At 48.6% G+C, this 142,279-nt stretch overlaps 4 protein-coding genes across 4 annotated transcripts; 3 read left to right on the top strand and 1 right to left on the bottom strand.

The window, feature by feature from the left end:
* The first annotated feature begins 18,725 nt into the window (after positions 1 to 18,725).
* Positions 18,726 to 39,652, top strand: hmox1a (heme oxygenase 1a). The gene is made up of 14 exons (XM_041177839.1): positions 18,726 to 18,826; positions 21,127 to 21,247; positions 23,579 to 24,070; positions 24,316 to 24,368; positions 25,766 to 25,886; positions 27,726 to 28,217; positions 28,463 to 28,515; positions 29,865 to 29,985; positions 31,607 to 32,098; positions 32,344 to 32,396; positions 33,799 to 33,919; positions 35,871 to 36,362; positions 37,455 to 37,551; positions 38,115 to 39,652. The coding sequence occupies exons 1-14, from the start codon at positions 18,795 to 18,797 to the stop codon at positions 38,252 to 38,254; spliced, it is 2,880 nt and encodes a 959-aa protein (XP_041033773.1). The 5' UTR covers positions 18,726 to 18,794; the 3' UTR covers positions 38,255 to 39,652.
* A 6,741-nt stretch (positions 39,653 to 46,393) lies between these two features.
* Positions 46,394 to 84,593, top strand: mcm5 (minichromosome maintenance complex component 5). Its single transcript, XM_041177500.1, has 16 exons — positions 46,394 to 46,712; positions 47,776 to 47,902; positions 48,936 to 49,064; positions 52,432 to 52,604; positions 54,664 to 54,819; positions 55,840 to 56,006; positions 57,033 to 57,204; positions 58,547 to 58,658; positions 60,071 to 60,214; positions 60,339 to 60,404; positions 61,079 to 61,255; positions 62,559 to 62,671; positions 64,019 to 64,147; positions 64,480 to 64,622; positions 82,004 to 82,131; positions 84,201 to 84,593. The coding sequence occupies exons 1-16, from the start codon at positions 46,546 to 46,548 to the stop codon at positions 84,300 to 84,302; spliced, it is 2,205 nt and encodes a 734-aa protein (XP_041033434.1). The 5' UTR covers positions 46,394 to 46,545; the 3' UTR covers positions 84,303 to 84,593.
* Positions 84,594 to 98,855: 14,262 nt separating this feature from the next.
* ndufa6 (NADH:ubiquinone oxidoreductase subunit A6) lies at positions 98,856 to 106,902 on the top strand. Its single transcript, XM_041177673.1, has 3 exons — positions 98,856 to 99,021; positions 104,698 to 104,813; positions 106,715 to 106,902. The coding sequence occupies exons 1-3, from the start codon at positions 98,880 to 98,882 to the stop codon at positions 106,844 to 106,846; spliced, it is 390 nt and encodes a 129-aa protein (XP_041033607.1). The 5' UTR covers positions 98,856 to 98,879; the 3' UTR covers positions 106,847 to 106,902.
* Positions 106,903 to 109,999: 3,097 nt separating this feature from the next.
* smdt1b (single-pass membrane protein with aspartate-rich tail 1b) lies at positions 110,000 to 127,456 on the bottom strand. The gene is made up of 3 exons (XM_041177674.1): positions 127,270 to 127,456; positions 119,012 to 119,156; positions 110,000 to 110,897 (listed from the first exon to the last, which is right to left on the bottom strand). Exons 1-2 carry the CDS (start codon positions 127,429 to 127,431, stop codon positions 119,019 to 119,021), a joined length of 300 nt encoding a protein of 99 aa, XP_041033608.1. The 5' UTR covers positions 127,432 to 127,456; the 3' UTR covers positions 110,000 to 110,897; positions 119,012 to 119,018.
* Positions 127,457 to 142,279: the final 14,823 nt, after the last annotated feature.

The following is a 142,279-nucleotide window of genomic DNA, read 5'->3' as shown; positions in this document are numbered from 1 at the left end:
ATACCTTGCCCTTCCAGGGTAACCTGAGGTAGATTGGGCACTTTTCAGGGACGAAAGTGACGGCGTTAGGCCTGTTCATGAGTTTGTGTGATATATAGCGCAAAATCATCTGATTGGAAAGCCATTATCCTGAAGGATGCCTTTGATAAGCCCTATTTCAGCATCAAGCTTGTATGGTGAGCAAATGGCTCAGGCCCTATTTACAAGTTTGTCGCTAAGACCAATCTTTTAGCGTGTGGAACTGTAAGAATCCCAATATGTATATTGACCAGTGAAGGTAGGCTTGCAGTAGACCATACTAGAGAATCCCCTGGCAGATTTCTCAATTAGTACATCAAGGAAAGGGAGTTTATTTGACTGCTCCATTTCATAGGTGATTTTGAGCACAGGATGGAGCCCAATAAGGTATGTAAAGAAATTATCAGATGCAGCTGCAGATTTAAATAAAGCAAATACATTATCTACATATGGGAACTATGCAATGGGTAGGAGATTAGGAGTCATTCCATCGAAGACACATTTCTCATGGGACCCAACGAAGATGTTTGCGAGAGCTGGGTCTAGAGGGGATCCCAATGGCAACACCATCTATTTGGGCATCATTATGGTGTCATTAAAACTGAACTCAACTGCACAAGTTGCGAGTTCAAAAGTTCAATGTATAAGGATTCATGATATAGTGCTGTAGCACAAATATCTGTGGATTCCTTAAGTGGAACATTGGTGAATAGGTTTATGACCTTCACGTTTGTGAAGAGCACAGGATTTTCATTTCAGTAGCAATGCTGTGCCCATGAGCTCATTTGACATTACTAGTCTATTCATCAATGTTCTGCTTAAGGGAGCCATGGATATTGGCGCTAAGAATTACGCTGACAACCAATTTAAGATTGTCAGTCAGGCTCACAATGTGGTGTATTTGTGTGTACTGGAAGCTACATATATTAATACACAGGGCCCTGTACTTTGCAGACAGAAAGAACATGTACACACGTTGTGCCTGTTTCAGCTAAATAAAATAAGTGACAGCCATTCACTGAGTCATTCCTCAGGGCAATGCCTTGACCAATCATGGTCAAGCTGTCTGGTTTAAATTTCAAACAATGCTTGGCAGTTAACTGTCAGTCACCATCTGTGGTGTATTCCCCATGGCAACGCCACTTGCCAAACAATGAGCTCTTCCTTAACATACAGTATAAATTGTTGTTTCCCCCTTACATTGGGAACCTTGTGAGTGTCCTGATAAGCGAAAGATGAAAAGCTTAGACATGTCTCTTTTTCAGCAATAGATGAGATAAATGGATGGATGAGATAGATGGATAGATGAAATAGATAAACAGGTAGCACTTATATATCAACTTTTACAACCTCAGGGTGTCCCACAGCATTGTACAGCCAATTAAAAAAGATCACTGTTGTAGTGAAGGAAACTCTCCACTTTCATCCATTCGTGTAGGACTCCTCTCACCTGGTCCCATTCTATTGAACCATAGCCAGAGAATCACTTGCAATGGCTTCTCTTCCCATTCCTGCACCATTACCTCTGGTGTCCCCCCAAAGATCTATCCTTGGCCCCCTCTTATTTCTCATCTACATGCTGCCCCAAGGCGATATCATCCAAAAGCACAGTATTAGTTTTCACATGTAAGCTGATGACACCCAGCTCTACCTCACCATCACCTTTTCAATTCTTCCACTATTGTTAATCTTTATCCAATATCCAGTACTGGATGAGCAGGATGTTCCTCCATTTAAATATTGGGAATACTGAAGCCATTATTCTTGGTTCCTGCTCCGAACTCCATTCCCTAGCTACCAACTCTATTCCTCTCCCTGGGAATGGTCTGAGACTAAACCAGATTTCTGCAACCCTGTTGACATACTTGATCCTTCAATGAGATTCTGAACACATATTCGTGTCATCACGAAGACCGCCTCTTTCCACCTCCCAAACATCACCCGACTTCACCCCAGTCTCAGTTTATCTGCTGCTGAAACCCTCACTCATGTGTTACCTCGATTATTCCAACGCGCTGCTGGTTGCAGGTATAGGTACTATTCAATATTCAGCGGACTTTGAATTATTTTAATAAACAAAGCAAGCTGATTTATATAAACATAGAAAGTACAAAAAAAACCCCTAGAAATTTGATTATGGTGTACTGGCAATGACTCTGGATCATCCAGAGGCCCAGGCTAATGCTCTGGGGACTTGGTTCAAATTCCATTACAGTAGTTGGTGGAATCCAAATTCAATTAGTAAAATCCGGAATTGAACACTCATGTGAATGATGGTGACCATTTGTCATAAAAATCTCATCTGGTTTACTGATATCCTTCAGGGACTGAGATCTGCCATCCTTACCTGATCTGGCCCATGTGTGACCCCAGACCCTTTTAACTGCTTTCAAGGGCAATTGGGGATGAACAACAAGTGCTGACCTGGCCAGCAATGCCCACATCCCATGAATGAAAATAAAACTGAGATTACTTAAAGACTCATTGAAATGTGTCTAATCAAAGGGAATCCAACCATCTCCCCTTGACATTCAATGGCATTACCATTGCTCAATCCCTCACCATCCCTCACTATCAACATCTTGGGGTTTACCATTGACCAGAAACTGAACTGGACTGGCCATATAAACACTGGCTACAACAACAGGTCAGAGGCTGGGAATCCTGCGGTGAGTAACTCACCTCCTGACTCCCCAAAGCCTGTCCACCATCTACAAGGCACAAGTCAGGAGTGTGATGGAATACTCTCCACTTGCCTGGATGAGTGCAGCTCCAACTACACTCAAGAAACTTATACAAAATCCTGGAACTCCCTCCCTAACAGCACTGTGGGTGTACGTACACCACATGGACTGCAGCGGTTCAAGAAGGCAGCTCACCACCACCTTCTCAAGGGCAATTAGGAATGGGCAATAAATTCTGGCCTAGCCAGCGAAGCCCACATCCCATGAAAAAATTTTTAAAAATTAAAATGAAGAATGCTTAGTTTGAAGTAAAAGTGTCGCAGAGATGATGAGCCTGTGTGCCCCAAGTAAAATAAAAATTATTTGCACTGTTTTTCTTTTGAAAGATTCTCTCTGACTGTTCTGCACAACAGGCAAAGGGAACCAAAGCTGTTGAGAGGAAACTGGGTCTTGTTCAGGAACACGCTACTTGACACACCACAAGTCACATGTTGTAGCCCTGCATTGATTCAGGGAGAGGGCTTCTGTTGCAGAGCTGAATAGTTACTCAGCATTTTCCAACCATTCCTCTCAGCTGTCCACGACTCTGCAAAATCTGAAAACCGCAGTGGAGAAGCTGTGAAAAACATTGACCACAAGCCAAAAATGGGCCTTCCCAAGGCTGAGGCAGCACAAAGGGATGGCAGAATAGCCAGAATAAACAGAGGCTTCATAAAGCTTTCACGTTATTAGCAGCACGGCAAGTAGCAGTCGCATTGAGAATGATTCAGCCAATGACACCAGGTGTGGCTTTGAGTGAAACTAGACAGTTTGAGATGTTATAATTTGAACTCTGACCTTTCCTCATATTCTGCCACAGATGTCACCTGACTCAGCACTGAACTCATCATCAACTGGAACGTAACATTACGCTCTAAAAGGTCAATCCTAAACTAAATAATAATTATAAAATAATTCAGCACAAGGGGAAAATAAAGATTTAATAAGATCATAAGAAATAGAGCAGGAGTAGGCCATTTGGCTCATCAAACTTGCTGTGCAATTCAATACTATCATAGCTGATCTGATTGTGGCCTTAACTCCAATTTCCAGCCTGCCTCCCAGGTCAAAATTCTGTCCAACTCAGCCATGAATAAATTCAATGGTCCAAACTCCACTGTTTTCTGGATAAGAGAATTCCAGAGACTAATGACTCTCTGAGAGAAGAAATTCCTCTTTTTCTTCGTCTTAAATGGGAGACCCCTTATTTTTAAACTGTCCCCCCTACCTAAAGGCTTCTATACAAGGGGAAACATCCTATCAACATCTACCCTGTCAAACCCCCTCAGAATCTTTTTATGTTTTAATGAGATCACCTGTCATTCTTTTAAACTCCAATGAGTGTAAGCCCAAGCAGCTCAGCCTTGCCTCATAAGACAACCCCTTCATCCCAGGGATCAACCAAGTGAACCTTCTCTGAACTGCTTCTAATGCAAGTATGTCCCTCCTGAAGTAAGGAAACCAAGGCCGGGATTTCCAGCCCCGCCATGGAGGGACATGCCAAAGGGGATGTTGCCATTGACTTTCGGCAGGACCAGAAGATCCTGGCCCAAAACTGCACACAGTACTCCAATTTCTGGTGATAGACTGTCCACCAATATTCATTACAAGCCCACCGACTCCCCCACAGTTACCTCGACTACAGCTCCTCACACCCCGCTTCCTGTAAGGACTCCATCCCATTCTCTCGGTTCCTTCGCCTCTGCCACATCTGTTCTGATGATGCCACTTTCCAAAACAATTCCTCTGACATGTCTTCATTCTTCCTTAACCGAGGTTTTCCACCCACGGTAGTTGACAGGGCCCTCAACCATGTCTGACCCATCTCCCGCACCTCTGCCCTCACATCTTCCTCTCCCTCCCAGAAACATGATAGGGTCCCCCCTCTCCTTACTTTTCACCCACCAGCCTCCGCATTTAAAGGATCATCCTCTGCCATTTCCACCAACTCCAGCATGATGCCACCACCAAACACATCTCCCCTTCATCCCCCCGTTGGCATTCCGTAGGGACCGTTCCCTCCGGGACACCCTGGCCCACTCCTTCATCACCCCCTATACCTCAACCCCCTCCCATGGCACCTTCCCATGCAATCGCAGAAGGTGCAACACCTGCCTCTTTACTTCCCCCTCCCTTATCATCCAAGGGCCCAAACACTCCTTTCAAGTGAACCAGCGCTTCACTCGCACTTCCTTCAATTTGGTCTTCTGCATTCACTGCTCCCAATGAGGTCTCCTCTACATTGGAGAGACCAAATGCAGACTGGGTGACTGCTTTGTGGAACACCTTCGGTCTGTCTGCAAGCATGACCCAGACCTCCCTGTCGCTTGCCATCTCAACACACCACCCTGCTCTCATGCCCACATATCCGTCATTGGCCTGCTGCATTGTTTCAGTGAAGCTCAATGCAAACTGGAGGAACAGCACCTCAACTTCCGACTAGGCACTTTACAGCCTTCTGAACTGAATATTGAGTTCAATAACTTCAGATTGTGAACTCTCTCCTCCATCCTCACCCCTATTTGATCCCCTTTTTCAAATATTTATTTTTTAATTTTTCTATGTATATATATATATATATTTTCCCACCTATTTTTATTATTTAAAAAAAATTATTTCCATTCATTGTTTTATCCCCGCCTCTTGGCCTATTTCGAAGCTTTTTCCCACACTGCCCCCTCCCCCACTCCACCCCCAGTAGGGCCATCTGTCACTTGTTCATCCTGCTTTCTACTCTTATCGTCACCATTAGCACCTCCTTTAGCCAGTATCAGCACCATCAACACCCCTTCGACCTTTGGTTTATGACATCTTTTGCAATGTCTCCTTTGCCTCCACTGGCCTTCTATCCAGCTCCACCCCCTCCATAAATATTATATATTTCGCCACATTTCTACTTCTCTTTAGTTCTGAAGAAGAGTCATATGGACTCAAAACATTAACTCTGTCTTTCTTTCCACAGATGCTGTCAGACCTGCTGAGTTTTTCCAGCAATTTTTGATTCAGCTTTCCAGCATTTGCACTATTTTGCTTTTAACACTGTGCTTCTGCTGTGGTCTCACCAATTCCCTGCATAGCTGTGGCAAAACTTCCTTACTTTTTCATCCCGCTTGCAATAAAGGACAACATTCCATTCGCTTTCCTCATTACTTGCTATACCTACATGATCACTTTGTGTGATTCATGTACCAGGACACCCAGATCCCTCTGTACCACAGAGTCCTACAGTCTCTCTCAGTTTAAGTCATGGGCGGAATCTTCCAGTCCTGCCAGCAATGGGAATCATGGCGGGCAGGAGCACTTAATTGAGCTTCCCAGCGAACAATGTCGGGAACTTCATTTGCATGTATTAGCATATCATGCATGCTCATTAAAAGGTCACCTCATCCGAATTATGCTCACCCTTCAAATTAAGTTCCCTGTCAGCGAGACTTTAGAACGCTCAGTTTTACAACTGTATATAAGTGGCGTGCAGCTGGCGAGCTTCACCACTTCCATGGATTTGAGGTCAGTAGATGCCTTCTTGGAGACCTTGCATAACTTCACTCGAGTGCTGTTAGCAACACCGCGCCAAGGCTGGACACAGGAGGTAGGCTAAATGGGGATGGGTGGGAGAGAGAGTACCCGGCAAGGCAGGTTAGTGAGTGTGTGTGTCCCAGGAAGGTGGGGGAGATTGTTTTTTAGAGGGTGGGGTCAATGGTGAGGTCGTGGGGGTGAACTCGGGGTACTGGTGATAGGAGGGAAGAGTCACAGTCAGAGGGGAAAGTGGGATGCGTTAGGGTGGCAGATCCAGGGTCAGAGTTTGTAGCTGAGGGTCTCAGGGTGGGGTGGGGGGTCACGGAGGGGAACAAGACAGGTGGCTGGCAAAGCAGGAGGGGGCAAGGTCAGGGTGGGTATGGGATCAGCTCTGGGGGGAGGGAAGGTGTGTACAGGTGGATGGCATAGGGTCCAGGGTAACAGACAGAAGTTCAAGGGTGACAGGATGGAGAGGGATGGTGAAACTGGGTGGGTCAAAGGTGACGGGGGGGAGGTTGATGGGTGACAGTGTAGGGCGGTAGGTGGTGGACTGAATCTGGAAGGTGACGCGTACCATTTTTCAAATCTGACCTTGACCAAACGGTTCGACAGTCAGTGAGATCCTTCAAGGTGGGAGGAGGCTCTTCTCAGGAATTCAAGGTCAGCGCAAGTGGCCGACAAGAGGGATATGCTAATCATTCTGAGGCAACTGGATGTGAACCATGCTCAGTTATGCTCTCCTCTCTATGGTGAAGCCCACACAGCAGCAAGCCTGTTCCCAACTCATGGGTCTCAACACCGAGATCCCAGCAAGATTCATTTGAAGTGATAAATTTAGTGAGCTTGTTCTTTACATTCATTCTGTGCCACTTGCTACCTGCTACAGTCAGAGGGAGGGAGGGAGATTGATGCGTCCAAGGGACATGGCTGGTGGACAGCAGCCAACTCGGGACTCCAAATCTCCATCCTCCTGTGTGAATGGGCATGTCTAATGTGGTCAGTCTTTCTATGCTGCCAAGGCAATGATCTCTCTATAGAGCCTCGGGGGTAGTAAAGGCAAGTGGAATAGTGTCCATTTGAGGCTCTCTTCACCGTGGTCAATATCTCCATGCACAGTCATGTATGAACAGGAGTTACACCCATTTCTGGTCCTCCAGCATGTAGGGGCAGGGTGGGGTTGCCATGTCTGTATGGAGGCCAGGTGTAGGGCCTAGCACTGACCTACTGCCTTTAAAATGGAAGGAAACCTGTAAAGGGCATGCTCACTAAATTTATCACTTCAGTTCGTTCATAGATCCACCAAGATGCTGGAGATGCAGGCTGCAGGCAAGCCTGTCTTTGTAATGGCTCTCATCCAGGTGGGGAGATGGAGGACCCATCACATGTTTATACAGGACCAGGAGGAGCAAGAACCTGAGCAGCAAGAGGCAGCGGGGCCTCAAGAAGGTCAAGATGCTGGCGAACAGAGTGCACTGCACTGGCGATCATTGCCCCAAACATGGGTGTATCACAGGCAGCGTGCCTATCTAAAAATGTGCAAAAGGTAATGGCCTGAGGCACCTGCACACGTCCCGGGATGTGGTTGCTCACATCTGCCAGCTTCTCCAGTACGAGCTGCAGCCGCAAGGACTTTGGAGGAGTCCCGTGGAGCTCCTGGCCTGCAGTGAGTAAATGGCTGTCCGGGTGTCATTTAAATATGGCACCAGGACCTTTGACCCCATGAGGTAATGGCAGCGCGGGCAACTTCCTGTACCACCCCCCCGCCATCCATGCGAATTGGCGGGCTCTTCGTGGATGCATAATTAACGAGCTGGACAGGGGAAGATTGTGCTTGTTCAGCCCTCCCGCTGCCCGGCTGGCATCATGCCGACTTTCCCACCTGCCACTGGGCTTAGACTCTGGAACGGAAGATTCTGCCCAATATTTTGCTCTTCCTGCCAAAGTGGAAAGCCTTACTTACATTGTTACACATTATAATTTGCATTTGTATAGTGCCCTTCACAGCCTCAGGTTTACAGCCAAGTACTTTCGAAATGTAGTCACTGTTCTAATAAAGGCAACATAGCAGACGATTTGTGCACAGCAAGCTCCCACAAACAGCAATGAGGTAATGTCCAGATTATCTGCCTTTGTGAAGTTGGTTGAGGGATAAATATGAGTCCGGACCACCAGGAAGAACACCCCTGCTCTTCATCGAAATCATGCCGTGGGTTCTTTTGCTTTCACCTGAGGGGGGCAAACAAGGCTTTATCATGTCACCTGAAAGATGGCCCCTCCGACAGTGCAGCACTCCCTCCATCCGGTTCTGCACGTGTCAGACTAAATGATGGGTTCGAATCTCTGGAGTGGAACTTGAACCCTCCAGCCTTTTGACTTACTGTGCTACCCACTGACCCACAGCAGATACTGAAGGAGACCATCAGCGTCTACCGGCTCTTTGGTAGCGTTTTCCAATTCAATGCACTCCCCCTGCTTTTACCTCACAGCTCTGCAAATTTTTCCTTTTCAAGCATTTATCCAATTCGCCTTGTGAAAGTCACAATTGATATATTTCCAACAGGCTTTAAGCCAGTTGGGTGTTGGAATTTGCTTTCCGCTGAATTCATCAAAAATCGGGCAGACATAAAATGGCTGTTCAGGTGCAGTTGGAGTGTCCTGCAGGGGAGAAGGCCGGGAAGTTGCCAACTCAGGTTGAATGTGTTCCTGGAGATCTCATCTCATAAGCTCCGACCTCCAACCGGTCCGTCCCCACACACCCACATCACTGGCCACTCGACAGATCCCTCCAGCCTTCCCGCCCACTGTAGAAGTCAATCAGCTCGTCATTATCTGATTGGATAATCAAACAGGCAGGCACGATTCCCGTCGTCTTTTAAGTCCAGCCCACACTGGCAAACTCTGTCTCTCTCTCAAACATTGCAATGGAGGCAGTTCAGATGTGGTTTACTAGATTGATACCTGGAATGAATGTGTTGTCTTATGAGGAAAGGTTGGACAGGCTGGGCTTGTTTCTACTGGAGTTTAGAAGAGTGGGGAATGATTTGATTGAAGCATATAAAATCCTGAATGGTTTTGACAAGCTGGACATGGAAAGGATGTTTCCTCTTGTGGGTGAGTCCAGAACCAAGGGGCACTGTTTTAAAGTTAGGGGTGGCCCTTTTAGGACCGAGGTGGGGAGAAATTTTTTTCTCTCAGAGGGTTGTGCGACTTTGGAACTCTGCCTCAGAAGGTGGTGGAGGCGGGGTCAGTGAATATTTTTAAGGCAGAGATAGATAGATTCTTGTTAGGCAAGGGAATCAAAGGTTATTGGGGTTAGATTGGGAATGTGGAACTCGAAACACAAGAAGGTCAGCCATGATCTTTACAATCATACACACATACATACACACGCACAGATCTACAGACAAACTCTCACAAACACATTCATAAACACTCATACACACACACTCAAACATACACACACAAATACAGACACACTCTCTCTCACAAACACACTTATAAACACTCACACACACACACAGACACACACACACAGACATACAAACATACACTCACTATGCCAAGATCACAAGGACTGAGCGAAGTCCCTTGTTTCACAGCATTTTTTGCTGATTCAATCCTTGGTGCACCATCACTTCAATCTAGTTCTTATTCTGCTGAGTCAAAGGCGGCTGAGCAAAATTTGCTGAGTCACGACAGACCAAGGTCCCAACTACAGGAAGCTGCTGACTAACCCTTGGCTTTGTCTTTGTGCTGAGTCACTGTTTGAGCTCAGATTTTATTACTGTTCCAATCACAAGCTGTTTTTGACTGATGGCCAATTTTGACAGAGATTTCTGTTGGATCATATGACAGGCACTAACTCTCCCCAACACTGTCACTGCTGCACTACAACAAACAACATTTAAATATCAGCTTTAACACAGCAAAACATCCCAAAGCACTTCTCAGGAGAGAAAGCAAATAAAACCTGAGACTGATATGTGGTGACCAATTGCTTTGTCAAAGAGGTGGGTTTTAAGGAGATGTTTGAAGGAGTTGGAGAGTCAGAGAGGAAATTCCTGAATTTAGGGCCCAGGCAGCTGAAGGCACGGCCACCAATGGTGGAGTGATTAAAATCAGGGATGTTCGAGAGGCCGGAAATAGAGGGGAGCAGAGATTTTGGTTTGGGGCTGGAGGAGATGACAGAGACAGGGACAAGGTCGAGAGGAGACTTGAGAGCGATGATAAGAAGTTTAGCATCGAAAGTTAATTAACAGCGAGAACTTTCATCAGTCCAAATCTGCCAGATATTGTTTTATTGGGGAAATGGCTTTTATTAACTGTAAGACTCAAAGGTGAAGATTTCTGTTGTTTCAGTTCAGGGGATTTATTTTGGCCTCTTGCCTAGGCCAATTTGCCTTGTTGACTTCAGGCTGACATGTCTCCACACTCCATCAACGGATCGATCGAGCCAGCCCTTTGTCCCCAGGCTGTACACACGGCTGTTCACATATGGTCTGCATGAACTCCATCATCTCAATGAAACAAGTGCCATTCTTAGGGACCTTCTTTAATTAATCATTCTTTCATGGGATGTGGGCGTTGCTGTCAAGGCCAGCATTTGCTACCCATTGCCTTTGAAGTGAGGCCATTTCAGATGGCAGTTAAGGGTCAAGCACATTGCTGTGGGTCTGAAGTCACATGTAGGCCAGACTGGGTAAGGATGGCAGATTTCCTTCTCTGGAGTACTCTACTGAACCAGATGGGATTTTATAACAATGGATGATAGTCATCATTGTCACCATTACCGAGACTAGCTTCATATTTCAGGTTTATTAATTGGCAGATGGGATTCAATTCGGAAAAGTATGAGGTAATGCATTAGGGGAGGCTAAACAAAGCAAGGGAATGCTCATTAAATGGGAGGGTATTGAGAGGGGTTAAGGAAGTGGGAGACCTTGGAGTGCATGTCCACAGATCCCTGAAGGTGGCAGGACAGGTGGACAAGGTGGTCAAGAAAGCATATGGAATGCTTTCCTTTATTGAAAGATGTATTGACGACAAAAGCAGGGATGTAATGTTGGAACTGTATAGCTGAATTTTGTGTACAGTTCTGGTCACCACATTACAGGATGGTCATAATTAATCTGGAGAGAGCACAGAGGAGATTTACAAGAATGTTGCCAGGACTCGTTGGTGTGATTGCACACGGATGTGTTTCACAACTGTACCTAAGCGACGTGCACCCAGTGAGCTGCACTCCGCTCGGGACTTTAAGGTTCACTTCGAGTAGCACTTGTGGTCATCAGCGCCAGGCTTCACAGGCAGCACCGCATCACTTTTAGGGGAGCCCATGGGCAGGTCACTACCTAACAGACCAGCTGTAAAGTGGGGGGAGGCTTTTCTACAGCTGCAGGGCTAAGGCTTGCTTGGGGAAGGCGGAGAAGTGGCCTCGGGCAAGGGAAGAGGGCTGTACTGGGGAAGGGGAGGGGGGTATCCCGGTGTGTGTGTGTGTGTGTGTGTGTGTGTGTGTGGGGCTACAGGTTGATCTGTGTACGCGGCCTCAAGATGGTGAGGGCTGAGGAGGCAGTCTCCAGAGGAGATGAGGCCAGATGGAGATGTGAGGGTGTGTGAGGGAGAGTGAGTGGTGATGTCCCTTGAGCTGGCAGTGAATGAGATGCCAGTGAATGTGCGATGGGCTTGTGAGCGTGTGAGTTGAGAGTGATGAGATGGTTGACTTACCTTGGCAGCACGGATGAGACCATTCATCCACTTTCTGCACTGGATGGTCGACCTCTTGTCCACCTCTGGCCACCTCTGGCCACCTCTGCCACCGCATTCCAAGCCGGAGTGGTGGGACTGATGGGCCTCCTGTGGTCAGGGTGGATGTAGAGGACATCACAGCGGGCCTCCACGGCATCTGAAAGGCATCCCAGGCACGCATCACTGAATCGAGGGGCTGCGCTCTTCTTGGCTTGCGGGGCCATCTTCATCGGAGCAGTGCTGGGCTGCAAGCATTGAGGACTGTGGGAGCAGCTGCGGTTTAAATATGGCGCCCAGCATGAAGAAGCAGTGAGGTAATGGCATAGCGGGCAAATCAGAGGCTACCTACCAGTGAGACGGCATGTTTCCCATGGCTGCCTAATTTATGAGGCGGGAAGGGGACAATATGGCGTGAAAACCCGCCATTGCAGCCTGCGGATAAAATGTCTTTTTTCACAACTGCTAACACACTTATTGAAAACCTGTGATGATTCCGCCCATAATGTCTGACAATTATGTTATGATTCTGTGATTGAACAGCACTCACTTAACAATCCTGATTGTGCTAAGAATTACACTAATAAGATTATCAGTTGGGCTCACAGTGTGTCTCACTTATGCATACTCGAAGTTACATGTATTCACACACAGGCCCTGTCCCTCATAGACAGAAGGAGCATGGTCACACATTGCACCAAGCTTGGGGTACAGCCATTCCATGGTTCATTCCCCATGGCAATGCCTCTACCAATCAGAGTCCTCTTGCCAATCAATCAGCACCCTCTTCTAATGTGGTATAAATCGTTGTTCCCTTTACTGTTGGTATTCTTGTCCTGATGAGTATAAGACGAGAAGCTTCTATAGCATCTCTCTTTTTTCAGTTCTGTATGACCAAACTGGTGAGATTTTGAGCGCCCTTGCATCATGGTGAAAACCAAATCCGTTTACCATTGGCATTTATTCTAAAATTAGTGGGCAGTGCTCCAGGGGAGTATTTCTCGTGCTCACCAGCTGGTCACCGACATCTAGAAATGGTAGGGTTTCTGGTCCAACAGGTGACAATGTTGAGAATCACATTCATACACACAACATTACACACACACATGCACTCACTTGACCACACACACACACACACACACACACACACATGCAAACACACCCACGCAGAATCACTCACACACAAAGTCACACAAAATCGAACAGACACACATGAATGCACAGACACACACATGACAGTCCAGGGATTTCTACTTGGAGAGTATGTGTGGATAGTGTTAGCTAAGGAAAGGACCAGATTTGGCTATGAAGCCCCTTGTGGTTGAATAGCCTGAGCTGACTGTTTTGTCAGTGGGGGGGTCACTTTAATGAACCAACTGACATTTTCTCAACAAACTCCTTCTAATCCTTCCCCTCTCACTTCTTAAATCTGCTTGTTTCACTTGCTGTTGCTGTTCCTCACCTCTTCACCAAACTTAAGGTCAGTTCTCCTTCTGCTAACAAGCAAAATAACTCCAATTAACCCTGTATGTTTCAAACTGGCTCTTCAACTTTGACTTTATAATGTAAGCTTCTCTAGCTCCACAACCCTCCGAGATACCTGCGCTCCTGTAATTCTGGTCTCTTGAGTATCCGTGATTTTAATCGTTCCACCATTGGTGGTTGTGGCTCTGGAATTCCTTCCCTAAACCTCTCCCCCCACCCTCTTTACCTCACGTTTCTCCATTAAGATGTCCCTTAAGGTTGACCAAGCTTTTGGTCACCTGTCCGAATGTCTTCTTATGTGGGGTTTGCTGTCAACTTATATTTTTTATTCTTTCGTGGGAGGTGGGCATCAATGGCAATGCCAGCATTTATTGCCCATCCCTAGTTGCCCTCGAGAGCAGTTAAGAGTCAACCACTTTGTTGTGGGTCTGGAGTCACATATACCAGACAGGGTAAAGATGGCAGATTTGCCTCCCTAAAGGATATTAGTAAACCAGATGGTTTACTAATAATAATTTGCAATAATCAACAATAGTTTCATAGTTACCTTTATTCCAGACTTTATTAATTGAATTTAAATACCACCCAAATGGCATGGCTGGATTTGAACTCACCCCCGCACCCAGAGCATGAGCCTGAGCCACTGGATTACCAACTCAGTGACATTACTACACCATATTGGGTGGGACATTTTAGATGATCGAGATTCCTTCAGTTTTTTGTCCGAAGAGTCGACGGAGAACACATCCCCACCTATACCAGCTGCCCCGCAGCCATTTAATGCTCCAATCAGTGTTAATTTGCTGGAGGTGGGACATCTGCCCCTCACCTGGGAGGAAGCCCTGCCTTAGAGAGCTGCCAACCAACCTGACTGGCCAGCAGCTCTCTCTAGTCCAACCAACCTGATTGGCCAGCAGCTCTCTCTAGTCCAACCAACCTGATTGGCCAGCAGCTCTCTCTAGTCCAACCAACCTGATTGGCCAGCAGCTCTCTCTAGTCCCTGCAGCCCCCAGAAGACGCAATGGACAGGACTGGGACGGTAAGTGGTCCTCCGAGCCCCAGTCCCAGCAGGAGTCCGGGGCCAGGTAACTTCAGGGAGGGGGGTGGATAGGTGAGACCTAGGGTAGGTGGACAGAAGTGGTAGGGTTGGGGTGTCAGTGGAGAGTCCAGGGAGGAGGGTTCCCCCTTTTGTAGGGAGGGCCCAATGTTAAAAGGAAGCTACTGATGGAGGTGCCCATACCCCAACCCCAACTTCTCTCCCAAGGCCTGAACAGGGTTAATTTCCTGGCTTCTCCCCGGCTCCTGACCTCCTCCCTGAAAATTGAGGCTGGGCAGGAAATGGTCCATAAGTGGTCAATAATTGGCCACTTAAGGGCGTCAACTGGGGGAAGGGCGGACTGGCTCCGTACAATTGTGGAGAGGTCGGGCCAGGCGGGAACCCGGTGGGAAGGCCATCTGGAAAATTTTGCGGTCACACCCCAGCTACAAGCCCACCGGCGGGGGGGGAAGGTGACATTCTTCCCGCCACCTGTGTAGCGCAGTTACTAAATTAACAGAAAATTGCTGGAAATACTCAGCAGGTCTGGCAGCATCTGTAAAGAGCTAAACAGAGTTAACGTTCCAGGTTGATGAGCGTCAGATCGTCAGAACAGCTGAGCATTTCCAGCATTTTCTTTAAGTTTTGAGGGATGTCTTAAAGGAGGGTAGGAAGCTCGGAGAGGCAGAGAAGTGGGGGAGTGCAGTGGGCTTTCAAATATCGTGTGCAATTTTGGTCTCCTTATTTAAGGAAGGATGTAACCACGCTGGGGGCGGTTCAGAGGAGGTTTACTAGATTGATACCTGGAATGAGCGGGTTGTCTTATGAGGAACAGACTGGGCTTGTTTCCACTGGAGCTTTTAAAAAGTGAGGGTTCGTCTTGACAAGGTGGATGTGGAAAGGCTGTTTCCACTTGTGGGTGAGTCCAGAACTAGAGGCCACTGTTTAAAAATCAGGGGGTCGCCCTTTTAGGGACAGAGATGAGGAGAATTTTTTTCTCTCAGAGGGTTGTGTGACTTTGGAACTTTCTGCTTCAGGAGGCAGTGGAGAGGGGGTCGTTGAATATTTTTAAGGCAGAGGTAGCTAAGATTCTTGAAGAAGAGTCATACGGACTTGAAACATTAACTCTGTCTTTCTCTCTCCACAGATGCTGTCAGACCTGCTGAGTTTTTCCAGTGTTTTTTATTTTTGTCTCAGATTTCCAGCCTCCGCAGTATTTTGCCTTTATCTTAAATAAGGGTTCTTGTTAGGCCAGGGAATCAAAGGTTATTGGGGAGGGGGGTAGATGGGAATGTGGGAATTCGAAACCCAAACAGATCAGTCATGATCTTATTGAACAGCGGAGCAGGCTCGAGGGGCTGAATGGCCTACTCCTGCTCCTATTTTGCATGTTCATGTGCGCTTTGTGAGCTGGGATTGACATCTTAGCAACACTGATGCCTGCTTAATTGGTCAGACACCATCTGGAGTGTAGATCCAATGCACCGCACCCTACAAAGGGTATACTGTTCTTAGCTTGGAGGGGGTGCAGCACAGATTCACCAGATAGTGGGGCTAAAAGGTCACCTTATAAGGACTGGTTGGTTTGTATGCCCTGGAGAAAAGGGTGATTGAATTGCAGCGTTTTAAGATGACTAAATCATTTATAAGGTAGATGAAAGGGAATTATTCCCTCTGGTGTGGGGGCAGTCCAGCTGGAGGCCATTACCTTAAAGTTAGAGCCAGACTGTATAAGGTAAGGTCAGGAAGTGTTTCTTCACACAAAGCGCTCTCAGGCTGGATCAAAGCTAGGCCCGAAAGGTGAAAGGTCAGTATAATGAAGCAAAAAGTGGAGTCCATTGAAGGAACCTGTCAGTCCAACCTCAAAGGACCTGAAACTGGTACAATGGTACAATACAGAACATTCAGTCAGTGAGGAACAGAAGGATAGCAAGACTCTGATGGTAATTCAAGGCTACGACCTTCAATGGAGTGGAAGAGACTGAATGAACAGGGTAGAGATGGGAGGTGGGAAGCACAGGTTGACTTTTGTACTTCCTGCTAACGTCGGGGTTCCCCAGGACAGGTGGTGGACTGTATAGTTTCCTGCAATCTCCTGGAGCGGGTCCTATACCAGCAAAGCCTGTTCTCTCAGTTCGAAGGGAATTTTCTCCATAAGTGAGAGGGTTGGTAGGGGGAGAGGGTGGTCGGGGTGGGGGGATGGTTTGCTGTGGGTTGCATTGAGGGGCAAAAATGAGAAGGAGGTGAGAGGGGGTCTAATGAGATGGAGGTGAAGGGTTGAGGGTGGTGCAGGGAGGGAAAGCTTGCACTATGGACACTACACCATGTCGCCCTTTGGAAAACCCAGCTGACAGGTGGATGGGGGAGAGGGAGAAGAGATGGGAAGGGAGGGGAAGGGGAAGGGGAGGTGGAGGGGAAGGGAAGATGGAAGAAGTGAGGGGAAGAAGGAGAAGGGGAGGGAGGGAGAGAGAAGGGAGAGAGAGGGAGGGAAGGGAGGGAGCGAAGGAATTGAGGGGAAGTTTTCCTTCTCTCTGTCATTGTCGACCAGCTCTGTTCTGGTAGGTTCCATTTACTGACTGCTTTTTATCAGAGAAGACATGTCCAGCACCAGTTGGGGCATGAGTCAGACTCTCCTGCCATCTATAGAACTTTCCAGACCTGCAGTTTGACGAGAAATGCAACTTGGAAATGTCCTCGTCTGCTTCTCCAGAAAGATGCCAGTATTGGCTGGGGCACTGACACTGCCTCCCTGCCCCTCCCCCCCCCCCCCCCCCCCCCCCCCCCCCCCCACTACCCCCCCCCACTCTGCCTCTCTGTCTAAATGGCCACGCTTGTAGTGAGGCCCAGGAGTTGGCATGGCAACTCTTGCCTCACCCTCGCTGCCACACACTGACTGATGGGAATGACAGCTGGACATATGAGAAGGTGAATTCACTGCCCCTGAGCACCGGGTCCAGAGATGGGGTCACGACCACTTGCCCCAAATCTCCAGCCTATTTGGGCGTGGGGATTTTCCCCGAGGTGCCAGAAGCTTCTGGTCAAACAGGCCTTTCTGCCCATCCAGTCTGTACCCTCCACAGTCCAAAGCCAGATTTACCCGCACTCTTCAGATTCTTTCAACCTCCTCTTCCTTCATTCATCCACTCAATCGAAATTTCAATGTCAACAGCCACTGCCTTAACGTCAAATGTGGCTCCATGTGTAGCCCTTGGCCTGGAGGTTGGGGATTCCAGTCGCACTCCAGAGATTTGAACGCAAAATCCAGGTTTCACTACGCAGCACTGAGGGAGTGGTGCACTGCCAGAGGTGCCGCCATTCAGATGGGATGTTAAAGTGCAAGCCCCGCCCAGATGGAGGCACAAGATCACCTGGCTACTACTTTGAGAAAGATTTTCTCCCCAGTGCCTTGGTCGATATTTATTCCTCAACCAACATCATTCAGAAAGAGCATTTGGCCATTTTTTATTTTCAATGCATGTGGGAGCTTGCTGTGCACGAGATGTGTTTTCTACAATACACCAGTGATGATGCTTCAGAATGACCTTTGGCTGCTGCGGGGAGCTTCGGGGTGTCCCGAAGTGTTGGCAGGGGCTATAGCAATGCAATCTTCTTTTCCCTCCAGAAGTGAATTCCACTGCCTCACAGACAGCACCGCCCCTGCTTTTTCGCTGTTGCCTGCAGCCTATTGATTGTGGTACGTTCCTGCTGCACAGCTCAGAGGTGAATGTTGTTCACGGTCCTTCTGAGTCAAGATGTTCGGCTCCTGCATTCTGTTCCGAGGCTCTGGAACTGGCAGCTGAGGGGTTAAATGTTTCGTTTCTGCAGAAGCCAATTGCTTACCAGCCCAGGCTTGAACTGTGTGTGTGTGTGTGTGTGTGTGTGTGTGTGTTTGTGTGTGTGTGTGTGGGTTTGTATGTGTGTGTGTGTGTGTGTATGCGGGGGTGGGAGGTAGGAGGTCAAAGGTTTCAGTAGGACAAAGAACACAGGCTAATGCCTTCAGCTTTCAGCTGGGGAGAAGTTTCCAAACCACAGAGGAAATGAAGTCAACATCCTTTCTGTACAAGCTCTTCACCCGATTATCATGTGAAAGATTATGAAGGTGGGGAGGGACAGACTTGCTCTAACAAGAGGGCTGACCCACAGCGTCACGTGGGCTGTCCCAGAAACAGGATAAAAGGGCTCGGAATTCACCGCTTCCAACAGAGGATTGAGCGAGCAGCCAGGAAGCAGCCAGAGATTCCGAAAGATAAACAGAAAACAGCTTGGATATCCCGATGGGAATTGTTGGCCACATGGACAGAGACAGGTAGGGGCACAGCAGTTTGTCTCGATTCTGAAACCCCGAGTGAGACCTGATTCTGAATCCGGAGTGAGACCAGTTTCTGAATCCAAAGTGAGACCAGTTTCTGAATCCAGTGAGTCCAGACCCTGAAACCTGGAGTGAGTCCGGACTCTGAAACCCGGAGTGAGTCCAGACTCTGAAACCCGGAGTGAGTTCAGACTCTGAAACTGGAGTGAGTCCAGACTCTGAAACCTGGAGTGGGTCCAGACTCTGAAAGCCGGAGTGAGTCCAGGCTCTGAAACCCAGAGTGAGTCCAGACTCTGAAACCCGGAGTGAGTCCAGACTCTGAAACCCGGAGTGAGTCCTGACCCTGAAACCCGGAGTGAGTGCAGACTCTGAAACGGGATTGAGTCCAGATTCTGAAACCAGAGTGAGTTCAGACTCTGAAACCCAGAGTGAGTTCAGATTCTGAAACTGGAGTGAGTCCGGACTCTGAAACCTGCAGTGAGTGCGGACTCTGAAACCCGGAATGAGTGTGGACTCTGAAACCCGGAATGAGTGCGGACTCTGAAACCCGGAATGAGTGCGCACTCTGAAACCCGGAGTGAGTGCGCACTCTGAAACCTGGAGTGAGTGCGGACTCTGAAACCCGGAATGAGTACGGACTCTGAAACCCGGAGTGAGTGCGGACTCTGAAACCCGGAATGAGTGCGGACTCTGAAACCCGGAGTGAGTGCGGACTCTGAAACCCGGAGTGAGTGCGGACTCTGAAACCCGGAGTGAGTGCAGACTCTGAAACCCGGAATGAGTGCGGACTCTGAAACCCGGAATGAGTGCAGACTCTGAAACCTGGAGTGAGTGCGGACTCTGAAACCAGAGTGAGTTCAGACTCCGACCAGTGTCTCTCCTTACTGTTTGATATCGTGGGACTGCTTGAGCAATTTATTCTCTTGCGATCTTGCTCCTTCCATCCCTGCCTCCTGGGGGTAAAGCCCCTGCCCAGGGCCAGTCTCTGCCCAGTGAAGGGTGACAGACGGTGCTGTTGCTGGTGGCGCGGTGTAACCGCTGCTGCCAGCTGGGCTGACCAACCTGTGTAAAAACCACAAGGGATTAAACATTTACAGATGGCAGGTCCAGTTGGCTGCTTATCAGGGAGTGGAGTTACTGAGGAAGGTGCGTGCTGTGTAACCATGGCAGCCGCCTTTACTGAATGTTATCCTGGGCTGTGATTGGACATGGTGAGCAGCTGTTTGTCGGGTTTGGTCAGAAGACTCAGGGGAGTAGGTATCAGACTCTGAAGTTTTGTCGGAGTGAATGAGATTATCCTGTCAGAATGACGATCTCACACCAGCTCCCCAAACACCACTCGCCTGCACACCCCACCCCACCACCCCAGCTCCACATATACCTCCAGGGGTCACTTCCCTGCTAACACAAATCCCCCTGACTAACCCCAACCCTGCACAATGTCACATAGCAGCCAACACCGTGACCCTGTGAGACCCCAGTGACCCTGTGGAGCTCCCAGTCACCCTGTGAGATCCCGGTGAGACCCCCATCAGATCTCCATGAAGCCTCTGGGACTCTGTGAGATCCCTGTGCTCTTGTGAGATTTTCTGCTCTAGTCTCGGGAGGGGGGGGGGGGCGGGGGTGGGGGGCGGGGATGCTGTGGGGGGGGGTGGGTGGAGTGAGACACAAACCTAAAACCTCCTGACTCAGAAGTGGCAGTGAGACTCCACTGATCACCTGACACCTTGGCAATGAGTGTTTCTGGGGAAGGGACCAAATGGCCTCCACAATCTGGAGTTAGATGGTTGGAAATGGGAGTGGGTTTCCTCTCGGGATCGAGGGGAGAGTGCAGAGCAGGGAGGGGGCTGGGGAGGGTGGTGGTGCTATGATTGGACTCAGCCACGATGCACTCTACAGATGAATAAGCTGCTGAAATATAGTGTCTACACTCATATCTAAATAATGACCATGTGGGTGAGAGCGACATGGATGTGAGCTGTTGGGCCCAACCAGAAAAGCACAGGCTTGCTCCACAGCAACTAATTGCGTCGTATTTTTCCCAGTGCCCCGGCCACGCCCTCTGACCTCTGTCTTGGTGTGACGGCCTCCACAGTTGATGATCCTGAAAACACTGTTTAGATTCACACATGGACAACAGGGACGTTAATGCTGTTGGGGATGGGGGATGGGGGTTGGGAGGGGGCAGTGAGGGAGGGCATGGTGTGGGTTGTCTGTATGAATCAGGGGCCCAACCTGAGGTTGGGTGGGTGGACTGAACCAAACTATAACTCTGCCCTTTGACCTTTTTGCCCCAGCATGCCGGCCGACTTATCAGAAGCCCTGAAGCTGGCCACAAAGGAGTCGCACGCACTGGCCGAAAACTCGGAGTTCATGAGAAACTTCCAGAAGGGTCAGGTCACCCGGGATCAGTTTACGGTAAGATTTAAATCACAAGAAAAGTTGGCTTTCGAGCCGGGAGGGGAGCTGGAGATCAAATCCACCAACGCATCTCTTTCTCGATCTACAGGTTATCGATCCTGTATTCGTAAGCCCTATATAGGAATCATAATACTTTACCGCACAGAAGGAGACCATTCAGCCTATCATGTCTGTGCTGGCCCTCTGAAAGAGTTACCAATTCTCCCCACTCCCCTGCTCTTTCCCCATTGCCTTGCAAATCCCCCCTCCCCCACAACCTTTAATATCCAAAGTTATTATTGAGTCAGCTGCCACCTTGCACCAGACTGTTTAGCCCCCACCACCAGCATCAAGTTCACAATTCGCTGCTAAAAAAAAACTCCTCATTCCATCTTTGATGCTTTTGGCCATAACCTTAAATTTGGGTCCCTCTGGTTACTGACCCTCCCACCTCATTTCCTGATTTCTCCTCGTTCACTTTATCAAAGCCCATCCTGGTTGTGAACGCCTCGATTTAATTCTTCCCACCGCCTTCCTTATCAAGAATCTATCTACTTCTGCCTTATAAAAATATTCAAAGACTCTGCTTCCACCTCCCTTTAAGGAAGAGAGTTCCAAAGACTCACAACCCTCTGTGAGATAAAATTTCTCCTCATCTGTGTCTTATATGGGCCACCCCTTATCTTTAAACGGTGACCCTGGGTTCCCTGCCAACTGCAGTGACCAGGGCTTTAGAGACAAGGGGAGGCCTAGGATCTGAGAAGACTGAGCTGAGGCCCGAGGTATGAGCACTGGGTCTCAGGGCCAAGCAGCAAGCAGGTGGTCAAAAGAACTGGGAATACTGGAGAGAGCGAGAGGTCCAGAGAACAGACCCCAAAAGAGTAATTGTGTGTAGCAAAGTTCGACCCTCTCTTCTCAGTAAGAAATAGGAGCAGGAGGCCATTCAGCCCTTCGAGCCCATTCTGCCATTGAATGAGATAATGCACAATCTTCTACTTCAACATCATTTTTCTGCATCATCCCCATATCCCTTGATGTTTTTAATGTATAAATCTATCGATCTCAGTCTTGAACATACTCAATGACTGAGCTTCCACAGTCCTTTGGGAGAGAAAATTCCAAAGATTCACCACCCTTTGAGTGAAGAAATTTCTTCTCATCTCAGTCCTAAATGTCCTGCCCCTTATTCTGAGACTGTGCGGCCTGGTTGTAGACCCCCAGCCCAGCCAGGGGAAACATCCTTCTTGCATAGACCCTGTTGAGCCCTGTAAGAATTTTCCATATTTGAATGAGATCAGTTATCATAATTATAAATATAATAATTATTATAATTATCAATTATCAGAATAATCCCGTGAAGAGATTCCCAATTTCCAACATAACTCTTCATCATTGCTCTGACCCTAACTCATTCTGGTTGTCCTTTTCTGTAAACTTTCACCTACCGCTATGTCCCTTCTGTATGTTGGCGACCACAACTGGACACATTGTTCCAAGTGGAGTCACACCAATGAATTATAAATTGGCAGCTCCTGAGCTTAAAATTACAAGCCTCTGCCCCTAAGTTTGGGGATAAAGGAAACCCCTCCACAGTCCATTCCTTGCCCTCTGCCTCCAGGGTTTTATGAACTGTGCCCACCCACTCCCTGTGCCCATAAGTCCCACTGCCCTCCCCGAGCACCGACTTCAGCTTCCGGGGCAGCATGGGGTCCGAGGCACATGGCCCCCTACGTCGAATCAGCAGGAATTTATCAGGATAACACTTGAAGAGGTTAGAAAGGAATCCCCCTCACTCAATACTGCCCTTGACTCAAATCAGTAACCGAGAAATGCTCCTTCATGAGGAATAGAAAAGAAAGGCTTGCATTTCTATAGCGCCTTTCTCCACCTCCTGCATCCCAAAGGGCTTGAAAGACAATGAGGTGCTTTTGAAGTGTAATCACTGTTGTCAATTTGTGCACAGCCAGATCCTGCAAACAGCAACGAAGTACTGACCAGATTATCTGCTTTTGGGTTGTTGGCTGAGGGATAAATATTGGCCCCAGTGGAGCGAGAGAACAATTCTACTCTTCTGTGCATTGTAGCTGCAGGATCTTTTGTGTCCCTGTATGGGGACTCGGTTTAAGATCTGAAAGATGGCACCTCCAACAAAGCAGCACTCCCTCAGTACTGTTGGGAGAGCAGATGAGATCTGTCGTCAGCACCCTCACCCTCAGTGCCTTCTTCCTCAGCATTCTCATCCTCAGTTCCCACTCCCTCACCCTCAGCGGCCTCCACTATGTTGGTGTTCTGGCAGTGAGCTGAGCTAATCCCTGTTCACAATTCTCTTTCCTTTCCTCCCTCTTCCAGCTATTACTGGACTCTCTGTACTTCATCTACACTGCCTTGGAAGAGGAGATCGAGAGGAACAAGGATCACCCGGCCTTCGCCCCTCTCTACTTCCCCTCAGAGCTCCACCGGAAGGAGGCCTTGGAGCAGGATCTGGAATACTTCCACGGGCCAGGCTGGAGAAATCGCATCGAGTGTCCGAAGGCCACAGGGAAGTACGTGTCCCGGATCCAGCACGTGGGGCAAAGGGAGCCCGAGCTTCTGGTGGCCCACGCCTACATCAGGTACTTGGGGGACCTGTCGGGTGGACAGGTGCTCAAGAAGGTGGCCCAGAAAGCATTGCAGCTGCCGAGCACGGGTGAAGGGGTCGCATTTTTCACCTTTGACGGGGTCACCAACGCCACCAAGTTCAAACAGCTATATCGCTCGAGAATGAACACACTGGAAGTCAATAGAGAGACAATGGAAAAGATCCTGGATGAGGCAAACCGGGCCTTTCAACTCAACGTGGGGGTAAGAGAAAGATATTCTTTCAATTTTGTGTTAATTATCACACAAGGCTTTATTTCTGATGCTTCCTCTGCCCTGGTTCTAAGGCTATTCTAACCTTGGTTCGGTTTGGCCTTCATCTTGAGGCTTGCTCAGACTTTGTTGCTAAGGCTGGCTCGGCCTAGGTCCTGAGGCTCGGCCTGTCTTGGCTCCGGTTTCTTCCTTCATCCTGGTCCCTCAAACTGCTTCTTGTTTTATTTCCAACGCAGGTTTTTGCAGAGCTGCAGCAGCTGGAAGCTCAGAACCAGAAGCAAGGTGTCAGGTAAGAACTTGGTGCCAGCTAGGATCTGAACTCTATCCCTGCCAGGGCAAAACTCTGTAGCACAGGCACACCCATGGCAGATTAGAGGCAGTGTAAAGCTCCCTCCACACTGCCCATTAATGCAGCTCAGTCTCCGCCCTCCCTCCCTGGTAAGATAGGGTGATACAGTCAGTAGCACAGGGTGTTGGAGAGAGAGGTTATCACCTGAGCTGGTCGATGTGGCTATCTGACCAGGATACCAGGTGGCTCTGCTCCCGTGTGCACCCAGGTGAGAATGAGGGCCATTTGAGAGAGAACAGGACAATCAGAACTGGGCTTAGTCCCCACTGAATGTTTCCTGGGCCCCTTCCCAATAGCAGTCTGAGAGCAGCAACCCTACTGGACAGGAAATACATGTGGGAGAGGGGGAGAGGGAAGGGAGAGAGAGGGGCCAAGACAAAGAGAGTGAGAGAAAGAGGGAGGGAGAATGGGAGAGAGAGAGAGGGAGGGAGAGGGGCAGGTACCTCCACAACACTGGCTCCAAATCCACCACTAGGAAGAGCAGCCTGAGGGTTAGGGTGATGGCTAAGGTTAGGGTCAGGTTTAGGGTCAGAGTTAGGCTCAATGTCAGGGTCAGGGTTAGGGTCAGGGATAGGGTCTGGTTAAGGTTAGGATTAGGGTCAGAGTTAGGCTCAGTGTCAGAGTTAGTCTCAGGGTCAGGGTCAGGTTCAGGGTTAGGGTCAGGGGTAGGGTTAGGGTTAGGGTCAGGGGTAGGGTTAGGGTTTAGCTCAAAGTCACAGTCAGGGTAAGGGTTAGGCTGCTCTGATAACTCTGTCTGAAGGGACAGAGATTGTACCCAGATTGTGGCTGCGGATTGTTGGTGTGAAACTTGCCATCAGATTTACCAACAAAACTATCCCCCTTCCCTGAGGAGAAAATATCTGTGGGCCTTTTTAGGCATCCATTAGCTCAGCGTGCTGTTGAGGCAGGGGAGTGTGCATGTGGCTCAGACAGGAGGACATGGGGTTGTGGGGATGAGGTCCCCTATGGACCTCAATTCCACTGGGTCGCTGCTCATGGACACGTGTAACAAGATCAGTTGGAAAGTGAAATCCTGCCAACATCAGGACTGGCCTCAGTGTGACAGCCTCCACTGTCGAACAGCTGACTGAAAAACTGACTGGACACAGTCCTGGGTGGTTTGTCAGTTCGGGGGAGCATGGGTTGTCTCCATCTGTGTTTTGGGTGGCAGGGGTGGGGGTGGGGGAGGGTGGGGAGGGGGGAGTAGGGTAGAGTTGGCGGGTGTGTGGGTGTGCGGGGGTGGGGGCGGGTGGGTTCTGTTTGAATAAGGGACCCAAAGCCGTGGCTGCAGCTGGATTGAGCCAAACTAACCCTGCCCTTTGACCTCTTTGCCCCAGCATGCCGGCCGACCTATCAGAAGCCCTGAAGTTGGCCACAAAGGATTCGCACGAACTGGCCGAAAACTCGGAGTTCATGAGAAACTTCCAGAAGGGTCAGCTCACCCGGGATCAGTTTAAGGTAAAGCGAAGATACTGGTTCTTTAAACTATACGCTCTGTTCTCCCCCTCACCAACCCCACTCCTCCCTCACCTCTTACCTCTGACCCCATCCCCTTCTCTCCGTTCTATTTCCCTCTCACCCGCCCCTCCATCTCCACCTTCACTCTCGCCCCTCCTTTCCCACGTCCCCTTCCCACTCCCCCCTCAGGGCCCTAAACCCCTTTCCCTCCACCTTAAATTTGAATGGTTTCTGGATGGGGACCTCCAGGGGACAGCACACAATCTTCTGCTATCTCACCAGGACACCTCTTCCCAGCACAATCACAGAATTGTTCCAGCGCAGAAGAAGGCCATTTGGCCCATTCTGTCTGCATCTACTATTCGAACGCGCAATTTATTAGTACCATTTTCCCGTCTTCTCCCCATAACCCAGCACATTCTTACTTTTCAGGGAACAGTCAAATTCCCTTTTGAATGGTTCAATTGAACCTGCCTCCAACTTGACTCTCCAGTTGTCCGCTTGTCGAGGGCGGTGAGCGACTCACTGACGTCCCACAGCTTTTTAGCTAAAGCTTGGTCTTGTGCTGTCAGACTGGGCAGAGTGAGGGAACAATCACTGTTGATGTATTTCCCACTGACACTCTCCATTTCCTTAGTCACTGCGCAGTAAATGGGACTCACAGCTCCTTCCGCTGGAAACTGGAAGACAGAGAACTTCAGAAAGCCAAACAACACAGATCAAGGAATTAACTTAATTCTGATCAGTCCAGAACAGCATTGTAGCATTGTGAATTTAAAGGTTTATACACAATGGAAAGGTGTACAGGCATTGGAAATGTGTACAAGGGATGGAGTGTTGTACAGGGTGATTAAAAGTGTACAGTAAGTCCCCTTTTTAAGTGGTCTCGGACAGCAAGTAACTCTGGGAAGCCTTATGGACTGTTCGAACCTGTCCGTAGACCCACAGGCCCAAGGTCAGGAGCAGGAATCACAGCTGGTCTTGCCTCCTTGTCCAGGGAAGATGGGGTAAATTGTAAATCTACCCTGTGCTGAGGGCAGGAAATTCAGATTCAAGCATAAACCCAGGGCTGTATCTGGACGGGAGAAATTCAGCACCAATATGGGGGAGATAAGGATCCACCATGTTGGAAAGCTTCCTCTGATACCGCTACAGAACTGCCACTCCGACAGTGTGGCTCTGCTTCAGCCCTGCCCCTCCAACAATACAGCTCTCCCACAGTACTGACCCTCTGACAGAGCAGCACTCCCTCAGTACTGACCCTCTGACAGAGCAGCACTCCCTCAGTACTGACCCTCTGACAGTGCAGCACTCTCTCAATACTGACCCTCTGACAGAGCAGCACTCCCTTAGTATTGACCCTCTGACAATGCAGCACTCCCTCAATACTGACCCTCTGACAGTGCAGGCCTCCCTCAGTACTGACCCTCTGACAGAGCAGCACTCCCTCAGTACTGACCCTCTGACAATGCAGCACTCCCTCAATACTGACCCTCTGACAGTGCAGGCCTCCCTCAGTACTGACCCTCTGACAGAGCAGCACTCCCTCAGTACTGACCCTCAGACAGTGCAGCACTCCCTCAGTACTGACCCTCTGACAATGCAGCACTCCCTCAATACTAACCCTCTGACAGTGCAGCACTCCCTCAATACTGACCCTCTGACATTGCAGCATTCCCTCGGTACTGTTTGGACCCAGGTGGGACATGCCAATGGTGTACATTCAGCGCCCTTGCCCTCAGCACCCTCACCCTCAGCGGCCTCCACTATGTTGGCGTTCTGGCAGTGAGCTGAGCTAATCCCTGTTCACAATTCTCTTTCCTTTCCTCCCTCTTCCAGCTATTACTGGACTCTCTGTACTTCATCTACACTGCCTTGGAAGAGGAGATCGAGAGGAACAAGGATCACCCGGCCTTCGCCCCTCTCTACTTCCCCTCAGAGCTCCACCGGAAGGAGGCCTTGGAGCAGGATCTGGAATACTTCCACGGGCCAGGCTGGAGAAATCGCATCGAGTGTCCGAAGGCCACAGGGAAGTACGTGTCCCGGATCCAGCACGTGGGGCAAAGGGAGCCCGAGCTTCTGGTGGCCCACGCCTACATCAGGTACTTGGGGGACCTGTCGGGTGGACAGGTGCTCAAGAAGGTGGCCCAGAAAGCATTGCAGCTGCCGAGCACGGGTGAAGGGGTCGCATTTTTCACCTTTGACGGGGTCACCAACGCCACCAAGTTCAAACAGCTGTATCGCTCGAGAATGAACACACTGGAAGTCAATAGAGAGACAATGGAAAAGATCCTGGATGAGGCAAACCGGGCCTTTCAACTCAACGTGGGGGTAAGAGAAAGATATTCTTTCAATTTTGTGTTAATTATCACACAAGGCTTTATTTCTGATGCTTCCTCTGCCCTGGTTCTAAGGCTATTCTAACCTTGGTTCGGTTTGGCCTTCATCTTGAGGCTTGCTCAGACTTTGTTGCTAAGGCTGGCTCGGCCTAGGTCCTGAGGCTCGGCCTGTCTTGGCTCCGGTTTCTTCCTTCATCCTGGTCCCTCAAACTGCTTCTTGTTTTATTTCCAACGCAGGTTTTTGCAGAGCTGCAGCAGCTGGAAGCTCAGAACCAGAAGCAAGGTGTCAGGTAAGAACTTGGTGCCAGCTAGGATCTGAACTCTATCCCTGCCAGGGCAAAACTCTGTAGCACAGGCACACCCATGGCAGATTAGAGGCAGTGTACAGCTCCCTCCACACTGCCCATGAATGCAGCTTAGTCTCAGCCCTCCCTCCCTGATAAGATAGGGTGATACAGTCAGTAGCACAGGGTGTTGGAGAGAGAGGTTATCACCTGAGCTGGTCGATGTGGCTACCTGACCAGGATACCGGGTGGCTCTGCTCCCGTGTGCACCCAGGTGAGAATGAGGGCCATTTGAGAGAGAATACGACAATCAGAACTGGGCTTAGTCCCCACTGAATGTTTCCTGGGCCCCTTCCCAATAGCAGTCTGAGAGCAGCAACCCTACTGGACAGGAAATACATGTGGGAGAGGGGGAGAGGGAAGGGAGAGAGAGGGGCCAAGACAAAGAGAGTGAGAGAAAGAGGGAGGGAGAATGGGAGAGAGAGAGAGGGAGGGAGAGGGGCAGGTACCTCCACAACACTGGCTCCAAATCCACCACTAGGAAGAGCAGCCTGAGGGTTAGGGTGATGGCTAAGGTTAGGGTCAGGATTAGGAATAGGGTCATGTTTAGGGTCATAGTTAGGCTCAGTATCACGGTCATGGTTAGGGTCAGGGATAGGGTTGGGCTAGGGTTAGGATTAGGGTCAGATTTAGGCTCAGTGTAAAGGTAAGGGGTAGGGTCATGGTTAGGGTTAGGGTTAGGGTTTAGCTCAAGGTCATAGTCAGGGTAAAGGTTAGGCTGCTCTGATAACTCTGTCTGAAGGGACAGAGATTGTACCCAGATTGTGGCTGCGGATTGTTGGTGTGAAACTTGCCATCAGATTTACCAACAAAACTATCCCCCTTCCCTGTGGAGAAAATATCTGTGGGCCTTTTAAGGCATCCATTAGCTCAGCGTGCTGTTGAGGCAGGGGAGTGTGCATGTGGCTCAGAGAGAAGGACATGGGGTTGTGGGGATGAGGTCCCCTATGGACCTCAATTCCACTGGGTCGCTGCTCATGGACACGAGTAACAAGATCAGTTGGAAAGTGAAATCCTGCCAACATCAGGACTGGCCTCAGTGGGACAGCCTGCATTGTCGAATAGCTGACTGAAAAACTGACTGGACTCAGTCCTGGGTGGATTGTCTGTTCGGAGTAGGATGGAAGTGTCTCCATCTGTGTTTTGAGTGGCATGGGTGGGGTGGGGGTGGGGAGGGATAGGGGAGGGTTTGGTGTGTGTGGGGGAGTGGGTTTCTGTTTGAATAAGGGACCCAAAGCCGTGGCTGCAGCTGGATTGAGCCAAACTAACCCTGTCCTTTGACCTCTTTGCCCCAGCATGCCGGCCGACCTATCAGAAGCCCTGAAGTTGGCCACAAAGGATTCGCACGAACTGGCCGAAAACTCGGAGTTCATGAGAAACTTCCAGAAGGGTCAGGTCACCCGGGATCAGTTTAAGGTAAAGCGAAGATACTGGTTCTTTAAACTATACGCTCTGTTCTCTCCCTCACCAACCCCAGTCCTCCCTCACCTCTTCCCTCTGACCCCTTCCCCTTCTCCCCGTTCTCTTTCCCTCTCACCTGCTCCCCCATCCCCACCTTCACTCTCGCCCATCCTTTCCCACGTCCCCCTCCCAAGCCCCCCTCAGGGCCCTAAACCCCTTTCCCTCCACCATAAATTTGAATGGTTTCTGGATGGGGACCTCCAGGGGACAGCACACAATCTTCTGCTATCTCACCAGGACACCTCTTCCCAGCACAATCACAGAATTGTTCCAGCGCAGAAGCAGGCCATTTGGCCCATCGTGCGTGCACCTACTATTCGAATGAGCAATTCATTATTGCCATTTTCCCGTCTTCTCCCCATAACCCAGCACATTCTTCCTTTTCAGGGAACAGTCAAATTCCCTTTTGAATGGTTCAATTGAACCTGCCTCCAACATGACTCTCCGGTTGTCCGCTTGTCGAGGCCGGTGAGCGACTCACTGACGTCCCACAGCTTTTTAGCTAAGGCTTGGTCTTGTGCTGTCGGACTGGGCAGAGTGAGGGAACAATCACTGTTGATGTATTTCCCACTGACACTCTCCATTTCCTTAGTCACTGCGCAGTAAATGGGACTCACAGCTCCTTCCGCTGGAGACTGGAAGACAGAGAACTTCAGAAAGCCAAACAACACAGATCAAGGAATTAACTTAATTCTGTTCAGTCCAGAACAGCATTGTAGCATAGTGAATTTAAAGGTGTATGCACAATGGAAAGGTGTACAGGAGATGGAGGGATGTACAGGGTGATTAAAAAGTGTACAGTAAATCCCCTTTTTAAGTGGTCTCGGACAGCAAGTGACTCTAGGAAGCCTTATGGACAGTTCGAAACTGTCCATAGACCCACAGGCCCAAGGTCAGGAGCGGGAATCGCAGCTGGTCTCGCCTCCTTGTCCAGGGAAGATGGGGTAAATTGTAAATCTACCCTGTGCTGAGGGCAGGAAATTCAGACTCTGACGTAAACCCAGGGCTGTGTCTGGACAGGGGACATTCAGCACCAATATGGGGGAGATAAGGATCCTCCAAGTTGGAAAGATTCCTCTGATACCGCTACAGAACTGCCACTCCGACAGTGTGGCTCTGCTTCAGCCCTGCCCCTCCAGCAATACAGCCCTCCCACTGTACTGATCCTCTGACAGAGCAGCACTCCCTCAATACTGACCCTCTGACAGAGCAGCACTCCTTTAGTACTGACCCTCTGACAGAGCAGCACTCCCTCAGTACTGACCCTCTGACAGAGTAGCACTCCCTCAGTACTGACCCTGACAGTGCAGCCCTCCCTCAGTACTGACCCTCTGACAGAGCAGCATTCCCTCAGTACTGATCCTCTGACAGTGCAGCACTCCCTCAGTACTGACCCTCTGACATTGCAGCATTCTGTCATTATTGTTTGGACCCAGGTGAGACATGCCAATGGTGTACATTCAGCACCCTTGCCCTCAGCACCCTCACCCTCAGCGGCCTCCACAATGTTGGTGTTCTGGCAGTGAGCTGAGCTAATCCCTGTTCACAATTCTCTTTCCTTTCCTCCCTCTTCCAGCTATTACTGGACTCTCTGTACTTCATCTACACTGCCTTGGAAGAGGAGATCGAGAGGAACAAGGATCACCCGGCCTTCGCCCCTCTCTACTTCCCCTCAGAGCTCCACCGGAAGGAGGCCTTGGAGCAGGATCTGGAATACTTCCACGGGCCAGGCTGGAGAAATCGCATCGAGTGTCCGAAGGCCACAGGGAAGTACGTGTCCCGGATCCAGCACGTGGGGCAAAGGGAGCCCGAGCTTCTGGTGGCCCACGCCTACATCAGGTACTTGGGGGACCTGTCGGGTGGACAGGTGCTCAAGAAGGTGGCCCAGAAAGCATTGCAGCTGCCGAGCACGGGTGAAGGGGTCGCATTTTTCACCTTTGACCGGGTCACCAACGCCACCAAGTTCAAACAGCTGTATCGCTCGAGAATGAACACACTGGAAGTCAATGGAGTGACAATGGAAAAGATCCTGGATGAGGCAAACCGGGCCTTTCAACTCAACGTGGGGGTAAGAGAAAGATATTCATTCAATTTTGTGTTAATTATCACACGAGGCTTTATTTCTGATGCTTCCTCTGCCCTGGTTCTAAGGCTATTCTAACCTTGGTTCGGTTTGGCCTTCATCTTGAGGCTTGCTCAGACTTTGTTGCTAAGGCTGGCTCGGCCTAGGTCCTGAGGCTTGGCCTGTCTTGCCTCCGGTTTCTTCCTTCATCCTGGTCCCTCAAACTGCTTCTTGTTTTATTTCCAACGCAGGTTTTTGCAGAGCTGCAGCAGCTGGAAGCTCAGAACCGGAAGCAAGGTGTCAGGTAAGAACTTGGTGCCAGCTAGGATCTGAACTCTATCCCTGCCAGGGCAAAACTCTGTAGCACAGGCACACCCATGGCAGATTAGAGGCAGTGTACAGCTCCCTCCACACTGCCCATTAATGCAGCTCAGTCTCCGCCCTCCCTCCCTGGTAAGATAGGGTGATACAGTCAGTAGCACAGGGTGTTGGAGAGAGACGTTATCACCTGAGCTGGTCGATGTGGCTATCTGACCAGGATACCGGGTGGCTCTGCTCCCGTGTGCACCCAGGTGAGAATGAGGGCCATTTGAGAGAGAACAGGACAATCAGAACTGGGCTTAGTCCCCACTGAATGTTTCCTGGGCCCCTTCCCAATAGCAGTCCGAGAGCAGCAACCCTACTGGACAGGAAATACATGTGGGAGAGGGGGAGAGGGAAGGGAGAGAGAGGGGCCAAGACAAAGAGAGTGAGAGAGAGAAAGAGATGGAGAGGGGGAGAGAGAGAGGGAGGGAGAGGGGCAGGTACCTCCACAACACTGGCTCCAAATCCACCACGAGGAGCAGCAGCCTGAGGGTTAGGGTGATGGTTAAGGTAGGGTCAGGATTAGGATTAGGGTCAAGGTTAGGGTCATAGTTAGGCTCAGTGTCAGGGTCAAGGTTAGGGTCAGTGTCAGGGTTAGGGTTAGGGTCAGGAGTTGGGTCAGGGTTAGGGTTAGGATTAGGGTCCGGGTTAGTTTCAGAGTTAGGCTCAGTGTCAGGGTAAAGGTTCGGGTCAGGGTAGGGTTAGGGTTAGGGTCAGGGTTAGGGTCAAGGACACATTCAGGTTAAGGGTTAGGCTGCTCTGATAACTGTCTGAAGGGACAGAGATTGTACCCAGATTGTGGCTGCGGATTGTTGGTGTGAAACTTGCCATCAACAAAACTACCCCCTTCCTCCAAGGAGAAAATATCTGTGGGCCTTTTAAGGCATCCATTAGCTCAGCGTGCTGTTGAGGCAGGGGAGTGTGCATGTGGCTCAGAGAGAAGGACATGGGGTTGTGGGGATGAGGTCCCCTATGGACCTCAATTCCACTGGGTCGCTGCTCATGGACACGTGTAACAAGTTTAGTTGGAAAGTGAAATCCTGCCAAAATCAGGACGGGCCTCAGTGTGACAGCCTTCACAGTCGAATAGCTGACTGAAAAACTGACTGGACTCAGTCCTGGGTAGATTGGCTGTTCAGGGGAGGAGGATGGAAGTGTCTCCATCTGTGTTTTGGGTGGCAGGGGTGGGGGTGGGCATGGGGGAGGGGTAGGGGTAGGGGTTGGCGGGTGTGTGGGTGTGCGGGGGTGGGGGCGGGTGGGTTCTGTTTGAATAAGGGACCCAAAGCCGTGGCTGCAGCTGGATTGAGCCAAACTAACCCTGCCCTTTGACCTCTTTGCCCCAGCATGCCGACCGACCTATCAGAAGCCCTGAAGTTGGCCACAAAGGATTCGCACGAACTGGCTGAAAACTCGGAGTTCATGAGAAACTTCCAGAAGGGTCAGGTCACCCGGGATCAGTTTAAGGTAAAGCGAAGATACTGGTTCTTTAAACTATATGCTCTGTTCTCTCCCTCACCAACCCCAGTCCTCCCTCAACTCTTCCCTCTGACTCCATCCCCTTCTCCCCATTCTCTTTCCCTCTCACCCGCTCCCCCATCTCCACCTTCACTCTCGCCCCTCCTTTCCCACATCCCCCTCCCACTCCCCCCTCAGGGCCCTAAACCCCTTTCCCTCGACCTTAAATTTGAATGGTTTCTGGATGGGGACCTCCAGGGGCCAGCACACAATCTTCTGCTATCTCACCAGGACTTTAGATCTTGAACTCCCTCCTCCATCCCCACCCCCTTTCCATTTCTTCCCCCTTCCTTTTGTTTTTTCCAAAAATTTATATAGATTTTTCTTTACCCACTTATTTCCATTATTTTTAAATCTTTTATGCCCTGCTAGTCTTTCCACCCCACCCCCACTAGAGCTGTACCTGAGTGCCCTACCATCCATTCTTAATTAACACATTCGTTTAGATAATATCACCACCTTCAACACCTCTTTGTTCCTTCATCTGTGACATCTTTTGATTATCTGCTCCTATCACTGCTTGCTTGTCCCTACAACCACAACAACACCCCCACCCCACCCCCCCCACCTTAAACCAGCTTATGTTTCACCCCTCCCCTAATATTCACTCAGTTCTGTTGAAGGGTCATGAAGACTCGAAACGTCAACTCTTTTCTTCTCCGCCGATGCTGCCAGACCTGCTGAGTTTTTCCAGGTAATTCTGTTTTTGTTTTGGATTTCCAGCATCCGCAGTTTTTTGTTTTTATCTAAGGAATGAACTTAATTCTGTTCAGTTCAGAACAGCATTGTAGCATTGTGAATTTAAAGGTGTATACACAATGGAAAGATGTACAGGCATTGGAAATGTGTACAGGAGATGGAGGGATGTACAGGGTGATTAAAAAGTGTATAGAAAGTCCCCTTTTTAAGTGGTCTCGGACAGCAAGTGACTCTGGGAAGCCTTGTGGACAGTTCGAATCTGTCCATAGACCCACAGGCCCAAGGTCAGGAGCGGGAATCACAGCTGGTTTCGCCTCCTTGTCCAGGGAAGATGGGGCAAATTGTAAATCTACCCTGTACTGAGGGCAGGTAATTCAGACTCAGGCATATACCCAGGGCTGTGTCTGGACAGGGGACACTCAGCACCAATATGGGGGAGATAAGGATCCGCCAAGTTGGAAAGCTTCCTCTGATACCGTTACAGAGCTGACACTCAGACAGTGTGGCTCTGCCTCATCCCTGCCCCTCCAACAATACAGCCCTCCCACAGTACTGACCCTCTGACAGAGCAGCACTCCCTCAGTACTGACCCTCTGACAGAGCAGCACTCCCTCAGTACTGACCCTCTGACAGAGCAGCACTCCCTCAGTACTGACCCTCTGACAGTGCAGCAATCCCTCAGTACTGACCCTCTGACAGAGCAGCACTCCCTCAGTACTGGCCCTCTGACAGATTAGCACTCCCTCAGTACTGACCCTCTGACAGAGCAGCACTCCCTCAGTACTGACCCTCTGACAGAGTAGCATTCCCTCAGTACTGACCCTCTGACAGAGCAGCACTCCCTCAGTACTGACCCTCTGACAGAGCAGCATTTCCTCAGTACTGACCCTCTGACAGAGCAGCACTCCCTCAGTACTGACCCTCTGACAGAGCAGCATTTCCTCAGTACTGATCCTCTGACAGTGCAGCACTCCCTCAGTACTGACCCTCTGACAGTGCAGCACTCCCTCAGTACTGACCCTCTGACAGTGCAGCACTCCCTCAGTATTGTTTGGATCCAGGTGGGACATGCCAATGGTGTACATTCAGCGCCCTTGCCCTCAGCACCCTCACCCTCAGCGGCCTCCACAATGTTGGTGTTCTGACAGTGAGCTGAGCTAATCCCTGTTCACAATTCTCTTTCCTTTCCTCCCTCTTCCAGCTATTACTGGACTCTCTGTACTTCATCTACACTGCCTTGGAAGAGGAGATCGAGAGGAACAAGGATCACCCGGCCTTCGCCCCTCTCTACTTCCCCTCAGAGCTCCACCGGAAGGAGGCCTTGGAGCAGGATCTGGAATACTTCCACGGGCCAGGCTGGAGAAATCGCATCGAGTGTCCGAAGGCCACAGGGAAGTACGTGTCCCGGATCCAGCACGTGGGGCAAAGGGATCCTGAGCTTCTGGTGGCCCACGCCTACATCAGGTACTTGGGGGACCTGTCGGGTGGACAGGTGCTCAAGAAGGTGGCCCAGAAAGCATTGCAGCTGCCGAGCACGGGTGAAGGGGTCGCATTTTTCACCTTTAACCGGGTCACCAACGCCACCAAGTTCAAACAGCTGTATCGCTCGAGAATGAACACACTGGAAGTCAATAGAGAGACAATGGAAAAGATCCTGGATGAGGCGAACCGGGCCTTTCAACTCAACGTGGGGGTAAGAGAAAGTCTTATAACCAGTAACCATGGTGACTCTTGTACCTGTGCTTTTCCCTCGCGTGTAGTATTGACTCAGTACTTATCCTCTGACAGTGCAGCACTCCCTCGGAACTGACCCTCTGACAGTGCAGCACTCCCTCAGAACTGACCCTCTGACGGTGCAGCACTCCCTCGGTACTGACCGTCTGACAGTGTAGCACTCCCTCAATATTGACCCTCTGACAGTGCAGCACTCCCTCACTACTGACCCACTAATTGTGCAGCACTCCCTCAATACTGATCCATTAACAGTGCAACACTCCCTCACTACTGACCCACTAACAGTGCAGCACTCCCTCAATACTGACCCACTAACAGTGCAGCACTCCATCACTACTGACCCACTAACAGTGCAGCACTCCCTCAGTCCTGAGGCTCTGACAATGTAGCCTTGCCTCAGTACTGACCCTGTGGCAGCACAGCACTCCCTCAGTACTGACCCTCTAAAAATGCAGCACTCCCATGGGTACTGACCCTCTGACAGTGCAGCACCCACTCATTACTGGCTTTCCAACAGTGTAAAATTTAATAATAGTCAAAAAAATGTGAACTTTATTCGCATGTGGCTTTGTTCGGTCTCAGTCGGAGACTGTGTCTGTGCAAGAGGTTGATTCATGGGACGGTTATAGTCTGACATTGTGGTGTCCTTGCTGTTTTTGTACCTTCATACTCATGGGCTCAGTGGGCTGAATGGCCTCTTTCTGTGTGCAACGACTCTCCATGGTTCTAAAACAGTGGAGGGGTTCATGAGCTGATGAAGAAGCCACAATACGAACGCCCCATCTGTGCCTGTAAACATCTCAGCTGACAGGGCAGTCAGTCTGCTTCAGTCAGAGGGTTTGCCGGGGCCCTACATTGAGGAGACGGGATTGGGGGGGTGGGGCGGGGAGGATGCTCCCTCAGACACTGGGTTTATTCTGAGCTGGGCCTTCCCAGACTCTGCCACTCCCATTTTCACCCTGTCGGACGGGAACCCACAGCGGGAGTCTCAGCTCCCGGTTACGCCAGAACCTTCAGAATGAAAAGCTTTCTCCTCGTTTTCTTGCTGCAGCTTTTTGGTGAACTCCAAGCTTTGAGCTCAGGACCGGAGTGCAATGGTGCTGTACACGGGAACAGCACAGAGACCAGGAAACGCACCTTCGCGCAGGGTAAGGCACTGGGCTGGGGCCGTGGGGGGGTGGGGTGGGAGTGGGGGCAAAGTGTGACTGGGGGTGTGACTGTGACCAGCATTTGTTGCCCGTCCCTAATTGCCCTTCATCTAAGTGGCTTGCTGGGCCATTTCAGAGGGCAGTGAAGAGTCAACCACATTGCTGTGGGCCTGGAGTCACATGTGGGCCAGACCAGGTAAGGACAGCAGATTTCCTTCCCTAGAGGACCTTAGTGAACCAGATGGGTTTTTACAACAATCGATGACAATTATCATGGTCATCATTCCGGAGACTAGCTTTATATTCCAGATTTATTAATTAATTGAATTTAAATTCCCACAGCTGCCATGGTGGGATTTGAACCCTGTCCCCAAGGAATTAGCCTAGGCCACAAGCACCTTCCCACCAGCAGAAGGAGGGGCCACTAACAAACAGGCCCCAGTACCTGTCCAATTGGGAGCAGGAGGCAGTGTGAATCTCAGTACAAACATGAACAGGTAGATCAGTTACAATCTATTGTCCAGTCCCAATCAACCAATGACATTTATCTTCTGCCTTCACAGGACAAGCAATACCTACCGGAACCAATCAGCATCTGCCAAAGCAGCCACAGGATTCGCTAACGTCCAGCCCATCCCTGCGATTTGCCCTCCTGCTCGGTTTAGCAGCACTTGCTATTGGCTGGTACCTGTATCTGCTGTGAGAATGCTCAACGAGAGGCAACAAGGGGATTCGAGCTGCTCTCTTCACCTCGATTTCTGTGTCACAGCACTAACCGAACTTTATCAGCTATTTAGCCATGCCGCGAGGTTGGTGGGGGGGGTCTCATTCTCACCTCTGAGTCAGAAGGCTGTGGGTTCAAACCCCACCCCAGAGAGCTGATTTTATAATCCGATCTGACACTCCCCCCAGTGCAGTACTGGGGGAGTGCAGCACTGTTGGAGGTGCCCACCTTTTTTTCTGTCTGAAATGTTAAACTTAGTCCCCGTCTGCCCTGCTCGGTTGGATGTGGAAGATCCCACGGCACTATATCGAAGGACAGCTTGGGAGTTCTCCCCAGTTTCCTGACCCATATGTATCCCTCAACCAACATCATAGAGAAAAAAATACAGGTCACTATCGCATTGATTTTTGTGGGAGCTCGCAGTGCGCAGATTGGCTGCTGCATTTCCTGCAATTATGACATTTCACAAAGTACTTGATTGACTGTAAAGCGCTTTGGGACATTCCGAGATGGTGAAAGGCACTAAATAGATGCAAATCCTTTCTCCAAAGCTGTGTCTGTGTGGGAATCGCATTCTGGGCTGTGGGACCAGGACAGTTCTCCAACTGTTCAACTTTCATCAGCCCGCTCTGTCTGTGCGACACGAGCAAAGGGAAAACCAGGTTCTAGTGGGTGAGCTGAGTGTGCTTCTGCTAGTGGGACTTTTCACTCACTGTTTTTAACCATCGCATGTGACACTAGTCTCTGTGAATCAGGTACTGGATAAAAAAAATACTCAGGGAAGGTATCATAGGAACAGGAGGAGGCTGTACCACACCCCCCCCCACCCCTTTGCTAACTAACCTACTGAATCCTTTCCACACTCGATCAATTGCCCTTTCCATCGTCCAAACTCAAGGAAATATCAGTCAAATTTATGCAACCTGGCCTCATAAGCTTTGACTGATCCTCACCCCTGTGAAACTCCTTGGGGTGTTTTCCAATGTTAAAGGTGCTATACGAATGCAAGTTGTTGCTGTTTTAAAAAAAATCACCGACGTTGAGGCTTTTACTGCAGGGAGCTCCAGTTTATGAAACTTGTCCACTTGTTTTGCTCCGCTCATCACTAAAAAAAAATCATCTGATTATTTTCATGTTAGTGGAGTCTTGCTGTGCATAAATCTCCTTAAGTTAAAACATTGACTGCACTTCAAAAGTATTTAATTGGCTGTAAAGCACTTTGAGAGGTCCTGATGCCACAACAGGCACCATGGAAAAGCGAGTTCTTTCTATTTTTTTGTTAGCCTGAATGTATATAAATATATATTTGTATAAATTGTTTCTGAACTATTTCAATCTAGGCAAAATGCATTTGAATTAAAATCTATACTGATTTCAGATTCTGCATTGTATTTGTTTCAACACTTGTAGGGATGGGTGGAAGAAGGGTGCCTGTTCCAGGGAACCGAGCGAGTGTCCTCAGGAGTGAGGCGCACAGATCCACCTGGCCTGTACTCATTGCCCTCAGTTCTGTAATAGGGGTGACAGTTGGTTTCAAATGCCACTGGACTCAGGAAAGGTGGCAGTGGGAGTGAGGTGGGGAGTGGGCAGGGCGAGAAATCAGCCAGCTTCCTGCTCCTGACCAGTGATCCGTCTTGGACATTGCGTGCAGTGTAATTGGGATTTTTCTCCGATGTGCTGCCGCTCACAGTCGAAGAGCTATGGCCACCAGGTTCTGGAGGGTGGCAGATGACTTTATCCAGCTGGCCAGCTGTGGGGCCAGTGGGCACCGAACCCAAGGGCTCAGCCCCTCACCCACCTATCTGGAGCGTGCAATCTTTTGTTTCCTTTACCATTTCATGGGATGTGGACAACGTTAGCAAGGCCAGCACTTGTTGCTCATCCCTAATTGCCCTTAAACTGGTGTTCTGGACATTCATCTCTCAGCCAGCGCTTCCGAAAACAGAACAACCCTGTCCTTTGCTCGTGACTGTTTGTGGAATCTTGCTGTGCCCTCAATTGGCAGCTGCATTTTGCCTATGTTAGAAAAGTAGCTGCACTTCAAAGCGACGTCATTGGCTGGAAAGCGAATTCCCGGCAACCTGAAGATATGAAAGGCGGGGTATAAAAGGAATCAGGGAGGGTGGGGGGGGGGGGTCAAAGTTCATCAGTGCTGATTGGCTGTTTGTTGATTTCAATGTAGCTGATTAATAGGCAGAGCCTATAGCCCTCCGCCTCCACATAACCGCCCGTTTTGTGCCAGACAAATTTCTATGCCATTAGTATGTGCTTATCTTTCAATAAGATATAGTAACAAGGGGAGATGGAATAGTAGCAGTATCACTGGATTGTAATACAAGGAGCCAGGCTACTGCTGTGAGTCCATGGGCTCAAATCCCACAATGGCAACTGGTGGAAAATGTATTGATTAAAGATACTCTTACAGCCCTGCTAATGTCTGGCAGGATTCAAAGACAGAATCTATTTGTGTTGGGAAAAGAAGAAGAACATGAGCTGTTACACTGTGGGGTGTTTACTATTGAGCAACAGCTCTCAGTCTGGAAACCTAAACACCTGCAGAAATCTTCTGTGGCTCTGCAATATGGAGCTGGCTTTCTGTGTGGAAAACATGGGACACCAGGGTACTGAGGTCAAGTGTAAGCAAGAGACCTATTTCTGCTTTATCTTCATGTTTCCTGTTCTCTTTCCATGTTCTGTGCTCCCACTCTGCCCATGGTCCTGTTCTCTTAACTCTCTCTGTACTCCTGCTCTCTCTCCCTCCTTCTGCTACCCCCAGGCTTGAGCTAAAGATAGACACCACAGTGAGAATCATCCCACTACTATCTTTGAGCTGTTCTCTTGAAAGCACTATTAAAAACACTTACGCCCAGCATTTTCATATTTGGAGTCTTATCTAAGGGGAGGCAGCAGGAGCACGGGGAGAGAGTCGGAGCACGGGGAGAGAGCTGAAGCATGGGGAGATCAGAAGCATAGAGAGAGGAGGGAGCCAGGGCATGGAGAGAGTAGGGGCATGGAGACAGAGTAAGATCAGGAGCATGGGGAGAGCAGGACAGAGAGAGCGGGAGCACGGGGAAATAATTTAGATTGGGGTCCATGATTATTAACAAAAAACAAAAAACTGCGGATGCTGGAAATACAAAACAAAAACAGAATTACCTGGAAAAACTCAGCAGGTCTGGCAGCATCGGCGGAGAAGAAAAGAGTTGACGTTTCGAGTCCTCATGACCCTTCGACAGAACTGTCGAAGGGTCATGAGGACTCAAAACGTCAACTCTTTTCTTCTCCGCCGATGCTGCCAGACCTGCTGAGTTTTTCCAGGTAATTCTGTTTTTGTCCATGATTATTAATCCATTTGAAAATTGGTCCTTTAACCAAAATGTTTGTGAACCACTGCTATAGATCACCAAATAGTGGGAATGAGATAAAGGAACAAATCCACAAGCAAAGAGGGTGAGGAATTCCTTGAATATGTACAACAGAACTTTCTTGATCAGTGTGTTTCCAGCCCAATGGGGAATGAAGTGGGGTAAGGGGAGTCTATTTCAGTGGGAAAGTATTTGGGCAATAGTGACTATAATATCATTACGTAGAATTTACAGCAAAGAAACAGGCCATTTGACCCTTCCTTCTATTCCTTACTCCCACATGCACTTAACCATTTCCAGTTCAATATTTCTACGTTATTCATCCCAACTACTCTATGTGGTAGCGAGTTCCCCATTCACACCACTCTCTGGATAAAGAAAGTTCTCCTGATCTCTTTATTGATGTAATAGTGACCATTTTGACTTCATGGCCTCTAGTTTTTCAACTATTTCTACAGCTACCCATGTCAAACCCTTCATAATTTTAAAGAGCTCCATTAGGTCATCTCAATGTTCTGGTGTGAAGAACAATCTTTCCTGATAATCATGAGAACATAAGAAATAGGAGCAGGAATAGACCACAGGGCCCACCAAGATTGCTCCACCATTCATTACAATTATGGCTGGTCTTGGGCTTCAACTCCATTTTCCTGCCTGCTCTCCATATCCCTTAATTCCCTGAGAGACCAAAAATCTGCCTTAAATATTTAACAATGGAGCATCCACAACCCTCTGGGGCAGTGAATTCCAAAGATTCACAACCTTTTGAGTGAAGAAATGTCTCCTCATCTCAGTCCTAAATGATCAGCCCCTTATCCTGAGACTGTGTCCTGTGTTTTAGATTCCCTGACCAGCAGAAACAATCTCTCAATGTCCACCCTATCAAGCCCTCCAGAAGTTTGCAGGTTTCAATGAGATCGGCTCTCATTCTTCTAAACTTCAGAGAATATTGGCCCAATTTACTGAACGTCTCATCATAGGACAACCCCCTCATCCCAGGGACCAATTTAATGAATATTCACTTTACCACCCGCAATGCAAGTATATCCTTTCTTAAATAAGGAGGCCAAAACTGCACACAGTACTCCAGATGTTGTCTCATCAAAACTCTGTACAACTGTAGCAAGACTTCTTTATTCTTGTACTCCAATCCCCATACATAACCTCTCATTTCCAATATCATCCATGTCAATCTGTTTTGCACCTACTCCAGTGCCCCCTATATCCTTTTTGTAAGGATATATGAGTATATGATCTCAGTCTGATCTGACCCAGATTTCGAGTTATTTATTTATTTATTCATTCATAGGATGCAGGCGTCGCTGGCTAGGCCAGAATTTATTGTCCACCCTTAATTGCCCTTGTTCAGATGGCATTTAAGAGCCAATCCCATTGCTGTGGGTCTGGAGTCACATGTAGGCCGGGCCTGGTAAAGACAGCAGATTTTCTTCCCTAAAGGACATTGGTGAACGAGATGGATTTTTACAAAAATCAACAATGGTTTCATGGTCATCAGATTTTTAATTCCAGATTTTTATCGAATTCAAGTTTCACCATCTGGTGTGGTGGGATTCGAACCCTGGTCCCCAGAGCAATACCTTGGGTCTCTGGGGTACTAATTATGAGTAATTATGAAAAGGAAAAGAAACAATTAAACTCAACTGAAGGAGAGCTAATTCTACTGAGTTGAAACGGTTCCCTGTCCAGGTGGATTGGCAGGTAAAGCAATGTATGAACAAATAGGAGACATTCAAAGAGGAGATAACTGGGTACAAACTCGGCCCATTCCAAGAGAGGGAAAGGGGGGTATCCAAAACCGGGGGAAGGAGAGGTAGAGAGTCAGAGAGGTTTAGAGAGGGAATTCCAGCGTTTGGGACCCAGACAGCTGTAGGCAAGGCCACCAATGGTGAAGTGATTGAAATTAGAGATGTCCAAGTGGCCAGAAGAGAATACAGAGATCTCCAAGGGTTGTAGGCCTGGAGAATACCACAGAGGTAGGAAGGGGTGAGACCATAGGATGATTTGAAAACAAGGTTAAGAATTTTAAAACTGAGGTGTTGCTTGACTGGGAGCCAACATGGGTCAGCAAGCACAGGGACATTGGGTGATTGGGACTTGGCGTGAGTTAGGACAAGAGCAGAGGAATTTTGGATGGCCCCAAGGTTATAGAGTGTAGAATCTGGGAGACCTGTCAGGGTTGCATTAGAATAGTCAAATCTAGAACCAAAAAGACATGGATGTGGGTTTCAGTGGCAGATGAGTGAAGATGGGGTGAAGTTGGGCAATGATATGGAGGTGGAAATAGGCACTCTGTTTCTGGAGATTAAAATTAAACAAAAAAAGGGGGAAATGTCAGGCTCATAATTGTCAATATTAATGGCAATTACAATGTTAAGGTTTAATGATAATTACATTTTTAAACAAGAAGAAAAAAAGGACTGGAAGACCAACTAGTTTTGAGCATTTAAAGCATGAAGCCTTTCTGTTCATAAAATTGGATTATTTGGTTAAAATTGGATTATTTTGTTAAAATTGCCTCTCCTCCTTCTTCCTTCCAAAATGCACCACTTCACACTTTGTCACCTTGAATAAATGTCTGCCCCCATCACCAGTCTATGTCCTCGTAAAGTCTGCTGCTGTCTGCCTCATTGTTTACCATATTTTCAAATCTCACATCATCTGTGAACTTTGAATTAATGTTCTTGCACCCAAACCTGAGTCTCTACTATGTATTAAAAAGATCAGTCATCCTAATATGGTCTCTAATAGACACCACTGTACACTTCCCTCCAGTTTGAAAAACAACCATTTACCATTACTGCCTGCACCTTAACCAAACTTGCCACAGCCTGTTTAAATCTTATCACCCTAAATCTTGCTGAAGTAGAAAGCAGACTTGACAAGACAAGTCTATATTGTGGCATTTAATCAAATACCGTTCAAAAATCAACATACACAATATCAAACACACTACCCTCAACAACCGTCTCGTTATTTTACCAAGGAATTCAAATATTAGTCAAACACAATTTTCCTTTAACAAATCCCTACTGGTTTTCACAGACCAACTGTTTCCAAGTGACAATTTTAAAAATTCATTTATGGGATGTGGGCTTCGCTGGCTAGGCGAGCATTTATTGCCCATCCCTAATTGTCCTTGAGAAGGTGGTGGTGAGCTGCCTTCTGGAACCGCTGCAGTCTCTGTGGTGTAGGTACACCTACAGTGCTGTTAGGAAGGGAGTTCCAGGATTTTGACCCAGCGACAGTGAAAAAACAGCAATATATTTTCAAGTCAGGATGGTGAGTGGCTTGGAGGGAACCTCCAGGTGGTGGTGTCCCCATCTATCTACCGCCCTTGTCCGTCTAGATGGTAATGGTTGTGCGTTTGGAAGGTGCTATCAAAGGGGCTTTGGTGAGTTTCTGCAGTGCATCTTGTAGATGGTACACACTGCATGTACTTACGATGTTTTGAAACTGATTTTTGGCCTTCTCGCATTTTATCTGCTCGCTCAATCAAACATGCTGGCTGCCAACGGGAGCAAACAATTCCGCCCAAAAAATAAAAAAAAATCCAGGAAAATATTTGCCAAGTCCTCAGCTGGAATATTATGTCCAATTCTGAGCACCATGACTTGGGAAATATGTTAAGGCCTTGCAGAGGAGATTTACTCGAATGGTTCCAGGGATGAGGGACTTAAGTTATTTCAAGACCGGAGAGGCTGGCACTGTTTTATCGAGGTAGGGAATTTATTCAGGTAGGTGATTTAAGAGAGGTGTTCAAAATTTTGAGCGGATTTAATAGAATTGACAAGGAGAAAATCTTTCCAGTGACCGGGCAGTGAATAAGTGGAAGACAGAGAATTACCAGAATTGCCAAAAGAACCAGAGGGGAGATGAGAAGAAAGTATTTTTTAAATGCAGTGATTTGTTGTGATCTGGAATGCTCTGTCTCCCTGAAAGGACATTGGAAGCAGATTCAATAGGAACCTTCAAAAGAGAATTGCTTAAATGCATGAATACTTATTTATCTATTTCTACACAATTCACACACATGATCATAATCCCTTCTCTAACAGCTCTGTGGATGTTCAAGAGCGTAGCTCACCACAACTTCTGAAGGGCAAGTAGGGATGGGCAATAAATGCTGGCCTATCTAAAAGCACCCACATCCCATGAATGAATTTTAAAAAAGCATTTACAACAATTGTGAAATTCAAATACTTCAGTGCATGCGGGTTATTGGAAAATGTTTGAATGGAGGGGGTGCAGTTTCTAAACTTGAAGGTTAACTCTCCTCGAAGGAGAGAAAGTGGAGCCAGTCTTATGGGCAGGAGAGACAGACAGAAGGAAACAAGAGTTCAGACCAGTATTCTTATTTCCCAGTTTTTACTGTTTTTCCCTTCTGGGCAGAAAGCTGAAATCTCATGTTATAGACTGAGATAATTACAGTTAATACATGAGTTTCCACATTTCTAATGTGGGGGGGGAGGCTGAATTACTGGTTGAAAAATGGGAGGAAAGATCTGCAAAGTTTTGGCGGGTTGGTATGAGCAGAATGGTTTTTACCAAAGGGACAGCACAGACACAAAGGGCCGAGTGCCTGCCCCAAACCTTTACTTCCGCCTGGCCCAGAGATTTCCCGCCAGACATTCACCAGGGGGCGGGGCCGAAGGGTGAGAGTGGCCAATGGGATGCGGGCTGCGCGGCCAGTCAGCCAATAGGGTGGGAGTGGGCGGGGCCAGGCCGGATTCTGGCGCCAAAGCCTCCGGAGCCCGCGAGGGAGAAGAAAGAAAGTGAGAGAGAGGGAGGGAAAGAAAGAAAAAGAAAAAAGGCAAGAGAGAGACTCCTTCCGAGTCCGGGCCGCCTTCCCCCTCTTACCCGCTCCTCCCTCGCTCTCTCTCGGCCATGTCGGGTTTCGATGACCCCGGGGTGTTTTTCAGCGACAGTTTCGGGCCCGAGCCCCCGGGAGACTCCGGGCAGCTCCGCCACTCTCACATCCAGAAGCGGCTGCGGGATTTCCTCAAGCAATACCGGGTGGGGAGCGACCGCACCGGCTTCACCTTCAAATACAGGTCCGTCCGGCGGAGAGAAGGGGTGATCGGGGACCGGGACTGGGGCGTGGTGGTGAAGGGGGGACTGGGGGTGGGGGTGGTGGTGTGATGGTGAGTGGGGGGGGGTGGTGGTGTGATGGTGAGTGGGGGGGTGGTGGTGTGATGGTGAGTGGGGGGGTGGGGGTGGTGGTGTGGTGGTGAGGGGGTGGTGGTGTGGTGGTGAGTGGGTGGTGGTGTGGTGGTGGAGGGGGGGGTGGGGGGTGGTGAGGGGGGGTGGGGGTGGTGAGGGGGGCTGGGGGTGGTGGTGAGGGGGTGGTGGTGTGGTGGTGAGGGGGTGGTGGTGTGGTGGTGAGTGGGTGGTGGTGTGGTGGTGAGGGGGGGTGGGGGTGGTGGTGTGGTGGTGAGGGGGGACTGGGGGTGGGGGTGGTGGTGTGATGGTGAGTGGGGGGGTGGTGGTGTGATGGTGAGTGGGGGGGTGGGGGTGGTGGTGAGGGGGGGTGGGGGCGGTGGTGTGGTGGTGAGGGGGGACTGGGGGTGGGGGCGGTGGTGTGGTGGTGAGGGGGGACTGGGGGTGGGGGCGGTGGTGTGGTGGTGAGGGGGGACTGGGGGTGGGGGCGGTGGTGTGGTGGTGAGGGGGGACTGGGGGTGGGGGTGGTGGTGAGGGGGGACTGGGGGTGGTGTGTGGTGGTGAGGGGGGACTGGGCTGGTGTGTGGTGGTGAGGGGGGACTGGGGTGGTGTGTGGTGGTGAGGGGGGGTGGTGGGGGGTGTGGTGGTGAGGGGGGGGGGTGTGGTGGTGAGGGGGGACTTGGGGGGGCGGGGGTTGCTGAGGGGTTATGGCGAATAGGGGTCGACGAAGGGGGATATTGGGTGAGGGGTTTGAGAGTGATGGTCGTGAGGTAGAGTTGGGTATTCACAATGACTGCACTTTGAATAGTGCTTCATTGGCAGAAAAGCACTTTGGGGTGATTGAGGTTGTGAAAGGTGCTAGGGAAATGCAGTCTGTTTGCTCTTTCCCACCTGCCATTGCCTGGGCTGACTCTGGGGTCTGGGATTTAATTCCCTTTTGTTTTCTCTGATGCCCAGGGATGAGCTCAAACGTCATTACAATTTGGGTGAATACTGGATTGAGGTGTCGCTGGAGGATCTGAGCAGCTTCGATGAGGATTTGGCTGACTACCTCCTCAAGCAGCCCTCTGAGCACCTGCCTCTGGTAAGGACCCAGCGCAGCTTCCCGAGTGCAGAAAGCATGGGAAGCGAAACGTGTGGATCAGTCCTGCTTGGCAGGAACACTGGCTGGAAAGGAGCAGTTTGTCTCAGTGGCACTGATGGGCGAAGTACCCTGGGGTTCTCGATGCCACGGGGGATTAACCCCTTCCTGTGAAGTTAATGAAAGTCGGATGAAACCAAAGTTACAATGCCCAAGACAGTTGAATAGTCCAGTGCTTTCTAGGGCCACTTGTGGAGAATGAGAAGTTTGTTGAGATGGTTTGGGAGGAGGTGTGTGGGGCAAGGGTGGGTTATTGGTTTCCATGGGGCTGGACCCCAGTAAAATTCTTCAGGGGTCACCTGCTGTCTCCTTGTTACAACATGTTGCTCCTCAGTTTGATAGCATTGATGCTGCACCCAGAAACATACAGCACAGAAGGAGGCCATTCGGCCCATTGTACCTGTGCTGGATCTTTGGAAGAACTATCCAATTAGTCCCACTCCCCTGCTCCTCCTCCAGGGCTAAGTTAAGTGCTCCTGCTTTGATTATTTATCCAATTTCCTTTTGAAAGCTATTAATGAAGCAGCTTCCAGTGCCCTTTCAGGCAGCACGTTTCAGATTGTAGCTCATTGTGTTTTTTTAAAAAGTTTCCTCATGTTGCCTTGGTTACCAACCATTCTGCCACTAGAGACAGTTTCTCCTAATTCCCTCTTTCAAAACCCTTCATAATTTTGAACACCTCTATTCTATCTCCCCTTAACTTTCTCTGCCTTCGGGAGAAGAATCTCAGTTTTTCCGGTCTTTCCTCATAGCTTTTACTCCCTTATCTTTGCTCCTGTTCTAGTGAAAAGGCAGTATTTAAAAATTCTCTGGGAGGGTAGCGAGTGCAGGGACCGGCGCTCTTGGATATGCTGAATTGGTTAATTAGCGACGTCACCCTGGTCCCAGCAGATAGGGGTGCATGCGGCATTGGTACTGTGTGCCTTAGTGCAGTTGGAGTTATATCGTCATCTCTCTTCTTCCTGTTTCCCTGCAGCTGGAGGAGGCAGCGCGAGAGGTTGCGGACGAAGTGACTCGCCCCCGGCCGGCCGGTGAGGAGACCCTCCAGGAGATCCAGGTCATGCTGCGCTCAGATGCCAACTGTGCCAATATCCGCAGCTTGAAGGTAAAGGGGGTGGTGTTGATGCTTGCGGGAGTCGGGGGAACATCGGTTGGGGGTAGGTTAGCAGGTACCCTCCCCCCTCCCCAAACTCATTAACGATGGGAAGGTAGTTAGGAAAGCAAGTTGTGAGGAGGATGCAAAAAGCCTACAAAGGGTTTTCGGTGGGTTAAGTGAGCGGCAAATGGCCTGCAATGTGGGAAAATGTGAGGCCCACTTTGGCAGGGAGAATAGAAAAGCAGAATATTATTTAAATGAAAAGGGACTGCAGAATGCTGGTCTACAGAGGGATCTGGGTGTCCTTGTTCGTGAATCTCAAAAAGTTGGTATGCAGCTACAGCAAGTAGTTAAGAAGGCAAATGGAATGTTGGCCTTTATTTCAAGGGGAATGGAGTATAAAAGTAGGGGAATCTTGTTTCAACTGTACAAGGCACTGGTGAAACCAATACCTAGAGCACTGTGTGTGGTTTTGGTCTCCTTGCTTAAGGAGAGACGTATTTGCCTGAGAAGCATTTCAAAGGTACACTGCGCAATTCTTGGGATGAAGGGGTTTGTCTTATGAGGAAAGGTTGAGCAGGTTAGGCCTATACTCACTGAAGTTTAGAAGAATTACCTTATTGAAACATAAGATTCTAGGGGGGCTTGACAGATGCCGAGAGAATGTTTTTAAAAGTTATTCATTCGTGGGATGTGGGTGTTGCTAGCAAGGCCGGCATTTATTGTCCATCCCTAAATGCCCTTGAACTAAGTGGCTTACCAGGCCATTTCAGAGTCAACCACACTGCTTTTGGTCTGGAGTCACATGTAGGCCAGACTGGTTAAGGACGGCAGATTTCCTTCCCTGAAGGTACCAGGTGGGCTTTTTCCATGACAATTGGCGATAGTTTCATGGTCACCATTACTGAGACTAGCTCTCATAGACGTTTACAGCCATTCGGCCCATCGTGCCTGCGCCGGTCAACAAAGATCTGACGACATGAATCCCATTTTCCAGCGCTTGGCCCATAGCCCTGGAGACTATGGCAACGCAAGTGAATATCTAAATGCTTCTTAAATGTTAGAGTTTTGACTCAACTACCCTCTCAGGCAGAGTTCCAAACTCCTGCTACCCTCTGGGTGAAAACATTTCTCCTCAACTCCCCTCTTAGCCTTCTATCTCTTACCTTAAATCTATGCCCTCTGATTATTGACCCCTCTACTAATGGTAAAAGTGCCTTCCTATCCACCCTATCTATGCCCCTCAATCTTGTGCACCTCTATCAGGTCCCGTCTCAACCTTCGCTACTCCAGGGAAAACAACCCCAGCTCATCCAATCTTTCCTCATAGCTCAGACCCTCCAGCCCAGGCAGCATCCTGGTAAATCTCCTCTGCACCCTCCAGTCAATCACATCCTTCCTATAATGTGGTGACCAGAACTGTACGCAGTACTCCAGTTGTAGCCTAACCAGCATTTTATACAGTTCCAGCATAACCTCCCTGCTCTTATATTCTACGCCTCGGCTAATAAAGGCAAGTATCCCATATGCCTTCTTAACCACCTTATCTACCTGCCCTGCTACCTTCAGGGATCTGCGGATATGCACACCGAGGTCCCTCTGATCTTCAGTACTTTCCAGGGCCCTACCCTTCATAGTGTAATCCCTTGCCTTATCTTAGACTTTTTCAGGTTGAATTCCATTTGCCACTGCTCTGGCCACCTGATCAGTCAATCCCAGATTTATTATTTGAATTTAAATTCCACCAGTTACTGTGGTAGGATTTGAACCTCTGTCCCCACAGCATCAGCTTGTGCCTCTGAATTACTTGTCCAGTGACATTACCAGTATGCCACCGATATTTAAATATAAAAACATAAATCGATCAATGAAATGCAGAACCTCCCAAGATTCTGGCTATCCTGTGGGATCGAAGATGAGCATGGCCCAAGATTTTAAGACCAACAGCCCAATGTGTATCTGAATTGGTGATATTAAAATATTCCTTTGACCAAAAGGTGAAACTAATTAAAATAAACAGGGACCTCTGTGTCAATGATCTAAATGCAGTTGCTTTTTCAAACAATACCAAGTTTCCATGCACTCTCGGGTGCAGTGTTACGTTACAGCCATGGGATGCATTTGTTTGAATATAAAATACTTTGATAACAAGTATCTTTTGTGAAATTAGATAAACTTAACTTAAAGATTGGGATAATATAAGCAAGAGCCTATTAACTGTGGCCTGAAATATTCAACAGGATGCAGTGCAAAGGCTGCTATACAAGCTTAAATATTTTTCACCTAAGTGCTTACTATTGTGAGTTACAGCAACCATCGCTTAGGCACAAACACATTGGCTGGAAGGGGTTTGATGCTGGCACAAGGAGATGGTATAATAGTACTCGCCTGTGGTTGCTGCCACCAGCCCTCACTAGCAGAAACATTGGAGCAGCCCACAGTCACCATGACCTCTGGTTGTGCTACACTCACACTTAGTGAGCTCCAACTCCTAGGGTTCTTAGGGCAGAGGAGGAGACCATTCAGCCCCTCGAGCCAGTCCCAACATTCAATTAGATTACAGGCGATCTTCACCTCAACTCCAGCTGCCTGCCGTTGCTTCATACCCTTTGAAGCCATTATCCAATAAAAAATATTCTCATTCTCAATCTTCCACACTCTATTTGACCCCTGGCACCTTCAGTCTTTGTTTTGGGTGGGTGGGTGGGGGAGGAAGCATCCAGATTTTCACTGCCCTTAAAAACTGTGTCTTGATTTCACTCCTGAACGGCCTAGCCCTAATTTCAAGATCACCACCCTCCCAGCAGGCTTCTATCTGCTAACTGAATCCTTTTAATATTTTAGACGACACAATATTGAATCACCCTTTAACCTACTAAACTTGAGGCAATACATGCCCCTCCCTTCCGGCATTCTAAGGATTTCGATACGCTGTTGCTGGGTTTAGTACAGAATAAAGATGGGAAAGCTAGTGTAGCGCTTCTGAGTCTCCAAGGCAAAACCTCAAGCTTGGAAAGAGCATGACTTACAAGGTGAAGGTTTGAGGTGCCAGTGTGACAAGATATGGACCGGGAGGTGAGTCCCCACCCCCCCAGACCTCCAACGAATTTAAACTCTGTGAGAATGGGACCACAAAAGCTTGTTATTGAAATGGAATCATCAGCGATTTCAGCTTTAAGGAGCAACAGGTCTGAATTGGAACTCGCCGGAAGTTCTTTCAACATGTTTGTGTTGAGCTGTGTTTTGAAATAATGCTGTTACCCATCCCGGCAGATCACTGCCTCGAGTTTTACAAATTGTTTTTTTTATAAAAATGAGGTTTAAGTTTTGCCGGGCATTGCAGACACGATTTAATTCTATTTTCCTTCTCCATCAGTCAGACCAGATGTCTCGGTTGGTGAAGATTCCGGGCATCGTGATCTCTGCCAGCACCGTGCGTGCCAAAGCCACCAGAATCGCCATCGAGTGTCGTGGCTGCCGCAATGTCATGAGCAACATTGCTGTCCGCCCTGGGCTGGAAGGATACACCCTGCCGCGCAAGTGCAACACGTAAGTGTGTGTGTGTGTGTGTGTGCTGCACAAAAGCTATCTTATACTCTGATGTACACAGTCCATGTAAATCTATGGCACCCTGCGGTCAGACAAACCACACACTGAAATCAAGTGAAAGATGCCATCTCAAACAGATGCTATGGATCTCTCCTCACTCTCTCTCTCTCTCTCTCTCTCTCTCTCTCTCTCTCTCCCCCCCCCCCCCCCCCCCCCCCCCCCCCCACACACACACACACACACACACACACACACACACACACACACACACACCCCACCTCCCACACACACCACACTTTGAGCCAACCAATCTTACTGAATTCTGTCCTTCGCACGAGGGATTCCAATCTCGACTCTCCAAGACCTCGCCTTGGAATCTTCTCCCAAACTGAAGTTTTCTCTCAGACGCCTTCCGCAAGGGTTCACCTCCAGGGTTTCAAACTCTCCTTCTGATGTTCCTCTTCCCTGGGTCACCACACGCATTCAAGCTGTCTTCCACACACACACTCTCTCTCTCTGACTCAGCTGTCAACAGTACCATTGCTTCACGTGCCCATGGCAAAGAGTTACAGACCTTCAGCCATCTCTATGGACTTTCTTGCCCTTGCAAACTGTTCTCGCTTTAAATCTGCTTTCTTCAGCTTTTGTCTCTTTAAATCTAAGCCCCAGGCTCTTAACTTCACTTAACAGGCCTTTTCCCAGGTTCCAGTCCTTCCTTTGACTAGAAGGTCTTCATTGGACTTTCCCCTCTTCCACTCCCCCAGGATTTTTGGGGTTTCTCTTTAGCTTGGTACTGGCTATCTGTTCCCTTTGCTCCAGTCTCTCCTGGCAGCAACTTTCAGAACTAACTGCGTTCAAACAACTTCCAAAATAACTGCTGTTTTTCTTCTTCTATGTGTGTGTGTCTGTGAGACCTGCCTCTCTGGGCCCCTGTTGCTAGACAACAATTCAAACCTTCTACCCATGTATGGTTACCTTCTCTTTGTGGAGCCATAAAACTCCTCATTAGAAATGCAAGCACCTTTTTAAAGTGAAACTAAAATTCCATTTGACCTTTCTTAACACTCTCATACAGAAATACAACTTAAACTTTAAAGCTAAAACTCATTCCTAACACTCACAAATACCAATTTAACTTACTTAAACTGTCTCTATTTCCTAACAGAGTGCAGCAGAAAACAAGGTCCGGAGGGAAACAATAACCATCACTAAAATATCCTACCTGTTTGGTTCCTGAGTTGTGCTGTCTGTTCCTTTATCTTGTCATGTATTGAGTTGAAGTTATATTCCTACAATATCTTGAATAGGCCCCCTTAGTGATGGCTCAGATGTTGCTATGGTGATTTAGGAGGCTCAGGGTGGTCTGCCCTGTTATTTTTATATTAAAGGGTTAGGTTGAAGCAGAAATGGAGTTTTTTTTGCTACTGTTCCATCTGGATTTAAATAACGTGCTGTGCGGAGTGCTCACTGCATTGTTGTGCCTTCACGGACCGTGTGCTTCTTGCCTTCCTCTCTACTAACAGTATCCAGTGTGATTATTGCCTCCGGCAGAGAGGGTGACATCACACGAGCCACTCGTGGGCTTCTGGATTCTGCAAGTGAGTGGTCGATGGCTCCTGTTCACTTTGTAGGAGCTTGCTGTGCACAAATTGCTGCATTTCCTGCAGCGGCGACTAAAAACATTCCATGAGCTCTGAAGTGCCCGGTGAGCCCTGAGGTTGTGAAAGGAGATATCAAAATGCAAAACTTCCTCTTTTTTAACCTGGGTTTGAGGAGCCCAGAATGGCAGAGGCCCGATTGGGCACCCAAATGACATGTTCTGCTCCCCTCCCCAGCTCAGTGCAGTGTTGGTGGAGGGTTGCCATTAGCCCCCTTGGTCTGGAGCCAAGGTTTGGGGGAGAATGAGTGAGTGGGGACGGTGGGTGGGGTGGGGGAGGGGGGGAGAGAGGGCAGTATTGGATCAATTGCAAAGTTGTCTTTGAGCCCGCGGCCTGGGAGTGGAGCTGCCCTGTGCGCTGAGTGGGGAAATGGTAGGTAACGGAAGCTTTGTCTGTTACAGGGAGCAGGCAGGTCGTCCCAAGTGCCCCATAGACCCGTATTTCATCATCCCGGACAAGTGCAAGTGCGTGGATTTCCAAACCCTGAAACTCCAGGAGTCTCCGGATGCCGTGCCACATGGAGAGCTGCCCCGGCACATGCAGCTTTACTGTGACAGGTATGGGGGTGCGGTGCACACTTGGTGGGGGGAGGGGGGGGGGGGGTGTGTGTGTACATGGCCTCGATCACTGGTATTTAACAGACTGTCCTTCCCTGGTGGGGGAGTTGGCAACACCTCCTTCCCTGAGCCCGGTGGCTGGTGAGTGAGTGATCGACTGGTTACTGTCGATGACTAGGTGGGAGGGTGGGATGGAGGTCGGTAACTGCCCCGTGTGGGGGTTGAGCTGCAAGGGGGTTGGAGCTCTGTTGCTTAGTTAACAGGAACAGGAGCAATAGAGGCCCTTGGACTAATGATTTGGGGTGAAGAATTCACATCTCTCCATGGAGATTTTCAAATCGGTTAAGTAAATCAAAAGCCAATATCAGTAATTGTGACCATGAAACTACCAGCTTGTAAAAACCTATCTAATGTCCTTTAGGGAAGGAAATCTGCCATCCTTACCTGGTCTGGCCTACATGTGACTCCAGTCCCACAGCGATGTGGCTGACTCATATCTTCTTTTATTGTTCATTCACAGGATAGGGGCTTGGCTGGCTGGGCCAGCATTTATTGCCCCTCCCTAGTTGCCCTTGAGGAGGTGGTGGTGAGCTGCCTTCTTGACCTGCTGCAGTCCATGTGGTGTAGGTACATCCACAGTGCAGTTAGGGAGGGAATTCCAGGATTTTAATACGCTTTCAGTCAGTTGTTGAGGTGTTGGACTCACCAACTTTGATGGGTGGTGAATGTCGGCCTTCCCAGTGATGTCCACCTCCTGTGAATGTATTTTTTTTAACCCCTCACTGTTATTGCTGGGCTTGGTCATTTAAGGTGGTGGAAGGGAGGGGGCGTGGTTTTGGCTGTTGGGCCTTCCCTGGACTGTAGTGCCCTCCATGTTGGAACAGATTGCCAGTGTTAGTGATCTGGGCTTGTATGGAGGGGTGGGTGTGGAACTGACCCTCAAGCTCGCTCTCGCCTCCTGCTGGTGATTGAGCTCCATCTTCTGTCTCATGGTGGGGGTCTGCTGTCTCTCTTCCGCAGGTACCTGTGTGACAAGGTCGTCCCCGGCAACCGCGTCACCATCATGGGCATCTACTCCATCAAGAAGGCGGGCATGGGCCGCAGCAAAGGCCGGGACCGAGTTGGGGTGGGAATTCGTGGCTCCTACATCCGAGTGGTTGGAATCCAGGTGGACACCGAGGGGACAGGTACGTTCTCCTCCTGCGGGCTCCTTGTTGCCTCCCTCGTTTTGTAACTACCGGAGTCCATGCTATCGGTCAGCTCTCTTGTGTGGAACCATTGACTGGACTGTGTTAACACTCGGCCCTCCAAATCACAGGCAAATACAGGAACCCAATTAAAATGCACCACCAGCCCCGTCTACATGTGCAATCGTGTCTTGCCCGTGCTTCAGTGGGTGGCACTCTCGCCTCTGAGTCAGGAGGTCAAGAGTTCAAGTCCCGAGAGAGAGAGAGACTTGACCACATTATCTAGGCCAACACTTTAGTGCAGTACTGAGGGAGTGCTGCTCTGTCGGAGGTGCTGGCTTTCGGCTGAGATGTTAATCCGAGGCTCTGGCGGGCCCCCTCGGGGTGGATGTGGGAGAACTGACCCCCAGTATTTGGAAGAAGAGCAGGGACGTCTTCCCTAATATCCTGGCAGATTATCTGGTCGTTTATCACCTTTACTGTTTGTGGGAGCTTGCTGTGCACAAATTGGCTGCAGCGTCTCCTGCATTCCAACAGTGACAACGCTTCAAAAAGTACTCGATTGGCTGAAAACAGCCTTGGGGCATTGAGGTCTTGAAATACAAGTCTTTCTGTTTATCATCTTTGTTCCCATGCTGCATTACTAAAGCAGCCTAAGACTATTTCTTCACGTTTTGTTTGAATGGATCAGGTTGGCATTGCCCCAGGAATTCTTAAGTCTGATTTGGCCCTTGAGTGTTGCCTGGTATCCACAGAGACCACTGCGGCTGACCCCTTCCCTTTTTCAGGAGGGGTTGGCTCACTCCGCACGGATCCTGGGCTTTGGTGTGGGATCTTGCTTTTCTCTGTGGATCAGACCTGCGTAGTCTGACCTAATCGGCAACTCATCTGGGGTGGGGGAGGGGAGGAGGTGCTTGCGTTGTTTAATCGTTTCATCAATTCTGGCGGCGGAGTTCATGAAACGTCCGATCGGGAGTCATCTCCACGAGCGACGGGAACCTTTTCTAACGGAACCTTTGACCTCAGGTCACGGCCTGTCGGGAGCCACGGCCCCACAGGAGGAGGAGGAGTTCCGCCAGTTGGCTGCCATGCCCAACATCTACGAGACTGTCGCCAAGAGCATCGCTCCCTCCATCTATGGCAGCTCCGATATCAAGAAGGCTATTGGATGCTTGTTGTTTGGCGGCTCCAGGAAGCGGTGAGTGTGTGGGGGATGGGGTGGGGAGGGCTGGTTCCTGAGTTAACCCATTCAGGAAGGTGGCACCTGGTTTGACCCCTGACCCCATACTGATTTAAAATTCTCTTGCGCGTCACTGGTCTTAATCGCTCCCATCGTTGGCGGCTGGGCTTTCTGCTTTCTAGGCCTGAAACCGCTCTCTGTAAACCTCTCTCTCGCTTTCTGTGCGCCTCTGTGTCAAATTTTGTTAGGTATTCAAACGCTACACTGTTGTGTTCTGCAAGGCCTGTGTGTCTGCATATCTTTGTGCTTAGTTCCGACCCGGGTCCTGTGTCTTCTCTTGGGATGGTAGCTAATTGTGGGAACCTTCTGTTGCGCTCGACTGCCCTGCTGGACCCGACACAATTTACTTAAGTCTACAGCACAGAAATGGGCCATTTGGCCCAACTGGTCCACGTTGGTGTTTCCTCCTGCCATGCTTCATCTAATCCCATCAGCTGAACTTGCTGTTCCTTTCCCCTACATGTTTAGGATCGGGGTGTGTGAGATAGTGTAGTGGTTATGTCCCTGGGTTAGCGATCCAGAGGCCTGCGATGCAGCGTAGAGTTCAAATCCCACCACAATGACTGGGCAGTTTAATTCAATTAAAAATGTATTTTCCCCTCTCTGGGAGAATCTAGAACATGGGGGCAGGATAAGGCATTTAGGACTGAGATGAGGAGAAATTTCTTCACTCCAAAGTGTTGCGAATCTTTGGAATTCTCTACCCCAGAAGGTTGTGGATGCTCCATAGTTGAATGTATTTAAGGCTGAGATAGATGGATTTTTGGTGGCTTAGGAAATCTAGGGATATGTGGAGAGGGTGGGATTGTGGAGTTGAAGCCCATGATCATTCTGAATAGTGGAGCAGGCTCGATGGGCTGAATGGTCTACTCCTATTTCTTATGTTCTTACCTAGCTTCTCATACGCTATTGGCCTCAACCACTCCTGTGGCAACGGGTTCCTACAGGCTAGCCAGCCTTTAGGGTAAAGAGATTTCTTCTGAATTCCCAATTAGATTCATTAGTGACTAATGGCCCCAAGTTTTAGCCACGAGTAGAAACATTCTTCTGTCCAACATTTTAAAGACCCGCTGGTCATCTTCACCCGTCCCTACCCCTTGCCTTCTCCCTCCAGAGAAAAGCGCCCCAGCATGTTCAATCTCTTGATAAATATAACCTTCTCAGTTTTGGTATTGTCCTTGTAAATCTCTTTTTGCGCCTTCTCCAGTGTCCATGTGTCTGTTTTGTGACATAGAAACCAGGCTGGCACATGTTGCTGGGTGGTCTAACTGGCCTTTATTTTTCCTCCTGCTTCCTCTAGTCTGCCGGATGGACTGACACGGAGAGGCGACATTAACCTGCTGATGCTCGGCGACCCAGGGACAGCCAAGTCTCAGCTGCTGAAATTTGTGGAGAGATGTTCGCCCATCGGGGTAAGCGAGGGGGCTCAATTGGGGTGCGGGGATGCGCTCTCCCATTGGGGCAAGCGAGGGGACTCAGTGGGGTGGCGGTAGGGAGGGGTGCTGAATAATTGGGACAATTTTCACCCCTTGAAGCTGAATGCTAGTACTGTCCCCTGACATTGGAGCTGAGGTATGGACAACCTCCACATTAGAACAGTGAGGGCCCTTCGAAAATGCTACATGTGAAAAGCAAATAAACATCGCAGGGATGTGAAGGGTGTTGGTTAAATGCAAATCTTCTCTCACTCCCTGTAGTGGCAGTGCCCCCTGTGTCATGTAGGGTGCTCCATACAGCAAGCACTGTACCCCATGTGTGCTCAGCACCTGGTTACCCACAGATGGTTTGTCCCGCTTGCCAGCCTTTGACGAACCTACTCCATCCATGGCCAGGTTGACAGATGAGAGTCTCCATTCTGTGCTGTGGCAGACGCTAACTTTGTCCTGAATAAGGCGATGGACAAATCTGGTGGTTCATTCCTCCTTCAGACCCACAGCGAGGCCTAGTACTCCAGGCCTTGGCTCTTCAGCTTTATATTGGCCCCAGAGGTGGCGTTAATGGACTTGCTATCCAGAGCTCTTGGGGAATTGGATTCAATAAGTTTATTAATTCGTGGGCTGGCATCAGAGAAAATGAGCTTGAAACCTGTTGGGGTTGTCATGGAAACCCTTGGTCCTTCTGGAAGAAAGCCTGCCAGGCCTGGCCTACGTGTGACTCCAGTCCCACACGCCTCAGTCACATGTGTCACCGGGGTGGGCAATTAATGCGGCTTTGCCTGCGTCCTAAGAGTGGTAATTGGCTGGGGTATCTATTTAATTATTCCTTCATGGGACGTGGTTGTGGTTTCTCAGCCATTTCAGAGGGCAGTGAAGAGTCAACCACGTTGCTGCGGGTCTGGACTCACGTGTAGGCCAGACTGGGTAAGGATGGCAGATTTCCTTCCCTTAAAGGACATTAGTGAACCAGATGGGTTTTTATGACAACCGGTGATAGTTTCACGGTCACTATCGCTGAGACAAGCTTTATATTCCAGACTTTGTCAACTGAATTTAAATTCCACCAGCTGCCATGGTGGGATTTGAACCCTTGTCCCCAGACCATTAGCCTGGGCCTCTGGATTACTAGTCCTGTGACATCACCACTATTCTACCGTCTGGTTGCCGTGGCAATTCCTCCGTTGATGGGTGCAGCTGGAACTCCCTCCCTGACAGCACTGTGGGTGCACCTACACCACGTGGGACTGCAGTGCTTCAAGAAGGCAGCTCACCACCACCTTCTCAAGGGGCAACTAGGGCTGGGCAGCAAATGCTGGCCTAGCCAGCGAGGCCCACATTTGACGAATGAATTATGGAGGGAAGATTTTTCTTTATTTTTGCGTGTGCAGGTGTACACCTCCGGGAAGGGGAGCAGTGCAGCTGGGCTCACCGCTTCTGTCATGCGGGATCCATCCTCTCGGAATTTCATCATGGAGGGGGGAGCCATGGTTCTGGCTGACGGGGGTGTCGTCTGCATCGACGAGTTTGACAAGGTATGAGGGCGAGCAGGCTGAGGCGCGCATCGCGAGGGGGCCCCTAGTTCGCGTGGACCCGGCTGGCTTTGTTCCATTTCTCGCCCAGTGCTTTGCTGACTTTTGGTCTGCTCTGTTGTCTCAGATGCGTGAGGATGACAGGGTGGCGATCCATGAAGCCATGGAGCAGCAGACGATCTCCATCGCCAAGGTGAGATGACAGCACCGGGCTGGGGGCAGTGGGAGGGGCGCGTCCGGGTCTTGTGCTCTGGAATCGGGGCTGAGGCACGAATTAGGCCGTCGTCCGCAGAAAGTTAGAGGGAGTTTTGCGGCTTGGAGTGCGTGTTCTGAAGAGGCCAAAAAGAGTATTCGGTTCCGGGTGAGATTGGGAAGAGTTCGTCGGTGTCTAGAGTGTAGGGAACGTGTAGAATATCCCAAGGGGAAGGAAAGGATGGAGAGGCGGGCTGCATTATTCTTGCTGGGAGCTAGCACAGCCTTGATGGGCTGACTGGCCTCCTACGCTGTAACCTTTCTATAATTCTATTCACAAGAGTGGGGAGAGATGGAGGAATTAACGGGCGGTGGGTATGGAGAGAGGAACATGGTGAGATTATTACTAATTGAGGAGAGTGGATTTCAATGGGCTTGGTTTGGTCATTTTGGTTCCTTCAGCTTGTCTGCAGGGCCCAACAAGGGGGTTGCCGTGGTGGTTGTTGTTGGTCCTGGGGGGTCGGGGGTGAGGGCACGCTGCTGGGTTGCTGTTGGTGGCGGCGAGAGGGGTTGCCGTGGTTGCTGTCAGCCCCGGTGAGGTGGTTGCCCTTGTGTTGCGTTGTTTGGACTACCTGGGACTGGGAGAATTGACCTGCGTTTGTTTGTCTGGCACAGGCCGGGATCACGACCACCCTGAATTCCCGCTGCTCGGTCCTGGCTGCAGCAAACTCTGTCTTCGGGCGTTGGGACGACACAAAGGGAGAGGAAAACATTGACTTCATGCCGACCATCTTGTCGCGATTCGACATGATCTTCATTGTGAAGGATGAGCACAACGAAGAGAGAGACATGGTGAGGGGCGGGGGTGGGGCCTGAGGGGTTTGTGCAGGGGAAGGAGTTCCCTAGCTGTCCTTTCGCTTTTTTTGGGTGAGGTTGGTCGACTGGGGGGGCAGCACATGTCCCTGTAATTTTGAGGGCATGGCTGGATCATTAAGTGTTGGTGGGCACTTTGACTATGAGCGGCTGCCCAGCCCCAATCCTGTCTGCCTCTCGGCACATGGCACTCGGGATCCTGTGGGTTTATTGCTCTTGGCTTCACCCGGGTAATTCCAGGATGGATCAGAGATTGCTGCAACCACCTATAAATCGGATCCCGTATGCTGTGCAGCATCAATTTCCCAGTGGGTACTGATGCCGGACATGTTCCCCAATCCCAAAGTGTGGGGGTTAGGTTGGATATATTTGTCACTTATGGACTGAAATTGGGATAAATGAGGTTGAAAACTGTTGATTTGCCACCAAATCACTGCTAATGCCCCTTTGCAGAGGGGAATTGCTCTCCCAACCTGCCCATCCAGTCAGAGTTATACAGCACAAAAACTGTCCTGTTGGCCATCAAGCATCGATTTATTCTAATCCAGTTTTCCAGCACTTGGCGTGTAGCCCTGTACGCTCTGGCTTTTCAAGTGCTCATCCAAATACTTCTTAAATACAGTCACTCCTGACTGTGAACCCCAGGAGCATCTCTACTCCCTCGCGGGTCGGTGTGCATCTGGGAGCTGATTGGTTGAGGCATATTCCTTGCCAGCTGGGGGGAGGTGGGGAGCGGAGAGACGGTGGTGTAGTGGGTAATGTCACTGGTCTAACGCTCCAGGGATATGGGTTCAAATCCCACCACGGCAGCTGATGGAATTTAAACTCAATTAATAAAAATCCGGAATTGAAAGCTGGTGCCAGTAACGGTGACCATGAAACTATCATTGATGTTGGTAAAAACCCATCTGGTTCACTAATGCCCTTTAGGGAAGGAAATCTGCAGTCCTTACCTGGTCTGGCCTACATGTCACCCCAGGCCACACCACAATGTGGTTGACTCTAACTGCCCTCTGGAATGGCTCCAGCAAGCCAGTCGGTTCAAGGGCAATTAGGGATGGGCAACAGATGCTGACCTTGTCAGCGACACCCACACACGATGAAAGAAAACGTTTTTACAAAGGACCTGCTCTGGCCGGGTAGAAGATGCCTGTGGTGCCCACGGCCCCCATGCACATTGTGCCTCGCTGATCTCTTTCCCCCCTCCCCACACCCCCATGCCGTCTTGGCGTTCAGTTCCCTCCTGGCTTATCGAGACTGATGCCTCGTCTTTTTGCCGCAGACTCTGGCCAAACACGTCATGAACGTGCACCTCAGCGCGCTGACGCAGACACACGCGGTCGAGGGAGAGATCGAGCTCAGCAAGCTGAAGAAATACATCTCGTACTGCCGCACGTGAGTGAGGGGTGGTGGGGTGGGGGTGGGGGCATTTTGACTGACCGAGTTTTTTTGGGGGTGGGGGTGGGGAGGTTTGGGGCAGGCACAGGTGCAACTCTGATCGATGCCTCACCTGCTGGGCCAAGGAGGCAGAGTTGGTGACTTAGTGGTAATATCACTGGACCAGTAATCCAGAGGCCCAGGTTAATGTGCCCGGGACTAAACACCAAAATAAAAGCAAAATATTGCGGGTGCTGGAAATCTGAAGTAAAAACAGGAAAAATGTAAGGGTCATTTTTAGGCAGCGTGTGTGAAGAGTTAACATTTTGAGTCCAATATGACTCCCTCGGAACTGGAGAGAGGTAGAAATGTGATGGGTTTTATGATGCTGAATAAAGAGGAGAGGGGCAGGTGGAGCAGACTAGACGGTCAGGGATAGATGGGAGGGCAGGAGAGATTAAATTACACAGACATCATGGAACCCAGTGCTCCACCTACCCACCCACGTCCCCTTTATTCAACATCATAAAACCACCTGCATTTCTACCTCTCTGGTTCTAGTTCCGAAGAAGAGTCGTATTGGACTCGAAACGTTAACTCTGTGACTCTCTCCACAGACGCTGCTGAGTTTTTAAGGCACTTTCTGTTTTTATATTGCTCCTGGGACATGAATTTAAATTCCACCGGCTGTCATGGTGGGATTTGAAACCCAATTAATAGATCTGGATATTAAAGCTGGTGTCAGTAATGGTGTCCACGAAACTATCATCGATTCTTGCAAGAACCCATCGAATTCACTAATGTCCTTTAGGGAAGGAAATCTGACATCCTTACCTGGTCTGGCTGACATGTGACCCCAGACCCACAGCGATGTGGTTGACTCTTAACTGCCCCCTGAAATGGCCCAGCAAGCCACTCAGTTCAAGGGCAATTAGGGATGGGCAACAAACGCTGGGCCTTGTCAGTGATGCCCACATCCCGTGAAAAGAATTTAAAAAGGGGGCCCTGGGGTTTGACCCTCAATCTTGTGCATTTAGTTGAGGGGAGGGTGTCATTCAGTAAACCCTGGGTATGCCAAGGTGATCAGGATGGGATCTGCGAAGCACCTTGCAGCGGAATAGCCAGGCAGTGCCTAGAGATTTTGGGGGAGGGAAGGGGGTGGAGAAACAAAGAGTCTGTTTGTCTCTCGAAACCTGGGCTTTTGGCTCCAATGTGAGAAAAGGGATTGGGGGTGTGTACCCAGTGTAGCGAATGGATGGTATGGAGGGGGGAGGGGGGTTGGGGGTTCTGTGGTGGGTGGGTTTTATTCTGGTGTTTATTTTTTTTTTTGTTCCCACGTTTAATCCCGCGGGTTTTCTCCCACAGGAAGTGTGGGCCCAGACTGTCAGCGGAGGCTGCAGAGAAGCTGAAGAACCGATACATCCTGATGCGTAGCGGAGCTCGGGAACATGAACGTGAGAGTGATCGGACCAACAGCATCCCCATCACAGTCAGGTTAACATCTCTCTCTCTCTCTCTCTCTCTCTCTCTCTCTCTCTCTCTCTCTCTCTCTCTCTCTCTCTCTCTCTCTCTCTCTCTCTCTCTCTCTCTGTCATTCTCTCTCTCTCTCTCTCTGTCATTCTCTCTCTCTCTCTCTCTCTCTCTCTCTGTCATTCTCTCTCTCTCTCTCTCTGTCATTCTCTCTCTCTCTCTCTCTCTCTCTCTGTCATTCTCTCTCTCTCTCTCTCTCTCTGTCATTCTCTCCCCCAGCACGTCCTCCTGTGTTGGGGAACCCCATGCCTCTCCCCTCGCATGACCGTCCATCCATCTTCCTCTGTTCCCCACAGGCAGTTGGAGGCCGTTATTCGGATCTCGGAGTCACTGGCAAAGATGAAGCTTCAGCCATTCGCCACAGAGCGAGATGTGGAGGAGGCCCTGCGACTTTTCCAGGTGTCCACACTGGACGCAGCGCTGTCAGGAAATCTGTCTGGTGAGTGATTGTGGTGGGGATGAGGGGAGGGGACAGGGAGAGTGTATGGGGGTGTGAAGGGGGGAGGGGACAGGGAGAGTATGGGGGTTTGTGGGGGGAGGGGACAGGGAGAGTATGGGAGTTTGTGGGGGGGAGGGGACAGGGAGAGTGTATGGGAGTTTGTGGGGGGAGGGGACAGGGAGAGTATGGGAGTTTGTGGGGGGGAGGGGACAGGGAGAGTGTATGGGAGTTTGTGGGGGGGAGGGGACAGGGAGAGTGTATGGGAGTTTGTGGGGGGGGAGGGGACAGGGAGAGTGTATGGGGGTTTGTGGGGAGGGGACAGGGAGAGTATGGGAGTTTGTGGGGGGGAGGGGACAGGGAGAGTGTATGGGAGTTTGTGGAGGGGACAGGGAGAGTGTATGGGAGTTTGTGGGGGGGAGGGGACAGGGAGAGTGTATGGGAGTTTGTGGGGGGGGAGGGGACAGGAGAGTGTATGGGAGTTTGTGGGGGGGAGGGGACAGGGAGAGTGTATGGGAGTTTGTTGGGGGGGAGGGGACAGGGAGAGTGTATGGGAGTTTGTTGGGGGGAGGGGACAGGGAGAGTGTATGGGAGTTTGTTGGGGGGAGGGGACAGGGAGAGTGTATGGGAATTTGTGGGGGGGGAGGGGACAGGGAGAGTGTATGGGAGTTTGTGGGGGGAGGGGACAGGGAGAGTGTATGGGAGTTTGTGGGGGGGAGGGGACAGGGAGAGTGTATGGGAGTTTGTGGAGGGGACAGGGAGAGAGTATGGGGGTTTGTGGGGGGAGGGGACAGGGAGAGTATGGGGTTTGTGGAGGGGGACAGGGAGAGTGTATGGGAGTTTGTGGGGGGAGGGGACAGGGAGAGTGTATGGGAGTTTGTGGGGGGGAGGGACAGGGAGAGTGTATGGGAGTTTGTGGAGGGGACAGGGAGAGTGTATGGGAGTTTGTTGGGGGGAGGGGACAGGGAGAGTGTATGGGGGTTTGTGGGGGGAGGGGACAGGGAGAGTGTATGGGAGTTTGTGTGGGGGGAGGGGACAGGGAGAGTGTATGGGAGTTTGTGTGGGGGGAGGGGACAGGGAGAGTGTATGGGAGTTTGTTGGGGGGAGGGGACAGGGAGAGTGTATGGGGGTTTGTGGGGGGGAGGGGACAGGGAGAGTATGGGGGTTTGTGGGGGGGGAGGGGACAGGGAGAGTGTATGGGAGTTTGTGGGGGGGAGGGGACAGGGAGAGTGTATGGGAGTTTGTGGGGGGAGGGGACAGGGAGAGTGTATGGGAGTTTGTGGGGGGGAGGGGACAGGGAGAGTGTATGGGAGTTTGTGGGGGGGAGAGGACAGGGAGAGTATGGGGGTTTGTGGAGGGGACAGGGAGAGTGTATGGGAGTTTGTGGGGGGGAGAGGACAGGGAGAGTATGGGGGTTTGTGGAGGGGACAGGGAGAGTGTATGGGAGTTTGTGGAGGGGACAGGGAGAGTGTATGGGAGTTTGTGGGGGGAGGGGACAGGGAGAGTGTATGGGAGTTTGTGGGGGAGGGGACAGGGAGAGTGTATGGGAGTTTGTGGGGGGAGGGGACAGGGAGAGTGTATGGGAGTTTGTGGGGGGGAGGGGACAGGGAGAGTGTATGGGAGTTTGTGGGGGGAGGGGACAGGGAGAGTGTATGGGAGTTTGTGCGGGGGGAGGGGACAGGGAGAGTGTATGGGAGTTTGTGGGGGGGGACAGGGAGAGTGTATGGGGTTTGTGGAGGGGAGGGGACAGGGAGAGTGTATGGGAGTTTGTGGAGGGGAGGGACAGGGAGAGTGTATGGGGAGTTTGTGGGGGAGGGGACAGGGAGAGTGTATGGGAGTTTGTGGGGGGACAGGGAGAGTGTATGGGGGTTTGTGGGGGGGAGGGGACAGGGAGAGTGTATGGGGGTTTGTGGGGGGAGGGGACAGGGAGAGTGTATGGGGGTTTGTGGGGGGAGGGGACAGGGAGAGTATGGGGGTTTGTGGGGGGAGGGGACAGGGAGAGTGTATGGGGGTTTGTGGAGGGGACAGGGAGAGTGTATGGGAGTTTGTGGGGGGAGGGGACAGGGAGAGTGTATGGGAGTTTGTGGGGGGAGGGGACAGGGAGAGTATATGGGTTTGTGGAGGGGACAGGGAGAGTGTATGGGAGTTTGTGGGGGGGACAGGGAGAGTGTATGGGAGTTTGTGGGGGGAGGGGACAGGGAGAGTGTATGGGAGTTTGTGGGGGGAGGGGACAGGGAGAGTGTATGGGGGTTTGTGGGGGGGAGGGGACAGGGAGAGTGTATGGGAGTTTGTGGGGGGGAGGGGACAGGGAGAGTATGGGGGTTTGTGGAGGGGACAGGGAGAGTGTATGGGAGTTTGTGGGGGGGAGGGGACAGGGAGAGTGTATGGGAGTTTGTGGGGGGGACAGGGAGAGTGTATGTGAGTTTGTGGGGGGGAGAGGACAGGGAGAGTATGGGAGTTTGTGGGGGGGAGGGGACAGGGAGAGTATGGGAGTTTGTGGGGGGGAGAGGACAGGGAGAGTATGGGGGTTTGTGGAGGGGACAGGGAGAGTGTATGGGAGTTTGTGGAGGGGACAGGGAGAGTATGGGGGTTTGTGGAGGGGACAGGGAGAGTATGGGGGTTTGTGGAGGGGACAGGGAGAGTGTATGGGAGTTTGTGGGGGGAGGGGACAGGGAGAGTGTATGGGAGTTTGTGGGGGGAGGGGACAGGGAGAGTGTATGGGAGTTTGTGGGGGGGACAGGGAGAGTGTATGGGAGTTTGTGGGGGGGAGGGGACAGGGAGAGTGTATGGGAGTTTGTGGGGGGGACAGGGAGAGTGTATGGGGGTTTGTGGAGGGGAGGGGACAGGGAGAGTGTATGGGAGTTTGTGGAGGGGAGGGGACAGGGAGAGTGTATGGGGGTTTGTGGGGGGAGGGGACAGGGAGAGTGTATGGGGGTTTGTGGAGGGGACAGGGAGAGTGTATGGGAGATTGTGGGGGGAGGGGACAGGGAGAGTGTATGGGAGTTTGTGGGGGGAGGGGACAGGGAGAGTGTATGGGAGTTTGTGGGGGGAGGGGACAGGGAGAGTGTATGTGAGTTTGTGCGGGGGGAGGGGACAGGGAGAGTGTATGGGAGTTTGTGGGGGGGACAGGGAGAGTATATGTGAGTTTGTGGGGGGGAGGGGACAGGGAGAGTGTATGGGAGTTTGTGGGGGGAGGGGACAGGGAGAGTGTATGGGAGTTTGTGGGGGGGAGGGGACAGGGAGAGTGTATGGGAGTTTGTGGGGGGAGGGGACAGGGAGAGTGTATGGGAGTTTGTGGGGGGGAGGGGACAGGGAGAGTGTATGGGGGTTTGTGGGGGGGACAGGGAGAGTGTATGGGAGTTTGTGGGGGGAGGGGACAGGGAGAGTGTATGGGAGTTTGTGGGGGGGAGGGGACAGGGAGAGTGTATGGGGGTTTGTGGCGGGGACAGGGAGAGTGTATGGGAGTTTGTGGAGGGGAGGGGACAGGGAGAGTGTATGGGGTTTGTGGAGGGGAGGGGACAGGGAGAGTGTATGGGAGTTTGTGGGGGGGACAGGGAGAGTGTATGGGGGTTTGTGGAGGGGACAGGGAGAGTGTATGGGGGTTTGTGGAGGGGACAGGGAGAGTGTATGGGAGTTTGTGGGGGGAGGGGACAGGGAGAGTGTATGGGGGTGTGAAGGGGGGAGGGGACAGGGAGAGTGTATGGGAGTTTGTGGGGGGGGAGGGGACAGGGAGAGTGTATGGGGGTGTGAAGGGGGGAGGGGACAGGGAGAGTGTATGTGAGTTTGTGGGGGGAGGGGACAGGGAGAGTGTATGGGAGTTTGTGGGGGGGGAGGGGACAGGGAGAGTGTATGGGGGTGTGAAGGGGGGAGGGGACAGGGAGAGTGTATGGGAGTTTGTGGGGGGAGGGGACAGGGAGAGTGTATGGGAGTTTGTGGGGGGAGGGGACAGGGAGAGTGTATGGGAGTTTGTGGGGGGAGGGGACAGGGAGAGTGTATGGGAGTTTGTGGGGGGGAGGGGACAGGGAGAGTGTATGGGGGTTTGTGGAGGGGACAGGGAGAGTGTATGGGAGTTTGTGGGGGGGAGGGGACAGGGAGAGTGTATGGGGGTTTGTGGAGGGGACAGGGAGAGTGTATGGGAGTTTGTGGGGGGGAGGGGACAGGGAGAGTGTATGGGGGTTTGTGGAGGGGACAGGGAGAGTATGGGAGTTTGGGGAGGGGACAGGGAGAGTGTATGGGAGTTTGTGGGGGGAGGGGACAGGGAGAGTGTATGGGAGTTTGTGGGGGGGACAGGGAGAGTGTATGGGAGTTTGTGGGGGGGAGGGGACAGGGAGAGTGTATGGGAGTTTGTGGTGGGGAGGGGACAGGGAGAGTGTATGGGGTTTGTGGGGGGGAGGGGACAGGGAGAGTGTATGGGAGTTTGTGGGGGGGAGGGGACAGGGAGAGTGTATGGGAGTTTGTGGGGGGGGAGGGGACAGGGAGAGTATGGGAGTTTGTGGGGGGAGGGGACAGGGAGCGTGTATGGGAGTTTGTGGGGGGGGAGGGGACAGGGAGAGTATGGGAGTTTGTGGGGGGGACAGGGAGAGTGTATGGGAGTTTGTGGGGGGGACAGGGAGAGTGTATGGGAGTTTGTGGGGGGGAGGGGACAGGGAGAGTGTATGGGAGTTTGTGGAGGGGACAGGGAGAGTGTATGGGAGTTTGTGGGGGGGACAGGGAGAGTGTATGGGAGTTTGTGGAGGGGACAGGGAGAGTGTATGGGAGTTTGTGGGGGGGAGGGGACAGGGAGAGTGTATGGGAGTTTGTGGGGGGAGGGGACAGGGAGAGTGTATGGGGGTGTGAAGGGGGGAGGGGACAGGGAGAGTATGGGAGTTTGTGGGGGGAGGGGACAGGGAGAGTGTATGGGAGTTTGTGGGGGGAGGGGACAGGGAGAGTGTATGGGAGTTTGTGGGGGTAGGGGACAGGGAGAGTGTATGGGGGTTTGTGGAGGGGAGGGGACAGGGAGAGTGTATGGGAGTTTGTGGGGGGGGAGGGGACAGGGAGAGTGTATGGGAGTTTGTGGGGGGAGGGGACAGGGAGAGTGTATGGGAGTTTGTGCGGGGGGAGGGGACAGGGAGAGTGTATGGGAGTTTGTGGGGGGGGAGGGGACAGGGAGAGTGTATGGGAGTTTGTGGGGGGAGGGGACAGGGAGAGTGTATGGGAGTTTGTGGGGGGGAGGGGACAGGGAGAGTATGGGGGTTTGTGGAGGGGACAGGGAGAGTGTATGGGAGTTTGTGGGGGGGACAGGGAGAGTGTATGGGAGTTTGTGGGGGGGAGGGGACAGGGAGAGTGTATGGGAGTTTGGGGAGGGGACAGGGAGAGTGTATGGGAGTTTGTGGGGGGGAGGGGACAGGGAGAGTGTATGGGAGTTTGTGGGGGGGACAGGGAGAGTTTATGGGAGTTTGTGGGGGGGAGGGGACAGGGAGAGTGTATGGGAGTTTGTGGTGGGGAGGGGACAGGGAGAGTGTATGGGGTTTGTGGGGGGGAGGGGACAGGGAGAGTGTATGGGAGTTTGTGGGGGGGGAGGGGACAGGGAGAGTATGGGAGTTTGTGGGGGGAGGGGACAGGGAGAGTGTATGGGAGTTTGTGGGGGGGACAGGGAGAGTTTATGGGAGTTTGTGGGGGGGAGGGGACAGGGAGAGTGTATGGGAGTTTGTGGTGGGGAGGGGACAGGGAGAGTGTATGGGGTTTGTGGGGGGGAGGGGACAGGGAGAGTGTATGGGAGTTTGTGGGGGGGGAGGGGACAGGGAGAGTATGGGAGTTTGTGGGGGGAGGGGACAGGGAGAGTGTATGGGAGTTTGTGGGGGGGGAGGGGACAGGGAGAGTGTATGGGAGTTTGTGGGGGGGGAGGGGGACAGGGAGAGTGTATGGGAGTTTGTGGGGGGGACAGGGAGAGTGTATGGGAGTTTGTGGGGGGAGGGGACAGGGAGAGTGTATGGGAGTTTGTGGGGGGGGAGGGGACAGGGAGAGTATGGGAGTTTGTGGGGGGAGGGGACAGGGAGAGTGTATGGGAGTTTGTGGGGGGGACAGGAGAGTGTATGGGAGTTTGTGGGGGGAGGGGACAGGGAGAGTGTATGGGAGTTTGTGGGGGGGGACAGGGAGAGTGTATGGGGTTTGTGGGGGGGACAGGGAGAGTGTATGGGAGTTTGTGGGGGGGACAGGGAGAGTGTATGGGAGTTTGTGGGGGGGACAGGGAGAGTGTATGGGAGTTTGTGGGGGGGGACAGGGAGAGTGTATGGGAGTTTGTGGGGGGAGGGGACAGGGAGAGTGTATGGGAGTTTGTGGGGGTAGGGGACAGGGAGAGTGTATGGGAGTTTGTGGGGGGGGAGGGGACAGGGAGAGTGTATGGGAGTTTGTGGAGGGGACAGGGAGAGTATGGGAGTTTGTGGGGGGAGGGGACAGGGAGAGTGTATGGGGGTTTGTGGGGGGGACAGGGAGAGTGTATGGGAGTTTGTGGGGGGAGGGGACAGGGAGAGTGTATGGGAGTTTGTGGGGGGGACAGGGAGAGTGTATGGGAGTTTGTGGGGGGAGGGGACAGGGAGAGTGTATGGGAGTTTGTGGGGGTAGGGGACAGGGAGAGTGTATGGGAGTTTGTGGGGGGGGAGGGGACAGGGAGAGTGTATGGGGTTTGTGGAGGGGAGGGGACAGGGAGAGTGTATGGGAGTTTGTGGGGGGGGAGGGGACAGGGAGAGTGTATGGGAGTTTGTGGGGGGGAGGGGACAGGGAGAGTGTATGGGAGTTTGTGGGGGGGAGGGGACAGGGAGAGTGTATGGGAGTTTGTGGAGGGGACAGGAGAGTGTATGGGAGTTTGTGGGGGAGGGGACAGGGAGAGTGTATGGGAGTTTGTGGGGGTAGGGGACAGGGAGAGTGTATGGGAGTTTGTGGGGGGGGACAGGGAGAGTGTATGGGAGTTTGTGGGGGGAGGGGACAGGAGAGTGTATGGGAGTTTGTGGGGGTAGGGGACAGGGAGAGTGTATGGGAGTTTGTGGGGGGAGGGGACAGGGAGAGTGTATGGGAGTTTGTGGGGGGGAGGGGACAGGGAGAGTATGGGGGTTTGTGGGGGGGAGGGGGACAGGGAGAGTGTATGGGAGTTTGTGGGGGGGAGAGGACAGGGAGAGTATGGGGTTTGTGGAGGGGACAGGGAGAGTGTATGGGAGTTTGTGGGGGGAGGGGACAGGGAGAGTGTATGGGAGTTTGTGGAGGGGACAGGGAGAGTATGGGGGTTTGTGGAGGGGACAGGGAGAGTGTATGGGAGTTTGTGGGGGGAGGGGACAGGGAGAGTGTATGGGGGTTTGTGGGGGGGAGGGGACAGGGAGAGTGTATGGGAGTTTGTGGGGGGAGGGGACAGGGAGAGTGTATGGGAGTTTGTGGGGGGAGGGGACAGGGAGAGTGTATGGGAGTTTGTGGGGGGGAGGGGACAGGGAGAGTGTATGGGAGTTTGTGGGGGGGAGGGGACAGGGAGAGTGTATGGGAGTTTGTGGGGGGGGAGGGGACAGGGAGAGTGTATGGGAGTTTGTGGGGGGGAGGGGACAGGGAGAGTATGGGGGTTTGTGGGAGGGGACAGGGAGAGTGTATGGGAGTTTGTGGGGGGGAGGGGACAGGGAGAGTGTATGGGAGTTTGTGGGGGGGGACAGGGAGAGTGTATGGGAGTTTGTGGGGGGGAGGGGACAGGGAGAGTGTATGGGAGTTTGTGGAGGGGACAGGGAGAGTGTATGGGAGTTTGTGGGGGGGAGGGGACAGGGAGAGTGTATGGGAGTTTGTGGGGGGGGACAGGGAGAGTGTATGGGAGTTTGTGGGGGGGAGGGGACAGGGAGAGTGTATGGGAGTTTGTGGAGGGGACAGGGAGAGTGTATGGGAGTTTGTTGGGGGGAGGGGACAGGGAGAGTGTATGGGGGTTTGTGGGGGGGAGGGGACAGGGAGAGTATGGGGGTTTGTGGAGGGGACAGGGAGAGTGTATGGGAGTTTGTGGGGGGGACAGGGAGAGTGTATGGGAGTTTGTGGGGGGAGGGGACAGGGAGAGTGTATGGGAGTTTGTGGGGGGGAGGGGACAGGGAGAGTATGGGGGTTTGTGGGGGGGAGGGGACAGGGAGAGTGTATGGGAGTTTGTGGGGGGGAGGGGACAGGGAGAGTATGGGGGTTTGTGGAGGGGACAGGGAGAGTGTATGGGAGTTTGTGGGGGGGAGGGGACAGGGAGAGTGTATGGGAGTTTGTGGGGGGGACAGGGAGAGTGTATGTGAGTTTGTGGGGGGAGAGGACAGGGAGAGTATGGGAGTTTGTGGGGGGGAGGGGACAGGGAGAGTGTATGGGAGTTTGTGGGGGGGACAGGGAGAGTATGGGGGTTTGTGGAGGGGACAGGGAGAGTATGGGGGTTTGTGGAGGGGACAGGGAGAGTATGGGGTTTGTGGAGGGGACAGGGAGAGTGTATGGGAGTTTGTGGGGGGAGGGGACAGGGAGAGTGTATGGGAGTTTGTGGGGGGAGGGGACAGGGAGAGTGTATGGGAGTTTGTGGGGGGGACAGGGAGAGTGTATGGGAGTTTGTGGGGGGGAGGGGACAGGGAGAGTGTATGGGAGTTTGTGGGGGGGACAGGGAGAGTGTATGGGGGTTTGTGGAGGGGAGGGGACAGGGAGAGTGTATGGGAGTTTGTGGAGGGAGGGGACAGGGAGAGTGTATGGGGGTTTGTGGGGGGAGGGGACAGGGAGAGTGTATGGGGGTTTGTGGAGGGGACAGGGAGAGTGTATGGGAGATTGTGGGGGGAGGGGACAGGAGAGTGTATGGGAGTTTGTGGGGGGAGGGGACAGGGAGAGTGTATGGGAGTTTGTGGGGGGAGGGGACAGGGAGAGTGTATGTGAGTTTGTGCGGGGGGAGGGGACAGGGAGAGTGTATGGGAGTTTGTGGGGGGGACAGGGAGAGTATATGTGAGTTTGTGGGGGGGAGGGGACAGGAGAGTGTATGGGAGTTTGTGGGGGGAGGGGACAGGGAGAGTGTATGGGAGTTTGTGGGGGGGAGGGGACAGGGAGAGTGTATGGGAGTTTGTGGGGGGGGGACAGGGAGAGTGTATGGGAGTTTGTGGGGGGGAGGGGACAGGGAGAGTGTATGGGAGTTTGTGGAGGGGACAGGGAGAGTGTATGGAGTTTGTGGGGGGGAGGGGACAGGGAGAGTGTATGGGAGTTTGTGGGGGGGGACAGGGAGAGTGTATGGGAGTTTGTGGGGGGGGAGGGGACAGGGAGAGTGTATGGGAGTTTGTGGAGGGGACAGGGAGAGTGTATGGGAGTTTGTTGGGGGGAGGGGACAGGGAGAGTGTATGGGGGTTTGTGGGGGGAGGGGACAGGGAGAGTATGGGGGTTTGTGGAGGGGACAGGGAGAGTGTATGGGAGTTTGTGGGGGGGGACAGGGAGAGTGTATGGGAGTTTGTGGGGGGAGGGGACAGGGAGAGTGTATGGGAGTTTGTGGGGGGGAGGGGACAGGGAGAGTATGGGGGTTTGTGGGGGGAGGGGACAGGGAGAGTGTATGGGAGTTTGTGGGGGGGAGGGGACAGGGAGAGTATGGGGTTTGTGGAGGGGACAGGGAGAGTGTATGGGAGTTTGTGGGGGGGAGGGGACAGGGAGAGTGTATGGGCGTTTGTGGGGGGGGACAGGGAGAGTGTATGTGAGTTTTGTGGGGGGAGAGGACAGGGAGAGTATGGGAGTTTGTGGGGGGGAGGGGACAGGGAGAGTATGGAGTTTGTGGGGGGGAGAGGACAGGGAGAGTATGGGGGTTTGTGGAGGGGACAGGGAGAGTAGGGGGGTTTGCTGGAGGGGACAGGGAGAGTATGGGGGGTTTGTGGAGGGGGACAGGGAGAGTGTATGGAGTTTGTGGGGGGAGGGGACAGGAGAGTGTATGGGAGTTTGTGGGGGGAGGGGACAGGAGAGTGTATGGGGAGTTTGTGGGGGGGACAGGGAGAGTGTATGGAGTTTGTGGGGGGGAGGGGACAGGGAGAGTGTATGGAGTTTGTGGGGGGGGACAGGGAGAGTGTATGGGGGTTTGTGGAGGGGAGGGGACAGGGAGAGTGTATGGGAGTTTGTGGAGGGGAGGGGACAGGGAGAGTGTATGGGGGTTTGTGGGGGGGAGGGGACAGGGAGAGTGTATGGGGGTTTGTGGAGGGGACAGGGAGAGTGTATGGGAGATTGTGGGGGAGGGGACAGGGAGAGTGTATGGGAGTTTGTGGGGGGAGGGGACAGGGAGAGTGTATGGGAGTTTGTGGGGGGAGGGGACAGGGAGAGTGTATGTGAGTTTGTGCGGGGGAGGGGACAGGGAGAGTGTATGGGAGTTTGTGGGGGGACAGGGAGAGTATATGTGAGTTTGTGGGGGAGGGGACAGGGAGAGTGTATGGGAGTTTGTGGGGGGAGGGGACAGGGAGAGTGTATGGGAGTTTGTGGGGGGGAGGGGACAGGGAGAGTGTATGGGAGTTTGTGGGGGGAGGGGACAGGGAGAGTGTATGGGAGTTTGTGGGGGGGAGGGGACAGGGAGAGTGTATGGGAGTTTGTGGAGGGGACAGGGAGAGTGTATGGGGGTTTGTGGAGGGGACAGGGAGAGTGTATGGGAGTTTGTGGGGGGGAGGGGACAGGGAGAGTGTATGGGAGTTTGTGGGGGGAGGGGACAGGGAGAGTGTATGGGAGTTTGTGGGGGGGAGGGGACAGGGAGAGTGTATGGGGTTTGTGGCGGGGACAGGGAGAGTGTATGGGAGTTTGTGGAGGGGAGGGGACAGGGAGAGTGTATGGGGGTTTGTGGAGGGGAGGGGACAGGGAGAGTGTATGGGAGTTTGTGGGGGGACAGGGAGAGTGTATGGGGGTTTGTGGAGGGGACAGGGAGAGTGTATGGGGGTTTGTGGAGGGGACAGGGAGAGTGTATGGGAGTTTGTGGGGGGAGGGGACAGGGAGAGTGTATGGGGGTGTGAAGGGGGAGGGGACAGGGAGAGTGTATGGGAGTTTGTGGGGGGGGAGGGGACAGGGAGAGTGTATGGGGGGTGTGAAGGGGGGAGGGGACAGGGAGAGTGTATGTGAGTTTGTGGGGGGAGGGGACAGGGAGAGTGTATGGGAGTTTGTGGGGGGAGGGGACAGGGAGAGTGTATGGGAGTTTGTGGGGGGAGGGGACAGGGAGAGTGTATGGGAGTTTGTGGGGGGAGGGGACAGGGAGAGTGTATGGGAGTTTGTGGGGGGAGGGGACAGGGAGAGTGTATGGGGGTTTGTGGAGGGGACAGGGAGAGTGTATGGGAGTTTGTGGGGGGGAGGGGACAGGGAGAGTATGGGGGTTTGTGGAGGGGACAGGGAGAGTATGGGAGTTTGGGGAGGGGACAGGGAGAGTGTATGGGAGTTTGTGGGGGGAGGGGACAGGGAGAGTGTATGGGAGTTTGTGGGGGGGGACAGGGAGAGTGTATGGGAGTTTGTGGGGGGGAGGGGACAGGGAGAGTGTATGGGAGTTTGTGGTGGGAGGGGACAGGGAGAGTGTATGGGGTTTGTGGGGGGAGGGGACAGGGAGAGTGTATGGAGTTTGTGGGGGGGAGGGGACAGGGAGAGTGTATGGGAGTTTGTGGGGGGGGAGGGGACAGGGAGAGTATGGGAGTTTGTGGGGGAGGGGACAGGGAGCGTGTATGGAGTTTGTGGGGGGGGAGGGACACGGAGAGTGTATGGGAGTTTGTGGGGGGGAAGGGGACAGGGAGAGTGTATGGGAGTTTGTGGGGGGACAGGGAGAGTGTATGCGGAGTTTGTTGGGGGGAGGGGACAGGGAGAGTGTATGGGAGTTTGTGGGGGGGACAGGGAGAGTGTATGGGAGTTTGTGGGGGGGACAGGGAGAGTGTATGGAGTTTGTGGGGGGGACAGGGAGAGTGTATGGGAGTTTGTGGGGGGGACAGGGAGAGTGTATGGGAGTTTGTGGGGGGGACAGGGAGAGTGTATGGGAGTTTGTGGGGGGGACAGGGAGAGTGTATGGGAGTTTGTGGAGGGGACAGGGAGAGTGTATGGGAGTTTGTGGGGGGGAGGGGACAGGGAGAGTGTATGGGAGTTTGTGGGGGGAGGGGACAGGGAGAGTGTATGGGAGTTTGTGGGGGTAGGGGACAGGGAGAGTGTATGGGAGTTTGTGGGGGGGAGGGGACAGGGAGAGTGTATGGGAGTTTGTGGAGGGGACAGGGAGAGTGTATGGGAGTTTGTGGGGTAGGGGACAGGAGAGTGTATGGGAGTTTGTGGGGGTAGGGGACAGGGAGAGTGTATGGGAGTTTGTGGGGGTAGGGGACAGGGAGAGTGTATGGGGGTGTGAAGGGGGGAGGGGACAGGGAGAGTATGGGAGTTTGTGGGGGAGGGGACAGGGAGAGTGTATGGGAGTTTGTGGGGGGAGGGGACAGGGAGAGTGTATGGGAGTTTGTGGGGGTAGGGGACAGGGAGAGTGTATGGGGGTTTGTGGAGGGGAGGGGACAGGGAGAGTGTATGGGAGTTTGTGGGGGGGGAGGGGACAGGGAGAGTGTATGGGAGTTTGTGGGGGAGGGGACAGGGAGAGTGTATGGGAGTTTGTGCGGGGGGAGGGGACAGGGAGAGTGTATGGAGTTTGTGGGGGGGAGGGGACAGGGAGAGTGTATGGGAGTTTGTGGGGGGAGGGGACAGGGAGTGTATGGGAGTTTGTGGGGGGGAGGGGACAGGGAGAGTATGGGGGTTTGTGGAGGGGACAGGGAGAGTGTATGGGAGTTTGTGGGGGGGGACAGGGAGAGTGTATGGAGTTTGTGGGGGGAGGGACAGGGAGAGTGTATGGGAGTTTGGGGAGGGGACAGGGAGAGTGTATGGGAGTTTGTGGGGGGAGGGGACAGGGAGAGTGTATGGGAGTTTGTGGGGGGGACAGGGAGAGTTTATGGGAGTTTGTGGGGGGGAGGGGACAGGGAGAGTGTATGGGAGTTTGTGGTGGGGAGGGGACAGGGAGAGTGTATGGGGTTTGTGGGGGGGAGGGGACAGGGAGAGTGTATGGGAGTTTGTGGGGGGGGAGGGGACAGGGAGAGTATGGGAGTTTGTGGGGGGAGGGGACAGGGAGAGTGTATGGGAGTTTGTGGGGGGGGAGGGGACAGGGAGAGTGTATGGGAGTTTGTGGGGGGGAGGGGACAGGGAGAGTGTATGGGAGTTTGTGGGGGGGACAGGGAGAGTGTATGGGAGTTTGTGGGGGGGAGGGGACAGGGAGAGTGTATGGGAGTTTGTGGGGGGGGAGGGGACAGGGAGAGTATGGGAGTTTGTGGGGGGAGGGGACAGGGAGAGTGTATGGGAGTTTGTGGGGGGGACAGGGAGAGTGTATGGGAGTTTGTGGGGGGACAGGGAGAGTGTATGGGAGTTTGTGGGGGGGGACAGGGAGAGTGTATGGGAGTTTGTGGGGGGAGGGGACAGGGAGAGTGTATGGGAGTTTGTGGGGGTAGGGGACAGGGAGAGTGTATGGGAGTTTGTGGGGGGGAGGGGACAGGGAGAGTGTATGGGAGTTTGTGGAGGGGACAGGGGAGAGTATGGGAGTTTGTGGGGGGAGGGGACAGGGAGAGTGTATGGGGGTTTGTGGGGGGGACAGGGAGAGTGTATGGGAGTTTGTGGGGGGAGGGGACAGGGAGAGTGTATGGGAGTTTGTGGGGGGGACAGGGAGAGTGTATGGGAGTTTGTGGGGGGAGGGGACAGGGAGAGTGTATGGGAGTTTGTGGGGGTAGGGACAGGGAGAGTGTATGGGAGTTTGTGGGGGGGGAGGGGACAGGGAGAGTGTATGGGGTTTGTGGAGGGGAGGGGACAGGGAGAGTGTATGGGAGTTTGTGGGGGGGAGGGGACAGGGAGAGTGTATGGGAGTTTGTGGGGGGAGGGGACAGGGAGAGTGTATGGGAGTTTGTGCGGGGGGAGGGGACAGGGAGAGTGTATGGGAGTTTGTGGGGGGAGGGGACAGGGAGAGTGTATGGGAGTTTGTGGGGGGGAGGGGACAGGGAGAGTGTATGGGAGTTTGTGGGGGGGACAGGGAGAGTGTATGGGAGTTTGTGGAGGGGACAGGGAGAGTGTATGGGAGTTTGTGGGGAGGGGACAGGGAGAGTGTATGGAGTTTGTGGGGGGGGAGGGGACAGGGAGAGTATGGGAGTTTGTGGGGGGAGGGGACAGGGAGAGTGTATGGGAGTTTGTGGGGGGGACAGGGAGAGTGTATGGGAGTTTGTGGGGGGGACAGGGAGAGTGTATGGGAGTTTGTGGAGGGGACAGGAGAGTGTATGGGAGTTTGGTGGGGGGGACAGGGAGAGTGTATGGGAGTTTGTGGGGGAGGGGACAGGGAGAGTGTATGGGAGTTTGTGGGGGTAGGGGGACAGGGAGAGTGTATGGGAGTTTGTGGGGGGGAGGGGACAGGAGAGTGTATGGGAGTTTGTGGAGGGGACAGGGAGAGTATGGGAGTTTGTGGGGGGAGGGACCAGGGAGAGTGTATGGGGGTTTGTGGGGGGGACAGGGAGAGTGTATGGGAGTTTGTGGGGGGAGGGGACAGGGAGAGTGTATGGGAGTTTGTGGGGGGGACAGGGAGAGTGTATGGGAGTTTGTGGGGGGAGGGGACAGGGAGAGTGTATGGGAGTTTGTGGGGGTAGGGGACAGGGAGAGTGTATGGGAGTTTGTGGGGGGGGAGGGGACAGGGAGAGTGTATGGGGGTTTGTGGAGGGGAGGGGACAGGGAGAGTGTATGGGAGTTTGTGGGGGGGGAGGGGACAGGGAGAGTGTATGGGAGTTTGTGGAGGGGACAGGGAGAGTATGGGAGTTTGTGCGGGGGGAGGGGACAGGGAGAGTGTATGGGAGTTTGTGGGGGGAGGGGACAGGGAGAGTGTATGGGAGTTTGTGGAGGGGAGGGGACAGGGAGAGTGTATGGGAGTTTGTGGGGGGGGAGGGGACAGGGAGAGTGTATGGGAGTTTGTGGGGGGAGGGGACAGGGAGAGTGTATGGGAGTTTGTGGGGGGAGGGGACAGGGAGAGTGTATGGGAGTTTGTGGGGGGGAGGGGACAGGGAGAGTGTATGGGAGTTGTGAGGGGACAGGGAGAGTGTATGGGGGTTTGTGGAGGGGACAGGGAGAGTGTATGGGAGTTTGTGGGGGGAGGGGACAGGGAGAGTGTATGGGAGTTTGTGGGGGGGGAGGGGACAGGGAGAGTGTATGGGAGTTTGTGGGGGGGGAGGGGACAGGGAGAGTGTATGGGGGTGTGAAGGGGGGAGGGGACAGGGAGAGTATGGGGGTTTGTGGGGGGAGGGGACAGGGAGAGTGTATGGGAGTTTGTGGGGGGGACAGGGAGAGTGTATGTGAGTTTGTGCGGGGGGAGGGGACAGGGAGAGTATGGGGGTTTGTGGAGGGGACAGGGAGAGTGTATGGGAGTTTGTGGGGGGGACAGGGAGAGTGTATGTGAGTTTGTGGGGGGGACAGGGAGAGTGTATGGGAGTTTGTGGGGGGGACAGGGAGAGTGTATGGGAGTTTGTGGGGGGGACAGGGAGAGTGTATGGGGGTTTGTGGGGGGGAGGGGACAGGGAGAGTGTATGGGAGTTTGTGCGGGGGGAGGGGACAGGGAGAGTGTATGGGAGTTTGTGGGGGGAGGGGACAGGGAGAGTGTATGGGGTTTGTGGGGGGGAGGGGACAGGGAGAGTGTATGGGAGTTTGTGGGGGGGACAGGGAGAGTGTATGGGAGTTTGTGGGGGGGAGGGGACAGGGAGAGTGTATGGGAGTTTGTGGGGGGGACAGGGAGAGTGTATGTGAGTTTGTGGGGGGGACAGGGAGAGTGTATGGGAGTTTGTGGGGGGGACAGGGAGAGTGTATGGGAGTTTGTGGGGGGGACAGGGAGAGTGTATGGGAGTTTGTGGGGGGGACAGGGAGAGTGTATGGGGGTTTGTGGGGGGGACAGGGAGAGTGTATGGGAGTTTGTGGGGGGGACAGGGAGAGTGTATGGGAGTTTGTGGGGGGGACAGGGAGAGTGTATGGGGGTTTGTGGGGGGAGGGGACAGGGAGAGTGTATGGGGTTTGTGGGGGGGAGGGGACAGGGAGAGTGTATGGGGTTTGTGGGGGGGACAGGGAGAGTGTATGGGGTTTGTGGGGGGGACAGGGAGAGTGTATGTGAGTTTGTGGGGGGGACAGGGAGAGTGTATGGGAGTTTGTGGGGGGGACAGGGAGAGTGTATGGGAGTTTGTGGGGGGGAGGGGACAGGGAGAGTGTATGGGGTTTGTGGGGGGGAGGGGACAGGGAGAGTGTATGGGAGTTTGTGCGGGGGACAGGGAGAGTGTATGGGAGTTTGTGGGGGGGAGGGGACAGGGAGAGTGTATGGGAGTTTGTGCGGGGGACAGGGAGAGTGTATGTGAGTTTGTGGGGGGGACAGGGAGAGTGTATGGGAGTTTGTGGGGGGGAGGGGGACAGGGAGAGTGTATGGGAGTTTGTGCGGGGGACAGGGAGAGTGTATGTGAGTTTGTGGGGGGGACAGGGAGAGTGTATGGGAGTTTGTGGGGGGGACAGGGAGAGTGTATGGGAGTTTGTGGGGGGGAGGGGACAGGGAGAGTGTATGGGGTTTGTGGGGGGGAGGGGACAGGGAGAGTGTATGGGAGTTTGTGGGGGGGAGGGGACAGGGAGAGTGTATGGGGTTTGTGGGGGGGAGGGGACAGGGAGAGTGTATGGGGTTTGTGGGGGGGAGGGGACAGGGAGAGTGTATGGGGTTTGTGGGGGGGGGGGGACAGGGAGAGTGTATGGGGTTTGTGGGGGGGAGGGGACAGGGAGAGTGTATGGGAGTTTGTGGGGGGGGAGGGGACAGGGAGAGTATGGGGGTTTGTGGGGGGGAGGGGACAGGGAGAGTGTATGGGAGTTTGTGGGGGGGAGGGGACAGGGAGAGTGTATGGGAGTTTGTGGGGGGGAGGGGACAGGGAGAGTGTATGGGGTTTGTGGGGGGGAGGGGACAGGGAGAGTGTATGGGAGTTTGTGGGGGGGAGGGGACAGGGAGTATATGGGGTTTGTTGGGGGGAGGGGAAAAGGAGAGTGGGAGTTTGTGGGGGGGAGGGGAAAAGGAGAGTGTATGGGGGGAGGTGTCATTTGTGGAATGGGCGTTGTGAGCTCCCTGAATGTTAGCCCCCGGTGAGTTTGTTTTCTGTTGTCCAGTGCACAAGAGCCTGACGTCAATCTTGGGGGTCAGAGAGATCACTAAGGTTTTGGGGGAGGGGCTGCAACCTGTCCCATCACCTGGTGTTGGAGGGGGCCCATAAGCCCTGGACAGTATGGGGCAGGGATTAGTTTGGTCAGGGGAGCTCATGGAGTACCATTGGTTGGAAAGAAGTATAGGGCAGGGCCCACACTCTGGGCTGACTGACCTGAATTGTCCTGTCTTCCAGGTGTGGAAGGCTTCACCACAGCAGAGGATCAGGAGATGTTGTCTCGTGTCGAGAAACAGATGAAGCGTCGCTTCGCCATCGGCTCCCAGGTTTCCGAACACAGCATCATCCAGGACTTCCTCAAGCAGGTGGGTGGCTCGCTTGTAGGGCTGGCACCGGCACGATGGGCCGACTGGCCTCTTGTTAAAACACTCCAGCTCTGTTATCCATAAACCCTCCTGGCAATGGGAGAGCAGCGAGGGGCAGTGGCTTCAGGTCTGCACAGGCTCACGGCGCCTTGCAGTGCGAGTCACTCGGTCCCAGCGGACCTCTCACTGCTGGTCTGTAATAGGGACAGCCGGGACCTGTGGAGATGCAACCCAGGATGGGGATTGGTGGTTCTGAGGAGACAAGGGGAGGATTTTGACCTGTTGTGGCACGCAGTTCCCGCTGTCTCCGCATCAGAAAGCTGATCCCCTCCGATTCCAGGACTAGGAACTGAGATTCTATCTAAAATCAAACGAGACTCAGTCCTGATGGAGCGCAGCACAGAAATTGTAAACAAGAAAAATCCAAAGTCCATCGCCTTCTGTGGTATTTGCACAATGAAACAGTCGTGGAGACGATGTGCACAGTGGTATTGTCACTGGACCAGTAATCCAGAGGCCCAGGCTAACGAGCTCTGGGGACAAGAGTTCAAATCCCACCACAGGAGGGAGGTGGAATTTAAATTCAATTAACAAACCTGGAATATAAAGGTCGCCTCAGTAATAGTGACCATGAAACTACTACCATTGATTGTTGTAAAAACCCATCTGGTTAACTAATGTCCTTTTAGGGAAGGAAATCTGGTCTGACCTACAAGTGACTCCAGACGGTCAGCAATGTGGTTTGACTCTTAAATGCCCTCTGAAATGGCCTAGCAAACCACTCAGTTCCAGGCCATTGTTAACTTTGCCAGTGGCGTCCACATCCTATGAAAGAAAAATGGAGCTGAGACTAACCACAGCAAGTCAATCAGTTAGTCTCCAGTAGACCCAGGCATAAGTGAAGGGAAATACCAAGCAATGCTGGAGAGCTTTGGGAACCAAAGTTACCAGTTGCTCCCAATCCTGCTACACTCACTAGAATTGCCCTGGGGTGTTTCATCGACAATTACTTGATCACAACCTGAGTATTGTGCCCAGTTCTGGCCGCCACACTTTAGGAAGGATGTCAGGGTGCTTGAGATGTAGAAGAGGTTTACCGGAATGGTTCCAGGGATGAGGCATTTTGGCTACAAGATTCAGTCGGAAAAGCTGGGCTTCTTCTCTTTGGAGCAGAGGAGATTGAGGAGAGACTTCATAAAGGTGAACAAGATTATGACAGGTTTAGGTAAGGTTGCCAGAGGGAAGTTTCTCCCATTAGCTGATGAGGATAGACTCTATACTGAGAGCGATTTCATAGGAATAGAGAAGGTCAGGGTGTTTGGTTTATGAACAGGAGGAGCTGCAGTTGGTGACTATATAACGAGACAATTTGAGACAAAAAGAGAGTGCTGCTTGGTCGGAAAGTGGACTGTGGTCGAGACGTTCCCTGTGTCGTTCCCCATAGCGATGCCTTGACCAATCTGACCTGCCTGGTTTGAATTTGAAACAAAAGCTTGTCAATTATCTGTTGTCTGTTGCGTTCTCCATGGCAACGCATCTACCAATCAGAGTCCCCTTGCCGACCAAGCAGCACTCTCTTCTCATGCGGTATAAATTGTTCCCCTTATTGTTGGTTTATCTTGTGTAGCTGTCCTGATGGGTGCTAATGAAAACGTTTGAAAGCATGTCTCCTTTTTTTCAGCAATACTCCAGTTCTGTACTACCAAAGGACAATGTAAAATAAGGGATGAGACAACAATTTAAAATTCAGTCAACTCAGGAATACTTTACGAAAAGTGGTTGGGTGCTTTGTCCCAGGAGCTGTGGTTGGGGACAGAGCCCATTGCAGCTATTCTGGGAAATTGGAGAAATCTTCCAATTGGGTAGATTAAGTATGAGAATAGGGAGAGAGCAGGGCAGTGGGATTATTTTGTGATTGAGGCAGGGCTAGGGAGGAAGAGTGGGGTAATGGGATTGGCGTAGGTGCAGACCTCCTGCGCTCTCATTTCTCCCCCTCTCTCCCCACCACCGGTGGTTCTGTGTTTTACTGTTAAGTGCCTCTCCCTTCAATATGCTCTGTCCCCTTGCAGAAATATCCGGAACACACCATCTACAAGGTCCTGCAGCTGATGATGCGTCGGGGAGAGATCCAGCATCGAATGCAACGCAAAGTCCTTTACCGCATCAAGTAGCAGCGGCCATGGGGGTGAGCGCCGAGGCCTGTGGAGCGTTCCTGCACTGCCCATGTGATCCAGTCCCTTCTATCTGTCGCCTGTGAGCTGCCCCCGTCCCCAACCAGGTGAGATTACCACAGTAACGTGACAAGGAGTTATTGGTAACCAGGAGGCTGCAGGTGGAGACTGAGGCTGGACAAGCGGCATCTGTACAGTGATGTTTTTATCCTTTTTTTCAGTGGATCTTGACGAACGAAGGAATTTATGGTGTCTGCTCTTTTTATTCCTCAATAAAGTTAATGATTTGTGCTCCTGAATCTGTTTGTACTCATTGCGACGCTAAATGTGATTCTGACTCCACCAGTCTGCATGGATATAACCTTTGCTCCCCGCATTGGCACCAGAGAGCAGTTTCCTGGCTCCTGACTACCCCGGTTTCCCCCAATATCTCATCCCAGTGGCCAGATTGGACTTTGGCTCTCAGGCATTTTAACAGTGGAAGGCACCACAGCTGGGCCTATTTTTGTCTTCCCGCCTACAGTCCCAAAATGGTGTAAAGAAAGGTTTAACCAGATTGACCGGAACTAAGAATTCTACTTCCTGGTGGAGACAGCTCCTGGGACAGACCCACTGGTCGATCTCCTGCACTGTCCTGTTCCTAAAGCCCCACCGAATGGGCAGGTTCCTGGCCTTGCTTATTGTTCTCTGGAACCTCTGACCCAAGCGCACCCACCCTATTTTCTTTCTGATATTCGTGTCGTTCCATTCTAGAATCTTCTCTTTTGGAAGTAAACGACATGAGCTGACCCATGGGAGCCCCAGCACTGCTGTCTCTTTGCCATCGAGCTGTGAGTGCAAGGAGCGAGCATTGGAATCTGGGGCTGTGGGCGGGAAGCGAGTCTCTTCCCAAGGGGGTCAGGCACGATGCTGGAACACTTCCAGAAGCTCGACCGGCTGACGGGGGCAGTCGATGAAATGTTTTATACGTGGACTGTCCGAGGCTGTGAGAGGCTCAAGGCCGTCCCCTCTATCAAGCTGCTGCTGAAGTGTCTCCAATGTTTGTTTGCCTTCCTGGGGAGGGGGCTGGCTTTCAGGGCGCTGTCCACTTACTGGGCCCGTCTGACAGACTGTGTCAATGAGCGGGTGGCAGAATTCGAGGCTGTGGCCCAGCTTGATCTGAAAATGCCGCTCGGAGTCTGGGATGTGTGCAGGTAACGAGGGTAAAAGAACAAAAAGGAAGGTCTGTGATTGGGCAAAAGACTGGGGAGATGAAATGATGAGAGTTGCGTTGCAAGGTCAAAGGGAGTGGTAATGGGACAGGTCCTCCACTGTCAGGTGCCATTCCCTAAGAGTGTTGGCAACCATGGATCATGCTTGGCAAAGTACTGCAGTGGTTTACCATTGCCTCCTGCAGTATGGCTGACCAGAAAACGCTCCTGTTCTTGCCACCTGCCTTCGGGTGTATTGGAAAGATTTACAGGCTGATAATCAACCTGTTTGGCCACATTATGAACGCACCTTCCATTGCCACCAAGTCCTGAAGTGGGACTTGAGATACAGGGCTGCTGGTCCAGAGGTGGGGATGCTACTCTCTCCACCACAAGACTGCAGTGGAGGATGTCTAGAGAAGGTGTGAATGGCAGAATGATGACCAGCTGCCATCCAAAAGCAAAGACACGAGTAAAACCAAAATCTGAAAGCAAGATGAGGGTGGAGGTTACTGTCTGAAATTGTTGAACTCAATATTGAGTTTTGAAGGCTGTAAGGTGCCTAATTGAAAGCCATGAACAGCGCCTCCTATGTTGAGCTTCATTGGAACAGTGCAGGAGACCAAAGACACGTCTACTCTTTCTGTTACTCCTTCAAATAATTCAATCAAGTATTATCTTACCTTTTGAAATCTCTGTTGAATACTCCATTACATTTTCAGTTTCTGGATATTTTTCTGTTGCATCTTTCTGTTCCTTCCATTATCTCTCCGTGAAAACAAAAGCTTAGGGGGCAATAGTCCCTGGTGCATTCACCGTGGCAATGCCTCGACCAATCAGTCGACTTGCCAACCAGTCAGCATCCTTTTTACATGCAGAATAAATTGTTTCCCTTTGAAATTTGGTATTCTTGCATCTGTCCTGATGAGTGCAAGATGAAAATCTTCCACTATATGTCTAATTTTTTCTGTGCTGCCAAGTGATTATTAATTAGTTCAGCAAATATCTTTCTCTTTCTGCACCCGGCCCTTCTTAAGTGTCTTTATTTCCTTTTTGGTCTCCTCTTCTTCCAGCTTGTTAGTCTCTGGTATATACTGAGCCAAAGTGATTATTCAATATTTCTTCCATGTTGTTGCCATTGCCTGTGAGTTTATATTGTGCATCCATTAGTTCCCTCGTCCAGTCCTAATTTTACATAAGAACTAGGAGCAGGGATAGGCAATTCAGCCCCTCAAGCCTGCCCCGCCATTTATTACGATCATGGCTGATCTCATTTCAACCTCAGCTCTAATTTCCCGCCCTCTCCCCATAACCTTTCAACCCATTACAGTTAAAAATCTGTCTATCTCCTCCTTAAATTTATTCAGCATCCTGGCATCCACTGCACTCTGAGGTAGTGAATTCCATAGGTTCATGACCCTTTGAGAAAAGCAAATCCTCCTCACCTCTGATTTAAATCTATCACCCCTTAGCCTAAAACTATGGCCTCTTGTTCCAGAATGCCCCAGAAGGGGAAACATACGCTCCACATCTACTTTGTTTATCCCCCTTTAGCATCCTATATACTTCAATTAGATCTCCTCTCATCCTTCTAAACTCTAGCGAGTATAGGCCTTAACTGCTCAATCTCTCCTCATAAGACAAACCCCACATCTCTGGAATCAATCTAGTGAACCTCCTCTGAACCGCCTCCAGCCAAGTGGTTATGGTACTGGGTTTGTAACCCCAAGATCAAGAGTTCAAATCTCACAATGGCAAACTATGAAACAATGTAACTTCATCTGAAACAGATGGAAATGGGTTTGTACTCGAAAGAGTTACATCCTTCCTCAAGTAAGGGGACCAAAACTGCACAATACTCCAGATGCAGCCTCACCAATGCCTTCTACAGTTGCATTTTCCTTTAGTTATTCATGTGCCTGTAGAGCACTTTACTATTTTTCATATTCCTTGATAATTTAATTTCGTGCCTCTTTGCCCTTTGTAACTTTATATCTGACTTCTTTTCGAAACTCTTATATTTCCTGCTTGTTTTTATTTCTAATGGAATAGAATTGGAAAACAAGTTATGCTGAAGCTATACAGCATCTTGGTTAGACCAGACTTTGAGCACTGCACAGTTCTGGCTTCTATAATATAAAATGGATATGGAGACATCGGAGAAGGTTCGAATAGGCTTGCAAGAACGATACTAGAATTAAGTGGCTATATATCTGAGGAAGCTGGGCCTCTTTTCTCCAGGAAAATGTAGATTGTGGGGTGACCTAATGGAGTGAGTGTGAAAGAGAGGGAGAGTGAGTGAAGTTATGGAGAGATTTGATGGGATAGATATAGAGAAGATGTTTCCACTTGTAGTGGAGTCCAAAACTAGTCCCAAAATATAGGATAATCAGGAACAAACCTAATACAGCAGCTCTTAAGGAGAAACCTTTTAACCTCAACTATTTCACAAGTTCTACCAGCTAACCTGTTTTTGGGTAGAGTAGCATTGTTACATTTAAAGAGAAATTAGGTTAACATGAGGGAGAAAAGAAGTGAAGGGTATTCTAGATAGTGAGATGAAATAAGATGGGAGGAGGCGCATGTGAAGTATAAACGTTTGAATGTGCCAAATGGCCTTTTTCTGTGCTGTACGTTCTGTGCAACACTGGAAAATCTTGACAACATCCAGGACAAAGCTGTCGGCTTGATTGGCATCCCATTCACCACCTTAAGCGTAAGAAATAGGAGCAGGAGTAGGGCACTCAGTCCTTGAGCCTGCTCCACAATTCAATAAGATCATGGCTGATCCAATTGTGGCCTTAACTCCACTTTTCAGCCAGCCCCACATAATCCTTGCCTCCCTCTGAGAGAAGTTCCTCCTCATCCGCATCTTAAATGGGAAAACCCCTTATTTTGAAACTGTGTCCCCTGGTTCTAGATTCCCCACATGAGGGGAAATATTCTCAGCATCCACCCAGTCAAGCCCCCTCAGAATATTTTGTTTCAATAAGATCACCTCTCATTCTTTTAAACTCCAATGAGTATAGGTGCAACCTGCTCAGTCTTTCCTCTTAAGGCAACCCCTTCATCCCAGGAATCAGCCGAGTGAACCTTTTACTGTCACCAATGCAAGTATATATCCCTCTTTAAGTAAGGTGACCAAAACTATACATGGTACTCTGGCAATCTTGTCAATGCTCTATACAGTTGTAGGAAGACTTAGCTACTTTTATACTCCATTTCCCTATCAATAAAAGCCAAAATTCAATTTGCCTCCCTAATCACTTGCTGTACCTGCATGCTAACTTTTTGTAATCCATGTACAAGGACACCCGGATCCCTCTGTACCGCAGCATCCTGCAGCCTCTCCATTTAAATTAAAACACTGCTTTTCCATTCTTCCCACCAAAGTGGAGAACCTTGCATTTTCCTATTTTATATTCCTTTGCAGACTCTTTGTGTCCTCCTCACAGCTTGTTTATCTATCCATCTTTGTATTGTTATCAAATTTGGATAAAACACACAGTCCCTTTACCAAGTTATCCAAATAGTTGAGGCCCCAGCACTGAGCACTGTGGCACTCCACTAGTTACGGTTTGCCAACCTGAAAATGAACCTTTTATCCCAACTTTGTTTCCTGTCAGTTCGCCAATCCTTTGTCCATGCTAATATACCACCCCAGTAGCATGTGCTCTTATCTTGTGTACATATAAACTAGGAGCAGGAGTAGGCCATTCAGCCCCTTGAACTTGCTCCGCCATTCAATAATATCATGGCTGACCTGATTGTAACATACCCACGATAATCTTTCATCTCCTTGTTTATAAAGAATCTATCTACCTTTGCCTTAAATAGTACCCTTTTATGTGACACCTTATTGAACATTCACTTCCTCCACCACCGGCACCCATTAGCAGCAGTTTTCCATCTACAAGATGCACTGCAGCAACTCATCTAGGCTCCTTTGACAGCACCTTCCAAACCCGAGATCTCTTATCACCTTGAAGGACAAGGGCAGCAGATGCATGGGAACACCACCACCTCAAAGCTTCTCTCCAAATACTATACCATACTAACTCGGAAATATCTCCCTGTTCCTTCAGTGCTGATGGGTCAAAATTCTTGGAGCTTCCCACTTAACAGCACTGTGGGTGTAGCTATACCACATGGACAGCAGCAGTTCAAGAAAGCATCTCAAGGGTAACTTGGTCTTGCCAGCGATCACATTGAAAACGGTTTTTATTCTTAAAAATCTATCTGTGTTGAGGAGAAAAGATGGGTTAAAGATTTGGCGATTGCACTTCTGAGTTTTTATGATGGGCCAAATGGCCTCCTCCTGTGCCTGAGATGCTATGATTTCTGTCTTCGAGCTTTAATTTTGAATTCAGAATAGAGTGTCGTTTCCTTTCCTCAATTTGTATTTTCATTTTGTTTAGATTCTTTCTGCCCCTCAACCTTCTATTTTGAGGTTTTATGGTTAGTGGAGCGAGGGAAGGGGAGGCATATTGGAAAGGTTTAAGGGGGGGGGTTGGGGGAAGAGCAGTGGGCTGTTCAAGAGGTTGCAGCAAGGTCAGATTACCTCACCACCTCTTTCTACCCCTTCCTTACTTCTCTCCCCTTGTCCCTCTCCCCCTTCCCCACCTCTCTCCCGCCTCTTCCCTGTCTCTCTCCCCACCTCCACACCCTCTCTGCCTCTGCTCAGGTGTCCATTCTGTGTTTTAGGACAAAGTACAGTTATCACCAGAACTTGCAGAATCAGACGCTGTCACTGCATTGGCAGCTGAGCAACCACCTGGAGCAGGAGCTGGCCAGAGCCATGATCCTCAGGAAGTATCGCAATCATCTACTGGATGTGCTGGAATGGGCCAATCAGATTGCAGAGAAACAAAGGTGTGCAGCGATTGACTGATGTGTGAGATGATTGTAGTTTGTGTGGGAGAATTGTCACCGTCAAGTTATTTCGTCTTTAGATTCTTTTCTCTGCCACCTCTGGCCCCTCTTTCTGGAGTTCAGTGTGCCAATTCTCATGTGAGCTTTGGCAGAGGGCGAGCAAGCGATTCTGCCATTGAGGGTATTGTATCCGAGGGACATCTTCCATCAGGAGCTGGGGACCTGGCTATACCACCCCTCCACCCCTCACCCCCACCCCATCCTGACCCAAAGCCCAAAGAGTCCTCCCTCTACCTGACTCCTTAAACACTGAGGGGAGGGGAGGCGTGTGAAGGGGCATAGCAGAGAGGGGAGGAAGCACCATTACAGACAAAAACCATCAGCTGCTGCTCTTGTTTACTACAGAATAATAATTCAGGAGGGAGAGCTGTCCAAAAATCTCCAAGCGTTGGAAGATTTGAAGAAAATTTGGAGGCTGCTCATCGAAGAAGAGAAAAGGTTGAGCCAAGAGTTGAAGAGGTGCCCGGTGCAGAGTTAGAGTCTGAGCGTTCCTGACTAGTGTCATCCCAATCCCCTCTCCCCTTCCCCTACCTTCTCCCCATCTGTTCCCTGCCCTTCCCTCCTCTCCTCTCTCCCTGTCTCTTCCTCCCCTCTCACCTTAGGTTTGCCAACTGTGGATGGACATATTCCTGGAGGTTTTGTGCGGCCTCCAAATGCCTCACCCAGTCACACAGCCATTTCTCCACTTCCCCTATTTATATAACCAATAAAGTGTTCGAAGAAAAATAACATCAATCAATTTTTTTTTTAACTCTCCCTTTGACTCCAGGACAATCCTAGAGGCTTGGCAAGTTTCTCCTGGGCAAAATAGATTAAAAATAAATCTCAAAATCTGGCAAAATTTTATTTGCCACATGAAAACTTCCCAAAACTTTCAAATTTAGCAACAGATTGATAGTCATCATTGAGATGTTAAACCAAGACCTGGCCTCTTTGGTATACGTACACCATGGCACAGCACGATTTCGAGGCAGAGCAGGGGAGTTCTCCCCACTGTCTCAGCCAATATTCATCCCTCAATTGACATCACTAAGAACAGATTATTTGATCATTTATCAGATTGCTGTTTTTGGGAGGTTGCTGTGCGCAAATTGGCCACCACATTCCCTACATTACAACAGTGACTACACTTTGAAAGTGTTCAATTGGCCGTAAAACACCCAGGGGAAATCCTAACATCCTGATAGGTGCTAAATAAATGCAAGTTCTTTCTGGTGTTAAATCACTTTGTGATACATGGAACATTGGTGCAGGGTTGTGCCAGTTTATGGAAAATGGAGCATGTTCTATCATAGTCTGTTTGTAGTTATTAGAAGGCTCCACCACATTTTCATGCACTGAATATATAATCTATATAATAAACCATATCAAGTGTGTGGTTTACATAAGCATGACATTGAAAATCTTTAGCTGTAATATGTCCAACTTTTGCATATGATCTTTTAACAAAAATGCTTATGGAAGAAGATTTCCCCTAGGTTTAATAAGTATACTGAAATTCTAAACCGGTTATCAGTGAGTTTACAATTTTGCTTCAGATAATGCACAGAAGAAACCTTTTCTCCTATAACCAGTGAGATTAATGGTGCTACAATTAACCTCATAGCCATTGCATTATAGAGGGGGAAAGTGGTCATTGTTCAAAGGTCCACAGAATTATAGGCCAGTTAACTTCACGTTGGTGACAGGAAAGGTAATGGAATCCTTACTCAAATATTTAATAGAGAAACATCTAGGAACTGAAAATATAATAATTTAGTCAGCACGGATATTAAAAATGAAGGGTTTTTTTGGCATTCATTCATGGGACATGGGTGTCACTGGCTGGGCCGGCATTTATTGCACATCCCTAATTGCCCTTGTTCAGAGGGAATTTAAAAGTCAACCACATTGCTGTGGGTCTGGAGTCACATGTAGGCCAGACCAGGTAAGGGTGGCAGATTTGCTTCCCTACAGGGCATCAGTGAACCAGGTGGGTTTTTAACAACAATCATTTTGTGATTATCATCAGACTTCTAATTCCAATTCTTTATTGAATTGAAATTTCATTATCTGCTGTGGTGGGATTTGAACCAAGGTTCCCAGAGCATTATGCTGGGCTTCTGGAAAATACCAGTGAAAATACCACTATGTCAGTGGCTCTGTAGTTATAGGTAGATTATGCTAGACCAACCTTACTAAGTTCTTTGAAGAAGTAATAGAATAAGCAGTAAGGAATAATGGAGTCTAGGTAATATACTTAGGCAAGCAAAGATCCACAAAACATTTGCGTGAAATTAGTACCTTTATTGCAACAGTGTTTCTTTAAATCCCCATCCCATGCCATCCCTCTGTCATTCCAATTCCATTCCCCATCCCACTAGGGTTGCCAACCCTCCAGAGATGGCTGGGAGTCTCCTGGAATTGGCATCAATCTCCTGGTGGCCACAGAAAGTCTTCCTGGAGATTTTAAAACAATATTGGATGAGTTGGGCTGGTTTTGCTTCAAACCAGCATCATCACTCCTCCCCCCAGCCCCCCCGAAACCAGGAAGGAGGGTCCCACGGCACCGGGTGGGAACTGTAGTCTCTCTATCCCTACATGGCGGAGAGTGGGGGAACCGGGTGGAGAGCAGGCTAAAACTCCCCGAGGACTCTGCAGGCAGCAACGGGGGCAGTGCGCAGTGGTGATGTGACATATCAGGTGAAACCCCTGGGAACTGAGGTAAAAAGAGTGAGAGTAGCAGCTGTGACAGAGGGTAAGCAACAGCTCAGTTGGGATTGAGATTTTCTTGCTGCTGATGTTTCCAGTTTCTCTCGCCGCCACACCAACCCCCCAAAAACCCACCCTCGGCCTCCCAATTATTGTGCATTGACAGCAGTAAGAGGAGGTGGATTTGTATTTATGTATCTCCGTTCGTACAGACAGTTGATAAACCTAAAACCCAGCTGTGCTGCGCTGCTGCTTTAGATTCCACTGCCATCTCCTGGAATATGTCGAGCTAGAGTCCTACCCCTCTTCCTATGCCATCCCTGACCCCCATTTCATCCCTCTATGTTGTTGTTTTCCCATGCACTCCCACCACCCTCCCCAATGCAACCCACCCCCCACCCCCCCTTCCATACTGTTCCCCCTCTACGCCAATCCCTCCAGCCAGGGTAACTGTCGTTGGGCTCCCCTTACCTCCTGCTTGTTTTATTTTCTCCATCCACCCTCACCACATGCCTCCAACCCCCGGCATTTCCACCAACCCTCCCTCCCCACGGCAACCCCGTCCCTCTATACCATCTCCACCCCCACCTCCCCAGCCTTGTTGGGCTCCCAATATTTTTCGCTGTTCTCTTTCTCCACCAACTGTTGGCAGCCTCACCTGCGTCACACGCTCCAGTTTTCCACACGCTCCATGTGGCTCCGCGTGTGCCAGGCTCCATCCACCAAATCAACCCGCCAACCAATCAGAACAAAAACGACTGACAAAAACTAAATATTATTATAGGTTTTCAAAGGGCCGGTGATAAGGTAACAGAGTGGCCTCATGATTATCGGGAGATTGTGGCGTAGCGATAATGTCACCGGATTAATAATCCTGAGGCCCAGGCTAATGCTCTGAAAACCCACCTGGTTCACTAATGCCCTTTAAGGAAGGAAATCTGCCATCCTTACCTGGTCTGGCTCTACATATGACTCCTGACCCATGGCCCTAGCAAGCCACTCACTAGGGATGGGTGACTAATGCTGGTCTAGCCAGTGACACCTGCGTCCTGTGAAAGAGTAAATAAAAAAAGGGTCAGAACCTGGGGAGTCAAGTGACAAGCAGTAAAATGGACAGCAAGCTGGCTGCACAGGAAACATTAGAAATTAACCACCCCCACTAGAGCTATACCTTGAGTGCCCTACCATCCATTCTTAATTAGCACATTCGTTTAGATAATATCACCAACTTCAACATCTATGTGTTCTTTTGTCTGTGACATCTTTTGATTATCTGCTCCTATCACTGCTTGCTTGTCCCTACAACCACACCAAACCCCCCCACTTCTCTCCGCACCCCCCCCCCCCCCTCCCCCACCACCACCTTAAACCAGCTTATATTTCACCCTTCTCCTTGGAATCACCCAGTTCTGCTGAAGGGTCATGACTCGAAACATCAACTCTTTTCTTTTCCGCCGATGCTGCCAGACCTGCTGAGTTTTTCCAGGTAATTCTGTTTTTGTATTAGAAATTAAAGGTAAGTTCTCAGACTGCTGGAGGTGGTGTTTTACAGGATCAGTGCTGGGATCACCGGTACTGACCATGTTCAGAAACACTCTGGACTCTGGGATCAGAAGCACAATTTTAATGTCATTTTGGGTAGTGTGTTAATACTGAGGAAGCCTGCAGCAAAACATAAGAATCCATTAGTAAATTTGCAGAAAGGTCATGTAATTTAATTGATTATAGATAACTGTGAGATGGTGCATTTTGACAGGAAAAATAAACAGGCCACATACACCTTGGAAAATCAGTGTCCCTCAAAGAAGCAAAACAAAGCTCTTGGGCGTGTTTCTGGAGAGATAGAATGGAAAGCAGAAACGTTTTGTTAAACTTGTATAGAATCACTGTTAGGCCAGTTCTGTTGAAGGGTCATGAGGACTCGAAACGTCAACTCTTTTCTTCTCCGCCGATGCTGCCAGACCTGCTGAGTTTTTCCAGGTAATTCTGTTTTTGTTTTGGAGAAAGTGCAAAATGGATTTCCTAGAATGATACCAGAACAGAGCGATTATAACTATCAGGAAGCATTGAACAGGCTGGTGGGCTTCTTTCTCTAGAAAAGAGAAGGCTGAGGGGTGACCTGATAGAGAATTTTATAATTCTGAAAGTGTTTGATAGGTTAAATGTAGAGATGTTTCGATGAGGGACCATAAGTATTAGATCCTCCTCCTTCAGGTACCAGGATTTTCACTGGATTGGTCCATGATTATGCTCGGCAAAGTACTGCAGTGGTTTGCTGTTGCCTTCTGCAATATGGCTGCAGGATACTCTCCCGCTCTTACCACCTGCCATTAGGTGTCTTGGAATGATTAACAAGCTGATAATCAACATATTTGGCCACATTATGAACTACCTTCCATGGTCATAAAGTCCTGAAGTGGGACTTGAATGGGGAACTTCTGGCCCAGAGGTAGCGACACTACCCACTGTGCAACAAGACTTCCTTAAATGTTAGATAAGCACTAATAAATCTCGAAGGAGATTCAGGAGAACATTCTTTACACGGAGAATGTGGAAACCATTACCACAGGGAGAAGTTAAGATGAATAGTATAGACACAATTAAGGGGAAGCTAGATAAATACATGAGGGAGAAAGGATAGGTTATGTCGATAAAGTTAAATGAACTGGGTCAGTAGGTTCACATGGAGCATAAGTGCTGGCACAGACAAGTTGGGTTGAATGGCCTGTTTCTGTGCTGTGCATCCAATGGAATTGGGCCTCCACCCCCAACTTTTCCATTGCTCCTTTAATCAAGCCACCAACATTTTCATTCTAATTACTCTGACAATTATTACATTTCTTCCTCTACATCTTACATCCTACAGCAGGGTCTGGGTACAGGAACCCATATCCCAGCAGGGTCTGGGTACAGGAACCCATATTCCAGCGGGGTCTGGGTACAGGAACTCATATTCCAGGAGGGCCTGGGTACAGGAACCCATATCCCAGCAGGGTCCAGGTACAGGAACCCATATCCCAGCAGGGTCCAGGTACAGGAACCCATATCCCAGCAGGGTCTAGGTACAGGAACCCATATCCCAGCAGAGACTGGGTACAGGAACCCATATCCCAGCAGGGTCTGGGTACAGGAACTCATATCCCAGCAGGGTCTGGGTACAGGAACCCATATCCCAGCAGGGTCTGGGTATAGGAACCCATATCCCAGGAGGGATCGGGTATCAGGGGGCCTGAATCAGCCATGATTTTATTAAATGGTGGAGAAGCTCAAGGAACCGAGTGGCCTACTCCTGCTTCTAATTCGTATGTTCGGATCATGGCTGATATGATAGTGGCCTTAAGTCACTTTCCTGCTTGTCCACCATTACCCCTCCCTTGTCAATCAAAATTTTTGGTTTAACTTTTCCACTCCCTTAAACTACCATATATCAACAATGCTTCAATGTTAAAAGTCTCATTTTTGTTTTCAATCCCTTCAATGCCTCCCTGTCTCTGTAACCTCCTCTAGCCCAACAACCCTCTGCAATCTCCACACTTTCTCCAATTCCGGCCTCTTGAACATTCCTGATTTTAATTGCTCCATGTTCAGCTGTCTGGTGTCTTAAGGCTTGGGATTCACTCCCTAAACCTTTCCCTCTCTCTCCTCCCTTAAAACCTCTCTCTTTTGACCTGGGTGATTGACATTCCCCTTCACCTGTGGAGAAAGAAACAGAATTGATGTCTGGAGTCCGTATGACTCTTCTTCAGAGCTACAGAGAAGTAGAAATGTGGTGAAATTTACTGTTTTAAGGGGTGGGGGGGGGGGATGGAGGGGGTGGAGGGGTGGAGCAGGTGAAGCTGGATAGACGGCCAGCGATAGGTGGGGGCAAAGGAGAGATTGACAAAAATGTCATGACCAAAAGGACAAAGGGAGCGTTAATGGTAGTGGTAAGAGCTAAAAAAGGTGCTGATAGTGGCATTAAGGTGAGAAAGCAGAATATGATAATAGCAGAACAAGGGTAAGCACTCTGAAAAGAACAAGATGAACAAGTAACCAATGGCCCTTGTGAAGGTGGGGTGGGGGGAGGAGCGGTGGGGGGGGTAAAAAAGGGATCGAAAATTGGATAAAAAGGGGGGATAAAACAATGAATAAATTAATGAAAATAAAAATAAGTGGATAAAACATAAAAATGAATATTGAAAAGAGGGGTGTAAATAGAGGAGAGAGTTCATGGTCTAAAGTTATTGCGGAAGAAAGAAGACACGTCAGAAGCACTGTTTTGGAAAGTGGCAAATCGGAAAAGATGCGACAGAGGCGAAGGAACTGAGAGAACGGGATGGAGTCCTTACAGGAAGCGGGGTGTGAGGAGCTGTAGTCGAGGTAGCTGTGGGTATCGGTGGTCTTGTAATGAATATTGGTGGACAGTCTATCACCAGCAATGGAGACAGGTCAAGGAAGGGGAGGGAAGTGTCGGAGACAGACCATGTGAAGGTGATAGAGGGGTGGAAATTGGAAGCAAAATTGAAATTTTTCCAGGCCCAGATGTGACCATGAAGCGGCACCAAAACAGTCATCGATGTACCGAGAAAAGAGTTGTGTGAGGGGACCTGAGTAGGACTGGAACAAGGAAATTTCCACATACCGCATAAATAGACAGTCATAACTGGGGCCCATGCGAGTACCCACAGCCACACCTTTTATTTGGAGGAAGTGAGACAAGTTAAGGGAGAAATTGTTCAGTGAGAGAATTAGTTCAGCCAGACGAAGGAGAGTAGTGGTGGATAGGGCTTGTTTGGGCCTCTGTTCAAGGAGGTCCCTCAGACCATCCTGGAGGGGGATGGAGGTGTATAAGGATTGGACATCCATGGTGAAGAGGGGGACAGTTAGGGCCAGGGAACTGGAAATTATTGATACGACGTAGGGCATCAGAGGAATCATGGATGTGGGTGGGAAGACATTGGACAAGGGGGAGAGAGAAAGGAGTCAAGGTAGGAAGAAATGAGTTCCGCGGGGCAGGAACAGGCTGACATGATGGGTCTACTGGGACAGTCCTGCTTGTGTGGATTTTGGGGAGGAGGTAGAAGCGGGCCGTCCGAGGTTGGGAGACTGTGAGGTTGGAAGCTGTGGAGGGAAGATCTCCAGAGGAGATGAGGTCAGTGACAGTCCTGGCTTGATGTTCGGTGGTGGGTTCACTGTCTGGGGTAGGTGGAAGGAAGTCTCTGAGAGATGGCGCTCAGCCTCTGCAAGGTAGGGGTAGAGCACCACCCTTGTTGGCAGGTTTGATAACACAGTCAATGTTCAGGGTTCAACAACTCCACAGATTCCGTCAGAGCTGCTGAGTTTTTCCAGCATTTTCTGTTTTTGCTTCAGATTTCCAGCATCCGCAGTAATTTGCTTCTATGAAGGGCGGGTCGGCCCGTTGATTGACATTTGCGTTCATCAATCGGTGTGAGGAACGGGCGATTGACGCTGGTGTTCACCAATCATAGCGAAAAAAGGGCGGGATAACATGATTGACATTTCTCTTCTCCGATCAGTGCGAAGAATTTGTTGAAGAGCCCGGCGTTCGCTTTCGCCAATCAGTGAGAAGAATAGGCGGGATAATAGTTGATTGACATTCATTTGCAGCAATGAGCACAAAGGGGAGGCGGGATGTCCACCAACACAGTGATTGACATTCTCATTCACCAATCGGCGAAAAGGAGAGGCAAAATTCCGGTCGCTGCCGTCGGATTTGGGCCAATCAGCAGACGGAGATTTCCTGGCCCTGCCGGCTCGGCTGAAAATGGCGGCGGCGGCGGCTGGGGGCGCCCGTGTGGTGGCTTCGGTCAAGGTGGTGAAGCCTTTTCTGTCCCGGAACCAGGGCGAAGCCAAGCGTCGGGTGCGGGAGCTTTACCGGGCCTGGTACCGGGAGGTGCCCAACACCAGTAAGGAGCCGGGGGGGGGGGGGGGGGGGGGGGGGGGTGAGTTGCGGGGAAGGCGGCCGGTCACTAGGGGCTGTCCAGCCGGCCTGAGCTGTCTCTTGGGGTCGGGGACGGTTGGGTCTCGGCCTCCGGGGCCCTGTGCTGGGGTAACCCGGGCTGGAGACCCTCCCGGGGCCGGGTGCTAACAGACTTGCATTTTTGTAGCGCCCTGCACCTCCCTTTAGTGAATGAAATGTCCTTGGTGCAGAGACAAGAGGCCATTCAGCCCCTCAAACCTATTCCGGCATCAATCAAATCGCGGCTGGTCCGCGATCTAACTCATAAACCCGTCGTTATCCCATCTCCCTAAAATCACGGGTGGTCTTCGACAGCAGCTTTTAAACCGATGACCTCTACCATCTAGAAGGACAAGGGCAGCAGACACACCTGGAAGTTCCCCTGCAAGTCACTCACCATCCTGGCTTGGAAATATATCATCGTTCCTTCACTGTCACTGGGTCAAACTCCTGGAACTCCCTCCCTAACAGCACTGTGGGTGCACCTACACCATATGGACTGCAGCGGTTCAAGAAGGCAGCTCATCACCACCACCTTCTCAAGGGCAATCAGGGATGGACACTAATGCTGGCCTTGCCAATGGCACCCACGTCCCATGAATGAATATACATAAAAACAATTCTGCCTCCACAGTCTTCCTTTTGGTACCCAATCAGCCCCACCCTCTTACACCGTTTGTGTTTGCAAATGACTTTTGATTCCCCTTCATGTCAGTCAATAATCTATTCTCATACTCCCTTTGCCTCTTGTTTTATAGATCTCCCTGTTGTTTCTATATTTAGCCTGGTTCTCTATAATGTATTATGATTATTTTGTCATAAATGAATAATGAAATGCCCCAAGGTGCTTCACAGGAGCCTTATTAAACAAAATTGACACTGAGCCACATGAAGAGATATTAGGTGCGATGACCAAAAGCTTGGTCAAAGTGGTAGCTTTTAAAAAGTGTCTTAAAGGAGGAAAGTGAGGTGGAGAGGTGTAGGGAGGGAATTCCAGAGATTGGGGCCCAGGCAACTAAAAGCATGACCTCGAATGTTGGAGTGATTATAATTGGCATGGAGCCAGTAGAGCTGGGTCTCATCACTGTACGTGTGAAAAGTAAAGAATTATGTCACCAAAGCGCAGCATGTAGATGAGAAATAGGAGGGGGGGTCAAGGTTAGATCATTGGGGGACACTAGAGTTAACAGTGCAGCTGCAGGAAGTGAAACCATTGCAAGTGATTCTCTGGTTATGATTAGATAAGAATGGAACCTCAGTTCGAAGATGGGAATTTTGTCTCCTCAAGGACTGTGCGGTGGCCACTCCTAGCAATACTGTCATGGACAGGTGTTTGTGCAACATACTGGTGAGGGTGAGGTTGTCATTTTTTTCCCTCTTGTTGGTTCCCTTACCACCTGCCACAGGCCCAATCTGGCAGGTATGTCCTTCAGGGCTCAGGTAGCTCAGTCAATCTGTGAAGTCGCTCACCCAGACTGAAAATCCTGTGCCCTTGTTATCCTCAGTGCTTCTACCAAATGATATTCAACATGGAGGAGTACCGATTCATCAGCTGAGGGAGGCCCGTAAGTGGTAATCAGCAGGAGGTTTCCTTGCCTGTGTTTGACTTGATGCCCTAAGACTTCGTGGGTTCAGAGTCCTAGGGCAACTCCCTCCTGACTGTATACCAGTGTGCTGCCACCTCTGGTGGGTATGTCCTGCCAGTGGAACAAGATGTACCCAGGGATGGTGATAGTGGAGTCTGGAACATTGGCTGTGAGTGTGACTATATCAGGCTGTCCCAGTTTTGGCGCAAGCTCCTAGATGTTAGTAAGGAGACTTTGCAGGGTTGACTGGACAGGTTGTGCATTTGTCATTTCTGGTGCCTACTCTGTTATCATCATTGTGGTTCGTAGATGTGGTAGTTGTGGATCTGGATTTTCAGATTAAGCTGGAGACTAGACTGTTGGTAAACTTTTTATTGAACATCAGGCAATGAAAAATACAGCCTCAGCACAAGGTTCTACATAGTACTATCTTAATGCTCAAAATCATGTCCTCTAGTGATTTTGAGGTTCCTGGCCACCAAACTGAATTTCACGCCCAAGCATGACACTTTGTAATGCCTCGGTTGCCCCTAGTGTAATCTTTGAAGGATGTTAAGTCTGAGCTCTCTTGGTATGGCCGACCTCTCATCGTAGATTAATAAGTCGTCACAATACTGAGATTTCCGCGTTGCTCCAAGTATTGTTTCAGGATGAGATTGTTTGGAACATATCCTGGCATTCATTTTTGCAGTATTCTCTTAGCACGTTCTTCATCTGTTTTCTGTGCTTGCTGTATTTCGTTTAGCCGCTGTGTGGCTGCTGATTTGCCTTGTACATGTTTGTCTGGTTCCTTCACCTGTTTAGGGAAATCTTCTGCTTGGTTTCCTCAAGGTTTTCCAATTCATCCCCTTTAAGGATGAGTTGTAGATCTGTGCAAGTTTTTCAACTTAACTGTGAACATTCTTGATTGTGGATCACGCACAGAGTTTCTGTGATTTCTTTTCCTTTGTACTGGAGTTTTGTAGTCAACTGTCCCTTAGCTTTCAGCTGAATGCCTCCTGGATCGTGGGGTCTTATGATCGATGGCTGGAGTAAACCTGGTTTTAACCACTGTTCTATGTCTGAAAGAATTGAAACATCTGCTCCAGTGTCTGAATTGAAGTTTACGTCTGTTCACTATAATATCTGCACTCCAATTGTTCGCATTTGATCCTGTAATTTCTCCCAAGAATGGTACTTCTGGATCCTTTTCTTCAACTTCTTGAATGATCCTTGATTTTGGCTGTTTGCTGTAGCAAAATGATTTAAAATGGCTTCTCTTCTTACAGGAATAGCTATCCCCAATTCCTTCATTCCGATGCAGCCTTTTCCCACCACATCGAGAACACTGAATGATGATGATTATCTTTGCTTTTTCTCTGTTTGGGATTAGGTGCACTGCAATTTCTACGTGGTATAAACTGGACTGTATCGGTCATTATTTACCACAAAATTTATTTTTTTGCCTCGAATAAAGGCTTTGTTTTGCTTTTTCTCTTCTACCTACCTTGTTTTCTGCACAGCCTTCAATAGGGTCAAATCTTCCTGATGGTGCCTCTTCAAGGACTCCCACAACAATACAATCCAGAATTAATTTGTCTTTCAGGGCTCCATATTCACAATTTTCAGCTAATAGATGTAACTCATTGATGAAGGAATCTATGCTCTCTCCCAGTCTTTGGGTATGCCTATTGAATTTTGCTCTCTCTATAATGGTGTTTTTTCAGACTGAATTAAGTATCAAAGGCTCTGATAACTTCTTTACGATATCTTCGTTTATGCACTGTCTGACCATTACCTTGCCTTCACTACTGCCTATGGCATAAGAGTAAGATAATGACCTGCTCCTTGCTAGTCTTCTCTGTTAGTCCTGATTCTGTTCTGTACTGGTAAACCTGCGATGCCAGTTCTACTGCTTCTCTGCTTGATCCAGGTGTTCTAAGTGATCGAAGCACTCAAGAAAAAATCCTAACTACCAATGTCTTCCTTTTTACTGTTGCTATCTCGAGTCTTTTTGAAGATTTTCCCACGCTGTCCTTGTCCTGCTATCATTTCTTTTGCTGCTACTTCCAGTCACTAGGTTATTCATTTGTTGCTTCTTTCGTCGTGTTTCACCGCTGTCACCATCTGTTATCATCGTTGTGGGTCTTAAATGTGGTAGTCGTGGATCTGGATTTAAAGATTAAGCTGGAGGCTAGACTGTTGGCAAACTTTACCTTTTGCTGAACATTGGGCTAACTATGTACAATACAGACTTGGCACTAGGCTCTGATTAGAACTATCTCACTCCATGCTCTGTTACGTGATCATACATCACTGATGTAGAATATATATTTACATATTTAACATTAGTCCTTTATACTATACTCACGTCAATGCCGGTTGGTCATTCCGGTTTTATTCTTAAACAACTTTCCACAATGGTTTGATGTAACTGAATGGTTTGCTAGGCCATTTCAGTGGGTAGTTAGAGTCAACACCTTATCATGGAGCTGGAGTCACATGTAGGCAAGACCAGGTAAGGACAGCAGATTTCCTCTCCTGAAGAACATTAGTGAACCAGATGGGTTTTTATGACAGTCCAATAGTTTCATGATCATGATGACTGATGCTAGATTTTTATTCCAGATTTAGTAATTAATTGAATTTAAATTCCCCCAGCTGTCATGGTGCGATTTGAGCTGATGTCTCTGGAGCATTTGTCCAGGCCCCTGAATTACTAGTCCAGTAACATTACTATGCTACTGTTCCTTCAATGATGTACCCATGCCTCATAAGACCATAAGACATAGGAGCAGAAATTAGGCTATTTGGCCCATCAAATCTGCTCCGCCATTCAATCATGGCTGATAAGTTTCTCAACCCCATTCTCCCGCCTTCTCCCCGTGACCTTTGATCCCCTTACCAATCAAGAACCTATCTATCTCGGTCTTAAATACACTCAATGGACTGCAGTAGTCCAAGAAGTCAGCTCACTAGCTTCTCGAGGGCAATTAGGGATGCACACTGAATGCTGACCTTACCAGCAACACTCACATTCTATGAATGAATTAAAAATTACTATTCCGTAGTTCTTGTGTACTTAATGTAGGAAATACAGCAGCCAATATTTGCACACAAGGGCCCACAAACAGGAATATGATGTTGATTAGTAAACCTGTTGTTTTCTGTTGCTTTAGAGATAAATATTGGCCAGGACAACAGGGAGAATTCCCCTCCCTTTCAAAATAGTGCAATGGGATCTTTTCCTTATACCTGTGAAGGTAGAGGGGCCTTGGTTTAATGTCTCATTCAAAAGCTAGCACCTGTGGCAGTGTAGCACTCCCTCAGTACCACTATCTTGGAGAGTCAGCCTACTGAAGTTTCTGGAGTGAGGTTTGAACACTTGACCTTCTGACTCAGAGGCCAGAGTGCTACGCAACTCTGACATAACTTGGATTTTGATAGTGCCTTTCATAATTTTAGGATGTCCCAAAACAACTCCAAGCCCATGAAGTATTTTTGAAGAGCTATAATGCAGAGAAACACTGTGTACTTTGTCCTCATGGGCCAGTCTGTGCCTGAAGTTCTGTGGAGTTTGGTTGTGTCTATGGGGGAGTGTGTGCAGACACACACACACACTATGTGTATTTCTTTTTAGATTGGCTTGGAGATCCTTGAACTTTCTTGGTGTTTTTCTTTGTATGTCAGATATCTACTCACTGCGAACAAACCTGGAACTGCTGCGTTGTAGGATTCTGCAGATGGCAAGTATTAAAGAAAAATTACAGACTAGTCAAAAGTAGGCTAGACATTGAGTTGATTGGAATCTAAGAGGAAGCTAGATAAGCATATAAGGGCGAAAGGAATAGAACAACATGCTGATAGGGTTAGATGAGTGGGCAGAAGGAGGCTCATGTGGAGGGTAAACATCACTTTGGCCTGGTGAGGCCGAACTTCCTGTTTCTGTGCTGTACATTTAATGTAACTCGATGTAATCGGTGACGTGTAGGATGGAACCCTGCAGTGCTTAACCAGTGTTTGATTGACTATATCTATCATTCCATTCTCTCTCACAGTACAGAAATTCTACCTGGATATCACAGTGAAACAGGGACGGGATAAAGTACGGGAAATGTTCATGAAAAATGCCCACGTAACTGACCCCCGGATTATCGACTTACTAGTGATTAAGGTCTGAGGATCTGGGATTACCAGAATTCTGCCGTAAAACTGACTCTGTTGTGTGATTGGCTTTGGGAAATGGGACTTTATACAATATAAATGTTATGATCATACTCCCTGCTAAGGGAGTATCAGGAGCTAGCTAAAAAGCAAGACCCAATGGTTTGGAATCTCTGGATTACTATCCAAGCCATGTGCTAATTTGTGTAGTGATAAGCAGGTCTGTGTGTGCGTACTGACACCAGTATTGGAGCAGGACTGGATTCCTAACAGAAAAGATAAATTGGGCTGAGGAAAGGGCTCTAAACTAGTACGACGGGTGGGGAAAGGACCTATTGAAAGTAACTGTAGCCTGAAGATAAAAGAAATGGGGGTTGTGAGTAAAGATCAGGTCAAAGAAATGATTCAGGTAACAAATGGCCAGGGTTAAAGTATAGAATTTAAATCTAAAATCATTGTTAAAAGTAAAATGAGACACAACTAATAAAAAATAAATTGAATTGCCTATACATCAATGTACACAGCATCTGTAAAAATAATGAGGGATTGTAGGCAATAATTTGTAAAGAGGAGCCATGTGTGGTAGGAATAACTGACAGGGACAGCAGGATGGGCTGTTAAATGCTGCAATATCTAACGTTTTTAGAAAGGTTGAGGAAGGATGAAATTGTATCATTATTAAGTAGAAATAACAATGGCTTTAGGAAGAAGGAGCATAACTAACATTAAGGTAGAAACAGAATTAATTCATCCTTCTATTAAGAGCTAGAAGGGACGTGAAGGAAGAAATAGATAGGTAAATCCGTGAATTGAGTAAAAGGTACAGAATAATAATGGAAAATTTCAACTACCCTTAAATAAGTTGGCAAGAAAGGGAGAAAAAGGAAATGAAGTTTTGATGGTGTGTGCAGTACTCTTTTCTTAACCAGTATGTAAGAAGCCCAACAAGACAGGAATCACTGCTGGATCCAGTAATGGGACATGAGCCAGCGTAGATAAGAGAAATGAGCTAGGCAATAGTGCTTAAGGCACTTTCAAACAAGCACCAAGTCCTAGCTTGGCTGGTGGTGAGAAGTGCACTCCCCATGCAGATCCTTCATGCATGTCCTAATTCTCTGCACCACCACACGCTGCCCTCAAATCAGCTGCAGTGGGGAGAGATGAACATGTATCACCTTCTAGGATATGCCTTTGCAAAGCAGGTCTGGAGAGAGATGAAGTGATTTTTGTCGAGGTTCATCCCGAGCAGCTCCATGCTGCAGGACTTTGTGTTCTACGGGCTGTTCCTAGGGGGACACATTGAAACAAACATCAACTGCAGCTGGAGGATCTTCAACCCTGGTGAAAGATGCTCTTTGGTCTGCCTGAAACTTGTTAGTCTTCCAGTGCAAAGAGTTGCCCATGACTGAGTGTTGCAGACTGGCACATTAAAAGATCTAGAACTATGTGCTGAGGGATGCACTAAGCTTGGCGCAGCCACTGCAAAGGCAATGGGGAAAGACCAGTGTGTAAGGCCTTTCAGCCATATTACACCAAGGGGTTGGTAATGCTGTAAGATGCCTCTGGATAGAAGCTTGTTCTTCGATGTATATGGTTAATACAATTGTTTTGAGGCACCTCAAAGTACAACATGCTCTGTGGAAAAGGTTGATTGTTTATTTATTGCACTTCCTGTTAAGACAACTTGAAATGTACTTTGTAATAGTCTTTTAGATGTTTATTTTTGAATAAAATATATTTTTGCAAAAAAGTTTTGAATTGATACAGGATTAGGGGAGAGAGATTAGTTTGGAATTGATGCGGGGCTATACAGATAGTGGGATGAGTTTTGGGTTGCTCTTTGGAATCAATGGCCTCTTTTGTAAACTTCCCAGTTCTCTGATTTCTCATGTTGCTGGTTTCCTTTTTCAGGGTAAAATGGATCTTGAAGAAACTATTAAAGTGTGGAAGCAGCGGACACACATCATGCGTTACTTCCATGAAACAGAAACACCCCGACCCACAGATTTCCTCTCCAGGTTCTATGAGGGACACGATGTGTAAATAATGAGAGAAAATGGCTATTGTAAAATAAATATTAAAAAATCTTATAATGTTAAGTATAGTGGATTTAATGGTCTGTAGTTAATGGTGGTTGCTTCTGTATTTCACTGTGCAAAAATATTGACAAAAAGAACAGCAGTGGGAAATACTTAAAAAGGTGAATTTGAGAAATATATTCAGCCAAAATCAGGAACAAACAAGCCAATAACAAAACATGGATAAATAAAGGGAGTTGATGGTAAAACAAATGAAAGAAAAAAGGCAAACACTAAGTACTAAACTGTGAAGTTTGATTATTCTGAATTATACCATGAAAAGATGTCATATTTTCTCTATCTAGGTAGTATTGTAGGACACCACGATGGGAGGGGGGAATAATGATTTCTTGATTGCAGAGGGAGGGATAGGAATTATATTGCATCGTCTGCGGTTCTTGACTTTTAAGCCACAAGGTTGTGGGTTCAAGTCCCACTTCAGGGAGTGGGCTCATTTGAGCCCATTATCTAGGCTAATACTTGCAGTGCAGTTCTGAGGGGGTGCTGCACCGTCAGGTGCCATCTTGCAGATGAGAGATTAAACTGAGGTCCTATTGGGAAGAGCAGGCACATTCTCACCAATATCCCAGCCAATATTTATCCTTCAACATTTAAGAAAAATTTAGATGAGCACTTGAAACGCCATAGCATACAGGGCTACAGGCCAAGTGCTGGAAAATGGGATTAGGATAGGGGGATAGGTGCTTGATGGCCTTAACAGACACAATGGGCCTGTTTCTGTGCTGTATAACCAATACCTAAAACATTACCTGGTCATTTTCTCATTGCTATTTGTGGGAGCTTGCTATGCACAGCTTTCTACTGTGTTTCCTACATTACAACAGTGACTACACTTCAAAAAATACTTCATTGGTGGTAAAGAGCTTTAAGACATCCTGGGGTTGTGAAAGGCACTTTTTAAATGTTAACAATAAATCTTTTGGACTTTGGGTCATGAGACTTTAGAACTATAATAGTTTATTTGCATATGCAGCAGCATCATTTGAAATGTAAAGACATTAAGCACAGTACATATGATTTAACCCATATTAGTGAGGCCTTACTCTGGTTCCCTTTGATCTGGCTGCAATGGTACATGTACCTGGTGAAGATTCACTTGTGGGAGCTGTGAAGAATCAGGCACTTGTTGTGAACAGTACAGAATGTAAATCTACGACCACATAAGATGATGAGATTGTACTGGCCACCACTGCTCTGATACTTATTGATACAGGTTGCTGTATGGCCCCTAAATTCAGTTGATAAACACCCAACCTTTAGTACTGACATTTGCATACAGTGCGTATGATTTAGTGCTAAGAAGACACTTAAAAGTAGGTCTAGACGAGGTTGACGTCTAGTCAATATCATGGTTATCCCAGCTCTACTCCCCAGTCCCAGGATAGTTCCTGTAAAGCTGGGAAAATGTGACAAGAGTGTAATGAGAATGGAAAGATCATCTTTTAACAAACATTAGTTCTAGCAAGAGTGATTCCAATGGTGCAAATGACAAAATAGTTGGAACAAAATTTAAAACATGGTGGCAGCATCACTCCCCCTGTGCATCAGTGGATAAATGCGCCAGCTAGACCGGATTGGGGGAGAGGGAGAGAGCTAGCAATGGCGTCACCACCTGAGGATTGGGAGGGGGAAAATATGACGGGGACTCCCCGACGTCCTTTGCCTTGGTGTGTGGATGTTAGACGAGGACAGCCCCACCTGTGAAGCAAATGGTTAAACATCCTGTCAACATTCAATGGTCTTCAGCCCATCATATGGACAATGACCCCTTGGGGAAGAGGTATTATAATCCAGTTAATTCCTGCAGAACTGTACGCCAGGAGTAAAGGAGAGACTAAGGACAGAGGACATGGCGACTGGGTTTTAAAACTAAATAGTATGAGAAAGGGAAACCTGTTCGAGGTAATGGGTCCAAGTGCTCGAACTGGCCTTGAGAGACCCTCTGAACAAAGATCCCCTGCCCCTCTGACTGGAAAGTGAACCCTAGAATCTGCGCCCTGCACCCGCCACCGGCCCCTTAAAGAGAGTACTCCTGAAAAACTTTCTATCTGTTCCTATATCAGAACTGCAGCAGTTCAAGAACACCACCACCTTCTCGAGGGCAATTCGGGATGGGCAATAAAAGCTGGTCTTGCCAGCAATGCCCATATCCCATGAATGAATTTTTAAAAATCCAAGTAATGGGCAGAGAGGTGAAAAATTTGGACCATTGGCAAATTAATTTCAACATAGAGAAGCGTGAAGTATTACATTTTAATAAGAAAAATAAGTAAGTCACATATTAGGTGGGAAATAAGAATCTAAATTGGAAAAAGGAGCACGGGGATTTTAAGAGTACAAATATTCAAATCACTAAAAGGCAAGTCAAAAAGGCCAAAACTAAGCACTAGAGTTTATTTCTAAGAGGGATAGAATTGAAAAGTTATGCTCAACTTGTACTGAACCTTGACTAGGTCTCAATTGTACAGTTCTGGTTATAAAGGCACTGGAGAGGGTTCATAAAAGATTTACAATGATGATACCAGAACTGAGGTTACACCTATCAGGAAATGATGAACAAATGGGTCTCTTTGGCGAAGACTCTGGGGGTGGGGAGAGCTGTGAGGCAAGAGTGGGATTAGTGTTTATATCTTCAAGCACTTTTTGGAAACCTATCTTTTCACTGGCTTTTATGGAACATGAATCGGGCCTTAAAGATCAGTCAGTTAGGCCATGCCCACCATGAAAAAAAAAACAAAGATTTAAAAAGTGCCTCGCAGCCAACACTCAGTCACAGCTCCACGTCAGCCATCGCTGCCTCAGAGCTTGCGACCCAGATTGCATCTTCTGGGAAGCCTGGATTTAAGGGGAGGCTGCAAAAGTGATATGGTAGCAGGGAATAGAGGGTTATGCTGATAGATTTAGTTGTGGAAGGTTGGGAGGAGAGGAGGCTCAAGTGGAGGATAAATGCCAGCATGGACTGGTTAGACCAAATAGGATATATACAGTACAGAAATAGGCTATGTATAAATCTGCAATTCTATATTGTCCAAGTTGCACAGAAGAGCCAATATCACAGCTGTTGCAGTAATATAGCAGAAAGACATGAGGGATGAAGTTGGTTTTGGCTGGATTTATTGCTGTGCATGACAAGACACTGCCATAAATGATTCTAGCTCCTCGGACAACACAGCCCCATTCAGACAACATGCTAAGCGTATCTTTTGACCAAAGAGATCACTTAACAAAAGCATTTAACCCTGCACCAATTAAACAAAACATGGAGCCTTAAAAGAAACTGAAAGCAAGCTCATATTAAGATACAAACGTGAACAATCACTGGAGTCAAGACAGTATCCATTCCACACACACCACCATTGGAAATGCATCGCGGGTAAATTGCTCCTGCACCAACACGCCCACCAACACGCCTGCTTTAAAAGCCAGGGACTATATTGGCTGAGAAAAGCACAAACACCAATATCCCACTGCAACTCTACCACCTCCTTGAGGCAATGGTAAAGTAGGGCTCTGTGTGATAAGCCATTTACACAGGTCACGTTCCAGCCTGATGATTTATTCTCTCTCAAGTGGGAAGTGTGAGGAGGGGTAGAGAGAGAATCAGAGTTTGGAAAAATTATCAGACAACCATAAGTATTCGAGGCCCCTCGTTTGAATCAATGTCTCTCTGGGAAAACAGAGAGGAAAGGTTTTTCCAGAACAGGCAGAAAAAAGAATCACCGTTCTGGTCCTAAAGGGAACCAAGTTGAAAAAATGTTCTCAATTGGATGCAGCCCATATAAACCATCAGAATGGACACTGTCTTTTTTCCCTCCAACACACTATGTACAACACATGCATAACATGGTCATTGATCGATCACATTTCCCCTTCAGTGTTCATGTCTTTTCATAGCCAGAGAGAGCAGGAGGGGGCTTCAGATACTAGAATATGTACAGTTAGTAGTTCCTATGGTTTTCAATCCAATGACAGCAGCTCACAAACACAGCAGAAACCTGAAAGATAAAAATGGAGAGAGTATTTCACTCTTTTGTTCTGTTTATAAAGCTTTTAACCTCTTCCCAATTTATTCATGGCAATGGGACTACAACCATCCGTGGCAGACATTAATCCTGAACAGCCAAAGCCACAGAACACTTTTGATTGCTACTTGGAGTATAGTGGTTTTGTCACTGCACTAGCAAACCAGAGAACCTGTATGAGTTATACAGCAAAGAGCTCAAATCCAACCATGGAAGTTCAGAATTTGGTTTTAAAAAGCTGGTATCAGTAAAGACTGCTATATAAATCCATTAATATCCTGGTTTGCTAATATTCTTTAGGGAAGGAAACCTGCTGTCCTTACCCAGTCTGGAGTACAAAACCTACAGCACAGAAGCAGGTCAATTGGCATTTATGATCCACAAGTCTCCTCCACCCCTTTTCATCTAACCTGCATAACCTCCTATTCTGCTCTCCTTACACATCTACGCTATTCACAGCAACTACTCTTTGTTCCACATTCTATTTGGTTTTAAGAAATTTCTCCTGAACTTTCTATTAGATTTATTTATCATCTCTAGTTTGGATTCCCCAAGTTGAAACATTTTCTTCACTTCTACCCTATTACTATCATATCGGGTCATCTCTCAGTCTTTGAGAGAAAGCAGCCTGTTCAACCTTTCTTGATAGTTATAACCTCTGGCATCTTCTTTGTGAATCTTTTTTGCTCTTTCGCCAGTGTCTCTATATTCATTTTAATAATAGAGACTAGAACTGCGCACAGTACTCCATGTGTGGTCTAACCAAAGTTCTATAAAAGATATAATATCATTTTCCAGCTTTTCAACTGTAGCCCTGTAGGAAATATGTTTGTTTTTTTAATGTTATTCTCTGTTGCTACTTTTAATATGACATCACTCCATACTAATATCGTCTGCTGTCTGAGGTGGCTCAGCAAAACACTTGCACCTAAAACCACTAGAAGACCCACCATCTTCACAACGCAACAAGAAATAAGCACTGGGGATAATAGTTCCCTGGTGCATTCTCCATGGCAACACCTCGACCAATCAGATGACTTGCCAACCAGTCAGTAACCTATTCTCATGCAGCATAAATTGTTGCTCCCTTTGAAATTTTGCACTCTTGTGTCTGTCCTGGTGAGTGCAAATGAAAAACTTCGAGACCTTGGCTTTTTTTTTTAAAGCTATACTAATGGTCTCAGGATGTCCTAATGTGTTTTCACCCAATTAAATTGTTTTTGAAGCGTAGTCACTGTTGTGTAGGAGTTCTTGTAGCACAGTGGTAGTGTCTCTACCTCTGGGCTAGAAGCTCTGAGTTCAAGTCCCACTTCAGGATATGATTGCCACAGAAAGTGCATTCATAATATGGCCAAACTGGCTGATTATCAGCCTGTAAATCCTTCCAATATGCCTGCTAGCAGGCATTAAGAGTAGGAGAGTTTCCTGGTCAGCCATATTACAGAAGGCATTTGCAAACTACTGCAGTACTTTGCCAAGAATAATCATGGACCTAAGTAAGAAGAGTGGAATAGGAGGTTATGCAGGTTAGATGAAAAGGGGTGGGAGGAGACTTACATGGATCATAAATGCAAAATGACCTACTTCTATGCTGTAGGTTTCGTATCCCAGAGTGGGTAAGGACAATAGGTTTCCTTCCCTAAAGGATATTAATGAACCAGGATATTAATGGGTTTAATATAAAAGCAAAATACTGCGGATGCTGGAAATGTGAAACAAAAACAGCTGGAAAAACTCAGCAGGTCTGACAGCATCTGCGGAGAGGAATACAGTAAACGTTTCGAGTCTGTATGACTCTTCTTCAGAACTAAAGAAGCTGTTTGAGGGGGATGGGTCAGATAGAGCTGGATGGAGGGCCAGTGATAGATGGAGGCAAAGGAGAGATTGCCAAAGATGTCATAGACAAAAGGACAAAGGGGTTTTGATGGTGGTGGTATTAGCTAAGGAATGTGCTAATGGTGACATTAAGGGTAGAAAGCAGGACGAGCAAGCGACAGATAGCCCTAGTGGGGGTGGAGTAGGGGGAAGGGGTTGAAATGGGTAATTATAGCAATTATAGAAATATTAATGGATTTATATAGCAGTGTTTACTGATACCAGTTTTTAAAAACCAAATACAAATTCTGAACTTCCATGGTTGGATTTGAGCTCTTCGCTGCATTACTCATACAGGTTCTCTGGTTTGTTAGTGCAGTGACAAAACCACCAAAATCCAATTAGCAATCAAGTCAATGGTCATCAACATCCTCTTAGGGCATGGTGTCTGAAGGAGTCGTTGTCCCTGTTGTAATTTGGAAATATGGCAACCAATTTGCACACAGCAAGCTCTCACAAACACCAATGTGATAACAACCAGATCATCTGTTTTTAGTGGTGTTGGTTTAGAGATTAGCCAGGACATGAAGGATAACTCCCCAACTCTTCTTCAAAATAGACCATGGGATCTTTTGCATCCACCACAGAGCACAGACAGGCCTCAGTTGAACATTTTATCCAAAAGTTGGCACCTCAGACTGTGCAGCACTCCTTCAGTACTGCACTGTACTCAGTCAGCCTGCGTTTTATGCTCAGATCCCTGGAGTGAGGCTTGAGCCCATACGGTATTGACTTAGAGGGGAAAGGATGTCCCACTGAGTAAATAGTTGCCAGCAACTGTAGGTGGGGTAATAAATTCTAGCCTTTTCAGTGACACTGGCTCATTGAGGACTGGGATTTTTCTTTTGGCTGACCCCACAAGCCTTCCTAATGAAAGCATGGTTCGGGCTGGAGAAGGATCAGAAAGCTTTCAAACTCTGTACTAGCTAGGCCATGTGGGCTTAGGTGGTTCAACTTCAGCAAGTGCTCACCTGGGGATCAGCCCCAACAACCTGAGCTCTATGAACTTGAGTGAATGGACTGTGTACCTTTGGGGAGAAATAGTGGATTCCCCATCTGACAAACAGAAAGTCTCGCTGTTTGGGTTCCTCAGCAATTTGGTTTGGAGATTAACACAAGTAAAGACTACCTGATGATCAATAAACACAAAAGTCCAACTTCCCCGAGCTCTGGGACTTGTTTCTGCACTGGACAGTACAGTGAGTCACTGTTTGCTTCTTGACTCTCCTAGTAGTGTAGAGTTGGTCCTGAGGGTGAATGGGGTTTTATGAAAAATATGTTGTGATTGCTTCAGATAACTTCACTCACCCAACCAATGAAAATCAATGCAAGTAACGGGATGGGTTAGCTTTGGTGATGGCACTGGTCCCAGTGCTAAGGCTCTGTGTTAGATGATGGAACCCAAACTGTCCATGATGGACTGAAACATTCACTGAGAAATAATCAACCTTTGAATAACTCTAAATAAAATGGAGAAGGATTAACTGAAGGGAATGTTGCTAGCTTAAGAGAAAATCGTGTAACAGGAGGGAGGAGAGTGATCATTCTTTGGACTGTTACTTGATGGGATTTGCATCATTTAGTTTTTTGATTAGGCTGCAGGGTCAGTAATTTGGTGTTTGATTTTTGCTGCCAGAATCCTGCAGCAGTTTACAGCTGCATACGTAAAATTACAGAGAATCTAGAGCTCAGCACAGGCCATCTGCTCTGTGGTACTCTTTGTATTCCACACAAGCCTCCTCCCACTCCAAATATCTCTTCCCACTCCACTACTGTTTCCATGCTCTCCATATCATTCTATTCCCATAAATGCAGCAATGCTATCTTACTCCATGTAGCAGCAAGTTCCACAACCTTAACACACATGTAAGCCCCCTTATTCTGGACATCCAGTTTCTCCACATCAACTCTATCAAACCCCTTCATCATATTAGACTTCTAGCCTCGTACCACTTTTTCAAACCCTAGGCTAGCATGAAAAAGAAAGTTTTGAAGTATGTTAATTAAACATCCCTAATTTTTTTTTTAATTATAAAGATATTGTGCCAGTGTTGTAATCTGTGTCCGCAGCCTCCTACTCTCTGAGCCCGTGGTCCTCGCTGAGCTGTGAGAATGAAGACTATCATAGGTAGTTTTGGGACTAGTTAGAACTAGCTTTACTTTTTTAATCTGATGATTAAAAATTATGATGATTCCTTTAACCAATGTATTAAAGGAAATCAGTCACAACTAAAACCTTGGTTGAGTTATATATGTATTAAATTATGCATGGCTTCATCATGTAGCTTTAACAATGTAAATGTTCAGAGTATCAGTTTATGTAACTCAATGTCATCCAAATTTCCTATTGCCTGCGTCAGCACATAGGAATGATAATGAGAATGAATAGAGGCTTTCACAGCTATCGCCCCAAGCTCCAATTAAAATAGGCCAACAACTGATATCACAAGGTCAGAGCCAACCATCAAGCCAAAGACAAGGCGGCCTGATGGCCAGAAAGGATTAAAAGTTAAGATCTGCAATGCTTCAAACACACAGAAAGAATAGAAGATCCCCCCCCACCCACCCAGGCGAAACCAAGTGTTGAAGAACAAAGAACTTCTCCATGAGGTCTGAACAAAGACCAGAGGAAGACTGTCAACTGCAACCAAACCTCGACTGGAAAGGGCTGAAAGAGCCTAAAGTTTGTTAACCATAATTTTACTTACCAATTTTTTTTAATGCTTTGATGGGATGTGAATGTCAGTGGCAAAGTCAGCATTTGTTACCCATCCATAATTGCCTTTGAACTGAGTGGATCAATAGGGCTTTTCACAGTATAGTTAAGAGTCAACCACATTATTGTGGATCTGAAGTCGGATGTAGTCTAGGTAAGGTTGGCAGATTTCCTTCCCTAAAGGAAGATTAGTGAACCAGAGGGGTTTTTAACGACAATCGATGATAGTTTCATGGTCACCATTACTGAAATCAGCTTTCAATTCCAGATTTTATTAAACAAATTTAAATTCCACCAGTTGTCGTGTTGGGAACCCCAGAACATTAGCCTGGGCCTCTGGGTTACTAGTCCAGTGACATTATCACTATGCCCATTGTCCCCCCCCTAACTTTCTGGAATTGCTATCCAAGTGTCCTGTTGCCTTAATTGGTTTTAGTCCTGTAGGGACAAGAGTTAAGGATAAATTCACCTTCACCACACACCACGCAAATCGTGCTGGAACATTGTATGTTTTTTAAAGCAACATTGGCAATGGCCTGGGAGGAAGTCACTGACTTGTCCTCTTGGTCAGGGAATAGAGCACAGGATAGTATTAGAGTAGTGGTAACAGTAACAATATCACTGAGAACAAGTGCTTGAAGGCTGTGGCTGACCAAAACCATGTTTTTTTTTAAATTCGGTCATGGGATAAGGGCATTACTGGAAGGCCAATGTTTACTGCCCTTCCCCAATATCCTTGAGGTAGTGGTGACCTGTCCTCTTAAACCATTGTAGTCCATGTGGTAAAGTAGGGAGTTTCAGGATTTTTCTCAGTGCCAGTAGAGGAACTGCGTTATATATCCAAGTCAAGATCATGCGGGGCTTGGAGAGGAACTTGCAGGTGGTGTTGTTCCCATACATCTGCAGCACTCGTCCTTCTAGCTGGCAGAGGTTGTGGATTTGGAAGGAGCTGTCAAAGAAGCACTGCTGCAACTTGCCAAGGCATCCTGTAGATGGCACACACTGCAGCCACAGTGCACTGATGGTGGAGGGAGTGAATGTTTAAGGCAGTGGATGAGGTGCCAATCAAGGTATCCTACTGAGCTTGTGTTGTTGTAGCTGCACTCCAGTGCATACAAGTGGAGAACATTCCATCACACTCTTGACTTGTGCCTGTAAATGACAGAAAAGCTTTGGGGAGTCAAGAGGTGTGTCAATTGCCACAGAATTCCCAGCATCTGACCTGCTTTTATAACTACAGTAATTATATGGCTGCCCCTGTTCAGTTCCTGGTCAATAGTAACCCTTAGGATGTTGAAGATGGGGAATTTGGCCATGATAATGCCATTTAATGTCAAGGGTAAATGGTTAGATTCTCTCTTGGTGGAGATGGTCATTGCTGGGCACTTATGGCATGAACGGCACTTGCCACTTATCAGCCCAATCCTGAATGTTGTCCAGGTCCTGCATGATGACAACGATGGCATGTAGGCAAACAGCTTCAGTGTCGAAGGAGCTGTGAATGCAACTGAATATCATAATCTCAGGAAATACATTTCTACTTCTGGCTATGATGGAAGGAAGGTCATTGATGAAGCAGCAGCAGTAAACTGTTGGGCCCAGGACTCTGAGCTGAGGAATTCCTGCACAATTGACCTGGGGTTAAAAATGATTTTTGGTTCCCAAAAACCATAACCATTTTCCTTGGCGCTAGATATGACCTAGCTCGTTTTCCAGAAGAGTTCACCTGATTCCCATTGGTTTCAATATTACTGGGGGTCCTTGATGCCACACTGTCAAATGCTGCCTCAATGTGAAGTGTAGTCACTGTCAACTCACCTCTCGAGTTCAGCTTTTTTGTCCATGTTTGTACCAAGTCTGTAATGAGTTCTGGAACCGAGTGGTGCTGGCAGAACCCAAACCAAGAATCAGTGAGCAGGTTATTACTGTGTTAGTGCTGCTTGATAGCACTGTCAACGACACCTTCCATTATTTTGCTGATGATTTAGAGTTCATTGATGGGGAGGTAACTGGCCAGATTGGATTTGTCCTGCTTTTTGTGGGCAGGACATACTTGGGCTACTTTCCATATTGTTGGGTAGATGCCAATATTGTAGCTGTACTTGAATAGCTTGACTAGAGATATGGCTAATTCTGGAGCACAAGCCTTCGGTACTACTGCCAGGATGTTGTTGGGGAAGCATAGCCTTTGCTGTACCCAGCTGTGTCTTGGTATCATAGAGTGAGATAAATTGGCTGAAGACTAGCTCCTCTGATAGTGGGATCTTAGAATGGTGACATGGATCATACACTCAGCACTTCTGGCTGAAAAGGATTGCAAATGCTTCAGCCTTGTCTATTGCACTCTCATATTGGGCTCCACCATCACTGAGGATGGGAGTGCTCACAGAGCCTCATCCACCAGTTAGCTATTTAATTTTCATCACCCATGACTGAAGTGGCAGTGACCCATTGGCTATGTGATTGCTTAGCTCTGTCTAGCACTTACTGTTTAGCATGCATGAGGTCCTGTGATGTAGCTTCACCAGATTAGCTCCTCATTTTCATGTATCTGATGCTGCTCCTAGCACTCTTTTCTACACTCCTCCTTGAACCAGGGTTGGTCTCCTGGTTTGATAGCGATGGAAGTCTGATAGGTATGCCAGGCCATGAAGTTACAAATTATGATCGAATACAATTCTGCTGCTGATGATGACCTACAGGGCTGCGTGGGTGCCCAGATTTGAGTTGCTAGATCTATTCTGAAACTATTCCACACATCCTCCCCATCCCTTCCTGAAGGCACAGTGTAATGCTAGAGTACAGATCCTAGATCAGAGATTCCCAAACTATGGGTCACAACCTTCCAGTCGGAAGGTTGCTGTGGAGCTACCAAGTTTTAACAGCTGTGAGGCCCCTTTATTTTAAGGTGGGCATGGCCTAACTGACTGATCTTTGAGGCCTTATACCTGCTCCAAAAAAGCTAGTGAAAAGGTAGGTTTTTTAAAAAATTCCTAAACCGTAAACACATCCTACCCACCCTGCCTCAAAGCACCCAACACCATCCCACCCACCTCACAGGTTTCAGTGAAGTGTCACGGCAATTTTCAAGCCTCGAAATGGGGTCACAGTGGGGAAGAGTTTGGGAAGCATTGTCTTAGATCATGCTGGCCTCCAACTGGCTGAACCCTCCCCTCCTTTCCCCTATCTGTTGTTCAGTTTACAGTCAAGATTGCCAGATTGTGATCAGCACTCAGGACACGAGTTACAGTTTCTTGTCATCAGTTGCAATCAGCAAACTTTAGTACTGGCCCCTGAGTGGACCATGAATATAGAAAAGCATCCTAAAGCCAATTATAAAAACAGACACCCACTGTCTCTGGGCCAGTCTGACATCAGGCCACCGATTTCCACCACCCAGTTAAAGGTGGAGTTGTACATCTCACATCTGTCTAATGAAAAAGCTCCAACGGTTTGTGATGTCACCAAAAGGAAATTTATGGAAACATTTCTATACCCATCAGTTAATCATCATCATCGTCATCGACTGGGACAAAGATGTCATGTTCCTCCAGTAATGAGGCGAAGCTCTTGCTGATCTGAGTGCCCATGTAGAGAAATGGGACGACAACAACAAAGACTTTCATGAGACCAAAGGAAGTCTGTGGAGGAGAAAACAAAAGTTTAAAACATATCCTTGTATGGTTTCCCCCCCCCCAACTCTACAGGTGTCAACTCGGTGCAGTTTCATTATGATGGTATGTCACAGGCATGCTAAGATAATGTTAATTGCCTATTTGACAGCTGAGCCTGACCTCACCTTCAAGCAGAAACAAGGAGGTGTCAGCGGTGGCTCAGTGGCTAGCAATTTAACCACTGAGCCAGAAGGTTGTGGGTTCAGTCCAACCCCAGAAACAAGAGCCCAGAATCTAGACTGACACTCCAGTGTAGTACCGTAGGTGCGATGTACTGTCAGAGGTGCTATCTTTCAGATGGGACACTACAAAGAGGCCCTGTCTGCTCCCTCTGGTGGATGTAAAGGTCCCTTGGCCCTATTTGGCAGAGGAACAAGGGAGTTCTCTCTGGGTCCTGGTTTCTTGACATCCCTCAGCCAACATCACTAAATCACATTATCTGGTGATTATCACGTTGCTATTTGTGGGCACTTGTTGTGCACAAATAATCTGCCGCATTACAACAGTGTAAACTTCTATGGTTCTTTTTTAAAAAAAATATAAAACCTCCTCCTTTACTGTCTCTCTATGTCTTTCACTCTCTAATCCTGCCTGGCTCCTCTATTACTTTTCCCTTCACTCTCTTGGTACGCTGCTCATACTTTTGCTCGTCAAGTTCTCTGACTCAGTTTCCCTTCTCTTTCAATGAGAAAGCTGGTCCAGGCATTCACTTTGAATAACTTCTCATGAGATTACCAGCAGCGCCAGTTAGAAAGGCTATGGGGACAATTATTACAAACATTTTTTTGTTATAAAGTAAATCCATGCAAACAAGTCTTTACTCAGTCACCTTCTTGGACATTTCTCCTCCAGCCATACTAGGAAGGGTGGTGTCACTGACTACTGTGGAGAGTATTGACCAACACTCAGAGTGGAGGCTCTGATATTCTGTCAGAGAACATTTGGAGTGAATGTGTGTGCACCATTAGTATGTTAGTGAGGGAAATAAATCTGAATCTGCTACAAAAAGCACATGTGGACAGAACTGGGGTGGGTTCTGATTCCCCCCCCAATTATCAATCCTCTAGTTTTCCCTTTGGTTAGCTTCTATTAGTGGGCTTATATTTCAACTCTTTCTTGGACTCGAACGCAAGTTCTGTCGAAGGGTCATGAGGACTCGAAACGTCAACTCTTTTCTTCTCCGCCGATGCTGCCAGACCTGCTGAGTTTTTCCAGGTAATTCTGTTTTTGTTTTCTATTAGTGTCAATACGGTTGACCAATGCACTCATATCATATTACCAAAGTGACCTCAGCATTTCAGTATTCAATGTAGTTAATGTATGTAACACAGGATGAAGTCCATAGTAACTACAGAACATAACCTTGCTGGATTATGCAAATGAAAAGGATTAGGGCAGCGCTTGACAAATTATTTTCCATTGTGACCCCATTTTAACTAACCACCACCTTCTCAAGGGAAATTAGGGATGGGCTTCAAAGGCTGGCCTTACTAGCGAAGCCCGCATCCCAAAATGAGAAAATTAACATAACCCCTGGCGCTGACAAAAACCAAAGAGTAATAATATGTTGGTAGTTTTGGGGTGTCTAGAATTTGTTTTACTTTATTTTAATCTAATATAGATACATTCACCGGGAGACAGTGGAGCAGTGGCAATGTCACTGGACCAGTAATCCAGAGGTCCAGGCTAACAGTCTGGGAGCATGGGCTCAAATCCCACCATGACAGCTGGTGAAATTTAAAAATTTAAATTCAATTAAGAAATCTGGAATATAAAGCTAGTCTCAGTAACAGTGACCATAAAACTATCATCAATTGTCATAAAAAAAACCCATCTGGTTCACTAATGTCCTTTAGGGAAGGAAACCTGCCATCCTGCTGGGTCTGTGACTCCAAACCCACAGCAATGTGGTTGACTCTGAAATGGCCTAGCAAACCACTCAGTTTAAAGGCAACTAGGGATACACAACAAATGCTGGCCTTGTTTTCAACGCACACTTCTCATGAAAGAATAAATGAAAAAAAAGCTACAGGAATCAGTTTGATTTTATATTAATGCATTAAAAGAAACCTGCCACAGTTAATCTTAAAACCCTGATTGAGTTATATGAGTTCTCTTATGTATTAAATTCTGCATGTCTTGATTGTGTAGCTTGAATGTAGCTTTAATAATGCAGATGTTCAAAGAATCAGTTTCCGTAACTCAATGTAATACAAATTTCCTATTGCCTGTATCAGCACAAAGGAATGAGAAGTAGAATGAATACAGGCTTTCACAGCTGTCCTATCATCTTAAGTCCCAATTAAAATCTATCTATATCTCGCGTTTGCAGCTCCGGGACTTCTGGCTGGATCTTGTTTGCATCCTGAAGTAGTTCACCCAGTTTCTAAGCCCCACAGTGGGCAGGTGGTTAGGGTGCAGCCTCCCACTGTTTCTGAATCTTCTGCTCCACAGCCTCTTCCCCTTAACCTGGGCCTGTCACTAGAAAGAAGCCCCCAGGGCTGAAAACGTGGGATATGGAGGCTGTAATCCAGAATTGCGGCCTTCACCAGGTGGATCAGAAGCCTCCCCCTCTCTCCCCATCCTGATCCCTGGAAACTTCTGGGGCTCAGAAACTGTTTAAACGGCTTCAGGATCCAAATAAGATCCAAGTGGCACTGTGTCTCCCGGAAATGACATAATTGGTTTTAAGTTCATATGCGCTGATGGGTATCAGCAGCGGTCTTGCATGACCATCTTACATTGGCAGCCTGATCTTTCCAACAGCCTTACTTACAGAAGTACCAAACCGCCCTGGACCCCACAGGCCCCTTCATGGCCAGGCCACCACCACTGAAAACCGACACCATTCATTATAATGTAGCTGAGATTCGGGCTCTGCCACTTCCTTCCTGGGTAGCCAGTTGTGCTGTGTCAAAACATATTCCTTAATGTGTCAGTCTTATCCTATTTGGCAAAAATCTGCATCTGACTTATGAAGAACTTTTATTATAAAGACAAAATATACCAGTCTGAATTAGCAGCCAGGTCAAATTAGTTTTAGAATATTAATTCATCTGAACAAGGTTGTTCTAATCTATTTCCTAAGAGTACTTTGGTTGATGAATAACTCTTTTCACATTAATTGCATGTTCGATTCTCAATATGCTGATATTGCATTGTTTAATAAGTTTCTTGCACCTTCTGAGTTTTTTTTTCATTTTTTTGCAATGGACAAGTAAGTATTGCATCTTGCATTTTAAAGCTAATTACACTAACATCTCACTGAATAAAGAAAAAAATGTTCATGATTTGAGCTTTTTTAATGCAAAGAATTCTGTAATTTTGTTTTTTTGCTGGAGATTAGAAGTCAACCTTTATACGCTCTCTCCCACGCACAAGTTTAAACATTTAATTCTCCTTTGCCTTGACAAATTAATAACTTACACAGTGCAGAATCTACCTCATTAACTTTGGGAATTCCCAGTTTTGACACATCTTCATTTACATCCTCTGCAGCCACTATTTTCAAGTCTTTCAGATATAAGACGACTCCTGCATCAGGCTCAGGCTTCACAGCTCTCTCTCTTTCCCCCACCCCACCCCAAAACTGCCCCCATCCCTACCAATCCCTGGAGAGACTCAGGCTGCACTGCTCCACACCCCCTAGGCCTGTTGAACCCTGCCGAGACTCAGGCTCCGCTGTTCCCCCTGCCTCTAACTGACTCTGCAGCGCCACAAACCACCAACATAACCTCTCCTGCTCCCTCCTCTCCAGTGCTTCTAAATTGATATTACTGAGACAGTACAGGCCGAAATGATTTAATTGCTTACCTTTGTCCTACTGACTCTCTAGAAAAAAGGAATAAGCCGTTTAACTGGATTACAAGATAATACAGATTAATTTAAAGGTGTACCAGCTGCCTCTGTGCAAAGCAGAAAGAGGGAGAAAAAGAATGAAACAGAAAGACATAACAAAGGGCAAGAGACGTGTGTGAAAACCACACAAGAGAGACAGACAGAAACAAAGAAATGAGGAAGACGGAGTAGATGATATTCTGAAAGATGAAGAGAAAAAATGGTCTATCCATTGTCTTAAATGAGGGAAGTGAAAGTAGTATTGCCAAGTTTGCGGATGACACAAAAATAGGTGGGAAGGCAAGTGGTGAGGATGAGACAAGGTGTCTACACGGGGATATGAATGGGCAAAAACTTGGCAGTTGGAATATAATGTGGGAAAATGTGGGTTTATGCATTTTGGCAGGAAGAATAGAGGAGCTGAATATTATTTAAATGGAGAAAGACTGCAAAAGTCTGCAGAACAGAGAGATTTGGGAGTCCTTGTGCATGAATCCCAAAAAGCTAACATACAAATTCAACAGGTAATCGGGGAGGCAAATGGAATGTTGGCCTTTATTTCAAAGGGAATGGAGTATAAAAATAGGGAAGTCTTGCTAAGACTATACAAGGCAGTAGTTAGGCAATGCCTAGAATATTGTGAACAATTTTGGTCCCCTTATTCCAAGGAAAGATATATTGGCATTGGAGGCAGTCCACAGATGGTTCATTAGATTGATCTCGGGTATGGAAGGATTTTTTTATGAGGAGAGTTGAGTAGGTTGGGCCACAACTCATTGGAATTTAGAAGAATGAGAGGCGACCTTATTGAAACATATAAGATTCTTAAGGGGCTTGACAGGGTAGATGCTGAGAGGTTGTTTCCCCTTTTGGGAGAGTCTAGGACCAGAAGGCATAATCTCAGAGTAAGGGATCACCCATTTAAAACAGATGAGGAGGAATTTCTTCTCTGAGTGCAGTCAATCTGTGGAATTATTTACCACAGAGGGCTGTGGAGGCTGGGTTGCTAAGTATATTCAAGGCTGAGATAGCCAGGTTTTTAATCAGTAAGGGAATCAAGGGTTATGGGGAAAAGGCAAGAAAGTGGAGTTGAGGATTATCAGATCAGCCATGATCTCAATGAATGGCAGAGCAGACTTGATGGGCTGAATGACCTACTTCTGCTCCTACGTCTTATGGTCAGTAGTATTGACTGCAGTACAATTCTGGGGACCACCTTTTAGTAACGATGTCAGAGCTTTGGAGAGGGTGCAGAGGAGATCTACTGGAATGGTATCAGGGATAAGGGACTTCAGTTAAGCAGTGAGACAGGTGAAGCTGCAATTGCTCACCTTAGGAGAAGGTAAAGGGAAGATTCGATGGAGGTGTCCAAAAATTATTCAAGGGTTTGATAGGAGTAAATAAGGAGAAACTGTTTCCACTGGCAGGAGAGTCAGTGACCAGTTGACACAGATTTAAGATATAGGTAACTGGCAGAAAAACCAGACAGATGAGGAGAAATGTTTTTACTCTTGAGTTGCAATGATCTGGAATGCTCTGCCTGAAAGGGTGGTGGAAACAGATTCAATAGGAACTTACAAAAAACACTTGAATAAACATATTGTGGGGAAAATTTTGTAGAGCTATGGGGAAAAAGAAGGGGAATAGGACTAACTGAATCATTCTCTCAGAGAAGCAGCACAGCCTGAAAGGACTAAATGGCCTCCTGGTAGCGTTAAAGATTCTGTGAACTAAAGAGGATGATATGAGCGGAAAGAAAGACTATTATGGGGATTTGTTTAAAAATAAAACCTGATGTTGATAAACAGTGCATGGATCAAAAAGAATTTCCATCCTGTTTACCACACATACACAAGAGAATTTACAGCAGAATGAAGCCATTTGCCCCATTGGTCTATGCCAGTGTTTATGTTCCACATAAACCTTCTCCCACTTTCTTCATCTAACCCATCAACACTTCCTTCTATTCCATTCTCCCTCATGTATTTATCTAGCTTCCTCTTAAATGTAGCTATGCTAATTGCCACAACCACTCCCTGTGGTAGCAAGATGCACATTTTCATCTTTCTCAGGGTAAAGATGTTTCTCCTGAATTTCCTATTGGATTTATTAGTGACTATTTCATATTTATGGCCCATAGTTCCGGACTCCCCTGCAACTGGAAGCATCTGGTCTATGTTTATCCTATCAAACTCCTTCATTTTTTAAAGACTTTTATTAAGTCAACCCTCAGCCTTCTCCTCTAGAAAAAGCAGTCTCAACCTGTTGTCTTTCCTGATAGTTATAACCTCTCAGTGCTGGTATCAACGTTGCCAATTTTTAGTGCTCTTTCTCCAGTGCCTCTACAGCCCTTTCTTTTACTCATTCATGAGATGTGAGCGTCACTGGGTAGGCCAGCATTTATTGCCCATCCCTGATTGCCCTCATTCAGAGAGCATTTAAGAGTCAACCACATTGCTGTGGGTCTGGAGTCACATGCAGGCTAGACCGGGGTAAGGACAGCAGATTTCCTTCCCTAAAGTGCATTACAGAACCAGATGGGTACACCCACAGTGCTGTTAGGAAGGGGGTTCCAGGATTTTGTCCCAGCGACAGTGAAGGAACACAATAGGTTTCCAAGTCAGGATGGCGAGTGACTTGGAGGGGAACTTCCAGGCAGTGGTGCTGCCCTTGTCCTTCTAGATGGTAGTGGTCATGCGTTTGGAAGGTGCTGTCTAAGGAGCTTTGGTGAATTCCTGCAGTGCATCTTGTAGATGGTACACACTGCTACTACTGTGCATCGGCAATGAAAAGAGTGAATGTTTGTGGATGGGGTGCCAATCAAGCAGGCTGCTTTGTCCTGGACGGTTTCAGGTTTATTGAGTGTTCTGAAAGCTGCACTCATCCAGGCAAGTGGGGAGTATTCCATCACTCTCCTGACTTGTGCCTTGTAGTTGGTGGACAGGCTTTGGGGAGTCAGGAAGTGAGTTACTCGTTACATGGTTCCTGGTCTCTGATCTGCTCTTGTAGCCATAGTATTTATACGGCTAGTCCAATTCAGTTTCTGGTCAAATGGTAACCCACAGGATGTTGATAGTGGGGGATTCGGTGATGGTAATGCCATTGAACGACAATGGGCAGATTAGATTCTCTCTTGTTGGAGATGGTCATTGCCTGGCACGAATGTTACTTGCCACTTGTCAGCCCAAGCCTGGATGTTGTCCAGGTGTTGCTGCATTTCGACATGGACTGATTCAATATCGGAGGAGTCACAAATTGTGCAATCATCAGCGAACATCCCCACTTCTGATGGAAGGAAGGTCATTGATGCAGCAGAAGATGGTTGTAAAATTGAGACCAGAACAGTGGAGAGTAATCTCCAAATGTTGCTCTAACCAACATAACTGCCCTGCTTTTCAAAGGTCACTGATATAAAGCGAATGGGGAAAGAACCAATGGCCATGAAGAAAAACTTTATTTATACACAGTAAATGCTTAGGATCTGGAATGCACTGCCTGACAGTATAAGGCAGATTCAATCATGGCTTTCAAAAGGGAACTGAAAAATTATTTGATGAGAAACAAGACGAAGGAGTATGGGGAAAGGGCAGAGGAGTGAGACTGGATGAGGTACTCTTGCAGAGAGCCGGCATAAACACAATGGGTTGAATGGTCTCCTTCCATAATCAATCATTCCGTGTGCCCGAATACTTCATTTACTGCAGCATTCTTTGATCATTTCATAGTTCTTTTCCTTACTAATGTTTTTTCAACTTCTTTCCTAAGCTCTTTGTATTCCCTTTGGTCATCATGTCCTTCATTGTGTATGCTTTTTTCTTCCGTTTCCATTACCCTCTTTACTCATCCAGGGTGACAGATTATCGAGCAACATTGAGATCAATAATTACAGATCAGAAGTTAAAACCCCATTTTGCTGAAAGCAGCTGGTCGGTGATGATTCTCCTTTTCTCATTTCTCACGACCCCCCGCACCCGCACCCATCGTTTGTTCGCTTCTTCCCTGCCCATCTCCATTTGCCTGGCACCAACATTTCCATCTGTCATTCCGAACCGCTGAGCCCACTTGACGCCTAACGCCTACCGGCAAATCCCCATGCGTCAGTGGCCAACTCGGACGTCAATCAGGGCTTCCTGCACGCTGATTGGCCTGGGCACGCTTTCAATCAAACCGGTTCCCACCCCCCCTACTCCCCACGCCCCCCGCCCCCGCCCCAACCGTCTTCCGGACACACCGCTCCCCTCACCTTGACAGGTCTGGGTAAAATGGCTCCCGATTTTGTCATCACCACGTTTCTGAAAGAGTTGAGTTGAATCCCAGCTTTAGTTCGGGGATTCAGAAGGCCCCGGGTTACCTCAGTGCTCAGGGATCGTCCGAGCCCAAACACACGCCACCCGACCGCCGCCATATTTATGAGGTTGGAAGATCGCTGGCTGTTGACGTCACAGATAGTTAAAAGAAGCCGCACGACCTTTGACCCCGGCCGCCCAAAAGCCATGGCAACCCGTTACCATGGTCCCATCATCAACATTTCCGATAGCAATTTACCAAGTAACATGCAGAGTCTTCAAACCCAACTGTATTGAACGGCTTGGGTGGTGCCTTTCATATTGATTGATAGACTTTTTTTGTTAGATAAGGTGGGTGGATGGAGCTAAGACATGGCCTGATTGAATGGTAGAACAGGCTCGAGGGGCTGAATGGTCTCCTGCTCCCATGTCAGGGTAGATTGCACAGGAGGGACTGAATGGCCTCGCGTAGTGTACCATTTTATATGATCTGTGGGACCAAGGTAACAGTCTGTCAAGGGAACCTGGAAACCGGAGTCAAGGGTTTCACAACCTCCTTCTAAAATCATCATACAATCAGGCAGAGTGGACATGATTTAGTTGAAAGGGAAATTATGTTTGAAAAATTTATTAGGGTTCTCTGAGGATGTAACAAGCTGGGTGGATAAAGGGGAATCAGTAGATGTAGTGTATTCGGATTTCCAAAAGGCATTCAATAGGTTTCACATAAAAGTTACTGGAAAAGATAAGGGCTTATGGTGTTGGGGGTGATATATTAACATGGGAAGAGGATTGGCAAACTAACAGGAAACAGAGTTGGGATAAATGGGATAAGTGTGAAGTAGGAAGAACATGGAGGGACAATATAAAATAAAGGGTACAGTTCTAAAGAGAGTACAAGAGCACAGGGTCCTGGGTGTATATGTGCAGAAGCCATTGAAGGTGACAGGACAAGTTGAGAAAGTGGCTAATAAAGCATAGAGCATCTTAGACTTTATTAATAGGGGCATAGAGTACAAAAGCAAGGTGGTTATGTTGAACTTGTACAGAACAATGGTTCAACCTCAACTAAGGTGCCACATATTAGGAAAGATGTGAAGGTATTAGAGTACAGAAAAGATTCACGAAACTGGTTCCAAGTATGAGAAACTTCAGTTACATAGATAGATTGGTGAGGTTGGGACTGTTTTCCTTGGAGAAGAGAAGATTGAGATAAGATTTCATAGAGATATACAAAATCATGGGGCAGATTTAAACTAAATTGGTAGGGGGATGGGATCCTGAAAAATAGTTCAGAGGGGAGAGAAGCTGAGATGGAATTAGAAGTTAAAACGTTAGTAAGTCTGGAAGGCAGAAGAAACATAAGCTAGATGAGAAAGAAGTGAGTTTAGCAAGGCTAACTGGAATATATTTTAATGCAAGGAGCCTGCAGAATAAGAAAGACGAGCTGGGGGCACACATAGGCACATGGGAGTATGATATCATAGCTATGACCGAGACTTAGCTAAAAGGGCAGGATTGGCAGCTCAACATTCCTGGTTATAGGGTATTCAGACAGGATAGAGAAGGGTATAGAGGAGGAGGAGAGGGGTCACAATATTGATCAAGGAATCAGTTATAGCAGTGAGGAGGGATGATACCTTGGAAGGATCATCAAATGAGGCCATACGGGTAGAAGTAAAAAACACAAAAGGGGCAAAAATGCTATTGGGTGTGTGCTATAGGCCCCCAAACAGTCAAGGAGAGATAGAGGATCAAATATGTAATCAAATTTCAGAGAAGTGTAAGAATAATAAGGCAGTAATAATAGGGACTTTAACTACCCAAATATTAACTGGGATAGTTTTAGTGTGCAAGGTAGGGATGGAGCAAAAAATTCCTAAGTTGCATCCAGGAGAACCTTTTTAGCCAGTATGTAGAAAGTCCAACAAGGGAGGGGGCAGTTCTGGACCTAATATTCGGAAATGAGCCCGGGCAGGTGGAAGGCATATCAGTAGGGGAGCATTTTGGAGATAGTGACCATAACTCAGTTAGATTTAGGATAGTTATGGAAAAGGATAAGGTTGGGCCGGGAATAAAAGTTCTAAACTGGGGAAAGGCTAATTTTACTAAGATGAGATACAATTTGGCCCTAGTGGACTGGGAGCAGCTACTTGCAGATAAAACTGTGTCAGAGCAGTGGGAGGCATTCAAGGAGGAAATAGCGAGAGTACAGGGAAAATATGTTTCCATAAAGACAAAGCAAGTCCAGAGAACCCTGGGTGTCAAGGGATATAAAGGCTAGGATTAAGAAAAAAAAGAGAAGCTCATGGCAGATACCGAAGGCTCAATATGGCAGAAGAGTATAAAAAGTGCAGAGGGGGTGGACTTAAAAAGGAAATTAGGAAAACTAAGAGAGTGCATTAGAAAGCATTTGTGGGTAGAATAAAGGAAAACCCAAAGAGGTTTTTAAAATATATAAAGAGCAAGAGAATAACTAGGGAAAGAGTAGGGCCAATTAGTGACCATAGAGGTAATCTGTGTATGGACCCGGAAGAATTGGGTACAGTCTTCAATGAATGCTTTGTATCAGTCTTCACAATGGAAAAGGATGAGGCAGGTATAGACATCAGGGTGGAGGACTGTGAAATTTTAAAGGAAATTAACATAGAGAGAGAGGAGGTACTAGCGGGTTTAACAGCCTTAAAAGTGGATAAATCTATAGGCCTGGATGAGATGTATCCCAGGCTGTTGAGGGAGGTAAGGGAAGAGATATCAGGGGCCCTGGCAGTAATTTTCAAATCCTCTCTGGCCACAGGTGAAGTGCCAGAGGACTGGAGGACTGCTAACGTTGTCCCATTATTAAAAAAGGGAGGAAGGGATAGACCAGGAAATTACAGGCCAGTTTAACCTCGGTTGTGGGGAAGTTACTAGAAAGAATTCTGAGGGGCAGAATATATCTGCACTTGGAGAGACACAGATTAATCAGGGATAGTCAGCTTGGATTTGTTAAGGGAAGGTCGTGTTTGACAAATTGGATCAAATTTTTTGAGGAGGTAACTAGGAATGTTGATGAGGGTAATGTATTTGATGTGGTTCCATGAATTTTAGCAAGGCTTTTGATAAGATCCCTCATGGCAGACTGGACAAGAAAGTAAGAGCCCATGTGATCCAAGGCAAAGTGACATGTTGGATCCAAAATTGGCTGAGAGGCAGGAAGCAGAGGGTGATGGTAGACGGATGTTGCTGTGACTGGAAGTCTGTTTCCAGTGGGGTTCCACAGGGTTCGGTGCTGGGGTCCTTGTTGTTTGTGGTCTACATAAATGACAGAAAATTAGAAACTAGGAGCAGGAGTAGGCCATTTGGCCCTTCGAGCTTGCTCCACCATTCAATATGATCATGGCTGATCATCTATCTCAATGCCATATTCCTGCTTTCTCTCCACATCCCTTGATGCCCCTAATATCCAAAAAAGTATCAATTTCTTTCTTGAATATACTCAGTGACCCAGCCTCCATAGCCTTCTGTGGTAGAGAATTCCACAGGTTGACCACCCTCTGAGTGAAGAAATCTTTTCTCATCTCGGTCCTAAATAGCTGCCCCATATCCTGAGACTGTGGCCCCTGGTTCTAGACTCCCCAATCAGGGGAAACATCCTCCTTGCATCTAGTCTGTATAGCCCTGTTAGAATTTTATATGTTTCAATCAGATCCCCTCTCATTCTTCTAAACTCTAGTGAATACAGGCCCAATCGAACCAATCTCTCCTCATACAACAGTCCTGCCATCCCCAGTATCAGCCTAGTGAACCTTCGCTGCACTCCCTCTACGGCAAGTATATCCTTTCTTAGGTAGGGTGACAAAAACTGCACGCAATACTCCAGGTGTGGTCTCACCAAGGCCTTGTATAACTGCAGTAAGACATCCCTACTTCTGAACTCAAATCCTTTTGCAATGAAGGCCAACATACCATTTGCCTTCCTAATTGCTTGCTGTACCTGCCTATTCACTTTCATTGACTGGTGTACAAAGACACCCAGATCCACATTTCCCAATATATCACCATTTAAGTAATACTCTGCCTTTCAGTTTTTCACATAGAAGTGTATAACTTCACAATTATCCACATTTATACTACATCTGCCATGTGTTTGCCCACACACACAACTTGTCTAAATTGCCCTGAAGCCTCTTTGCATCCTCCTCACAACTCACAACCCTGTCCAGTTTTGTGTCATCAGCAAACTTGGAAATATTGCATTTGGTTCCCTCATCCAAGTCATTTATGTATATCGTGCATAGCTGGGGCCCAAGCATTGATCCCTGCAGTACACCATTAGTCACCGCCTGCCACCCAGAAAGACCCATTTATTCCCAATCTCTGTTTCCAGTCTGTCAACCAATTCTCAATCCATGCCAGTATATTACCCCCAATCCCATGTGGTTTAATGTTGCCCACTAGCCTCTTATGTGGGACTTTATCAAAAGCCTTCTTGAATTCCAAATACGCCACACCCATTGGTTCTCCCTTATCTATTCTACTAGTTACATCCTCAAAACACTCCAGTAGATTAGTTAATTATGGTCTCCCTTTCATAGATCCATGCTGACTTTGTCTAATCCCATTAATGCTTTCCGAGTGTTCTGTTAACATGTCTTTTATAATAGAATCTAGCATTTTCCCCACTACTAATGTTAGGCCAACTGGTCTGTAATTCTCTGTTTTTTCTCTCCCTCCTTTTTTAAATAGTGGCGTTACATTTGCCACCTTCCAAACTGTGGGAACTGCTCCAGAGTCTATAGGATTTTGGAAGATGAACGCCAATGCATCCAATATTTCCAGGGCCACTTCCTTTAGTACTCTGGGATGTAGATTAACAGGCCCTGGGAATTTTTCAGCCTTTTAAACCCTCATTAATTTCTCTAGCACCACTTTTTTACTACTACTGATTTGGATTTAAATGTAGAGAATATGATCAAGATGTTCGCGGTTGACATGAAAATTGGTAGGGTGGTACATAGTGAGGAGGATAGCTGTAAACTGCAGGAGAATATCAATGGACTGGTCAGATGGGCAGAGCAATGGCAAATGGAATTCAACCCAGAAAAGTGTGCGGTGATGTGCTTGGGGAGGGCTAACAAGGCAAAGGATTACACTATGGTGTAAAGTAGGATCCTGGAAAGTACTGAAGATCAGAGGGACCTCGGTGTGCACATCCACAAATCCTTGAAGGTAGCAGGGCAGGTAGGTAAGGTGGTTAAGAAGGCAGATGGGATACTTGACTTTTTTAGCCGAGGCGTAGAATACAAGAGCAGGGAGGTTTTGCTGGAACTGTATAAAATGCTGGTTAGGCCACAACTGGAGCACTGCATGCAATTCTGGTCACCACATTATAGGAAGGATGTGATTGCACTGGAGAGGGTGCAGAGGAGATTTACCAGGATGCTGCCTGGGCTGAAGGGTCTGAGCTATGAGGAAAGATTGGAATAGGCTAGGGTTGTTTTCCTTGGAGCAACGAAGGTTGAGACGGGACCTGTTAGAGGTGTATAAGATTGTGAGGGGCATAGATAGGGTGGATAGGAAGGCACTTTTACCATTAGTAGAGGGGTCAATAATCAGAGGGCATAGATTTAAGATAAGAGGTAGAAGGCTAAGAGGGGAAGTAAGGAGAATTTTTTTCACCCAGAGGCTGGAGGGAATCTGAAACTCAGTGTCTGAAAGGGTGCCTGAGTCAGAAACTCCCATTACATTTAAGAAGTATTTAGATATTTACTTGCATTGGTATAGCCTCCAGGGCTATGGGCCAAGCGCTGGAAAATAGGTTTAGTGTAGTCAGATCTTTGTTGACTGACGTGGACATGATGGGCCGAATGGCCTCCTTCTGTGCTGTAAATAACTGAGTTTATGAGTCATGAGCAGTCTGGACAGAGCAGACAGGGAGAAACTGTTCCCATTGGTGGAAGGTTCGAAAACAAGAGAGCACAGATTAAAGGTAATTGGCAAAATAAGCAATAGAGATATGTAGAAAAACTTTTTCCACCCAGTGAGCAATTGAAATCTGGAATGCACTGCCTGAGAGTGTGGTGGAGGTAGGTTCAATCAAAGTGCTATCTGAAAAGGGAGAAAGTTAGGGCTACGGGGAGAAGGCCAGGATTTAAAATTACTCCTTTGGAGAGGCAGCACAGACCCAACGGGCTTAATGGCCTTCCTCTGGTCTGTAACTATTCTGTGATTTGGTCATTTTCAGGTTGGAAAAATATAACTGGTGGAGTGTTGCAGAGATCAGTGCTGGGGCCTCAACTAACTACAATCTATATTAATGACTGGATGAAAGGACCAAGGGCTGAATTTTCCGTTTGTCGGACAGGCGGACCTGACCCAATCGTGGGCAGGCGTGGAGCTGATCGCCACCAGCGTTTGGGGCCGCACCGCCATTTTACGTGGGTAGGCCAATTAAGGCTATGCGCTCTTAAGGTTAGACGGGCAGGTCCTTTAATTGCTTAATTGGTCTTATCAATGGCCTCAATTGGCCATTGACAGGTCGGCGGCCCTGCAGCTGACTTTGCTGTGCTCCCGCCTTCCTGAAAATTTAAATGGGGTGGGGTGATGTCGGGTGTTCTGCCTGATGTCATCCTGCGTCATTTTACGTGTCGGCGAGCAGTCCCCACCTCCCGCTCACCGCAGTCTCAATCAATGGGTGGGAATCAGAAAGCTTTCCTATTAAATCTGGAGTCAGGCAGGGCTGCCCTCTCTCCCCTGTCCTGTTTGTGTGTTGTATAGAACCCTTTGCTGAGTCCATCAGGAAGGATCCAGGTATAAGAGGAGTGACGATCCTAGGCAGTGGAGACACTCAGGTCAAAGCCTCCCTGTACATGGATGATGTCGCCATCTTCTGCTCGGATCCGCTGTCGGTGCACAGACTAATCCACATCTGCGACCAGTTCGAACTGGCCTCAGGAGCCAAGGTAAATCATGGCAAAAACAAGGCCATGTTCTTTGGGAACTGGGCTGACCGATCCTTTGTTCCCTTCACCATCAGGGCTGACGGCCTGAAGATGCTGGGGATATGGTTCGGAGGGACTGGGGCATGCGTTAGAAACTGGAAGGAGCGAGTGTCTATGGTGGAAAGAAAACTGGACATGTGGGAGCGACACTCCCTCTCCATTGCGGGTAAGAACCTGGTCTTCAGGTGTGAGGCACTCTCGCTGTTGCTGTACGTGGCACAGATCTGGCCCATTCCAGACTCCTGCGCGATGGCGATCACCCGAGCCATCTTTCGCTTTATCTGGAGGTTGAAAATGGATCATGTCCGCAGGGATGCGATGTACAAGCCTCTAGATAAAGGGGGAAAAAATGTGCCCAACATCGCCCTCATACTGATGGCCACCTTTGTGTGTGGCTGCATCAAGCTGTGCGTAGACCTTCGGTATGCAAACACCAAGTGTCACTACGTGCTGAGGTTCTACCTGTCCCCGGTGTTGTGAAGGATGGGTCTGGCCACGCTGCCGTGGAACGCTCCAAGTAGTTGGACCGTGCCGTACCACCTGTCCCTCGTGGAAATATTTATGCAGAGAAATACCTTTGACCACAAGTCCATCAGGCAGTGGTCGGCACGTAATGTCTTAGAGGCCCTGAGGGAAAAGGAGATGGTGGATCCTGTGGGATGGTTCCCCGAGCAGACTGTCAAAGTCATTTGGCAGAATGCCTCATCGCCAGAACTTTCCAACAAGCACCAAGATGTAGCTTGGCTGGTGGTGAGAAAGGCCTTCCCCATCAGATCCTTCCTACACGCCAGGAGTCTCACCCCCTCTGCACGTTGCCCTTGAGGTGGCTGTGGTGGGGAAGAGACCGTTGTTCACCTCCTTGTGGATTGTGCCTTTGCAAAGAAGGTCTGGAGAGAGATGCAGTGGTTTCTGTCGAGGTTCATCCCGAGCAGTTCTGTGACACAGGACTCTGTGCTCTACAGGCTGTTCCCAGGGACACACACTGAGACAAACATCAACTGCAGCTGGAGGATCATCAACTCGGTGAAAGATGCTCTTTGGTTGCCTGAAACTTGTTGGTCTTCCAGCGCAAAGAGTTGTCCCCGACCGAGTGTTGCAGACTGGCACATTTCAAAGTCCAGGACTACGTGCTGAGGGACACACTAAAGCTTGGGGCAGCCGCAGCAAAGGCTCAATTGGGAAAGGTCTCTGTCTAAGACCTTTCAGCCATAGGGCACTGAGGCACTGGGAATTGTTGAGAACCCCTCGGGCTGTGCAGCTCAAAATGAATGTATGCAGTGAATACTCAGTGTATTATAAATGTATTGAAGCACCTCAGAGTGCAACATGATGTATGTTGATAACTCCAATACCTTTGTCTGATTGTCTGCATTGACCATATTGAAATTATGTAATATTCATTGATTGTATTGATGCACCTTGTGATCCATGTGTAAAAGTTGAATCTGATTGTACTTATCTGATGGTGATTTTGAAATGGTTTGGAATGTTCTTCCAGATATTTTATGAATAAAGTATATTTATCAAAAAAATAAAAATTCAGAGATGGTTCACTAGGTTGATTCCTAGAATGAAGAGGTTTTCTTATTCAGCAGGTAGGGCCTATGTTCATTGGAGTTTAGAAGAATGAGAGGTGACCTTATTGAAACATAAAAGATCCTGAGGGGGCCTGACAGGGTAGACGCTGAAAATGTTTACCCTTGTGAGGGAATCTAGAACTAGGGGGCAGAGTTTAAAAATAAGGGATCTCCCATTTAAGACAGAGATGAGGAGGAATTTCTTTTCTGAGTTTTTGGAATTCTCTTCCCCAGAGAACAGTGGAGGCTGGGCCACTGAACATATTCAAGGCTGAGTTAGACAGATTTTTGATTGATAAGGGAGTCAAGGGTAATGGGGGGGCAGGCAGGAAAGTGGATCAGCAAGACCTGCATCAAGACCTGGACAATAACCAGGCTTGGGCTGACAATTAGCAAGTAACATTCGCACCACACAAGTGTCAGGAAATGACCATCTCCAACAAGACAGAATCCAACCATCACCCCTTGATGTTTCAATGGCATTACCATCACTTAATCCCCCACTATCAACAACCTGGGTGTTACCATTGACCAGAAACTGAACTGGACTAGCCACATAAATGCTGTGGCTACAAGAGCAGGTCAGAGGCTAGGAATCGTGCGGCAAGTAACTCACCTCCTGACTCCCCAAAGCCTGTCCACCATCTACAAGGCACAAGTCAGGAGTGTGATGGAATACTCCCCAATTGCCTGGATGAGTGCAGCTCCCACAACACTCAAGGAGCTTGACACCATCCAGGACAAAGCAGCCCACTTGACTGGCACCACATCCACAAACATTCACTCCCTCCGCCACCGATGCACAGTGGCAGCAGTGTGTACCATCTACAAGATGCACTGCAGGAATTCACCGAGGCTCCTTTGACAGCACCTTCCAAACTCATGACCACTTTCATCTAGAAGGACAAGGGCAGCAGATAGATGGGAACACCGCCACCTGGAAGTTCCCCTCCAAGTCATTCCCCATCCTGACTTGGAAATATATCGCCGTTCCTTCATTGTCATTGGGTCAAAATTCTGGAACTCCCTTCCTAACAGCACTGTGGGTGTACCTACACCACATAGATTGCAGCAGTTCAAGAAGGCAGCTCACCACCACCTTCTCAAGGGCAACTAGGGATGGGCAATAAATGCTGGCCCTGCCAGCGAAGCACCCATCCCGTGAATGAATAAAAAAAAAACAGGATCTTATTGAATGGCAGAGTAGACACAATGGGCTGAATGGCTCTTATTTCTTATGATCTGTGGAAGGAGTGGGATAGATATATCTGAGGGCATTTTCTCCTCAGTACCCTTGAAAAAGCATTTAATTGGTCGTAAAGTGCTTTGGGACGTCCTGAGTTTGTGAAAGGTGCTATATAAATGTAAGTTCTTTCTCACCTGTAACTAATCTTAAATTACGAGTGGCATTGCATTTTTTTTTGCAAAAATATACTCTATTCATAAAATATCTGAGAGAACGTTACAAAACATTTCAAAATGGTCATCACAAAATGTGTAATCATTTTCAAGTTTTCTACTTAGATCATGTTGCACCGTGAGATGCTTCAATACAATCAACGAACATTACAGACTTTTCAAAATGGTTATAACAGACAGTCAGACAGTGCAATGGTATCTAAGTTGTCTACATAGATCATGTTGCATAATGAGGTGCTTCAATACCATTGTGATACATGTAATATTCCCTGCATACATTCAATGTGAGTCATACAGCCAGAGGGGTCTATACAATTCCCAGGCCCTCAGTGCACTATGGCTGAAAGGTCTTAGACATCGATGAGGAGCATTGCATATGGACAGTCAGGACCACGTGTAGTCCAGAAGATGAGGATCATTAGACTAGGACGCACACAGACACTTAATTCAATTCCCACTTTAAAGTTGTATATTCTTGTCCTTATTTTGGTATTTCAGTTATAAATTTCTATGCCCCATATGTCCACATTTTAAGGGAGATTGCCTACTTAAATATGTCATGCTACAATTACATCTACTTATTAGTCATGACTTTGCAGCATCTCCATTGACAGGAGGCTACGTTTACCTGATAAGTTTATGTCAGCAGTTCCTAATTAAATGTGGGTGCAAGAATTTATTGTAAACATATTTACAATTGTGTGCGGACATACGAATAAATAAATAAATAATCAAGGGTAAAACAACAACAATTTGCATTTATATAGTACCTTTAATGTAGTTAAAATGTCCCAAGATGCATTATCAAATAAAACTTGACACCAAGCCAGGTAAAGAGATATTAGGACAGATGACATCACAGAGGTAGGTTTAAGGAGCGTCTTAAAGGAGGAGATGGGGCAGAGACATTTAGGGAGAGAATTTCAGATTTTAGGGCCCTAGACAACTGAAGGTATGGCCTCCAATATTGGAACAATGAATATTGAGCTTGCACAAGAGGCCAGAATGGGAGGAGTGCAGAAATCTTGCACAGTTGTAGGGCTGGAGGAGGTTACACAGATAGGATGGGGCAAGGCCATGGAAGGATCTGAAAACAAAGATGAGAACTTTGAAATTGATGCATTGCCAGACTGAGACCCAGTGTACACGGGTGATGGGTGAACAGAAAAATTCCAAGGGGAATCCGTGGTTAACTAAAAAAAGTTAAAGACAGTATCAAACTTAAAGAAAAAGCATATAATTGCACAAAGATGGGTGGCAGGTCAGAAGATTGGAAAGAATATAAAGAGCAGCAAAGGATGACAAAAAGATTAATAAGGAGGGAAAATTTTTTACGAGTAAGCTAGGAATATAAAGATGGATATTAAGAGTTTCTATAGATATTTGAATAAGAAAATAGTTAACAAAGTGAGTGTTGATCCTATAGAAAGTGCGTCTGGGGAATTGATAATGTAAAGTAGGGAGATGGCGGATGAATTAAACAGGTATTTTGCATCGGTCTTCACTACAGAGGACACAAGTAACATCCCGGGAATAGCTGTAAATTAGGAAATGGAAGGGAGGGAGGAACCAGGAAAATTACAATCACCAAGTAAGTGATATTGAGCAAATAGTTGAGGCTGCGGACTGACAAATCCCCAGGTCCAGATGGACTTCACCCTAAGGTCTTGAAAGACGTGGCTAGTGAGATAGTTGATGCATTGGTTTTAATTTTCCAAAATTCCCTAGATTTGGGGAAGGTTCCATTAGATTGGAAATTAGCAAATGTAACTCTTTTATTCGAAAAGGGAGGGAGACAGAAAGCAGGAAACTATAGGCCAGTTAGCTTAACATCTGTCATTGGGAAAATATTAGAAGCTATTATTAAAGATTTTATAGCAGGGCACTTAGAAAAATTCAAGGCCATCAGGCAGAGACATGGTTTTGTAAAAGGGAAATCATGTTTATCCAATTTATTGGAGTTCTTTGAAGAACTCATGTGCTGTGGATAAAGGGGAACCAGTGGATGTGCTGTACTTAGATTTCCAGAAGACATTTGATAAAGTGCCACATCAAAGGTTATTGCAGAAAATAAAAGCTCATGGCGTAGGGGGTAACATATTGGCATGGATAGAAGATTGGCTAACTAACAGGAAGCAGAGAGTTGGCATAAATGGATCTTTTACTGGTTAAAAGAAACCTCCCCATTAAAATTTCCCTTTTGAAAATTCCCCATTAAAACTCCCCCATTGAAACTTCCCATTGTAATCTCCCCATTAAAACTTCCTGTGCCACAGGGATCAGTGCTGGGGCCTCAACTTTTTACAATTTATATTAATAACTTGGATGAAGGGACTGCAGGTATGGTTGCTAAATTTGCTGATAACGCGGAGGTAGGTAGGAAAGTAAATTGTGAAGAGGATTTCAGGAGGCTACAAAGTGTCACAGGTAGGTTAGGTGAGTGGGCAAAGATCTGGCAAATTGAGTATCTTGTAGACAAATGTGAAACTATTCAATTTGGCACGAAGAATAAAAAAGAAGGGGAATTGATTACAAAAGTTGGGAGGTTCTGCTCCGGTTGTACTGGGCATTGGTGAGACCACATCCGAAGTACTGTGTACAGTACTGGTCTCCTTATTTATGGAAAGATGTAAATGCATTGGAAGCAGTTCAGAGAAGGTTTACTGGACTAATACCAGGAATGGGCGAGTTATCTTATGAGGAAAGGTTGGACAGGTTAGGCTTGTTTCCACTGGAATTCAGAAGAATAAGAGGCAACTTGATTGAAACCTTTGAGATCCTGAGGGGTCTTGACAGGATGGATGTGGAGTGGATGTTTCCTCTTGTGGGAGAATCTAGAACTAGGGATCACTGTTTAAAAATAAAGGGTTGCTCATTTAAGATAGAGATGAGGAGAAATTCTTTCTCTCAGAGGGTCGTGAGTATTTGGAACTCTCTTCCTCAAAATATTCAACATTTGAATATTATTAAGGTAGAGCTGGATAGATTCTTGATTAATGAGGGGGTGAAATATTTTCAGGGGTTGGAAGGAATATGGGGTTGGGGTTACAATCAGATCAGCCATGATCTTAGTGAATGGCAGAGGAGGCTCGAGGGGCTGAGTGGCCTATCCCTGCTCCTAGTTTGTGTGTTCGTACGTGCATTTGTGTGGAAGTTGGTGAGAATTAGGATAGGAGCAGCAGAGTTTTGGATGCGCTGGTGTTTACTGGGGAGAGGGGCTGGTCAAGATGGAATTGAAATGGTTAAATTTGGAGGTAAACAAATGCGTGGAGGAGAGCTGCAGGAGCAGAATGAGGTTGTGGCAGGGGCAAGTTTAGGTATACTCAATTTTTTAAAAAAAGTTTTCAGCTCAATTCCTGTCACTCTCTAGCTTCCTTTATTCAGAGCTTTCAATATCATGGAATTTTGAGGTGTGCCACTGGATCCGGTTTCTGTCACGGGAGTGAGGTCAGGTGCAGGATAGGGGTGGAGTAAGGTTACATTTTTCTGACTGTACCACCCACAGCAATTAAATTCTCACTGACTCACTTCTCTCCAGGGCTGTGGTGATTTTCATCTCAGTTGCAAAACATCAGCCATAAAAAAGGCTTGTATTTGTATAGCGCCTTCCATGACTTCAGGACAATCCAAAGCGCTTTAAGCCAATGAGAAAGTTTGAAGTGTGTGGTTATTATAGTAATGTAGGAAATTTCAGCTCTGGCATTTGTTTTTTGGTGAAGGGAATTTATACAAAATGTCAAAATAAACTGTTTATCCAAATCATGGGACTCAGAATTAAGTGGGGTGAATTGGGCTTTTATTTTAAACAAGACTTTAGGATGACTGTTTTCTTTCCCACCTATCTTGAGGTGGTGACAGAGCAGTGGGGGGAGGAGAGGGGTGGTTGGGGATGGAGGGGAGGGTGTGATTCCCCAGGTCTCCTGCAATGTATTTTCTTCATTAGCAACGCTCATCATTATGAATATGGATATGTCCCAGCTTTCAAGGTGACAAAGCAGGGAGAGAGGTGAGTTTCAATTTTCAAATGCATCACACACTGAGATCAACTGATCTAAGAACAATTGATTATAGCATCAGAGATTCATATAGTGTAGAAACAGGCCATTCAGTCCACTGCACCTGTACTATCTCCATGAAAGAGCTATGCAATTAGTTCCATTCCACTTCTGTCAGCTCTTCTCTCAGTTTTCTCACTGACTGCTTAATCTTTCTTGATAATTGCATCCTCTCGCATCTGGTAAAATCCTTGTGAGTCTTTTCTGCTCTTTCCCCAATACTTTAATAACATTTTAAAATTAAACATAATTGTCTGTTCTCTTCAGCTGCTTGGAGCTTGCACATTCGTCATAATCTACATCAAGTAATTACCTCTAAACCTAAATACTGAGAGAGCACTAGACTGTCAGACAGTACTGAGGGGTGCTGCAATATCAGAGGGGCAGAACTGAAGGAATGCTGCACTGTCGAAGAGGCAGTACTGAGGGATAGGTGCACTATCAGAGGGGTAGTACTGAGGAAGCAGTGCACTGTTAGGGGGGCAATTTAGAGCGAGTAGTGCACTGTCAAAGGGGCAGTACTGAAGGAATGCTGCACTGTCAGAGAGGCAGTACTGAGGGAGCACTGCACTGTCTAAGGTTCATTACTGAGGGAGCTGTGCGCTGTCAGGGGCAAAATTGAGAGAGCACCACACTGTCAGAGGGGCAGTATTGAATGAATGCTGCACTGTCGAAGGGTCATTACTGAGGGAGTGTTGCACTGTCAGAGGGGCAGTGCTGAGGGAGTGCTGCACTGTCAGAGTGGCAGTACTGAGGGAGAACCACGCTGTCAGTGGGGCAGAACTGAGAAAGCACTGCACTGTCGGACGGGCAGTACTGAGGCGATGCTGCACTCTTAGCGGTGGCCTGTCTTGGAGGATATGTTAAGCCTTCTGAGGTAGATGTAAAAGATGCCATTACATTATTGAAAGAGGACCAGAGGGTTCTCCTAGT

This window comes from Carcharodon carcharias, chromosome 31, assembly GCF_017639515.1.
Source record: "Carcharodon carcharias isolate sCarCar2 chromosome 31, sCarCar2.pri, whole genome shotgun sequence".
NCBI classification, from domain to species: Eukaryota; Metazoa; Chordata; class Chondrichthyes; order Lamniformes; family Lamnidae; genus Carcharodon; species Carcharodon carcharias.
This window is presented reverse-complemented; position numbering and strand designations above follow the sequence as displayed.

Excerpts from the sequence above, each read along its gene's own strand:
- smdt1b (XM_041177674.1), bottom strand. The coding sequence starts at position 127,431 with ATGGCGGCGGTCGGGTGGCGTGTGTTTGGGCTCGGACGATCCCTGAGC. Across the intron at positions 119,157-127,269 it reads TTTTACCCAGACCTGTCAAG|ACTTCCTTTGGTCTCATGAA; the intron begins GTGAGGGGAGCG and ends TCTCCTCCACAG.
- ndufa6 (XM_041177673.1), top strand. The coding sequence starts at position 98,880 with ATGGCGGCGGCGGCGGCTGGGGGCGCCCGTGTGGTGGCTTCGGTCAAG. Across the intron at positions 99,022-104,697 it reads CCGGGAGGTGCCCAACACCA|TACAGAAATTCTACCTGGAT; the intron begins GTAAGGAGCCGG and ends TCTCTCTCACAG. Across the intron at positions 104,814-106,714 it reads TCGACTTACTAGTGATTAAG|GGTAAAATGGATCTTGAAGA; the intron begins GTCTGAGGATCT and ends TTCCTTTTTCAG.
- hmox1a (XM_041177839.1), top strand. The coding sequence starts at position 18,795 with ATGGGAATTGTTGGCCACATGGACAGAGACAG. Across the intron at positions 24,369-25,765 it reads AACCAGAAGCAAGGTGTCAG|CATGCCGGCCGACCTATCAG; the intron begins GTAAGAACTTGG and ends TCTTTGCCCCAG. Across the intron at positions 32,397-33,798 it reads AACCGGAAGCAAGGTGTCAG|CATGCCGACCGACCTATCAG; the intron begins GTAAGAACTTGG and ends TCTTTGCCCCAG.
- mcm5 (XM_041177500.1), top strand. The coding sequence starts at position 46,546 with ATGTCGGGTTTCGATGACCCCGGGGTGTTTTTCAGCGACAGTTTCGGG. Across the intron at positions 54,820-55,839 it reads ATGCAGCTTTACTGTGACAG|GTACCTGTGTGACAAGGTCG; the intron begins GTATGGGGGTGC and ends TCTCTTCCGCAG. Across the intron at positions 62,672-64,018 it reads TACATCTCGTACTGCCGCAC|GAAGTGTGGGCCCAGACTGT; the intron begins GTGAGTGAGGGG and ends TTTCTCCCACAG.